We start from the raw sequence: 103,501 nt of genomic DNA, 5'->3' as shown, positions 1-103,501 counted from the left end.
GGGTCTGCTCTGACCCTTGGACCTGCCTGCAAGCAGAGGGTATTGTTCCATCAAGAGGGGATTACTTCAGTGGCCATACCATTGTTTCCTAGTTGTTCAGTAACTAAGACCTGGTATTTCAAAAGTGGCTTTCATTTCGATGTTGCCTGTAGTTTTCATATTCCCAAAATCTTTTGTCAGGCAATCATATTTCCAAGGTTTTCCTGTTCCATCTTTCCCAACAAGAAAGGGCACTTGACACTGAGCAAAGTCTCTGTTAGTCTGATGCTAAGAGGAAGTCTGGAAAAGATTCCACAAGGCCAGTCAGGAAGGCTTCCCCTTAGCTTGCTAATAGTTCTGCTTTTGAGTTGTGGTTTGTGGGTTTTTTTTTTTTAGCATGAACTTCAATATGGCAGGTGGGGAAGGAGGCTGTGGCCCTGTTTTCTGCTTTTTCCCCCCAGATGTGTTAGCTGCTCAGCCTGGTTCAGTGGGGTATAGCCTGCTTTGAAGGTATCACTAGTTACTTCTGCTGTCAGATGCCTTAAAAAATGCATGCACGTCAGGTTATGTAACCATGTACAATATAATACACAATCATACGGCTGTAATTTTTAAATATATGCTATTGTTCAACAAATATGAAGTCTCTTCTTTGAATTAGCTCTATATATAATGTTTTGGAATTATATATATAATGAAAATTATTCTTCTGTGGCTTGAATAGGTGTGGTTTATAAAGATTGCACTTCTGTTTTCAAGCAGAAATACAGACATTAAAACTTTGGAAAAAGCACCATGCCAGGTGTGATGGGTTTTTGAGGGTATTGCAAAGGTGATTTATTGAAGAGGCAATGTTTTCTTAAACTGAGCTGTTATTAGCTTCCTACAGCTAGCAACAATTAGTGAAATTCTTTAATTTCTAATGTGTGTGGTAAAGTTGTGTAATCACAAACCAGTTAAGCACTTTTAATAATTTTTGGCTTTTGACAAAATGATGTTTTTTAAAGTCAGATGCTTGTTCTTTGAGTCTTACTGCAGAGTGAACCGGGAGGAATTCTATAAAACATCTATCATATAGTTATGATCAAGGAAAAAGCAAGAAACTTTCTTTTCATTTCAGGTTGTGCAGGAATTCCTGGTAGGACATTAGTCAGGCTGCTGGATACTTTCATTCTTACTTTTCTTAATGCAGAACTATGAAAATCTTCCTTCAAGCATTTGTAAATGGTAGAATACATGTGGAAATCATTGCTTTGTTAAGACAGAGTACAGGGTTGAGCAAAGTGAGGTTCTTCAAAAGATAGGTGTCTGAACTGCATCGACAACTGGGCTAAGTCAGTGCAGTCTGTGTATTCTGCTGATTCCAGCACTTTGCCATCCGTAGTGTCTAACATTTGAGTGGTGTTTGGCAAGTGGTTTGTGGACCCAACTGGCAATAGTCCTTTTTACTCTTTTTTTTTGTTTATTTGTTAGCGTTGTTGGGCTATTTTTTTTTCTATTTGGTTATAAGGTCATGATTCTGGGATACAGAAATAACCCACAGTGTCAAAAGGCAGCAGTAAGGTTTTCCTGATTATTTGCTTGTCTAACAGTTCTTGCATAGAGAGAGTAGCAGTTGCAAGTGAGAGCCTAAAATGTTCTGTGCAAATACTGCAGAGAAATTTAGAACAGTTGAATTCCTCATAGAATAAATTATGAGGTCTGTGGCTGATGAAATAACTAGTATCCCATTGCATAACCAGATCCCCTGTGCATTTTTTCCTTCATATCTTCCACCACCTCCTTATCCCTGCTATCCAGCCTTCACACTGTGTATCCAACTAAAGCTTAATATATTTTAGAGAGGAAAAATAATTGAGCTTAAACTGAGAGTGGTCACAGACTGGTAAATTTAATTAATGGGAACTGTGGATTAAAACACAATGATATCTATGCTCATGCCTGAGTTATTAAAACACAGTAGCCTAATATACTCCTCAGTTATAGAAGTGTATAATATTTAATACCCTTTGCTCCTACTTTCAATATAACTGTTCTTTTCTTGCTTTTACTTTCAGTATAAGAGTGCATTGTTCATCTTGCATCTTATGCTGGACAGTAAAGGGATCAGTTTATCTTAGTAGAAGCTATTTCTAAATTACAAAGGCCTTGATTAAGGTGAGAGGGAGGAGCAAAATGTGAGTGACCCTAACTTTTGAAAGCTAAATTGCTCACTTTTTACAGCTACATATACTGCTGGACACTAGTATATAGAATATCACAAAGTGGTTAAAAGAAATGTTTCATTATTTTTTTTAAATGACAAGGGAGTGGTAATGCTCGTTTTTAAGGCAGAGATGAATTCTGGAGATACTTTTAAAAATAAATTTGCTTTTGCAGCCAGGCCAGATTACAGAGGAATAACTAATAACCAGGCAGTGGTTCATTTCGCTGATACTCCTGTGGAGTGTGGATACAATACTCAGAGATGCAAGAAACAGTTAGAAGTGCACTTTTATTAGACCTTTCATAACGTCTGTAGAGGCCAAGGTTTTGAAGCTACAGTTTTTTGTTTTACCATAAGCACTTTGATAGCTAACATGTCTATCTTTGGTCTAAGTTTATAAATATGTAGTTTCCTCTTGAATCTTGTTTAAGTTCTTGGGTAAATAGTTGCCCACCTCTGTTATGGGACCAGCGTCTCACTATACAAGTGGACAGAAAGTAGTTTCTTAGTGACTTGACAAGTGTTTGTGTCTCTTGGTTGGAAATATTTATCTGTGTTATGGTGACAACTTCTTCAAGGTGCCTGTTTTAGATAGAGGGGCTATCTGACTGTGACTTGCAGCTTTCATAGAATCCCAGAATAGTTTGGATTGGAAGAGACTATTTAAAGGTCGCTCAGTACAAACCCCTCTGCAATGAGCAGGGACATCTTCAATAGATCAGGCTGCTCAGAGCCTCATGCAATCTGACCTTGAATGTTTCCAGGGATGGGGCATCTACCTCTTCTCTGGACAGCCTGTTCCAGCATTTCACCACCCTCACCATAAAATTTCTTCATTGTATCTAATATAAAGCTGTTCTCTTTTAGTGAAAAACCATTATGCCTTGTCCTATTGCAACAGACCTTGCTAAAAAGCCTGTCCCCATCTTTCTTATAAACCCCCTTTAGGTACTGAAAGGCCTCAGTGCGGTCTCCCAAGACCCTCCTCTTCTCCAGGCTGAACAACCCTATTTCCCTGAACCTTACCTCTTCGCGGGGAGCTGCTCATCCCTCTGACCATCTTGGTGGCTTCCTCTGGACCTGCTCCAACAGGCCAATGTCATTCCTGTGCTGAGGACCCCAGAGCTGGATGTAGTACTTTGGGTGGGGTCTCACCAGAGCAGAGTGAAGGGAAAATCCCTTTCCTTGACCTGCTGCCCACACTCCTCTGGACGCAGCCCAGGACAGATGTGGCTCTGAGTGCACATGGCTGGGTCATGTCCAGCTGCTCCTCCACCAGCACCCACGAGTCCTTCTCGGCAGGGCTGTTCTTGATCTGTTTGTCCCCCAGCCTGTGTTGATTCCGGGAGTTACTGTGGCCCCGGTGTAGAACCCTGCACTTGGCTTTGCTGAGCTTCATGAGGTTCACACCTGGACAAGCTTCTTCAGTTTGTCTAGGTTGCTCTGAATAGTGTCCCATCCCTCAGGCTTGTCACCTGCACCACTCAGCATGGTGTCGTTGGCAAACTTGCTGAGGCTTCATTCTATCCTACTGTTGGTGTCATTGATGAAGATACTAAACAGTACTGGTCCCAGTACAGACCCCTGAGGGACCACTGTTTGTGACAGTAATTGTGACCACATTTTTATGACTGGTGTCCTATTTGTTAATAATGCCTGAAAGTATTATTAGCAATATCATATCTTTATATCATTTGTTGTTCTGTAAATCCTGTTCTGCATTTTGGCAGTTCTATCTTGAAGTACAAAGTAGGAATCTTCCATGTTATTTGAAATTTAATTTTGTTTCTGTCCTAGAAATGCAGCGTTTGTTAAAATGAAATCATCCCCAGAATCTGGTGTAGGCTTTGTACTGATGCAAAAGGAAGAGCTGAAAGAACGAATGATACGGACTGCAAAGTCCTTGTGCTTGGAATTCCTGGTTTTTTTTTCTTTATATTTAAAACAGTCCACCAGTATTGTAGCCCACAGATTAGTACACTACCAAAGAAGTCTAGTTGTTTAATAGTCTGGTGCTTATTTATTTTTTTAAAGAAGGTAAATAAGTATCAAAAGTCATTATTCTTCAAATCAGGTAAACTGGAATTTCCACTTAATTTGACTGTGAAAATTGCAAGTTCCCCGACCTGAAAAACAGCTTTTTTTACATGTGTGGAGCAGAATTATCTTGCTAAGTGTGCTCCCAGTGCCAAAACACATCTTTTAGGTTAAGCAAACATTGGTTACTGACATCACTGATCTGATAAACTGCAGAGCAAGCCTTTTCACCCCTATTTAGCTGATAAACTTTATGAAAAGGTGGACTATTTGACGAGGAGCAATTTTCTGTAAATATGTTGAATGTCATCCTCTTTGCTTTCGTAGTCTGTGCAGCTCCATTGTTTAATTAGGCTGAGTGACCCAATATTGAACAACAGCAGATGTGAAAGATATGAAGACCATGTTGAGAGATTTTCTGCTGTGAAGGGTGCACATCTCTTTAATAGTTTAAAAGCCTATGAAGAGGCAGCTAAAATCTTGGTTAAATGTCTGAAGTATTCTTCTGCACCTTTCCAGACAGAAATTCTTGGAACAGCTGTAAAATTCTGAGTAATTGCTCAGAAATGTGTAATGAAATAGGTTATCAGTTAAAATTTCTCAGTGTGTTTGCTGGCTGGTTTTGCTAAAGTGAAATAGGAAAGTTTCCTCTGCCAGACCTTCAGCAGTCCAGGAATGACTCATGTAGCATAGACATCCCTTAAAACATGAAATCTTGACACGTTGGGGAGCTCAGTTAAAAGCTCTGTGTAAATGATGAAGATGTAGGGGTGTAGACGATGTAACTTAGCATAACTTTTCAAATTAGTTCCCTGCAGAATTAGGATGCAGATGCAGGGGGAAGCTTTAGTTGCTATGTTGGTAGTTCTGGTTCTGTTGGCTTGACTGGACATACTGTCCCCAAAGGACTGAAAGCAAAATATGCTGCCTGGAAGACCTGAATTTTCTTTAGGAAAAGGGCTGTTCAGTAATTTGCTTGAGGTAGTAGCAAGCGTTTGTCTTGGTTGAATTGCCAGCCTGTCTGTGCATTAGTCAGCCAGCATAATTTAAATTTAAAAAAAAAAATCTAGACTGTAAGACAAGGAAAGTTCTGTTAGCTTACAAAGCTGTCTTCTGTTCTTAGTATGTAAATACAGTGTTTTAAATTAGAAAATGAGAGGTGGTATTTTTTACTACTGGTTTTCACAGCTAGTTACTAGGAAAGGAGGGAGGCAAGGGCAGTCTAGAGGTTGTCTTAAATTTAAAAGGGTATTTGGATATAATCAGATTTTTATTAAAAATAATCATAAATCTGACTTGTGCAAGTATTGGGAGAGGAGAGGATTAAACGTCAGTCAGTAAGATTGCATTGGCCTGTCTAGGGTCTGTGCTTAGTTGTAGCATTTTACTTTTGCAGTTAGAACCCTGAGTTCTGTTATTCAAAGATTACTAATCTCTTGAAAACTTCAGTGACTAGAATTTGGACCGCTTTTTGTACACGCTTGCATGAATGTATAAAAATACATAAATGGCCACTGAGCATTCTAGTTTCAGGCATTAGTTTATCCGTTACTGTATAGCAAGAAAGTTTTGCCAATATTAATAGATTATAAGATAGACCTTTACAGTTGATGGCTAGAGTGATGTAAGACTACATACTCTGCATTTTAGTTAATATCTACATTTGTTTTCTTTTGGTTTTATGTATGTTTGCTTGTCAAACATCGGAACATTGGCTTTTTTTTGTCTGGAAGCAAACCTAGGCACTTCAGGGGACCAACGGATGGGAATCCCTTTGCTGTTGCTGCCCCTCCCAGTCTCAAAGTGTATGTTCTACTGCTTACAGGCTAAGTGTAAAGACTTGGGCTCCTGCCTGCTGCAGGGTGCTTTGGAATATCAAGGAGAGCGAAACTTTTTATAGGTTAAATCTATAACATTCCAAAGGCTTTGAGGGAAAGCTGTCAGTGCTACAGCTTTCTGTCTTAGAAGGAATCTCAATGCTTAGCCTGGTAGGTTTCCTTCAGATTTCACATAAAATGGAGATGCAGGTAACAAGAAACTGCAGCCATAGGGGAAGCCTATCTTGGAGTGAAATAGGTAGCACCTGGGATCTTGGAGAGCCGGTGTGTTTACACTGATAAGCACAGTGACCATTAAAGGTGCATCTACACTGGGTTTACTTAGCTAAGTAGGTGTGATGAGAGTCACTCCTGCTTCAGGTGCTCCGATGATTATGCTGCAGATGTCTTTGCTTGTTTCACAGTAGCTGATGGGCCTTACATAAGCTACTAGAAGGATAAGGACTTCAGGACTCCTCTGTGGAGTCCTGAAAACAGGACTGTTTTGAAGAAAATATTACACATTTATCATCTCCTCTTGCTTGTAGAACAGTTGGGTCATAATGCTCTACAACTTTATTATGAGGCATGTACATCTTGGAATCTTATAAATAATTTATCCTCTTGCAAGTAACATAGCTATCCTTGGTAACATCAAAAAGAGGGATATGTGATTAATCTACTCCCAGAAAAATCTAAATATAATCTTAGCAGTAAATGTATGACAGTAAAAATATAACTGTGTTGCAGTTAAGAATGTTTGCTACTGTAAAATCTACTTGTAATATTACCATTTTTTTCTACTTAAAGTCAAACTAAGCTTTGTGTTCACTGATAAAAACGTTCTTTGAAATTAGTGGTAGCAGTTACATTGGTAGTGAAAATGTGTTTCCCTGAGAATAATGCAAAAATGTGTATAAATAAAAATAGGCACTAAAATAATCTATACGTTTTATATTCTGTTTTCCAGTAAAATGAAACAAGGTCTCCTTCCCAGCTTAGAAGATCTACTTTTCTATACTATTGCAGAAGGACAAGAAAAAATACCAGTTCATAAATTCATAACTGTAAGTTTACTGTTCCAGAGTGCTGTATGAAAGCTAACTACTGCAAGGTTATTTTAACATTCTAAGTGCAAGAGCAAAGCAAAGAATTTCTGTCGACCATGTTTAGATGTGGGAAGGAATATAACTTGTTTTTCCCCCAGTGCTGTTTCTGTAGTTGAGTAAGAGAATGAGTATATTAATGTTGTTATTCACTTCTTTGATGTGCAAAAGAGTATGCTTGAAAGCATCTGTGCCTATGGCACAGCTCAGTAGTATTTGTGCTTGTGTAAAATGTAGTTGGACCACTGGATTTCAAGTAATATTAATGCTTTGACATATAATGCAGCCAAAATTGCCAAAGGAAATTGCTAAAGAATCAGTAAAGTGTCAAAATGTCTCTGTTGATAATGCGGTGGCAGATCTCTTATAGTGATAAATGCTGAGCAGTAGATAACTTGATTGTAATAGCATATCTTTTCACTTAGTAATTACTGTTTTATCATAATAGGCACTCAAATCTACAGGATTACGTACATCTGATCCTCGATTGAAAGAGTGCATGGATATGCTAAGACTGACTCTTCAGACAACTTCAGATGGTGTTATGCTGGACAAAGACCTTTTTAAAAAGTAAACTTTCTGTCAGTTATGTAACTATAATTCTGAATGAATGCTGTCTGTGTGTTACTGAGTGCTGTCTTAAGGAGAGACATAAGGTATATAAATCGATTAGAAAGGGAGTCAAATGTACACTCCTCATGCTGTTTTGGTAAAAGTTTGTTCTCAGATTTCATGTAGCAGACAGGCTCCATGATCTCCACAAGAGCTTAATATGTCAATGTTGTTTGCATGTGTTTTCACCCCATACTGCAACTATTGGTCAGATGCCAAACAAATGATTTGATGCAGCATGAAGTATTTAGTAGGATTATGTAAAACTGCTCTCTCACTAAATCGTCAGTTTTTAATCTGAAGTTCAGGATGCTGCTTCTGTGTGGCGAGATGTTCTGAGCGTGTGTGTAATTCTAAAAGTGAGTATGTGGGAAACAGTGAAGTTAAATTTCAAGATACGTGGAAATGAGAGGAGTTAGGATGGCAGACATTCCTTTGGTCTGTTTTGGAAAAGACCTGTGTGCTGTATTTTAGTGATGCTTTTATTGGTTTTTTTTTAGCAAAGTCTGTAAGCTGAATAGTATAAGCACTGTTCAGGTTGTCTTCTGTTCATTTCAAGCACACTCCTTTGCTCCTCTGCTTACAGCTTTTGTGCGCCAAAATATTGGAAATTTGGAAGTTCTTAAATTTTGAAATGTAATTTTTAGGCTATTTTTCCATCTGCATTTTAATTCCATTTACAGGGTAAATCATAATATTTAAAACTTATTTGCACATATTATTTTGTATGTGTGTATATATTATACATATATAATATGTTTATTTTATATACATATAGGTATATAAAATATATACTATACTGTGTATTTGCATAGTTTATATAAGTGTAAATGTATAAACATAAAAGGTATGTATATAGATATTAAAATATATATAAACATTTTTGGAAATAGATTGAGAAAAAGCGAATGTCTGTGTGTGAGAGAAAATAACAGACCAGTCAACTCCTTAAGCAGATGTGAGATACTTTGTAAAGATCCAGCATGGACTGACTTTACTCCTGTGTTAAGTTCAAGACCAGGTTTTCACTGTTTCTATTGTCAGCCCAGTAAAAACTTGAAATTGTTAGATTCAGAAACCTTCCTGGGTGTATGGATGGTTTGGAAAGGAAATGCATTTGTTATTATGTGTTACATTTGTACTAAAAGGCTTATTTGTCACAGTACACTCTGAATTACGTTTTAGGCAAGGGCTGTACATTTGAAAAAGGACAAGTGATTGCTAATTAGCAGGATTATCTTATGTTCTATGTCACATCTCTGGGATTCGATCCTCTGTGTGAGGAGAGTAGTCGTTACTATAACAATTTGTGGAAAGCTTACATGGTTGCTTCTTGTGTAGGAAGAATTTTGAACATAAAGATAATACAGACATGGAGAGGTGAATCTTATTCCACATAGCAAGTTTTTCTTTGCAGCAGCAGAAGGTTCCTTTGCAACCTTTTTCGTAAATTAAAAACCCCCAAACTTCACTTACCTGTTCCTTGTAGCGACACTGCATTTGTTGTGAAGAGACTTGCACAGAATCCCTGTATTTTCTTCTACAAGTGTTTAAGGTGTGAAATATAACTAATGTATCTACTCAACTGTACTTACCTCAGGACTTTGAAGCTTCAGTTCCCTAAACATAGAAGTCAGTGGTGTAATTCTCATCTTGAATTTGAATCCAAAGCTGCCAGATCACATAAAGTATCAAGGTTAAGTGATCTGGAGTAGTGGTAACATAAGCTTGACTAAATCAATGAAATCCAGTAGAAATTAGCTGTAAAATACACCAGCTCATATGTCTATATTGTCTGTTTCTGTATGCCTTTTTAGTGGTTCTACACATTAGGCTCCAATTTAACTAAAACTGCTTTATTTTGAAGTTTTTTGGCTTTACAGCACTCTCCACATCAGAATCTCCATGTTACAGGCAGAACAACTTGGAGTTTTAATCTTTCATCTGCGGAATTTCTTGAGTTGAAGATTTCTGGGGTGCACATTCTGGAGAGAGTGCTGACAGATTCATGAATTAGTTGCTTATGTTGCTAAAATGGCCGTGATGTGGTCTTTGCAGAGTGAGACCAAGCTGCTACTGAAAGCAGTGTGACATGCTGGTTAGCTTGCTATGTGAATTTTCTTCTTTCTGGTATTACTTACTACAGTAGTACTATCTATTGTTAGATGAAACTTGGGCAACTTAATAAATATGGAAGATTGTACTTGCTAATCTTCCTTACAAAGTGTGCACATTTTGACATGCCCTGTGTTTTTAGAAGTTTCTATGGCATTGTAGCTAGTTTGTAGAAAAAAGTCTGATAATATTTGTAAGAAATCCTCCTACCCCTCTTAGCTTTTCCTTAAACTCATAGCATGTTCCTAACAGAAAAATATACGACTTGCAGAAAGCCCTTTTTCTCAAATAACAATATTTTGGTCAGTGGGGTAGAGTGGGGAGGAGGGGTAGGAAAGGCATAAGGCAATCAGAATTGAGTTAATTTGATTATAGTGTACACGTGAATGAAATGATAGCTACTGAGTAGCAGTTCAACTCTTAAGAGTAGCAGTTCAACTTTTAGAAAAAACCCTGGTTTTTTTTTCAGAATAGCTTGCTTGGCTTTGTAGGATTAGCCTTTGTCACAAGGTGCTGTCTATCCTGCTTTATTGACCCAGAACTGTGGTATTGCTACCATGTCTTTGATGTGTGGGTAAGAAGCAGCAGTCTCAGTGTGTTACGTACTGAGCATCAACCTGTCAATCTGTTTCTGGATCTCAGACAGGGTTTGCTGTTTGCTGCTGAGTGGCTGTGCTGCTCTCAATATAGGTAGCAAATCCTGATGAAAACTTTAGTTTTAGAGGAGCTTAACCCCAGGTGTTAATAAATGTTTTCATCCTGTTTGAGCAATTAGATTTGAGCAATCTTTTGACAGAAGGTAGAGGATTTCCACCATGTTAGAATATTAATATCTGGTTTGTCAACATGCTACTTTTTTTTCTAAAATGTTTAAATGTGTTGAACACTTCTACAGACCTAGTAATGGAATTTCACATGGCTTTCTGTAATGCATAAACTGTAGCTTTCAAAACAGGAAAAAAGTGTATCTGTACACATAGCTGAAAAGCTCTTTGGAATTGAAAATTCAGATTATGTTTTTAGCCATGTCTGTTTTGTGTAGGGAAGCAGTAATCAGCAATCTGAGTCAGAACTTGAAAAATGATGGATAAACCTAAGAAGGTGATAAAGGAAACAAAGCGATTCTAACTTCATGCTAGTGCACAAAGATGCAGGTTCCAAAGACCCTCAAACTGTTGCTTTCAAACTTGGATATACAAGTCATTGACAGTTAATATAGATCATAAGACTTGCAGCCTAATCTTCCTAACCAAAATGTGTCTGGAAACATTTATAGTTTGAAAAGACTTTTTTTAAAAGTGGGGCAAGAAATGCTTGGATTGGGATTTGGCAAGAGAATTGTTTTTGTTTTTTTAGGCTGAGATTGTGAAGTTCATTGAAATGGAAGAATGTAAAATAGGAAGTTTTTAGTGTACCTGTCCGGAACACTACTAAACTGTTTGAGAGATAAGAGCCAAGTTGTTCACAACATTTGACCATAGAAAGGTTTTTATTGATCAATATATTTATTTATTTAAATTCCTCCCTGTGATCTTTTCCTAGTGCTCCACTTCTTTGGAGCCTGAAGCCAGCCATCTCCAGAGGGTTGCCTGGAACATAAGTAGTTAAATACTTCGGTGGGGAGGAGATGTCAGCTGCACAATTTTAGAGGCTGTCATGGCTCATGTCCTGGCTGACTGAAAACTTTGCTGTCCTGTTAAAGGGAGACCTAAGAACTCTGTTAATTTGTCCATGCACCTATTGTTCTGAATACCCATCTAGATGACTTGAACCCTTGTATTTAATTTAGTCTGTGAATTCGTATGATTTGCTTGGGTTAATGATAAATACCCAGACAATGACCTTGGCAGAGTCTGGGAAAAATTGGTAATGATAGGTAATGTCCTTCGCCAGCTTAGCCATTTCTGTGGTGAGTTTCAGTCCCTGCATTAAAATGGTTGTACTGCTGAAGTGAGCATCATAGACTTGGTGTGAATTTTAAGTGTATAAATGCCCTTCCTGTTTCAGAAACACAGTGTGATCTTAAGAGGACTGTATTTCAGTGCATACTGCCTTCTTGTTTTCCAGACTTTGTATTGACTTGTTCTAATAGGTTTGGGTGAATTTTGGATATTTTTTTTTCTTACAAGCGTGCTTAATGCTGTCCAGGTGGTATAGGCAATGTTAGAAATGTATCTGCAGTTTGAACCTGGTGGATGTTATGTTGTTACTCATTCTGCACACAGCTGCCATCAGTGTTATTAATTACTTTTGAAAAGGGGTTTTGCACCTGGAGTAGGTAACTGTAATTGGAAGCTGCTGGGAACAAAAGCAAACAGGATTTTTTGCAAGATACAGAAAAAAATATGACAGATTGCAACAAAACAACTCAACTGCAATTTTAACATAGGTTAAGAAAGAGCAGCGTATTACAGACAGTAGTTTGTAAGGTGACTGTGTACATCGGAAACGTCACAATTTCTCGTTCACTTTCGGAGACCAGTGCCTATCAGCATTTGAAATGGGTATCAATTGAATTTAAGATAAGTCGTCTAAGTACTAAGGACTTTAAAGGCGACTTTAAAGACTTAGAAAAAGAGAGGGGGTTTCAAAGGGAGGAAAATTCTGTCTCTTCACCGATCTTCATGCACCTTCGTTTTGAACTGATGATGACTTTTAATAGTAGGATTATTGAAATACCTAATCTAAGTGAAAACATTTCCCTAAAAATTATTTTTTTTCTGAGTAACTCTTAATTGGAAGGTATGTTCTTCTTTGTAGCATGTGCCTAGATGTTCTTAACTTTTCATTTGCCTGCATTAATAGTATGTGTCTGCTTTTGTCAACACTGCCAGAAGGCATGGCATGAAGGTGTTAACTGTTTGTTTGGTGTTAAACCTCCCTTTGTCTTCCTTGCACTGGGATAGGGCTGTTAATACCCTTCATCAGGTCATATTTCAACTGACTTGATAATGGCTCCCAGTTGCCACCCTGCTCGTGTTCTCCCCCCTCACCCACAGACACACCACTTTCAGCATGTCTCAGTTTGTGTTCATCCTTCCTTCTGTTTGTCCTAGATACGTCCTTTCCTTTTTACCTCATCGGTTTTTTGACTGACCCAGATGGGCTGACGTTCCGAGGGTGTGGCCGATAGTGTAACTGTGTTCTGGGCTGAAAGGCAACAGAGATTCCTTAAGTGCTGTCGGTTTGAAACTAGACACTTGCGGTACTGCGCACTATGAACTTTTGCTCAGTTCAGGAGATGTTACCAAGTTTTTCCACAGGGCTTTTTTCTTATTAGAGGGGAATCACATTCCAGTTTGGTCTGTTGGCAGCGTTCTCCCCTCAGTTCGTGGTGAAAGAGTCAAGTGAGAGAAAGCAACCCTGAACCTCCTAAGTCTGATCTAACTCTGAAATTAGTACTGTTTTGGACAAGGACTGGGCTAGATAAACTACAGATGGCTTGATCCTGAGAACTGGGTGCTTTAGATCCCTTTTGCAAGCTGAGGTGCTACTTGAAGGCAGATTGATAATACCTTGCAGTATAGCTTCACAGTTGAAACTTCAAAAAGAGAGCTTTAAGTAGAAAAAAATAAAAATGAATGCAATAAAACTATTATAACTAATTTAGAAAAATAGAGTGGCAAATTGGAAAAGTAATAAAGCCTTGTTCTTGTAGGCATGTAGCTTCAAGGGACTGAAGGTCCTAATTAAATAACATGTAATTGCTACTTAAGTAGGCTTTTTGACAGTACGTTATCAAAGTACTAATAAACTTTTTCAACTTTTTGCAGGTGTGTACAAAGTAATATTGTGTTGCTTACTCAAGCTTTCAGAAGGAAGTTTGTCATTCCAGATTTTATGTCGTTTACTTCCCATATTGATGAGCTGTATGAAAGTGCTAAAAAACAATCTGGAGGAAAGGTAACCTGTTTATAAATTCAACCTCAAACTTCTGTAGGTTTTTAGTATTAACCAAATGCGTCATTTGTTAAGTAGATAGATTTTTCTTAACATTTTTAGAAAAATTAAACTGATAGCGTAATGAAAGAGTTTTGGAAGTTCAGTTATGCCTGCAACTTGTAAACTGTGTTAGAAATACCGTCCATAGCCTCTAAGAATCTTGTAGCGTTTTGATGTTGGAATATGAAAATAGCATTATTCTTTCTTATAAAACTGCTGTATAATTTGTCAGACTACACTTAGTCTATAGAAAAATTATGCAGCTCTACACATCTGGCAATTGTCAATACCACACCTTTGTTAGTAAATAAGATTTATTCTGGTGCTTATTTTCAATAAATTAGTTTTAAAATCCTAGACTTCGTTACAAGCTAAAAATTTTATATGATTTGAAAATGCTGAACATGCTGTAATACAGAACACAGATACCTCTCTGAATGTGCTGAAAATTTTACTTTGAAAAAATGTTTTATTTGATAGTGATCCAGTGAATATAATAATTTCTAATGAAGCTTAAATATACCAGGTCATTATTAGTAGTGTAACTCAGTTCTACCTTGTGTATTCTTTCCATTGACATTTATTTTAAGTAACGTAGAGTTAAGTATTTTGGATATTGTAATGTGTCTCTCTTTATTTCACGCTGTAATAGGTTGCTGACTATATTCCACAACTGGCCAAGTTCAGCCCGGACTTGTGGGGGGTGTCACTTTGCACCGTTGATGGACAAAGGTATATTGTAACTTCTAGATTTTGTTCTTGGAATAGTTGAAGGACAGATAAAGGCAATGCTTCTGTAGTATTAATCTTTGGAAGCTGAAAAGCTTTGTCTCATAGTACTTGTGCATCGAGCTGTATAACTTTCTGTGTAGGTCACAATGTACAAAGTGTTAGTTCCTTCTCCGCATTTTAATGTTTTCACTGTAGCATTGTTATATAATATGTGTGTCACTGAAAAAATGCAGATACATGTTCTTTAAAAAGAAAATGAAGATGTGGAAACTGGACAGAGCTGAAGATGATTTTGCTTTTCAGGTTTATCAGGCTTTTCCCTGCAAGGGTTTATGTAGGTCTTAGATATAGTCAGAGTGATTTTATTTTTCTCAGTAACTCAGAGTAGCAGACGGTTAGGAGCCTCGATGTAAAGGGATACCTTGCACCATCTAGCTGAGAAGTAACACAAACTCTGTCTACCTTTGTGAGTACACAATGAAAGATGTCCATCATCTCTGCTGACCTGCAGTTTGGTGTGGTCCTACTGCAGGTCCTGGAAACTGCAGTTTTTGGGTGTTGGGTTTGTGAATGGGGCATTCCTGAGAGCATCAGACTTGCTTCTGGTGACTATGGCTTGGAAGTTATTTTGCTATGATCTCTTGAGATCCATATGTTTGCTTCTAATTAGCCATATGCTCTGTAATCTCAGGGGAGGAGCTGTACAAGTGAGCTGAAGTATATTTTTCATCTCCCTGTTTAAGTGTCTGAGCTACAATCTATTAATAGTAAAAAACCTTATACTTTAAATTGGCATTTTGCTTTGTTTTGGATATTATGCGCTAATGAAAGTTTTTATAATGTTAATTTTTGTGATGTTTAATGTTTAGTAATGTTAGCTTTTATATTGCCAAAATGGTATTGTGATTTTCACTGAAGCCTGCTTGTGTTTTCTGCAAAGAAAAGAAGCAAATACACTCCTGATTTTGTCACCAGACAAGTGACTGCTTCAAGCCTTTTGCTCTAGATGTGGCATATGCTGCTTGCATGAGTCACTCTTTGGTGCAGTCTGACATAGATGCTGAAAGTAAACTTTCCAAAAGATAGCATGTAGTAAGTGTTATAAAACATCTCTGCCATTATCACAGGGAATGTAAATGCAGCTATTTGATTATTGTTCTCAAATTGCAAAACCAAACTGTATCTCATATTTGTTTATATAGACATGAATAAGTGTAGTGGCTCTGTTTGGGTCAGCTGTACCCTGTTGAGTATGTGGTTTGCAACTGAGTAGGATAAGTGTAAGATTAGAGGTCTGAGGTGATTTCTTGCTCTGGTACAAACCCGTATCTGAACCCATTTTCATTTTGTTATCTCTGCAGTAGTCAGCAACTGACTTTGTTATGCTTGGCTTATGGAGTCAGTTGCTAAAACCTGTAAATCTCATTGTTAAGTTCTTTAAAATGAGACTTAGTATTAATATGCTTTTGCTTTTTGGTGCGTTTTTGTTATTAGTCCTTGTATGTGGAAGGATAGATGAAGCATTTAACATTCTACTGCCACAGCTGACAATCAGGAAATTCCAAGCCTCTTCATCTGTGTTTTTCCCAGGCATTCTGTGGGTGATACCAAAGTTCCATTTTGTCTTCAGTCCTGCGTAAAGCCTTTGAAATATGCGATTGCTGTCAATGATCTTGGCACAGAGTATGTGCACAGATATGTTGGTAAAGAGCCTAGTGGATTACGGTTCAACAAATTGTTCCTGAATGAAGATGGTAAGAGATACATTTTACTTAATAATGCAAATACTCAGTTTTAGAAAAATATGAGGCAAGCCTACACAGTTTTTTCAGTCTTGTCATTTTACCCTATCCTCTTAAGTCATATTACTAGGCAGCTTTCTGGAATATTTTGCATCAGCAAGGTAAACTTAGTTTTTGTTAGTCACTTTTGCCTAATTTAGAATGCTAGTAAAAGATGTTGTATTGCTTCTATTCTATTTGCTAGTTATTGAGCTGTAGGAAAACCCAAAGAATTTTAACGATGAAAGTATTTTAAATTTATTTTTATTTAGTTGAGTTGGTAGCAAATGTTCCTTAATCATGGCTTCTGTAAAAATGGTGGTGAAAGAATCAAAGATGTTAAATTGATTTTAAAAAACATATCACTTCTCAGCCTTCTGAGAAGCAGGTGCTGGTGCCAAAGGCCAGCACTGACTAGTTTCCAGAAGGCGAAATCTTCCCACAGATTATTCTAAATGGAATTTGGCTACTGATTCAAAACGATGTTTTTATTTTTTTCCCTGTGGCAGGAGTATTTTAGCAAGAATTTCTCATACAGCACTTACCTAGATTATTTCTTTTTCATGTTATATTAATTCTCAAGCATGGAAATTTAATTTTAATAAACTTTATGGCAAAAATCTGAGAAAGGTGACTCAGGTAGCCCTAGAGGAAATACTGGATATTATCTCTGAAACACAAATGTTTCTTCTAGTGGATCTGTCTCAGTAAAAGAACAGACAATGTTTCCATTGCCATGGTATTGCAATTAATATTTAATTACCAGCATAAGGCTTGGATGACATTTTTCTCAAGGACTGTATTGAATTCTGACTTAAATATCTATATTATTAATATATTAATGACACCTGATTATATTTATTATGTTTATAAATATATTCAAACGATTATATAAAAATTATTTATTTATATCTTAAAATCATCTTACCATATTTAAAAATACAATATATCGTGACAATTTATTTTCTCTGTTTTATTATGTTAGTAAATGGTGATGAAATACCAGTATGAATATATTGCCAAGAGGGATTAAGCATTTTGTCAAGTTTTGCTGTCTTGTTTTTGCTTTCCTAGTTTTTCCAAATATACAGTGTTGTAACAGTGTGAAGAAGACTTGTCTTTCATATCTTACAAAAAGATTTACTATAAAAAAAGCTTTGATGGTGCTGAAAATGGCTCCTGAATTCCTTTGAACTAATATAGATGTTCTGTTTTTTCTCTTTTTAATAACATGACAAAGTATAGAAATTATTTTCTTCTTTTTATTGCTACTTTTAACATTGAACTATTGGAGAAGAATTGGTGGGCTGTGGTCTTTTACATTACTGTTATACTTTAAGAGTGTTTATAAGGCAAGAGTGTTTCTTATGCATATTATGTTATGCATAAGAGAATTTGGACTATGGAAATTTTGACCAAGGAACATGAAATTAATAGAGAAGACTAATTCACATGATAGAATATTTAATTTTTAAATACGTGCTTCTATGGCTGATAGACACAGGAAAGAAGTGCTGGGACTGACCTGGATGGCCTCTTATACAGTTGTTATGAGAAGAACTAAAACAAAAAGTAGGAGTCTAATAAATAGGAACATTTCAGTTATAGGGAGAGAAAGGGAGGTTGAGTTTCTCCAAGTGAAGGAAGAGGAGGGAAGAATGGATTATACTTTGCTTGTAGATTTAAACCACTGTATGAACTTTAGATGTGCAGAGTATTTGTCAGTTTGAGCATCCATAAATACTTTGAAGATCAGGTTTGAAAATGAAAAAAAAAAATAGATATTGAATCTATTTACTTTCTGAATATTCAGATGTAGTTGAATTCCATGTTCATAATCCAGATTCTGTGAAGTGATACACAGGTGTTTGAGAACTGTTTAGACATGCATCTGAAGCTATTTTTTCTATACTTACTTTATGGAAGATTCCTAAAACAGGATGTTCTTGTATTTCATTGTTTACTAGTATTGAGATTCAAGCTGGAAAGAATGAAGAATATTTTAACATAATTTAAAATTATAGCTAAAAATGCCAATTTACAACAAAAAGATGTTGCTGTGTTTAGAGTATTATCTGTGCTGTGCAATGGAAATTTGGAAACTTCTGCAGGCTTATGCATATTCAATTTTAAAACTTGTTTTATCAAAGGGAATATATTGCCCAGTCCAAGTCAGATTTCTGAAGGAATAAAACAATCTCCATGCTAATTTTAAAAATACTATTCCAGTTGATTGAAGTAGATCAGGAATTTTACTATGTAAAATATGTCTGAAACAGGCATTATCAGGAATAATTTTCCTGGCTATGGTCATTAGGCAGCTACAGGCTTTTTAATATCTATTGAGCTCATGATGCTACAAGTGTGACAATACCTGTATATATGAACAGGTAGTATCTCTTATCCATACATACAACCTCTTCTTGGTGAGAATTCAAACATACACGTGGTATGGAATCTGGTTGTGTTGTTTTCTTCGTACTGTGTGGCAGATTGAAACTATAGAGGTGCACAGAAGAATCAAGAGCAAAATATTTATAAAAATATTTTTAGAATGGGCTCTGTATGATAAAGTCATGAGTTTATGGACTGGAGTGATACCTAATGCTGGTGAGAGGAAGCTGTAAAGAAGAGAAGCATAGCTAGAGTGAGAAATGAGGGTGACAGTGTGTTCTGATTAAGCATGAGAGCCGTGTTGTCTTGAATTGTGTGTCCAGAGTTGGGATCCCCAGCTCAAGGAGAACAGTGACAAACTGGGGAGGGCTCCAGCGAAGGGCTGCCAGGATGCTGTGCAGTCCAGAGCACGTGCAACTCCCAAGGAGCAGTCAGAAGGGGGAGTCTAGGGGCTCCCCTGGAAGCCTCTTCAAATTCTTGAAGAGGAATTGCCAACATGAAGAGTTCTGTAATTCTTCTTGGTAGTGCCACCTGGTACAACAAGAGCCAGTGGCCCCATGCAGTGGCTTGGGAGCTGCAGATTGGATATTAGGGTAAATTTGTCCTTTTAGGATGAACAGGATTGCGGGAGAGAGGATTTGCCACATCTGGAGGTTTTCAAGACTCAGTTAATAGAACTTTGGCAATAGCCTTGCATTGAGTGGGAAGGTGGAGGAGATGACCCCCAGATGTCCCTTCTGACGTGCAGGCTGTGATGCTGTGAGTGGTCATTTGACTTGTGTTCAGGTCTGTGGTCCCTAAGGAGCTATGGAAATTGTATGTTTTCTTATCCAGGATCTGGTCTTAATTGAAAGTCAGATACATTTGACCCTCGTTGCTTGCATTAGTAGATTACAACAGGATATTTTATATATGTGGATCTTAAGTATAATCAAATGAAATCAGAACAATTTGTCAGTCTCGTTCAGAGAGAGAAGGAATGGCAGTAACAACTTTAAAATAGTATCTAGACAACAAGTTTGTATTTTAGGGGAGCTCCGCTGTTTTGGAAGATACTGGCCTTTTTTCCCACTAATAGAATAGTTGGATTTATTTAAAAGTTCCTTTTAATATTGACTTCCTGAAAAATACTAATAAAATTGATGATCAGTTTTTGAAGATTAACTGATAGTCATAGATGGCTGTCATTGACCATACCCAGTGTAATTTTCATGGGAAGATGTGTGTTGGCTGCGAATATCAGACTCATATCCAAAACCCCAATCATCTCAAGTTTCCTTTAGAGTCCATATTTGTATATCATGCATAAAAGTATTAAAGAGTTTTTGTGTTGTTTTTTTAATTAGTATTTTTTCAAATTTGGAGATAAAGGAATAGCAAATAAAGAATTCAAACATGTCATGATATTAATGCATTGAGAATTGTTCAAAGTTTGCTCAGAAGTCAACATCCTAGTTAAAAGGCACAGCAAAAATGTTAGTTAAAAAAAGAAAAGGGTTATTTGTTGAAGGTGGATTATTTGGGAAAAGTAAGATGGCTGATAAGGAGAGGTTTTTCAGAAAAAGAAAATAGAAGAGAAGGTGATTCATTCAGCAGTCAAGAATGATTTGGGAATGCAAAGATACTGTTAATATGGAGATCAGTGGGAAAAAGGAAAATGTAAGTGTAGCAGGTATGTGCAAGTCAGCTATGAAGTAAGTTAAATTCTAGGGAGGATGAGTAAATACATATTTGCATTTCAGAAGCTGCCGGTAGAAACCTCTGGCTCTTGAAAAGAATCAGTGTTTTGTATTCATGGTCAGCAATAAGGAAATTTAAGAACTGGATTTTAATTATTTTTTAAAGGTCCTGTTTAAACACTTTTAAAATCACTGAGACTTGGTAACTTGGGGGAAAAATTGGAAAGTCCTGGGGTTGCTCTGCTTTTAAGTGTTGCGTTGATCCAATACTGGAACACTGAAGAGCATTTGTAAGTTTCAAGAAAAGAAATTATGCCAAACCAAATAATTTACTGGATTAAGTTGCATAAGACTGAGTGTGTTCTAAGCTGTAAAATACTCAGAATTATAAAATATTGTGTATAGTGTTGGATTACAGTATTTTTTTAAAGGTTTAGGATTATATAATAGCTATTCTGTAATAGTAACTTGAAGTCATACATCTAGAATAATTTTTCCCTTAGGCACTTGACTGGTTTTGTTTGACAAACTTGTCTTGGAATATATTTGTAATTGAAAACTTTATTTCACAGACAGGCCTCATAACCCTATGGTGAATGCTGGAGCAATTGTGATCACATCTTTAATCAAGGTAAAAAGTTAATTTTTAGTTTCTCTCCGAGTATTTTAGTAGAATGTAGAAAATAATGTCTTGTACAGATTATAAACTGTATTTGATTTTTGACTGCAATATCTGATGGCACTTTACTCATTGGCAGGTAGACAATCTCTGATATTTTGGAAATAGTAACCCTTGCAAACAAATGCAGTGTTAGACTAGCAGTTTCTAACAAGTATCAGTGCATCTCAAAAACTCTGTTTCCTTGATGGTATTAATTTGTTTCCTTCTTTAGCTGCACAACACTTGATATTCTCTCGAGAGCGTTGTCTTCTATTTGTTAATTGCTGAGGAAGTACATTGCTCAGGAACAAACTTTATAGCACTTAGAAGTACATTTCTGAGTGTCTAGTGCTCTTATAGAGCATAAAGTTACAAGAGTATTTCTTGCTGTGTAGAAGAAATGGAAGATACTATAATTTGTACAGGAGCAATTGTGCTGTATCTAAATGTCAGTCTTATGTTGAATTTGTGTGCTGTTAACATCCTGCACCACTAAATTATGTTAGGCTTCTATGGTACACAGTTGTTGTTGGGATGTAAGTGTGCTTTCATAAATAAGAATGTTTGAAAATAGTCGCTTATTTTGCCAAGCACACCAGGACTGAATAATGACTTTACATCTTTAGTCCATGATCTTGAGACTTTTGGAAAGCTGTATTGTATTTTTTCCGTAGAATAGCTGTGTATAAATGTCTTGAAGTTGTTAATGGTATAAACTCCATATAATGTTAATGCTTGCCAGATACTTGACTTGTATTTTCTGCTGGTGTCGGTCGCCACAGGTACAAAAAATTAATTTTTTTTTTCTAAGGGTACCTGCATAGAGTTCTGGGGAACATGTCAGTCCCCTGGAATTTTTGAGTAGTAAGCTTGATACTGTTACTTCAGAGGTCTAAAAGCCTTTTTTACAACCTGTTTCTTGGTTGTGTTTCAAAGTCCAATAGCTACAGTGTGTTTCCTACCCTCTATTTCCAAAACGTTGATTTTAAAATTACTTAGATCTTGATTTTCTGTTATTTTATATTTAAAGAAGGTGTAAGAACTCCTGCTTAAAGACATTTATCTTTGATAGCTGTAGGTGAAAGAAAATGGCCTTAAGTATGACAGGTAAATTTATTCACATTTAATATTTTTTAAAGGTTGACTGAGCATTGAAATTCACTTGGATAATAGTGAATTTTAAAAACTGACTTAACACACTTGTCTGAAATGTCAAAATGTTAGTCCAAATACAACATGCCCTGCTGATCATAAGGCAAAACAAAAGCATGTGCCTCTTGCAGAAGGCACGTAGTTCTTGATAAATGGTGTACTTCTGAATAGATAACATGGATTTGTTTATTGCATGCAACTGTGGTATTTGTTGCAAGGATGTGGGATTGGTTTTGCTGGGTGGCTTTCTTTAAATTTTTGTTTGGGTTTTTTCTGTAATGTTCTTATAAAGAGTATTGCATTGCACTAACATTTCTGCATGTGGTAACTGCACGTCTAGTGGACGCGTATCTTATCACACCATTATTTGTTTTCAGTGTGATTAAAATGTAGATTATTTTCTGTACTGCTTTCACTAAGATACCATTTATCATTTGAATAACTAACCAAGCTAAACATATTCTGAAGAAAATTATGTAGAGGGACACAGGTACAAAACTACCTAGTAGTTGTATTTTTTGTGAAGTAACTTCTTTACAATCTGCAACTTAACATTATTCCTACTAACCTGTGAATTACGTAATTCACGTTTGTATTTGATCTAATATCAAACTTACCTTTTTTCTGAAAAAGGTGGCTTCATTAACTCATGTTTTGCCCTCAATTCCTCTGCATTTGTTCTTTTTATTTAAGGTGTTACTTACATGTCTTAAAGGCAGTGTGTGACTCTTAAAGTACAAGAAAACTTAAATTCACCTTGTATTGCAGATTTATCTAATGTGACAGCATGTTAATAACTATGGAGAGATTGTTGCTGTATTTCATAGTTAAGAATGCTTTTATCTCCTTTGAGATTCATTATCTCTTTCTGAGAAATGGATCTAAGAAGTCTTTCAAAGTTCCCATACGTGGTACTGAGTTTAGCAGCTATTAGTAGACACGATCTTGCACACAGCTGTCCTTAGAGCCTGGCACAGATAATGGTTACTTGTGGATGAGCAATGATGCTTGGAGTAATCTTTCTGTCAGAATATGTTAACATGTAATATGTTAACATTTTAGGGGTAAAAATGGCTCTTAGCATCACTTACCCGGTTCTGGCTTCTGTAAGAATTTGGTGTTCCCACCTTGGAACAGAGCAGGGACCTAAACTGTAACATTACATTGTCTTTGCAATCCATAATAATAAATAATGAGGGGTATGTGCATGTTAAATTGTACGTTTGTTTGAGTTACTTAGGCATGGCTGTATCATGCTCCTGCCATCTTAAGTGATTCTCCGACTGCCCTGGGTTTGGAGCTACAGTGTATTTACATTTTGGTGTCTCAACCCCTGGCTCTGTTCTGATTGTACTTGCATTACACTCCATAGACTATTTTATCAGTTTAAAGGATGTATCTACAATAAAAATGCATTAGCAAAAGGACATCCTGCAGGTCACTTTTAAAGAAATAAAATTTAAAAAAAACCCCTAAGGATCTTTTCCCTTGTTGATAATTGTACAGCCATTTGCCTGTAATACTAGTTGTATAAATGACATGGTTACAACAATTTTCAAATAATTTTTATCAAAAGAAAATTGTGTGGCAATTACAGGAGTTTGTGGAAAGGTGGTATGAGATAAAACAGTAATTTTTTCCATATCTTCAAGGAAATATAGGTGCTTGAAAGAAGGTGATTCAACTCCTGTACAGATTTAGTACAGATTCAGTGCAGCTTTCTGTACATCACATTGGCTGGGAAAAGTCTTTATTGCCTGTAGTAGGGATAGATATTACTGCTTTGATCTGTTTTCTTAAACTTCAAACTCAATTCTCAAAGCTTGTCAACTCCAGGAATAACAGTGGTTTTGTCAGGGACTTCCCACTTCCACTTTACTGACTTGTCGTATTAGAAGTGCAGGTGAGATAAAGAGGAAGGATTCACAGGGAAATATGTGGAAGAAGGCAGATGGCTGTGGATGGAATCACCAGAGGATAAAGGATTAATCTTAAGTCATTTTTATTGTGTGCTTTAACATTCCATCTGTAGATAAAAGTTTTCCTAATCTAACAGCAAAGGTTCAGGCAAATACAGCATCTTTAAATCCTCTACGTACTGGCAGCCACACGCAGACTGTAAGACAGTGTGGACTTGAAAGCTCACTGAAGGGAGGTGTTCTGTGGTCTTGAATTATGTGGGAAGCATTTAGACATGTTGGGAATAACAAAATTCATAGTTCTTGCAAAAAATTCAGTGTACGAGAAAATGAAAATGCTGATCTCGCTGACCCTGAAAAGACCTTAGTTCAATGGAAGCTTTTTTTTTTTGATAAAACATGGAGGGGTTTGTGATATATTTAAGAGCTTTCTAAATATACTGATAAATCAGAAAGTAAATGAGGCAAAGAGTGGTAGAAAAAACCTGTCTGGCTGTGCCAAGGGTCTGTTTGCTGTCAGGATTCAGTTATTAGGAAACCTATGCAGTTACAGTTTAATACTTGAGAGGTGGGAAAATGCATGGCTTATTTGGCAGTATAGTTATAATAAACTGTACTGATTTAGCTTAACTGCTCTATGCTGTCACTCCAGTTATCCTTCCTGATAGACTGTTGTGTAAATATACATACAAACCACTTTGCATCATGTGTTGGTGTTGTGATCTTCTCTACCAGATACTTGTCTTTACTTTGGTGACATTGCCTCTCTTCCTAGGTTATTAATTTTCTTTTGGTAACTAATTTGGGGATAGAACTTACATCCATGTTTTTCTCCACTTGCTTTTTACTGTAACTCAAGTATATTGGATGTTATCTGATGTAGAATATGTATGAGATTCTGTGAAATGACGTCTGTTCAGTGGTCACAAACGCACAGAAGTGAAGGACACACAAAATCTGACATGTATTTGAAATTTTCATAGTATTTGTCTTAGGTCAAGTACTGTCTGTCACAGTGTACTCTCAAGTATTTCAGAGCTGAAAATGGTACACTAAACTGGCAAGACACCAGTTCTCACAGAACAGGACCATCTTAACAAATAAATATAAAAAGTGTGTAAGTACAGAAAGCTAAAATAAAGACATAAAGAAAAGACATAAAGAAAAATGCACAAGTGTAAAGAAAAGAGTTTTCTTGCACTCTGATGTAGTATTACGATTTTTTGTTTCTGGATATTTTCATCACAGGATAGCGTTAGATTATAAATTTGGCTTTAAATATTCCAGAAATTAATTTTTAAATAATCTTCTATTATTAGAAGATTATAAACTTCTCATGATCCAGGTGTTTTTGTTAGCTTTGCGTAGATTCAAAATCGAGAAATTGCTTTAGCAAGAGACATGTGGTAAGAGCTTATATGGTCTAATCATAGAAACAGTGTTGATCAATGAAAAGTGGCTAATATTAACTACTTTTCCAATAAGTATTGCCTGATTTTGTTGTTGCAAGCTCTGGTAAGTATCCATGGGTCTCTTTCCTATGTAGGCATGTAGCCTTTGCAACTGTTTCTATTTTTTAATAGAAATACAAGTAATATAGTACAAGTACCTTGTTTAAAATAAAAAAGGGAAGATCACTAAAACCTGACACAGTCAAAAAATTCAAATTTATGATTGACAGCCATAGGTTCATTGGGGTTTTAAGTGTTTACAAAATTGTGTTGAGCTGTCTTCTGCAAGTTTGAATTTTCTGCCTATCAAACTGCTTCAGTCCTAACATTGTAAATTTAATTTTGTATTCATTTAGAAGTGTTTTTTCATATGTTTATACACACAAGCATGTATAAGTGTGTATAGGAACATATGTTCCAGTAAATGTACAAAGTGTTTGTGGAGTTAGTGCATGGAATGTTTTCTTTGATGTTCTAGACAGGTTGAATTGCATCTGAACTTTAAAAATGCTTTTTAAGAAGTATTGTCATGGTTGCCCTCAAATTCATAGGTTTATACAGTCAAGCTAAAAATAAGGGCTTGTGGAAGAACAGAAGTTTCCTTGTCTCTTATATTTGTTTAAATTATTACGGAAAAGCTGCTTAGTACTCTAAATGTTAGGATTTTATATTTGCAATTGAATTTTAATCATAGAATGTGTGTTGCCACTGTGTCTCTTCAGCTTTTTAGGAGGAGCAGGATACCTCTGTCAGCTGCTGAAAGAGGGGAACTAATCTGCTGGGGTTTTTAGTCATCATGTGTATGGAAGCAGAGTTTCTCATTTCAGTAACATGTTGTAGTAAATCCCTACTGAGGTCTTGATCGTGTGATTGCTTAAGCAAGTAGTTCAGGTGAATGAGCAGTCTGATTTCAGTAACAATGCTTTTGTGTGTGATATGAAATACCTCTACAAGTGCGCGGAACATCAAGGACTAAAAACTCATCATCTGGCTTAGTATGCAGAAGATTTTCTTCCCAAAATATGAGTTTAGTTGTGAACTTTGAAAAGGAACCTTTTTTATTAAAAGTCAATGTGGAAAAAGTTTGCATTGAGTCTTTCGCCCACCAATTTAATGTGCTGCTGGTAAAGCCATGTTTTTATTGAAGGGAATATTTTTTTCAACCAGGCAGAACAAAAAAGTGAAGTATTATGTATTTATATTTTTGCAGAAAGCATGATCTCTTTCTCCCTCCTTTCTTTTTTTTTTTTTTAAAAGAACCTGTTTCAATTTATTAAACATGTCTAACCATACAATTATCAATGCAGCATCCCATAACTAATGCTGACCCACTTTCCCAGAAAAAGATGTTCATTGTGCATTTGAAAGGTTGAAAAGGTTTTTGTGGTTTAAATGTTGTTACATATTTTACAGCATTAGGATCTATGGAATATTTTGACAACTGCAACAGTTCAATGAAGTTGGTAATTTCTTCTTTTAATTATTTTTCATTGAACAGATTTGGAGTTAAATTTTTAAGATTTGTGTTCTGGTATATTATACAGGAACATTTTGATGAAATGTATCATGCATTTTTTTATCTAATTGAAAATTAGCTAGAGATTATTGCCTTTAGGAGTAAGGTTATTAGCCTTTAAACATAAGGGTAGCCACTGGCGCATAATTTTGAGAGAACAGTGTGGTGTTCCTTTCACCAGTGATCATACGTGTGTGTCTGCACATCCTCCTGTAGATGAGCTGATGCATGGGCTTCCAAGATTATCTGCAATACCCTAATCCACACACAGAGTGGGAAATGAGACTGGCTTTATGCATTTCATTAAGTAAAATACTGGTTGATATAAAGCTTCCGTTTTTTCCACTTTCTTCCCCATCCCCACACTAAACACAGTGCAAGTAGCGTCTTGAATTGTTTGAGATTTGTTAGAGGCTTGTTATTCTAAATAGAGTGTCTTTAATATTAAAATAATGTATTAAAACAGATACATTGTTTCCACTTGTGTATGCGATGCCATTGTTTTTTAAACTTCCTCCAAAAATTCTCCTTGGCTGCTTAAAAAAAACTAAAAACTCCCCCCAGTAGACCATATGCTATTTTTTACCTCCCACTCCTCTTTCAATCTCTTTTGATAGGAATTTGTGAAAGGCCACCCATCAGAGACCTCTGAAAAATTAATGTTTTTAACTGGCAGCTACTAAATTTGAGAATGTTCTTCAATGTGGGAGGAAAAAAAAAAATTCTCAAAGTAACACCCCTCATCCTTCCTGAAAAACCCAAACCAAGCACACCCTAAGAATTAAGTTTCACTATCATCCTTATTAAGTTGGATTTAGATTTTCCTGTACATTGTTATCACAATGATGTGCCCTATGATGTGAAATTCTATTTTTCTAGCTGTTTAACAATTTTTAATAGGTAGGACATTAATCAGATATTAACTAAATCAGATATTTTAAAACTAATTGCAGTTATTTTCATAGTAAGGGGTAACACTTCATTTTTAGTCTTCGGTCTAAATTCTTAGTATGGGCACTGGCCATGGAAATATTTTAACTTCAGTAGCCTCAATCTCCCTATGCTCAGCTCTGTTGGTAATATGAGAATACTTTTGGCTTACTAATCTATAAAAAGTTAGTGTTTTTACTGTAATTATCCTGTTTGTAGTTACTTCTGTATTTTTTTTGCTTTAGCTACAGCATTTACTTATGCTAAGCATGTAAAGTTGAATAGAGAGCACTTAAAATAAAGCATACCTTCATTTATTACCTTCCAGTTTAAATTAATTTCCAACATACAGGTGTTGGTTAAGATTCATAGGATTGTTTAAATTATAATTAAAGATTTACTTACCTAACACTTTAATTTTTTCATTAATATATGAAGTGATTGTAGTACCTTATTCTTAATTAGCCTCATACCTTAGTTATGTGCATTAAAATCCTAATACTGTTAAGTGAACTAACTTCTTTCCTGTGTTAACAATTTTTTGTAAATTATTTTTTCTTTTCTTGCAGCAAGGAGCAAATAATGCAGAAAAATTTGACTACGTAAGTTGATGTTATAACATTGCTTTTTAAACTAAATTCAATGGAAAATTTTCAAGATGGCAAAAGAATTGAAAGTTAAATTTTAATAATATCCTATGTTTTGTCTTTGTAGATATACTTGGTTGTTCAAACATTTAGTGATTTGTATTGCATTTGTAAAATGGTGTTGCAAGATTTAGGGTACGGCTGGGTTGAAAGCTGATAACCTTTTCATGTGTAAAAATACTGCTTTTCCTTCTCTTTGTCTCTAACAGGTGATGCAGTTCATGAATAAAATGGCTGGTAATGAGTATGTTGGATTCAGTAATGCTACGTAAGTATTTTTTATTCACTTACTGAGGTTAGGTGGAAAGTGTTTCAGCTGATAACTGGCATACGAGCTTATGACAAAGTTTAGTTATTTACATTTCAACCAGCATTTCATCCCTTATATTGGAGGGTGTTTTTGACTTAAAATTTACAGCTAAAGTTGTGCATGTCTCTGACATCAGTGTGGCTAAATTTCACCTAAAAGTGTTGGTTACCTCTTTGAAATGTCAGTATTCTGTCTTAGTGCTCTGCTGGTGCTATGGCAATGAGAGCTGTAAGTGCAACTCTTCCCTTCCTGGCATTCATATTAAAAATTAAACTCTGCATGTTGGTGGCTGCATAGCAAATGTTTAGAAAGCACTGTTCATAACAACTGGGACTCCCTATGCTTTTTTATTTTGCATATTTAAATTCTTTTCTAGAAGAAACAGTTCCCCTCATAAACTCAGTGTATAGCATTCCAAAAATCTGGAGAGCTTTTTCAGGCAGCATGAGGGAAATCATGAAGATTCCCTTTAGCAGAGTTGCTTCCAGGTTGCCAGCTGGAATGCACATGCAGAGGTGTTTTTCCTGAGCTTTGTTACAATCAAAGGTGTGGTGGTATAGAAGGAACCAGGCAGGTATTCCTCCTTTAGTTTTCATCCTTACCTTAATCATCACAATGAGGAGTGGAGCCATCAGTCTGGTCACTGTCTGATCTGCTGTGTGTGTGTGATCCTCAGATTCCTCTGCTTTGGTCAGGAATGACCCTTTCGCTGTGGGATGTTCCATTCCACTCCGGCCTATTTAGAAATGCTTCCGAGATTAGGATCTTGCCCTCCTTTGCCTTATCTCCAAGTCAGCTTATGTTGTGTGGGTAACCAGTACTGTGTGTATTTGGATGTCAATGCTGATTCAATCCAGCTGGGTGAACTGGGATGAACTTCTATGGCCAATTCTGTCCCATTAGTAGAATATTTGTGTTCAGAAGTGGTATATCCTTTACATGCAGTTTTACTGAATTACATTATACATCTTGAGTTCAGCGATTTTTGGGGGTTTTTTGGAAAGTTTGACATGTTGCCTTGTCTTTTTTTTATTTTTTTTTTTTCTTTTAGGTTCCAGTCTGAAAGAGAGAGTGGAGATAGAAACTTTGCAATTGGCTATTACTTGAAAGAAAAAAAGGTTAATCTCTTTTTTTCTTGAGTGTATTTTGAAGATGGTGTGCTGGGTTTAATCCATAGTCTGTGAAGACTTTTAATTTATTTTATGTACAGTATGGCATAAATTAATACTGTATATGTCTTATCAATGTTATTCAAATGCTGTCATTAAAAAAGTGTGATACTTAAGCCATTCTCATAAAACACCTCTAAATATTTTTCTGTATTGTAGCCATGGTAATTTGTTTTATTTGTTGTAAAGCATATAATCTGTGCTGTACAGGTGACTTCATAAAACTCCTGGATGCATTTTTCAGTTTGCTTATTTAAAGATGATGGAAAGATGTACTGAAAAAAGTACATTTAAAGATGTACTGAAAAATATTTTAGTACCTAGTTTATTGATATCGCTGCACCAAGTTATTTTTAAATCTGATGTCATCAAATATTTCTACTTATTATATTTAAATATTTATATTAAAATATGCTTAATGCTTAGTATGCTGACAAAAATATAGCTTAATTTACGTCTTTCTAAAAGTGATACTTAAAAAAAAATAATAATTTTACCTAAAGAGTCTTTATTTTTCTTCCTCAGTGCTTTCCTGAAGGCACGGATATGGTTGCTATACTAGACTTCTATTTTCAGGTAACTGACTTTAAAATTGAGACTAACTATAGACTTAGAATTGCTATTGTAAGCAGTAGAAGCTGATTTGTGCCTAGACATGGAGGCTTTAATGACTTGCAGTTAAATTTGTCAGCTTCTGTTAAATTCTGGAAATGACAGATGTGTGTTTGATGTATCCAGATTTGCTTTTGTTTAGGTGATCTACTCAGATGTCTTTATTGCTAATACAAACTAGCAATAGTCTTTAAACCACTAGTAGAAGTTTAAAATGTCTTGTATTACTTCAGTGAGTTTGACAAAACATTTCTTCTTCTTTGGGTTGCTGCTTCTTACTGTGCTGTGGAGTACTTTACTGTGTAACTGGAGAATGCATGCTGAGCTGTAGGCTTGAGGGGAGTGGTACAAGGGAAGTAATGGCAATATCTCCTTCTTTTAGTTTAATTCAGTGAGTTTAATTTTGAGTAAAAGAATCTATATATATATTTATTCTCCCCCTCCCCCATTTTTTTTCTTTTTGACTTTCAGCAAGTTGTTTGCAACTGTCACAAAATGAGAACTTGGCAAATGTGAGGTATTTCCTCAGTAAGGGTTTCCTAATGTTTAAATGCTCACAACTCAGCCCTGCTGTGTAGGGTTCTCAAGAGGTAGTTCAAGTTGTGTTACTGATTCACTTCATCTGGGAGAGTTTAAAAAAAAAAAAACCCACAGAGTTCAGTTCTCAAAATCTGTTTTTGACTTGGAGACTTGCTGTTACTTACGCAAATCATAAGCCATTATTTTCAAAATGCAAATTTTATTCAAGTTTTTTGTGTTTGGATGCACCTGCTCTCTTATCTTTAGATCAGATGCGTGTTTGTGAAGTAAGATATGTGTGATTAGCTGTAGCTGACCTCTTGTTGAGTTAGAAACTAGGTACAAGCTAATAGTCTGCTCTAAACTTCCCTTGTGACTGAACAGAACGTGTAATTTATCTGAATTTACTGTGTAAACGTGCTTTTTAAATGCCTTGTATCCCACTGCCTGATAATGTGTTCTAAGTGAAAGCTATTCATAACTTAAGAAATGTTAAAGCTAACTTTTCTGATGTATTTTAATTTGGCCTAATTTTTGTGCATTCTGATCTCTGATTTAATGACCATGTGTCATTCTTTCTTTTTTCCCTTGAAAAATCCCCTTTTCGCTCCATGCTCAGGAAAAGGATAGCTCATACACGAGCAGCATTTCTGTTTTCTTGTTAGGGTACAATGCTTAACTTTCCAACACTCAGATTCTACTTGAAAGTCTAGTTGTTTCTTTTCTTTGGGTTTTCTGTAATGTTCCTTCCTCCCTTTTGTAACTGGGAACTTTCTGAGCAGGAATAAAGGTATTTGCCTATTATCTCTGTAAAGTGAGGATGGATTGTTCTCGGATTAGAGAACCGAGGTACAAAATGCAGGTGCTTAAACTGAGAACCTAGAAACAATTTTTTTTTTCAAAGTAGGTGATACTATGTAATACTTCATATGTTTAAAACACGGTTGCCATTTTAGATGCGTCTCTGACAATCTCTTGATTTGCAACTCCAGTTGATTGGACTAGGATGTATTGAGTTTGGCACCCGGAAAATAAGAATTCCAGGTAGTAACTACTCATGCAAACGTGGCTTAGGTAACTTCATGAAGTATCATGTAATGACTGTTTGGCAAAAGCAAGAATACGAGCACTAGTTTGTTTACTTTTTAGAGCAGCATTTCAGCTTCAGGTTGAAACCAACTTATCTTTTGGTTTCTGCAGAAATGAGGCAGCATCAGGTGATGGCATCATATCACATTTCCTGATGTGTCACCAAAGTATGTATAGTCTGTACTGAAGCAGGGATCCTGGGAAAAACTATGGTGTGGTTGTATAATTACTATATAAAAAATTAAATATGAGAAAGGTGAAATAAGGCTGCATCAGCAGGAAGTGCTGGCATTAATACTTGCATGTGCTAGAATTTGCAGCTTTAAATTGTACTTCTAATAACGTGTGGGATCTTCTAAGGCTTTAAAATGAAAAGAACCCACCACACAAAACTAGCTCAAATTGAAAAAAGCAGTCATTCTGTGGCTTTGCCATTTAAGCAGATGCAAAATACTGAGATTGTTTTACAGACCTCTTCCTCTCAAAGGAACATAAGGGGGGGTGGGGGGAGGAATTGAGCAGAGACACTAACCCATAAAATACTGTCCCCAGCTTTTAAGAGGGCTTACAAACACTGTCACTGGGATCTTTATAGTAGAAAGATTCAGACTGTGTTAATTGATGCTACTAGTGTCATCTGTAACAAATGTATGTTACAGGTGATTTTGAGATGTTATTTTAATATTTCTGTATTTTGTTGATCCTGCTGTAGTTGGCCTTACTGTGCTAGAAGTACCAATGCTTATAATCTCTATTTCTTTTCCATAAGCTTTGCTCAATAGAAGTAACATGTGAGTCAGCAAGTGTGATGGCAGCAACTCTGGCTAATGGTGGCTTTTGCCCAATCACTGGTGAGAGAGTCCTGAGTCCTGAAGCAGTCCGGAATACCCTGAGTTTGATGCATTCCTGTGGCATGTATGACTTTTCAGGGCAGTTTGCCTTCCATGTAAGTACTTTCCAAGTGTTAATTACAGCTGACCAAGAAGACTAATCTGTGCTATTATTTTCTGTGTTCCAGGGGTTGCTTCCTTGTTTTTGAGGCAGAGGAGAGGGCGTTACATGAATTGTTTAGAAATTGAACACACTGTAAGGGAAAATCTCACCTAAGATTCATGGCACTACTAGTGTCACATACCTTATAGCACTCTGCCTTCACATTTGGGAATCCTTTTCCTATCAAAACATGAATACTGTTCCTTAGGAAAGGCTGTTCATGAGAGAAACAGGTCATGATGAAGATGGAACTAAAAACATGGCTGCAGAAATCCTGCTGTATGGGAGTCAAGGATAGCAGAAAGCCTTTGCAGACAGTTGTTTTTCCTTCACTAACTCAGGCTCAGAAATTGTCTTTATGTGTTGTAAAAATGGCTGTCATACACAGCACATGTACTGTGCTCCTGTTTTCTAGCAGTGTGTTCCATACATGTAAATATTTCGAGATGGACTGTATCTTATTGATACTTTCAGTACTCTGGTCTGAGCATTTTTAGTTTTTCCTTAGTGCATACACGTAAAAGTGGTTATGGTGGCGTTGTGTGACTTAAGAGTTGCTGCTTGGAGAGCTATGAGGATGTGTGACATGTTAGTTCCTTCTGGAAAAAAGTAATGCCTTTGTTCATATTGTAAATAAGTAGGTTATTGTATGATTTCATAGACACTCTGCAATTTTCTTGTGGTTTTGTTTTTTGCCTTTTCCAGTCAAGATTTTTACAGCTTCATTCTACCACCTTGTTGTAAGCTGTTCATGAGACATACACTTGTGTACTACTGCTTAGTCACAGTTGCTTGTTTTATAATAGATTTAAATTATCTTTTTTCACAGTATTACTGACTCACTGTATTCTGAGAGCAAATAGTTTTATGATTCTGAACCTCGGATTGTCACAAACTGCATCAGGTTATTGTTTATCTAAAAAGAGATAAGTAATAATGCTTTCCTGGCTTCAAGTGCCTTCCAGATACATGTTTTATAAATGCTACACAATAATCTTCAGGAAAATGCTGATGCACTGTGTTACAATAGTCAGGAACATCTGCAGAGGCCAGTAATTCTCTGATTATTCTATAGGTTGGTCTTCCTGCAAAATCTGGAGTTGCTGGTGGCATTCTTCTGGTTGTTCCTAACGTCATGGGCTTGATGTGCTGGTCACCTCCTTTGGACAAGATGGGCAACAGTGTTAAAGGAATTCACTTTTGTCATGTAAGCAGCATTGCCCTTGGGGTTTTTTGGTTGTTTGGGTTTTGGTTGGTTTTTTTTTTTTTTTTTTTTTGCTTTTGCAGCTGATGTTTACGGAGTTTCAGTTCGCATAGCTGAGATTCTAAGTGAATTAAATGGTGATTTGTGATTGTTCCCTACATAACAAGTTTCATTGATTCAAGGGTGAAAGTCTAAGAATAGATATTTGCTTTTTAGTAATAAATAGCACTTGAATTCAGTGAGTGTTAAAATATGATGCCAGAAACGCTGTAGAAATCTGTTGTGGAAAAGCTTTGAAAAGGAACACTTCATGAAGTAACAAAAGTGCTGGATGCCAGTATATTGCATTAAAAACTGTAGAGCTCTATTTATAGACTTCTTTCCCTCTCTTGTCATAAAGTGCAGTTTTCAAAACACTGGAAATGCAACTCTTATTTACTCTTATTTCATTGCAATAAAAGAAAAAGATTGTAATGAAATATTGCCGTTCTGATGTATTTTTAAACTGATTTTTGTAAACCATGTGACATAAAAGATGTCTTCATACATGATACCCAGCTGTTGGGCAAGCTCTTCCTAGCTTTATGTTGTGCCAGTGAAAGGGCTGTGGATAGTCTGATGATAGCAGCATTAGAAGCAGGAGAGATTTTGGGGAGGACTGTGTAATGATTAATAAACACGTTTTGTGGGAGAGGAGAATGTAAAAAATTTCTTCCTTTTTTCTCCCTAAAACTACCTTGTAATGAATGATTGCTTAATTATAAATGGGAGGTTGAGCAGCAGTTAAAACTTTTCATGCTTCTATTTATCTAACATTCGTACAGCTTCAAATTAAGATGTTACTAATTCTAGTTTAAGTACTTTAAATTTCATATGAAATTGTGCTGGTAACTTAACTCTAAAATCCTGGAACAGCAGGCTAGGTGAAGATTTACTGCATCAATTCTGCATTCCAATGAGACCCAAAAACTGATACATGATCATGGCATACAAGTAACATGAATGTAACATTCACTTTTAAAAATAGAACAGCGTTGCCAAGTTTTGTAATTACAGCCTTTCATGCTGTAACTCAAACTGACTTAGGATCCATTATGTCACACATTTCCTTGTTTCATTCTTTAGACTGCAGTTTGATGTACTGGACTAGCCCAGGCTATTCTTTCTGCTCCTGAAATGTTCCATACAGCTGGAGTAGGAATTTATTAAAATAGGTATTTTGCAAATTGCTCCTTGTTTCGTTCTTCGTTAGAAGGAGTTTAAAGGTATTATTAGAGCTTTATCATATAGTCGTGCAATGTTTAAAGGGCCTTACAGACATGGGTATTGATTTATTAAATCAACCTCTCTTCTTACTGGTTTAAGTTACTAGGATATGATGCAAAATGTAAGGGGTAGTATTATTAACGTATATGCATTTGGCTATCATATGCAGATAATAATGCATGTTCTTAAATATTTGCAGGATCTGGTTTCTTTGTGCAATTTCCATAACTACGATAATTTGAGACACTTTGCAAAAAAGCTTGATCCTCGCAGAGAAGGTGGTGATCAGCGGGTAAGTTACTGTCTGTGTTCAGTGAGTATTGCTTGTAGACTTCAGAAGAAATATGGAAAAGTTCTTCTCTAAATGCCAAACTGCTCAATGACATGTATTGCATCAAAGCTTTCAGATAACGCAGTTAGTGCACATTATTAGTGGACACTTGCCTGGGTGGACCACACTATCACAGGGTTTTTTGTAGTAGAATTTCATATTAGAAATGAACTCCATTTCATACAGTTCATCTCCCCTGCTAGATTAAGTAGATGGTATCTGATCTAAGTTGCAAAGAGCTTTACTGTACTGGTTGCCTTTAATAAAGACTTGACCAGCTGGTGGGCTTAGCCTTTCTGTTGGGTGCTGCAATGCAGGAGATGTGTTTAGCTTTATTTTCATGGGGGTATCTCTGACCCCACATGACCTGCTGTGAGAGTTGCACAGGCAGTGAATTCAGGCATGAATAGTGCTGCAGACAAGAGCCTGTTACTTAGGGACCAGCGTAAGCAGTCTTTGGGAATGAACTGAATCCACTCCAGCTACACAAAAGATACAAGTGTGAGGTGTTGAGATAAGGAAAACCTCTTTTTGTTTTCAATACCATTAATGTTTTGACTAAGACATGAAGATTTCAATAGGTGAAGTAGAATGATTTTGAAAGTGCTTCTATTTGCATGTATACATCTAAAAAATACCCAGTTTTGAATTTGATTTTTTTATAAGTGGAAAAGAGAAACTAAGAGTTTATGTGAGGAGCTGAGAAACTTGAGTCTGTTAGCAATGACTGCAAGTATGGATTTTTTTTTTTTCCCTTCAAGTACACTAATAAATAATGTATGTTGCTTGAACAACTAGCATTCCTTTGGACCAATGGACTATGAGAATCTCCAGCAAGAACTTGCTTTAAAAGAAACAGTATGGAAAAAAGTGTCACCTGAATCAAACGAGGACATCTCCAGAACCGTAGTGTATAGAATGGAAGGTCGGGGAGAGCAGAACTAAACGAATGGGTTCTGGTTTCATTAAATTCTTCATTTTAAAAACCCTCAAGCATCTCTAGATTTAACTTTGGTTTGAATATTGTTTACCTGGTGTTTCATTTATATATACATTTTGTGTAAATTCTGTATGCTATACCAAAAAGATTGTCAAAGTTCAAGGGTATGTGGGGAAAAATCATGTGCAAACAACAAACCCAAAGCTGTAAACTGACTTTTGTAGTTACTTAGAACACGTTTAGTTAAAAAAAAAAAAGTAAAGGTAAATCTTAGTGTTTTCGAAGATATACCACAAAAGTGGTATATATCTGTTTATTTTTGTTTATATCTGAGAATTTTAAGTATACAAACTTTTGAGGCTGAGGAAGAACTTGTGTCCACTGAGCAGGGTCAGCATGCAAAGATAGAATATTAATTAAAATATAAAATAGTGTTCAACAAAATACACCAAATTCCTGAATTTCTAAATAATTGTATATTAAGTGGAGATGGGTTCTGAGTCATATTAGTACCACATCAGGGTTTTTTTAATGTCAGCTTTCAAATTTGAGCAGAAACAGACCCTTTGCATATGCCATGCTAGTGAAGATTATTTTTTCTTTTAATCAGACCATTAATAATTATTAATGCTAATGTTGTAATAAAGAGAGCAAAAATGCCTGGGCAGGAGTGGGAGAAGTAGGGAGGAGAAGGAAAAAAACCTGTCTTGTTTGCAAGTTAACTAATGCAGCAAAGAGATTTCTGACACAATTATTTTGAGTGCCTCTCTTGCTGCTTGTGCTGCCAGCTGGTAGTTATGACTCAGAAGTCTGCCTTACTAATAGTGCTGTGCTCCACCCTGGAAAGGAATGTAAGCAATCTGGGGTTTGGAGTGGTAACCACCTTAGCAGTGGGCAGGAAATATGTTCAGAGGGAAGCAGATAGGTAGATCTTACTAGAACTGTTTACAGTTAACTTACTTTTCAACCATTAATGCGTGCGCATGTTTGTATATGAAGATGAGAGGTTTCACTTACACACGAGCAAATTCTTGAGAACTTATCATTAACTGCTGCTTTTTGAAATGATTTTGAGTTTGCAGCTCTGTCAGCTCGCTGAGAAAGAGGACTTGCATTTTTCTATAGGCAGCTGCATCTCTTAAACTGCATAATTTGATAATTTGAGTATCTTGAGTAGGATGTAGCTCCAAATGATATATTTAAGCTTCAGGTAGGCTCAAGAGGCAGTTCTGGACAGAGGTCAAAGACTTGCTAAATTCTTAACACTTGTAGGAATTAGATTCTTAATAATGCTAAAAATCTTAGAAAATCATTCTCTATAAAAGTTTTCTCCTTTATAAATTTGCAAATTATATGATATATCCCATCCCTAGTACACATCACACAGAGTCCCGGTTTATCAAACTGGGGAAACTTGTCCAAGCAATGATAAATGGTATTAGCTGGTAGAGGATTTTAAGAGACAGTGACAATTCCGTAGGAACACCTTCACCTCTTCTCCCTGCTCCCTTCCCCAGTCCCTCTCCCTTTTTTTGTTTATCTAAAACTCCAAAATGTTGATAGGTGAGTTTTGCCTAATGGCAGAGTTAGTTTTTTCCTGTCCCTTTTTTGACCCATCCGGGTGTTTATGAGTTTAGTAAGATGCATAAAACAGAGCTTATGTTCTCTGAGAAAGCAAGCTGCTCTTAATTACTCTGTTTAGGTATTCTTGGTTTTCCATAAACATCTGAAAAAGCTCTGACTAAACCCTGAATTATCTTCATTTAGCAGAATATTGTAAAAGGATGGGCTTCCTGTCTTTGAAGCCTAGGATGAAAATATTTAAGCAAAACAGCACAGAACATAAATTTTCAGTGAATTTGATGCCCTACTGGGATGAAGAGGTAAATCTGTGGTGCAGATGTCAGTAATAAATGTCAGTCATGAATTGCTGAATAATAACTGTTTTATATTCTTATCTCTGATGATAAGGTTAGGTTTGTTAGTGCTTATCCTCAAAATAAAGGCAAAGTCTTGAATTATAAAAACGTCTTGCCTGTTTGAGGATTTTACAGTAAACTAGTAGCTACAGAGACATAAAAAGTATTCAGATCCCACAGAACTACTTTACCTGAAATGCCCTCAGTTGCAAGAGGGAACATAATGTGTCTGTGCTGCTAATGAAAAGTATTTACAGTGGTGACATGTTGCTGGATGCATTATGGATTTAACTAAAAATGGAAAAGGCAAGATGCAGGATTTGCTTGATCTGATTCTACCCACCTTGATTTTTAGTACTGTTTGAAGCCACTTCTAAAGATGTGGTTGAAGATAGAAGATTTTTCCACGTGCAAAACTTGTGGTAGAGTCAAGTCCTGCATGGGAAATACAAAAATAAGGAAACTACTAGGTCTTTAATATGCATAATAAGAATATTTAGAGTACAGCTTACACAGTCTTTAAATAAATATATATATATATATATATTGCAGTTCTGTAATATATGCTTTTGAAGCCTGCCTCAGAATTGAAGGCAGCTTCTAGCTAGGAGGGGTCAGGAAGAGACTCCTCTGACCCAGCTGTTCTTTAACTTGCCCACCCTTGTAGTTTCTTGCCCTGGCCTGCCATGTGTGCAGAAGGCTCCTCTTCATGGCAGGGCACCTGGGCAGCCGAGGCCAGGGCTGGGTGTGCCGAGAGGCGTCACCCATGATGGGCAGGTGGGAGAGGCCGGGGCCACAGAGTTTTAGTCATTCCATGTGTGAAGTCTGCAACGGTTTTAGTGTTCACCTGTGCTACAGTAATAGCAATTCTTGATATTCAAGCATTTTAGCTGTTTGTTTGTTTTTCTTTGTCAGCATCATTAACATTTCATTAGAAATGTAAATGCTTTTTAAAGTTTTATTTTAGCATTTGTGTTGTACCTTTTGGCTCAGTTGTTAAGTTACCTGTCTCGTTTTCCATTTTTCATTTGCATTGTATGTTATTTATGTATCTTGATTTCCAGCATGCTTATTTTTGTATTGTTTAATAAATTTATTTTAAGCTGATTTTTATTGTATTTTTTTTCTCTCAATGGAGAACAGATTTGTTCAAACACGTTTTTTTAGATTGAAATTGAGATAGTGAGCACTCTGTTCTAAAAAAGATTCTGAAAAAGTAGGTGGAATAAGCAGATTTAGTTAAACCAGTCACTGAAAACTTCCTGAATATTTTGTAAACATTTTGTGCAATAATCTAGTTATTTTTCTCTTTGAACTGATGTCTTAGAAAGTGGAAAGCAAAAATCAAAGAAGCAAAACTTTGTCACCGTGGCTTTTTTGATAAAGAAGTCCTGGTGCAGTAGAATATTAACATCACTGTGTATTTGTATGGTTCTGAAGATACTGATTCAGTCACATAGAAAATGTATGGTTAGTGGTGCCAGTGCCAGCATAGTAACTGCTGATCCTGAGCATTATGAAGGGAAAAATACAGCTTGTAATAAATCCTGTATAGCAAGGATGGGTCCAAATCCCACATTGTTTTGGTAGTGATGATGGGGCCTTCCTCTACTGAGGATGGTCAGAATTGTTAATTTAGCTTTTCTGTAGACTGGTTTATAAGCTGAAGTTATTTGTTCTATGGTTGTAAAATTAGCTGTATGTTTATTATACGTAAAACCATTGCATATCAAAAGAGTTTGTTCTCTAAAAGTCATAAAGATGATGGAAGGAAAAAGAGTAGTAGGTATAAAGAAAGAGCCACAGGTGATTTACTGTAAAATTATTTTGCCTCTTATATTGTGGTTTTCAGCATGTATTTGTGTCAGAAGACCAGTGGATGGGTAGATGAATAAAAAGGCAATGGATTCAGAGGAGGGTGGGTGGGAGGTGGGGGATGGATTATGTTGGTTTTTTATTGCTCTTGTATCTCTTGGTCTTGATACATACATGTCATTGATGCACAGTAATTTGTGAACAAAGGAATTAATTATGAGCGTAATTTATGTACGATGTTTTAGTATCCTAAACATTGTTTGTAGGCTTTTACTGACTTTTTTTTTTAATTCTAAAATGTATTTCTGTAGTTTATTTGAAGGGAGCTCAGAATCAGTTATTGCAGTGAAAGAAGAAAAAACTTGTTTCAGCTGATGTCATATTAGAATGACTTTATGCACCGAATAATTTGCCTTCAGTGCAGAGTCTTGTTGAGGATTTGAGTCCACAAATGTCTGTAGTAGTTGGAGGGTTGGCAAGAGGCTTCAAATTGGGTAGAAATCTTAACTAAAGCTTTGTTTTTTCATCATGCTGGCATCTTGTCTGTTCCACATTTGTCCAGTCTGGAAAGGCATGACTAACTAATATATGTAAAGACACGGATGAGTCATGCACAGCCCCATTTTCTTTCAGGAATTTGTGTCCCAGTATGTTGAATAATTTAAATAGTCTAAATTATTAAACTACCTACCTTGAATCAAGTGTGGTTTCTGATTTGCCATTTGCTCCTTCTGGAGAATGTTGTGTGCAAAACAGAAATGCCCTCTTTTCTTTGATTTTCATGTGAGTAGGAGTTAATTTTATTACTGGCATCTAATCCTGCTTTTGCAGACTTCTGGTATCACTTGGACACTGAGCATTTAAAAGGTTTTGCAAGACTCGAGTGGCACCGCTCTGCACATGGTTCAGCTACTCCTAAAAATGCCACGTGCGTTTCTTCTGCGCGTAGCAGGGGTACGTGATGGTCACATCTGAGGCTGCAGCTTAGCTGAATAAAGCCTAGAATGGAGTTGAGTGGCAGAAATGTGGTAGGGGGAAGTTTGTTGGGTATTTTGTTTGTTGTTTTTTACCAGTTTAAGCAGGACTTAATTGAGGCAATAAAGCTGTCACTGGTGCTTGACTGACGACAAGGCAGGGGGATGTTTGGAGAATAATAGACACTTTGACACCTCAGCACTAAGGCTGAGGAGGAAACGGGGTTGTAGGAAGGACGAGGGGAAAAGGAAGTAATTCTAGAATGTTTTTCTATCCTCAAAAATGTTCCAGCCAAGCATACTTTGATGTATTTTATGTGCTAGGCAGGCACGTGGAGCAGCATATCTGCTGGAAGGTGCTGCTTCCTGTTTTAGCTGCTGCTCTGCTCTGATTCTGACTCAGCTGGCACATAGCTGTGCCTTTACGTGGTTTTACAAAATTCATGTGCACACTGTGAATTGGAAATTTATTTTCATATTGTATCTTTTCTTAAATCAGGTCAGATTTACTTAGCTAGGTGCAGTTACTGTAACCTATCTGTATGAGGTGCAGGAGGCACTAGTGACTGTAAGCAACCTGAGAAGGAAACCATGAGGTCACAGAAGCTGGGAGGGATCTCTGGAGATCTTACAGTCCAGCCTCCTGCTCAAAGAACCATCTAGTGTCAGTTGGATCATGTTGCTCAGGGGCTTTGCCAGTCAAGTGTTGAAAACCTCCAGCGATGAGGTTTTGTCATCTGGCTGGGTGACTTATCCCAGTGCTTTAATGCTTTGATTGAAGAATTTTTTCCTAACCTACAATTGGAATTTTCCCTTTGTAGCTTGTGATGGTGACTTCTGTCATTTCACTGAGCATGATGATTTTACCACCATGTTGTAATCTGTTGGCTTTTAGGGAGTCCTAGAAGTGGCATAGGTAAAAATGGCTTTTGGTCAGCAGTAACTAGTATTTTCACTTCCTGCTGTATTTTTCCTGCTGGATTCTAAGTATTTTTTCATTATGTCATTGGAAATGAAGTGATTTAGGGACTTGAAAAGGCCATATTCCCTTTATTTTTCTGCTGAAGCCCAGCAGGCTAAATGCAAATGTGGAAGTGTGTAATTTGCTGAGGGATGGCATGTTACTGTTAGGACCCCTTGTGATCAGAGCGCTTGTCAAAACAATGAACTGAGAACACAAGTGGAGTGATAGGAAGAGATAATGTTACTCATTTCCTGTTGATGTCATTCACTAGCCCAGCTTTTTCCTTGAGGCAGGCAACTTTATTGTTTGTTCAGGAATTACTCATGCAATAATCAGGGGTTTTTTGGACTCATAGACCTGCCTTTGGTTATATGTGTGGCTTTTACTTTCTGAATGGAAAGTACATTTCACACTTCTTTTAAAGGACCTCTCTCTTAAATTTCTCCAACTTGTAATTATTGCAAGTCAAATAATTAAAATGTAATGTTGATCTGAGAATAAACTGTTTCGGTTAAACATGTTTTAAAAAATCCCCACTCATGCCATTGCAGAGCAGGATTAAGAATTATGATTGAGGACATAGAGAAGCGGGCTTATCCAGCTGAGTACATTTTGTCGCATATACCAAGGCTGATGGGGAGTAATATGACTGTTTGCAGTGTTTAAAGATAAAAGCAGGGAGGCAGAAGATTTGATTAAGCTAATAAATATTTCCAAAATGAGGAAAACAGGTAAGGAATACATAGCCTAAAAATTAGAAGAAGATTTATAGCAACTTGATCCTAGTATTTAGAAGGAGCCTTCACGGCAAGAGTAGACTGCAAGCATCTGGTAAGATTTCCCCATTCTGCTTTCAACCGGTAGGGTGGAGTCAGTCTGTTTGTAGTGCAGGTGCCTTATGTCCTTTGAGAGCAAAATCCTTTCTTTTGGGAATAATTCCAGTTCCAAGTCTTGTATTTAAGAGTAAACTGTCAGCCACAATTTGTGAAGTGCCTACAGGCTGGAAAGTGGGAGCATTGCCCCACTCTACTCTGTTGTGTGGGTGGGTATCAGTGTGTCAATAGGTCCTTGAAAAGGCAGACATCCTTTTGTCCTGTCTGCTTAACACAGCTCGTGTCACTAAAGCACCCATCAGCATTCCACTTGATTCATGTGACTGTGGTTGATCCCAGTCCTTTGGTCCCAAATCTTGCACTGTTAGTGATGTCTATATCCATTACTTCAAAGGCTCTTGTTTTTTTTCCTGCACCCAGGATCAATGGCTTAGCATTCATTCCTCTTTTTAAGGTTTCTGTATATTTTCCCTATGCTCTTTGTTGCAGAACTGTTAGCAGGGGGTTAGTCTTTGAAAAGGAGCTACCAAAGTAGGTATCGCGACATTTCTGAGATAGTTTACTGCAATAATTATTTTACCATTTTTGAACTACCAGCCGCCATTATTTACTGACAGAATGTTTCATTGCTGATGAGAAATGCTGAAAAAGTTTGATAGTGGAGTAAGTGAAACTTCTTGAGCGCGTCATTTTCTTACATAACTTGGATGCTTTGGACATGGCAGCAACATTGAAGTATTGCCATCCAAGCTGCTGATGGCAAATGCATGCCACCTAGAAACGAAAATTTGCTTTGTCTTTGTCTTGTGACTTGAAGGGTCTAAGTCTTTATGTTTTAAATCTTTCACTTGATCTAGTAAACTTTTTGTTGAAATGCTTAATTGACCTACCATTCCTTTGTGATACTGTTCATGGCCAACAATGCAGCAGTAACACCTTTGGTCATCATGACAGGAGCCAGGTTGGATTTTTCTGTGACTGACTCCCTCTTGTTAATTCATGGTTCTGTGGAACTGCCTGATTCACTGTTACTCGCTACTGCTATTCTAACTTGGCTTTCCTTATTAGGTGTTCAAAAACCTTTCTTGCTGGCACAGTTTGAGTTTATGGATATCCATGAAAGGTCTTTTAAAAAAAAACCCCAAAACCAAGAAAGTGGAATCAGCCAACTTTAGCTCTTAAGTCTAGTGAAGGATGATTAAATGCTCAGTTGATATTTTGGGGGTCTTTTCAGTGATGTGCTTAATTCTGTTGTTTCTAAAAGCAAAAAGTGTGATAATTCATTGGTACCAGAAGAAATTGGAAACAGCAGGTGGAAGCAAGCATGGCCATGCTCACTGTAATCTAGTGAAGGCAGCTTTGGTACTCAGTTTTCTCTCTTCTTCCCAGTATTTGTACCTTCTGAAATCAACATAATCATTCCCAAAATTTAGGGATGGGAATGGGTATACCCTATGAAGCAGAGTATAAGACATCTGTCAGAAATTGTTAGTGAGTAGCTCTTGAGATCAGCTCCTCTTCTGCCAGGCTCTTCTGTTTGTCCAGGCACACATGTGCACAGGCAGGGAAGCTCTCCAGTCACGACATTATCATCTGAGCACTGCTGAAGCTTCAGCATTGGGTACTGTAAGGCCTTCTGTGTTGAAATATTTAGGATGATCTGTTGTTCCGGGATATCTGTGTCAGCAATATTGGCTGGGTCCATCCTGGTACCTGTTCTTGATGCTTCATACCAGGCAGTTTTTCCTGGAAGTTTCTTCCAACTACAGATTCTTGGGATCTAATACTGATGGAGTCAGTTGGTCTGAATCTTGAGCTCTGATTTCTGTGGGAATTTTTTCTGTGTACCCCTTGAACCCAGTTCATCATTAGTTGGTTTTATCTGCTAGAAAGGAGAAATACAAACCTAGTTTGCTTCCCACAACATTTCCTGCTGTCCTGCTCATGATGATGGCACTGGAAAGGAGAAACTGCCCCATCTACACACCCTGGGCGTTCTTACGATACTATGTAATATTTGCTAGTTAAATTGGTTTGGAATTTTGGAATTCCCTGATTCCTGGGGGAGAGGCTTGTATGCAAGGATCCAATTACACTTTGCTTTGTGTGACCCACTCTCCACCTTTGGATATCATGTTCTGGAGTCAGGATTAGTGAATGGTTGTTTCTTCTGCCTCCATCAGGGGAGGCAGAGGCAGGAGTGGGGCAGTTCAGGAATATGGCTGGCCAGAATAGCCTTGGCTCACCCTGTGGGGTTTGCACATCTCGGGAGTGGAATAGATGGGCATGAGCTTTCTGAAAGAATCTCAGTTACTGGAGGTAAGTAGATGTTTCACTTACTCTAGTAAACATTTTTTTTAATTACTTAACTCTTAATTCATCGTAATTAAATAGTCTTACCTGTAATTTAAACAGCATCAGTTTACTAATACTTCAGAATTAATCAATATTCAGAACTGTAAATAACAAGGCATTGCAAATTCCCAGGGTGTGTTGCCATGAAACAAGGTCTCTGCTTCCGTCGCTTGCCGTCATCAAGGGCTGTTCTGTATTTCAGGCGCTTGAGTAAAACCAAACATAGCATGAAGCAGACTACAGTTGCGGAATCACAAACTATATTGGAAAGATAGATGATTTCAAATTTCATTTACAAGATTCTAAATCTCATTTAGCATTTAAAAATTAGAATAATTAAATGTAATAATCTCTGAGCATGCATTGGCTGAATTAATTGCAGAACTGAGCTCAGTCCTACCTATGGCTCTTGCTTTGTTCTGTATGAGTCAAAGGATATTTTTGGACACTTGAAGAGCTTGCACCTCCTATCTGATAGTGTTCAGGGTGAGTTCACAGGTAGAGAGATGATGTGTTGAGGAATACCAGTGTTACAAACTCCTTCCAGAAATTTGTGTCCACTTGATGGCCATCTTATGAGCAAGAGGTTGGTGTTGGAAGAGATGAATTCTGTCTTTCATGGCTCCAAATGTGATTGGAGGAAAAGTACCTCCTGCTCACAGTTACTGCTTCCTGTGTCCTTAAGCTCTTTCCATTTTATGCAAACTAGTACAGTAACAGAGAAGAAAAAAAGAGACAAGCACTTATGGTATTGTGCTCATTGTTAGAAAGTATCATTTTCAGATGGTTTTGAATACCTCCATTAAAGTATTTTGACAAAAAAAAGGACTTCAGGCAGAGATGGACAAGGAAATGCAGGTTACTGTAACATGTGGTATCAATACTCTTAATTATTTGCAATTTTGGGTGGCATAATCCAGTACTTATCTTGAAAAGGTTTGAATCAGAGAGAGATATGAATGGTAGAAATCCATTTGATGCCAGTGGGTGGAAGAGGGGAGCATACCACCTCTGCTCAGCCTTCCCTCCAGGAAAGCTGCACTTCTCCTTTAGCAGCCTTAGCCCGTCTGTTTGCCAGTAAAGCAGGCTGACAGCTCTTCTTAGGCTGGAGAAAGGGTCCTGGTGTCACGAGAAATCTTTGGTGTATATATTTGGTTTATTTATTTCTTACATTCAGCTGCATGCACGGCTTCTGTGACAAGTTCCAAGACTGAGCTACTGGTGCAAGCTTGTTTGAATGTTCCTGTATCTGAACTGAACCTAGTCAAAACTCCTCGCTCTGTTTTTGGATTTTAAATAGACACTTCAGGACCATTGAAAAAAATTTTTTTTGTTAGTGTCTACCAGCTAGTTCAAAAATGTAGGAAGTCAGAAGGAGAAAATGACTAGCTTTATTCTAAAAGATTGGATTTGGATTTGAAGCAGTGTGAGTAGTTGAATTGCAAGAAGACATTTAAATGCCTACTGGGATTTTGGCCAGCTTTAAGTAAAAATAATTACTAACCGGTGTGCTGGCTTGCCTGAGGGTTTTGCAGCTCTGGCAGTGCAGTTGGTTTAGAGCTGCTTTGTGTTTGGATACATGAAAATACAGCCTCTTGTGTGGCTGCAGTCTAGACATCACTCATGGGAGAAGCAGCTTTTGGTATATGCATGGGTTGTGTTTGAGCAGGGCTGCTGGAAACTGGAGGGAGGAATAAATAGACGTTTTGTTAGTCTGTTAGTTTGCTATCAACAGCACAACCTTTATGGATAATAGCTGTGCAAAAGGCATTTCAAGTTAATTCCACCAGGGAGACTCCAGAAATAAACTCCGTGGTAGCAGCTTTGAGTCCAAAAATAAACGCTGCACCCACAGCTCGTAAGACTGAAGGAGCTGGGTATCGTCCTCTGTCCCCAGCTGTGAAGAGGGAGGACCTTGCACCATCTAGAGGAAAAGAAAGGATAGTCCAAGGGTTAGAAAAGGGACTGGGAAAAAACCCTGACAAAATCTTGTTTCCTGTATTAGTTTTAAAACATGTCAGAGTCAATATTGGCAGATTCTAAAGTTATTTTTGCACTTTTGTCACATTACATGAGGAAACAAGGATCAGTAGTGCAGAAAATAGCCTAAGAGGTGGTGGAAGTCATCAAGAAGAAATTAAAGTTTTATGTAACAACTAGCCTTGTCTGTATTTTCAAATATATCAATATTTTAATGTGTGTAGGTATATGCATTAATTTATTCACACATCTGCTAATTATTTATAGTGTAATGGGAACAAAGACTCTTTCAAGGAATTCTACCTTTAGAATTTCTTAAGACCCTTGTATTTGTTTGAAGTCAGGGTGGGAGGCTCTGTCAGTGTTGGGTTTCTGTAGAGGTACATGGGGTGATTTGATCACTTGCTGAAAGCCTTACTTTTGTGTGCTTCAGGAAGTTATTTAGAGAAATTACCTCTTCTTGTGTAACCGAGTTTTCTGTGGAATAAGGTAATGCTGAGGCTTAATCCAGAGGTTGCTTTGAGTGCCTTCAAGGACTGTCCATCCCTAAAAACATTCATGAACAGAACCTCACTGGCGAGCTCTGAGGCTACTTCAGAGCCAGCCCTTGCCTGGGTGGTCACTTCAACTAGTCTGGGATTCATTTAGTGAATAAAATATGGCACTTAAGTCTGGGAGCTGTGTCCTGGCAGGTGGCTGGCAATGGAGTGGGGCAGACAGGTCAGGTCCTGGCTGTGAAATGGAGGTGATGCTTGGCTGGGCTTGGAGGGCTTAGAGCTTGGTTGGGTATTTTGTCTGTAGTTCAGTCTTAGTTTTTACTTTGAAAAGTAAGTGGTTTACTTACCCTTAGGTAATAAGTTCTACTTTATTTCATGGGAAACAAAGCAGAAGCTCAATTGCAAGAACAGGCTTTTGACTGAGATTTCTTTCCCTACGAAGTACAACTTCATATTGAACAATGGTATTTTAAAGGAAAACTATGGCTGTCTCTTTTAGACCTGAAGAGTCTGAATTTTTTCCCCAACAATAGCCTTGTATGTGGACACTGGAGAGTAGGTTCCAGGTTACTGAAAATTAAATGTAAATACAAACCTGGCCTGTTTGTAAAATAAGTGATCCTTCTGAACATACAGATACCTGCATTCCACTCTCAGATCCAGCCCCGGTTTATTTTTGTCCTTTTAGGGACTACTACCTGCATCCTAGTTTCAAAGTTGAAACTCCAAAATTCATTTTGGGCAGGTTTGAGGGGTTTGTTTTCTGTTCGTTTTTACTTTATTTTGAAACCCTACATGCCGGGAAAAAGCTGTCTAAAGGCCGTGCTTCAGCGTAGGTGAGCTACAAGTTCAATGTGTAAAAACCGGATGACTAAATTGTTTACTTTGTGCTCTAGATTTACTTTTCGTGGTATCTGTAGGTCAGCGCTGCTGTTTCAGAGTTTATATTGGCATCTTGGGTTTCAAGAATTGTTTTCCTTTGATAAAACAAGCATCTAAAAATTCCGAAGAGCAGGAGGAGGGATTGCTTTTTGCTGCAAGCCCCGATGACCTGCATCAGGGGACCAGCTTTAGGAAAAGCAGCTGAACAGTGCTACTGTGAAAGTGGATTCCTGTTGATTTTGGAGCTTTTATTGCTTTGTGCAGTCGCTTGTGGCTCGCATAAACTCTGCTCCTGCCTTCCTTGTCAGGCCCTGGCCGTTTGCAGAGGCCATGGGAATAGGCAGAGTGTGGTGCAGTCAGATTGTCCCCTCTGTGGATTGCTAATCCCCGTTCACTGGACGAGTGCTCACCTTGGGCAGTTTAGCAGTCTATTTCTGCGTTTCCGAGTTAATGCCGCGCTGAGCCGGATTAGCTGTGTGCTGTGAACAATGGATGGAGAGCCGGCGTGTGCGGGGCTCCTGGCCTCATGTGTCCCCTGCCAGGCAGGGTGGGTGGCCGCCAGTGGGCTGCGGGAAAGCACGGAGCCTCCTGGCTGGAACAGTGTGCTGCCGGGATGCGCTGTTTGGAAATGCCACCTGGCAGATTTTCCGTGTGAATAGGGAGCTGTGGAGCTGTGCTGTGTCACCCTCGGTGTGGGCGCAGGTGCCCCAGGGAGGCAGCCAGGGTGTCAGACGTGCAGATTAGCTGTGCTCAGCGCCGCTGGGGGTCAGTGGCACGGAGAAGTGTGCCTTGGGGACACTTCCAGACGAGCTGGGCTGATTTCCCTGGTGTGCTCTGTGCTGATGAAGAGCTGCAGGACTGCATTCTGATTGCTGTGCAGCCCTCCTGGGGGCTGGGAGCCTCTCAGGAGCCTGGGGAGCACATAACCCAGAGCCCTGCTTGTCTGGGACCCATTCTGAGATCCCAGTGCATCAGCCCCTGGGGTTGGTGTGATAGTCACCTGTCATTAGGGAAGTCAGGAGCTGAATTTAAATCCCAGTTTATCTCTACAGCTCTGTGCTGTGCAGGGGAACTTTTAAAACTTGGTTATTCAAGCCAGTTGGCCAGACGGGCAGGGTTCCCCAGAAGGAAACATTACATCCCATTTTAAGCACAAAAAGTGGGATTTGAGAGAAGAGCGTGGTTCATGTGTTCTCTCAGCTAGCTCTACTCTCTCTTTTTAACTCCTTTTGTTCTATTTGAAAGTCTCCTCTGAGCATACTTGGTCTGGTGCACAGTAAAGGTCAGATACAGCAATGTTCCTGAGAAACAATATCCATTCAAACCTTTTTTCCTCAATATTTTGAACATCTCTTCAGAAGTCTAACCTGGGGCGTCATCCCTAAATATCGGGGAAAGAGCATTGCAAAGTTTAGGGGAGTTGTTTATTTATCCTTGTTTGTATTGCCTTGAGCAGCACTATTATGAACTATAGGGCTTGACTGTATTGCTCAGCCATCTGGAGAAACATAAAGTTGGAAGTAATACTTTTTTCAGAATGTTAATTCTGTAATGTTTTCAAAGAAATTGGAGAGGAATTGCAGAGCATTTTCAGGAAACAGGGCACAGTAGGAAATTAAAGTCCAGATTCACTGACCTTTTTAGCTAAGGGCTTTTCATGGAATTAATCCAGCTTTGAGCTAAATTAATTTTTTCTGAAGGATTTGCTTTCTGTACATGTACAGCTGTTTGGCTTTTCTCTCCTGAGCCAAGTGCAGTGCGGGGCAGAGGCTCTCCCTGCCGTGCTGGAGGCATTGCAGTGATAGCAGAGCAGGACAGAGCCCTGTGGTGACAGGGACACGTGGGCAGGGACAGAGCACAGCGCTGGTGTGCTTAGCTGCTTGGGTTTGGCTCCTACTCAAGGCGTGCTTGTTCTGCGTTTGTGATGAAGGCAGTGGGCAGAAGGTGTCAGGCCACTCTCCCTTCACCACGAGACCGTAGCAGTTCATTTCTGTCTCTGGGCCTGCATTTCCCATCTTAATGCCAATAGCAATGTCAGTGTGCTCTCTGTGAAGGGTTTGGAGAGGTCTTCTGAGGATGGCGTTAGAGCCGGGCAGTGACAGATGTGCTTTTCTTCAGTTTAAAAAAAATCCTCTAAACTGGTCTCTGTTAAGATCTCAGTCTTGTGTGGGCATTTGCTATTAGCCATCATGAGATTATTTAAGTAAGTCTGGATTTGGGTGTGCAGCTCAAGTAAGGAAAGACTGTTTTGTTACCAATACTCCACCAAGGCAATTCCCACATTCCAGCCAAGCCTTTCAGATCAGTTAGATGTGTTGACATTTCACTTGAAATAAGTAACTTCAGCATATTAATACTGAAGTTAAATTTTTCTTTTTTTCATTAAGTTTTTCCAGTTGGTACACAGAGAAATTGAAAACCACCCCAAAAGCTCTCATGTCATGCCCAAGTCGTTTGTGCTTGGAGAGAAGGGGGGCACAGCCTGCACTTGCTGTGTGCTGGGCCACGTGCTCCCTGCTGCAGTTCCTGTGCATCCGTTCACGTCAGCACTGCTGCTTGAAGGAGGCTTCTTTAAAACTTGCAGCATAACCAGGCTCAGGAGATATTTAAAATAACTGTGATAGGAAAGCTTTGGACGAGGAGTCGCTTTGACACTCAGTTTCCCGTTGTAACTGTCAGTGCTGTAGCTCGCTGTAGCAGTTTGTCCATTTGGGGTTTTCGGATGGTGTTTTTTCCCTTTCGTTTTTTGCCTTTTTGGCCCCCGTGTTTATCTGAAATATCTGCTGCAGCGCTGTGACTTCCTGCCGCTCTGAAGTCCGGCTGTTTCCTTCCTTTGACGTGACCTCAGTGCAGTTCTTGAGCAACAACAGTCTTGATTTTTCTTTCTTGAGCTGCTCACATCCTCACCCACAGACTCAGAGAACCATTAGTTGGAGAGGTACCTCTGGAGGTGTTGGTCATTTGGCCACCGCCGATGTGAAGCAGGACTTGAATCCTTCATAGCTTTGTCCCGCTGAGTCCAAGACCTCTAACACCTACTAACCTGACAGTGAAACTGTGTTTCTCATTTTTACCGTTGAGTGACATGAGTATTTCTGAGGAACCTTTCCTTGCTGGTTTCACTGCCTGGATAACGAGGATTATACCCAGTGCTCAGGAAGGAGTGCTGTACAAAGAGGGTCTAATTGGGGCTGAGTGAGCAGTGCTCTGTATTGTTGGCATGGTGAGAAGAGAGCTGGCAAGTTGCTCTGCTTCAGTGCACGCAGGTTTTCTCTCCTGATGGACAAAAGGTGGAACAGTTCTGGTCTGGGTTTGATCCTGCCATGCAGCTGTATGGCAGTGTGTGACCCCTCCAGCTCATGTAAAGCAAAGGGACCCCATCCCTTCTCCTTTTATTAAATTCTCATAGTTAGGGAAGTACATGCAGTAGGAAAAGGTAATTCATGGCTGTTGGGTTGAAGGGGAACTTTGTTTCTAAACATTAGGGAAGCTTGTGTTCACCAGTACAGTTATCGAGACACCAACACTGAATGTTCATGAACCACTTGGTGAGAAACTCACTGACAGTGTCTCTAAACACTTAAATTAGTTGCCTTGTGCCCTACTTAGTTTGAATGGATAGAGCTCATCTGTCATCTTCACTATTTTTTTCTCCCCTACAGTTAAAAATCCCCAAATCGTATGTTTGCTGCTGCCACTTTGGAGTTTCTTTTGCCTTTTGATGTTTTTTGCAATGAACCTGTTATTTCAAGCTAGTACACTGTGAGTTTTGGGTAGAGAATTTGTACTTGACTTCGTGGCAGCCTAAGTGAGATTCTGCACAGATACAAAGCTTATGGCAGCAAGTGCTGCTCACATAGTGGATTTTTCTCACTGTAAATGATAACCTCTTACATGATGATTTAGTATTATGCTGCTTCCTTGAAAACTAAGGAAGACCCATAAGATGCTTGTGGAGATGGTATATTCTTACTTTGAGTTCAAAATGAATTTTGTATTTGCAGATTCACTTTTTATGTGAACTCAGTAAAACTTCTGTTGTTTATGGCTGCCTTCTTAGCAATTTAATTTCATACTTTATAAAATCTGTTAATTTTTTGGCCTGGACTATGCTGCTGTTACAGCAGAGTGCAGTTATGGGGTTCAGGGTGTGGTTTGTTGGTAGCAAATCCAGTCTAATTCTTCTATAAAATCATTAAAGTCTCTCTAGAAGCTGGAGGAAGTTGTTCCAAGTGGATTTTTTCAGCTATGATGGCCACACTTGGCTTGTTCTAGCTTGAGTTCATCTTTGACCAGCTTTGGGTAATTACTCTGCTAATAGTTGTTCTGCTTAATTTGTTGGGTTTCTCCTGCTTTTTGTATCCCATTACTTTTTTGTATTGGACAGGGAGCAAATTTCCTTCTGAGCTAAACAAGCAGAGATCTTTTTGTCTGGACTTGTATTTCTTTTTGTTTTGATCTGTCAAGCAGTTCAGTTTGATAGTAACGTGACGTTTGATTTTACTTGATTTATCTTAAGGAAGGAGCAGCTTTGACCTCTCCCAGATTGCTGAGAGACATGATCTAAGGTGATTGTGTTACAAAGCCTCAGGAATCTCTGAATTACATTTTGTCACGTCGTTATAGAAAACAAAAATCGCTTTTTAGCAAAATGTTCAGCTGAATCCAGGATTCTGGGTTCTGACTGCACTTGGAAAGTTGTTTCTTGAAGAGAGGAATGTGTGCTATTTTTATTTTATTACTTTAATATATATTTGCATTTCCCAGAAACATCAAGAATCCCAGCCAAAATGGTCAGTTGCCTCTGAAATGGTTTTTATGAAAGACAGAGTGTATCCTTTGCTCATCCCAGATCCTGAAAAGGGAGAGTATTCAGCACCTGTAGGACCTGAAACATGGGAGTGCCGCCAGCCCGGTCTGCCTGGGGCCCCAGCAGCTTCTCCTCCCCGAGAAGAGCTCCTGAATCACCTCGATGAAATATAGAGATTATCAAACTAAATTCCCCTTTCACACCTGCATTTAGTCTGCAGCCCGGTGCCTGTAACAGATGCTGTCTCTGTTAGAGGGTTTGGTATTTTGGCGTGGCTGTGGTGTTTCCTATGGAAAGCCCAGGGAGTGTGGTTGGGTGGTTGCTGCCCTGAGCTGGCCTTGCTGATGCAAGTCCGTGTGTCTGTGACACTGCAGCAGCAGACCCCAGCCCTGCAGGCTGCTCCCAGGAGCTCATTCCCGTGCTCCTGCAGCCCTGCTGCTGAGCCAGGGCTGGAGAGGGGCTGAGTCCAGCATGGGGAGCTGCCTCTGGGGCAGGAGGGCTCAGCTGGGGTGGCTGGCTCTGCCTCTGGAGCAGGGCCCTGCTGACCTGCTGAGGAGTCTCGGTCACTGGTTTGGCTTTTGGCAGAAACTCCAAACAAAAAAATCTTTGTGGGAGGAATAGAATCACTCAAGGCCTGTCCTCTGTAACACTGGCGAGGAGGGTCTGGGGCGTGATGTCAGGTTTGCCACAGTTCAAGGTGCTGCGGGGTCAGAGCTGAGAGAGCCTGACCAGGGGCCCAGCCTTTGGAGCCAGTCAGGTTTAGGGACAGCCCAGGGGGGCAGAGCCCCTGAGAAAGGAGGGAGTCCTACAGATCTTAATCCTTACAGCCCTCATAATGCAAACTTAAAAGGAGCTGCAGGAGTTTGTGGGTGCTGGAGTGAGGGTGGCTCTGTGTTCCCTTTGTATTTCCATCCTGGCCTTTGTGCCTCCTCTTCCTTATGCTTTGGTCTCTCCTTGCGTCAGTGCATATTTGAGGTGTAAAAAACAACAAGCAATTCCGTGGCTTTGGTTTAGAAGAGGCGCAGATGTTGGCTCGTCTGTGGCCCTGTGAAAATACACCAGTGTTCTTGCAGAAATCTGTGGGAGACTTGCTTGTGGGTGGAGAGTTTTCATTCTGTTCGTTTCTCCTCCTTGTTGCAGAATGTCAGTGCAGCATCAGCTCCCTCCTTTATCTCTGTTGCTTGGCTGGTGGCAGCGACAGAGCTTTGTAGACTCAGAAAGCAAAGCAGCATTTAGAAAGTTTACTGGAAATTACTGTGAAATGGTGCCTAGAAGTGGCTATGTCAGCTTATGAAAGAAGCTGATGTGGGATGCTTAAAACCATCTAGCTTGTCATTTTTGGCTCTTGTTAAAACCTGCAGAGTTGTTATGGCCAGGATGTATTAAAAATATGCATGGGACAAGGTTGGTGTAGCCTGACAGTATCATTTCTTACTAGAGTAATTAATACAGCTGAGAAAAAGCACTATGTACCTGAGACTTTACCTGTATCATGCTTTAAGCCCATATTTATCTAAAAAAATGCAACTTTGTCTGCCTGGAACCCTTGCTTATTATGTAACAGAATCGCTTAAAACAGTTTATTTGAGGAAAGTCTGTATGTTGGATGTATGCAAGGATAATCTGTAATATGTAGAAAAAAGGCATCATTTCTTCTCTTCTGCTGACACAGATTTCTCCTGGCATTAGGAATCTTTGCAGTTAATAATAATAATAAAAAAAATCTTACTTTTCCAGAATGAGTTTGCTTTACAAAGGAGTTAATGGTTTTATAAGTTGTGCAGCGTGATGCTGTCCGTGCAATTCAATACTTTTGTTACTGGGAAACTGAAGAGAGAAATACAGTTTGCCCATAGAGCAAGGCTCATATTTTTTACCACAATAGAGCAGAAATTAATTTGTTTTAGTTCTTTTACTGTCCTTAATGACTTCAGCCTTGGAAAGACAGACCATGCAGTACTGGTAGCAAAGCAAGCTGTACTGCAAAACGTGGTCAGGCAAGAACAATTAACAAGTTCATAAACACTGGACCAACTGGCCATGCTGGGTTTTCTTTTTGAGGAAAGAAGATCAGTAAACTGGAACTTAATCTTTCTTTGTAGGTGAAATCTGTGATAAATCTGCTGTTTGCTGCCTACACAGGGGACGTTTCTGCACTCCGGAGGTAAAAATCATTGGGGTTTGGGAACAGGATGCTGCTTGTTTGGTTCCTGCTGTTGTTGATTTAGGAACATGCACATGCACTGTGTCTGTGTGGGGGACATGGAGCTGCATGAGCTAGAGATTGAGTATGTTCACCCAAAACCCAACCATCAAAAAGAGTACCCTCACACTATCTTGAATCCCACTGTGTTCCTTTTCTTTGGATCACAGTAAAATAATTTCTTTAACCAATTTTTTTATAGTACTGGCAGAAAATCCTACCTGTACTCTCACCTGCTTTAATACTCAATTCTGAAAGTGCCACAAAAATTCAAGTTGGAAAATGTACATGGTTATTGGACAGGTTAGGACATCAGCTTTGCTTTTTAAATCTGGAAGAGAATCTGGCAAAATTTAAAGTAATAATGGTAGGAGACTAAATAAACATTAATTTGGCTAGAATATATCTAAATATAGTTAGTGGGTGGAAAAGTGTGTATAGTTCAATTTTGCTCTCCCATGGCACCATAGTGTGAAGCAAGAACTCTCCAAATCCCTTAATGCTGCTCAGGATTTTCAGACTTGGGAGACTTACTGGGATTTTCTCATCTGGTATAAATTTCCGTTGCCTTATGTGGCTTAGCTTGTCCGTGTACCATTTTAAATGAGGTGTGTTGACTGTTATGTTTCCTGCAAAGATGCTTTATTTTTCTTCATGACGACTAAAGAGCAGAAAAAAAGAGGCACTAACGTGGTTTTTAGAGCCAAAGCCCCTTTCATTATCAGCAAAGATCCGATGTGCTCGTGATGCTGCTTACATCCTCTTGTGGCAGAGCGATACTGTTCCATGCTAGTTTAGTAACGTGCTTTAATTATGGAAGACTTGCCTCTGCAACCTCTTTTATTTTATTTTGTTTTTTAAGGTTTGCTCTGTCAGGAATGGATATGGAGCAAAGAGACTACGACTCACGGACAGCCCTGCATGTGGCGGCTGCAGAAGGTACTGTCTCCTCACACAGCATTTGCTGTCTGTCTGTCTGCCTGTGGGAGGGGGCCAGCTTGCTTTAGAACATCTTTGCTGTCTCTGTGTGTCTGCTTTTGTCTGTACATACATGGATATATAGAAGTACATGCACTCACAAAACTGCTTTTCTCGTAGGACATGTGGATGTTGTTAAGTTTCTGCTGGAAGCATGCAAAGTGAATCCTTTCCCCAAAGACAGGTGAGTGTTTTTATTGCTGCTTTGGAGGAAAGATGCTCCAGTAGTCCCCATGAGGAGGAGGTGCCTGTCAAATAAGAGTGGAATGTATTGAGCCAGTCCACTGAAGCGGGGGGAATGGGATCCTACTGATTCTCTGTAGGTTCTGCAGACTGCGCAGGAATAAAAAATGAACCGCTAAGCCCTTTTTCAAATAATTTCATTATTTGAAAGGTTATGCTCAGCTTAATGAAGTAGTTCCACAGTTACTGAACTGAGTGTGGTCTGTGTGCTGAACTATTAGTGCAGTATGTAAAGAGCTAGATTTGAGGTGCTTTTTGGCTCTGTGCTTAACGTGATGATCTTAAAAATACTGTGCTGCTTTTTGTAGGTGGAATAACACTCCTATGGATGAAGCTTTACATTTTGGACACCATGATGTTTTCAAAATTCTTCAAGAATATCAGGTCCAATACACGCCATCAGAGGATAACAACGATGGGAAAGAGAACCGAACGGTTCATAAAAATCTGGATGGCTTACTATAATCATCTTCAGCTAGATCCTAAGAATCAAATCACTTACCTATTTAATTGTGGTATGCATAAGTAATGAAGAGCGTGTGTGTTTCTATCTGATAGTGGTATATATTTTACAGAAGTCTCTGTTACTTCAGTGTTACGTTGCAGGAGTTTCTATACGCACAGGACAAATCCAATCTCTTCAAAAGAAACAAAACCAACTAAGAATCTCCCTCCATAATGTGAGCAATATTACCTCATGCTGCATATAATTGATGTATAAAAATATTTAGCTGTTGTTGGTTTTACTGTGCACTATTAATTTATTTTTGTGTTCTATGTGAACTCTAGTCTGTGGTCAGGAACTTTTCTGCTGAATTTTTGTTTCTTTAGCCTTCTGTTTCCAGTATGGCCAGGATGAGCCAGAGTACTGTCAGGTATGAGCGTCAGTGAGGTTTTTTGAAAGCTGAGGATGCTGATGTACATTTAGGCTGGGTGTGTTAAGTAAGGATCTGCACTTATCTTTGGGAAAAAATAGAGAAAAGAATTCCACACAACCTTGTTTACATACTATAAATATCACAGAGTATATAGGTGACACTTGTCAATGGTCTTAGAGATAGTCTTGTCAGGGAATGTGTTTTAAGGTTTGTTTGACCAAATGACGTAGGGGAGTGTGACTTGTAGCACCGGTGTGTAGTGGGATTTTTGTTTTGGGAGTGTTTCTCTCCGTTCCCTTTGTCTTGCCTCCCTCTTCTCTCTCTCCATGTTCAGCTGCTAAAGTACTTCCCTGTGGCTGGGGAACTTGGGTGCTTCCACTCCGTGCAGGTGTTCCTTGCAGGTATATTTGCACTACAGCAGAACCCCTGGGGGGCTGACAGGTGCTGCTCCTGGTGGCTGTGCCAGGAGCCAGCAAGGGCAATGGAAGTGCTGGAAAGGCAAAGAACTAAACCAAATACTACACGCCAATCTGAGCGCATTTAGGCTTGTAGTGAGGAACACAGATGGAGTGAAACAGCTTTAAGGAGCATAGAGCCAATCAAAACGGGAGCAGAGCAGGAGATAAGCCAGGTTTTTGGGTATGTTCTCTTCTTGCACTGCCATCAACCAGGGAGCAGGATATTGCATCACTGGGATTCCCCTGGTTTAGGACAGGAGTTCAGCACCAGGAGCACAAGTAAGTAAATGCCTTTTGTGGTGAACAGTGGAATTCAATTGTCTTGCCACTGAAGCCAGCGTGGCACGTGCCCCGTCATGGAAAACATAGATGCAGGTATTTGTAGTTCACAGAAGTCTAAAATTGCCACAGCTCCCTGTCCCACGTGCAATTGCTTCTGCCAGTACTGTGGCATAAAACCTCAGAAGTGAGCAGTCACTTAAGATATTCACAAAACACTACAGTTGTTGGACATAGGCAAGAATTTCAGCACAAGAGTTGTAGGCAGGAATCATTTAGCACATGGAAAAGGAGATTGTGCTTGAGAATTGTGTATATGGTGGTTTTTATCCTAGCATGTAGTGTACAAGTCATTAATAGGTCTCAGAGTTCAAATTTTCTGTGTTTTGGCACCAAAATCCTCTTGAAATAATGCCCAAATTCTTCCTAGAATGGCCCAAGCACTTTATAAAGATGATCTGAACCACATTACCCTCCTTTAGCAATGAGTACACTAAGGCTTGGAGAGAAGTAACTTCTCCAGAGCGACCCAGCAGGTCAGTATAGTTGAGAATAAATCCTTTCAAGTTCCTGTACAGTCTCTCGTTGAAATGCCATACTGCCTCCCTGCAGGGAGGACAAGCCACATGGAAAAGTGCTTGGTACTCATCACAAGCAGTGACTGTCTTCATGATGGTGAAATCTTTGAAGAGTCTGAAAGTCCAAAGCCCTCAAATAGCATCTCAAAGCTGGCTGGCATGGTTATCAAACACTTTTTCTCAAGAATCCTACTGTTCTTAAGCTAGTTGGGTTTGTTTTTTGGTTTGGGTTTTTTTGTTGTTCTTCTGAAGATCAGCTGTTTTTCTGAAGGCTTTTAACCCGTTCTCTTCACATCCTGTGTCACAGCCACCCCTGTTGTAACCAAGAACTAAATGAAATGGCCTCTGGCTCCTTGTTGAGCCACACCAGTCACTGGGTAGCACAAGGCCTCTTCTCTGCTGCACTCTGATCTAAAGTCCAGCATCTTTTCTCTGGCAACAGATTTATTGGCTTCAGTGTAAAGGAATATTTTCAGATGGATCCTAGTTCAGAATTACGAATGTCAGTGCTAATCTTCCCTATTTTCCCCCTATTACAACACATCCTATAGCTTCTCAGAAAAATACCTGATTTTGCTTTATTTAACTGACATTGCATTGTTCAAACTGGTGTTTTTAAACATAGGTATATTATATAGTACACATGATATAAACAAACCAAAACCAAAAGAAGGATTTTAACTGAGCTAACATTGAAGATCATAGCTGTTCCTCAACTTAATGCTTTCGTACCGAGTGCTTTTAGCCGGTCTTAGCTTCAGTGCATTTTTGCTGGTTAGTTCTAGTATTTTCTCATTGTGAGAAGATGGATTATTTTGTAATGTTCAATTCAGCAATGCAGCTATGTAGACATGGCATTATTTATAAATATATGCAGTACATTGGTTTGGCTGTTTATCATTCATGACACTGACATGTAGATTTTACAGTAAATAGCTTTTGGTTATCTTTATCAACGCTGACTTCCTTATGCTCCAAAGAAGATTCCCCCACTCCTTTGTTTTTATGTCATATATGTTTCTTCTGTATCACAACCTAAAATTGTTCAGCTAACTTAATGCTTTGTACTCAGAAATATTGTCGTAGTCTTAGCATTAATTAGCCTATCTTTGTGAACAAACTTTATTGTACCGGATTTTTTTGCTTCAGAGCTGGACTATCCGTGACTATATTTACTGGCAGTGTACTTCTGGTCATTGTAACTGACTGGGCTGATCTTGACTTTTAGATTCTGTATTGTGGGGACTAGACAGTGATGAATGTATTTCTAGCAGTTTCCCATGAATGAATCTAAACTTGAGCTGTACTGGTTCTGAAAATGAAAGTTATTTATTTTAAGAAATAAAATCCAGATAGTGTTGCTTTTTACAGCATAATAAATGGAAATACCAAGATGATAGTGGTGCTGGTGGGTTTTATTGGTTATCTGTGTGACTGCCATTGAAGTAAGTCTTCAGTCATGGGGAAGGCTGTCCAGGAAAACCTACTCTGGTCATTTCCACTGTGCAAAACATACAGGAAATCAGAATGCATTTATCTAATGTAGCCTTTTTCTGATTTTTGTTGGTGTTTATTTTGAAACCTACACTTCCAGAGCTGTGTCCTTTCACTGGCTGCTTTTTGTTAATGCTGGAATTCCTAAGTGGATTGGCCAGGAACTCCCAACAGCTCTAGCTTTCTCTTGCCTTACTCCTGCTATCCTTCATCACACCAACAGTTTCTTTCCTTTATTCTCTGTCTGGCTGTGCAGTTCATATAAAAGCCTGACAAGTGTGAGATGAGGGATTTTGTCACTTAGTTGCCCCAGAGAAAAACGATGCAGCACTGATCCAGCTTGGTAGCCCGCAAAGATGAGCCATAGATCAGTTATCCTACTGAGGACTCAAATTAGAAATTCAAATTCAGTTTATTGAAGTTTGTGTGGGGACAGAAACAAATTAATGAAGTGACAGAAGCAGTAATAAAACAAAGTTAACAGTCACCTTCTAAGAACTCTAGTGCAGGCAGACCTGCAACAATGCAGAGAATTAAAAGCTGCAATACTGCCTTGGGCTTCAGAGCTGTATCTCCTTAGTTGCACAAACGAGTTCAAAATGAGATACAGAGTAGTAAAATACTGACAGACACGTCCACTTTAAAATAGAAATGACGACAACACAAGAGAGAGAACAAAAGTGGCAACTAGCAGTTCCAGTTATTTAAAACATATATAAGAATATTCTATGGAGGAAAAATCACTGCCTCCAGAACTACCGGCTCTGGAAGGACCAACCTGTGAATAAGGCCACTGCTTTAACTCTCACAAAACTGAAGTATAAAAGTAATAACATGTAGAACATGAATACAAAGCATAGCTCAAAAAACAAGTAACTTGGTTTTTGTATTAGCAACAGATGCACATTCAGCTAGTTACAGCAAGATAAAGGCATTAAGTCACCACTTGCTATTTCCTGTAGCACTGTTAATCTCAATAACCCAGGGCACCAAAAATAAGTCAGTTTGGCTTTTATTTAAATTCCTGTGTTGGCAATGCTTTCATTTAAAATACATGTGTTACCTGCTCTAGGTCCTTTGATTTTTCTTTGAAGCTTTTGCAGGGGGCACATCAGATGTCTTGGGCACAACACACCAAACTGAACCAGTCCTCTACTTCCCAAACAGCAGCTGATGGGTCTGGAGAGGCTTTGGGAGGTCACCTTGTCCAAGCCCCTGCTCAGGCAGGGAGGGCCCCCACAGTGGGTGCCCTGTTCCTGTCCCTGGACAGGTGGGGTGCAGCACGAGTGCTCTGCAGCCCCTCTGCTCAGCTCCATGCTAATTAGCAGCCTGCACTAATAGGTACCCTTAAAGGGAGAGACCAGCTGCCTAGAACAGCCTCGCCTCTTGAGTTGTTAATTACCTTCCAACCTGCTGAGAAACAAACCTGTTCCTCCGCTAGTGGAAGCACAGCTTCATCCTTTAAGTACTGCACACTGCATATCCTGCAGCCACTGCTCTGGATAAACTGTAACTTCTTCACCCTCCTGTGCCTTACCCCTAATTACAAACCCACTTCATTAGCAAAGCCTGTAGAAGCTTTTAGCTATTCAAATTAACAGTTAAATAAATGCCCCGGTTCATAATGCACGAGAAAACTGAGTTCCATTCCACCTGTTACAACCTAAATGGGGTCTGTATTATGGCAAAAGTTAGGAGTGACCAGATCCCAGCCTCGGCAGACTAAGCACAGTTAACAAAAACATACTTCAATTCCTTTTGCACTCTTTAAGAGTAGGTTCTCATTTTGTCTTATGACTCCAGTCTGCAGAGGCTTTAGTCTTGATTATACACCTTGGGTTGCAAGCTTAGCATATGCCAATGCAGCTTGAAGGTGGTGTCCTAAGAAATGCTTTTTATGAGAGAGATTGTGTGAAACATCCTACACAAGATTAAGCCTTAGGAAAACTGCAGAAATGAAATGCAGGTAACATTTTGCGCTTTTGCTCTCTCAAAGTGCCATGCCCAGAAAAACTAAAAGCACAACAAACTTCAGCAGCACAGGGATTTGGTGGGGCATGTAGCTGTAGAGTGTTTTGCAGACAAAAATTGAAGGTGTAAGCTTTCTGAACAGAACCTCTGCAAAAGAACCAGCTTTTCTTTGAAGCCTCCTGTGTACAGTCAACTGTTTTAAATGTTTAACTAATTCCTTTAAACAATGAATGCACGTTTCTCCTATCACTGTCATTGAGGAGCTCACATTCCCATCCTGCTCTTCCTCCACTCTGGCACGGAATCTTGCTAATTAAACAAAGATATGCACGTAAGGAGGCTACTCAGGCTGCTGCTGTTGATACTCCCATTAGCTAAAATTGCTACTGCACCTTCAGGTTGAGAAACCAAGGAAGTGAAGTGTGTCCCCAAGGCATTGACTACAGCACAGGATGTGTGAAGCGAATCGGCCGTGCTAATGACGCAGGGAAAACTCAGCCAAAGCTCAGAGCTGAATGTGTGTACACATCTGCAAGGAGAAAAGGAAACCTCCATGACACAGGCCGAGCCCTAGTTCCCAAGTCTTTGCTCTCCACAGAGCGTGACCACGTTCTGCCCCAATCACACCTGATTCCCATCTTAGGATTCAACTACTCAGGGTGGGCAGTGGGAGGGATGACTTTAACTTGTTTCTTTTTCTGAAGCACACCCTGCAAGGATGGCACTGCTCTGTTCACAGGAAGTACCTCACCAGCACTGGCAGGGCAGCACTTCCAAATTGCACTCCTGCTCCGGGCCCTCCCCACACAGACCCCACAGGAAGCACTACTGTGATCCTCCTTCCTTCCCATCTTCCCTCCACCTGCAAGGCACACACAAGAAGCTTTGCTCTCCTGTTCTTCACCCCCCTCCCTGCAGACAAGTGGAAAAAACAACTGCTGGCAATCCCAGTCTAACTCTGGATCCCCAGCTTTTCCTATCCATGTGAGGAGATGTGTTCTCAAGTGCTTGCTTAGGTGTCTGAGGTATGTCTGAAGGGGGGGAAAAAAGGGGAAAAGCAAGTTCTCACTCAACCCCCTGCTCCAGGCTGTTTCATGATACGTACCACAGTATCAATGTCTGCTGGGTCCACCATCCGAGACACCTCATCAAACTCCTCGGGAGACATGGGGAGCAGGTTTTCTGGAGACTGGAGCCTGGAAGGGTGGCTGAGGGAGAAGAGCAGGGGTTCAGCATCACTGAAGGAATGAGGCACAACTGGGCTACCCTGTCTGGCTCCAAGGCCCAAAGGGCCACTAAGGAGGCCTCTTGTGAAGAAGAGCCTGGCTCTAAATGAAAACTCAGGCTATTCAGGGGTGCACATCCTAACCAAAGAAGTCCAACAAGTCTTTGAGAACGTGCTTTTCAGGAAATTACTTGCCAGTACAACTACCTGCAAGTTTATAGGGTTTATACCTAAAAATGGTGTTTTGAACACAGCACTGCATTAATGTGTTGTGATCAGATTCTCAAAGAGGAAAGACTTGACAGGGGCACCTACAGGTTAAATACTCTGAAGAAGCACGAACTACAGCTAAAAACTTACGATCGGTTCTTAAAAATCCAGCATTTTTGTGGGAACTTACACTTCAGATACAGAGATTAACTCAGTCTTGATGTAGCCGTTTCCCTTGGGACCATCCAAATCCATTGGCTCTGGTGCTTCAAGGAGAAAAAAAAGCTTGTGGAGTTTTTTTTCAGCAATTTTATGTCACATTTTCATCTTTATTATACCAAAAATATAGCCTATGACCCAGATAATGTGCAAGTCTCTCTGTCGTGCAGTTTACAGCACTATGGTTAATTTATTCCATTTTTAGTCAGTTTTCCCTTTCCTCCTATAAAAGATGGCAAAGAAACCCCTCCCCTAACCAGGCACGGTCGGGGCTGCTAGTGGGAACCTACATTTCTGAAACAGCTCATGGGCTCACATGACAGCTGAGTTGGAGGGCCAGTGACAATTAGGGGTTTCAGTTTTTTGATCTGATTAGATCTCATGTTGTGCCTCTTTGTTAACCTCTAAACATGGGACAGGCTGCCAAGACATTGAGGCCAACTGCTCCCCTTCTTTGCACGCCACAGAAATGGTACAGTGCCCCAGTAGTTCAGGAACAACCAGACAAGCTAAAAGACACAAGCCCCTCACAGCACTCACCCTCCTTAGGCCTGGAGTAGTATTTGCCAAAGGCGTTGTCTTTGGGTATGTTCGGGTACAGGAATCGCAGCGGGTTCTCAGGAATGTTTTCAGCTGCCATCACTTTGTAATTGCGGATGATATCAGGGAAAGTCACAGCAGAGAGCTCCTTCTTGGTGTAGGGTTCTACTGAGTGGAACTGGAGCTCTGCAGAGGAGAGAAGCAGCAACTCTTAAAGGTGGTTTCAAGGTTTTTTCTGAAAGAGTCCAGAAAAGCTGCAGCTACTTCCCCAAATTCAGAGTCCACATGAGCAAAAGGCTTGCCTGAATGACACCTACATTGCTGCAGTAAATATTTCACGCCTGTCAAAGGGAGCATAATTGTTCTGTGGGGTAGGGAGGCACGGGGGATTAAAGCACACAGTGATGGTTCTTGGCGTGCTTTGTATTCAGAATGACTGGTGTGGCTTGTCCATGGAAATTAGCTGCAGTATTTCATTAAGTGCAGTATTTCATTAACTAATTCAGGTTTTGCTGCCTTTTTAACCTTCTTCCAAATTATGTAATTCAGACTCTGCTGCCTATTAGGAAGTTTGATCCAAATACACCACTTGAGGCTTTTATGAATCATCAAGAGACACAGATAAGCCTTCCTGAATGCTCCAAATACTATCAACCTTTTACTTAACTTTTGGATGTCTCAGGTAGCAAAGGGAAGAAGTCAGACAAGTACATTCAGCAGTTTCTCTTCCACCTGCTGCCCTGATTTGGGCTCATCAAAGTGTCAACAGCTGCCCCATGCTGGCAGGGGGGGCTGTGTAATTAGTGTGGTAAGGGGAGAGCCCTGACTGGGTACAAGGGAGGTTATAACTTTCTGCAGCTGTGATGGCTCCAAGCTTCCTCAAGATGAGAAACGAGTCCAGCTCACTCTTTCAAAGAAGCAAGCTCTTCATTGATCCTTTTGAACAACGGGAGGAAGGAGAACTGCTTAGAAAATGAAGTATGTAATTTACCTAGGCAGAATGTGGGAAGGCAAGAACAAAAGCTCCATTTGGGTTTGGAAAGAGATGCAGGTGTGTGTGTACTAAAGGCTGGGAGAGAGCTGAAGGAGGCATGGAAGACAGTCCAGGCAGTTTTTCCTACCCAACTTCCAGCACAGAAGCAGAACCTGGGAAGTGCTAGCTGAAACCTTGACCAATTCATTGTGTGGTTTGAGTTACCCCAAGTATGGTGTGTCCCTGCTACTGCTTGTGCCCCCCTGCTGCAGGGGTGTTGTGCTGGTCCTCAGGGTGGAGGAGAAGGGCATAAAGACTTCTCGTTCTGATGCAAGTACATGAACAAAGGTTCTCTGCTGCTGACTTACCATTCTGAGATCCCTCTACCCAAGTAAAGGTGATTGCTCCCTCCCTGCTGCTTTCACTGAATCTCAGTAAAAATGTTCCTGGGCTCTGGTCCTTCAGTAGAGCACGTTCTCTCTCTTTGCTGATGAAACCCATGATGCAGCTGTAATGTTGAAAAGAAAGAGCTGAGTTACTCCTCAACATAAAACCTAAGCTGTGCTGGGCTAGCTAGGAAAACTAAAAAGCTTTCCTCACTTAAAAAAGATGAGTACTGCTGAAAGCTTCATGAAGGCTTTGTCCCGTGAACAGCTGGCAGCAGGACTGACTGACTGGCTGCAGTCAGGTGGTGATTCATGCCCCTTGGCTGCCATGAATCACCACAGCTTCCCTCAGCACTCTCACTTTCGCCTGGGGGCTTATACAAATATCTTTCTGAACTTGGAACAAAAGAGATTGTCCATTTTGCTGTCAAAGCTGGGCTGTGCAAGCAGAACTGAAGTTGCATGTGTGTAACAAGGTCAGATCCCAGCTAGCAGTTAGCTTTAGCTTCAAAAGAATGCTAAGGAACAGTTGTTTCTCCTTTTTGGCTGATGAAACAAACTTTGCTAGCTGCCAGATTACACTCTTAGAGGTGTGGGGTTTGCTTTGGTCCCTGTGCATGTTTTCTAGAGGAGCTGTTAAGCTTGTGTGACTGATTCACTATGCTCAACAGATGCTATTACATGGACAAGGAGGCTGGTGTGGTAATTATAAGAGATTGATTGATTTGGACAGGTACTGGGGAGGGAGCTGTTCAAGTCAGTACTAGGGTATAACCCTGGCCAAGCCCCACCTGTTTGGTTTTGGTTGCTTTGTTGGTTGATATTTTGCTTTTGATAGGGTTTTTTTTTTTGTTTTTTCAAAGGTCAGAACTTCTCTGCTTCTTATTCCTCAAAATACTCCATCAATAATGAACTTTTGAGTACTATGACTGTCCTTGTGTGCATTAAGTTAGGGAAAGAGGGTTTTGCACAAAAAAACACTAAATAATCATAATTTTGCTTAGAATTTCAGATGCTGTAAACTGCCCTGTTTTACGGGGTTTGGGGGTTTGATTGGTGAGTTTTGTGTTTTGGTTTAAATACCATGCTTTAGGTAACAAATGCATTCAGCAGTCAATATCCTGTGTATAAGGAAGTCTTTTGCCTTCCTATCTCTCAAGTATGAAGAAAGGCAAGTGTTCTTGAGGCTGTATTACCCTTTTGTATACAAGGGGAGTCTCTGCTATTCAAGCCTGTACCAAATCCACATGTAATCCCAATCCCAGAACTGACACTCTGCTTCAGTAATGGTGGCAAATATTCCCACTGCACTGCAGCCCCCTCATCAAAGAAATGGGGAGGTTTGGGGCAGTGAAACAAGGCTTTGAAGAACTCTCCTGGACCTGGGGGGGTAAAAATGTGAAGCCCACTGCTGAATGTAGCAAGACAAAGCAATCCTGCTGCTGTAGATCCTGCAGAACTGTGGGATACTCCACTGTCAGTGTGCTGTTTGACGAGGTTTCATAATGTGGCTGAAGCTAAAAGGCAGGATTGTGACTTTGGATAAGCCTAGTTTGGGCAGAATTACTTCTGAAATCGGAAATCCCAGAATGAAAAGTTTACTAAACCAGTATTAAAGGGCAAATGGAACTGTGTTCCCATCTGGCAGAGTCCCTCTACTTAGTAATAGTCTTAAAATAAGTGAAGACTGCTGGGTTCTGGGCCTGTGCAGGCACAGGCATTCCAAGTCTGGCTGCTGCCACCTCCAGGCAGCTCACACTAACTCTCTTTGGGCAGGCAGTTTGGTTTTTTTAAAATCATATCACTATGACTTGTACGTCCTTGTGCTTCAGTTTTTCTTGGCTGTGTTCTAGGATGTGGAAAGAACTGACTTACAGTGGGAGCAGAGGCAAAACAAAATATAATCTAACATTCAAAGCCCTGCTCTGTGACTTAAATGGGACAACTCAGTCACCTGACGTTCCTGCTTCTAGCAGTTGCCACACCAGAGGTTTCCTCAATACTACAATCCACTTGCTTCAGATTCTTCTGGTTTCAAGTTCCACTCTCTGCACAACCAACCACCCAGCAGCTGAGGGTGCAACTGCTGGCCTGAAAGTGAGGTCTGAGGCAATGACCACATCTTTAACTTCACTCAGGTCTTACCCATCATTCCAGAGACACAGGAGATGTTTCTTAATAAGCTCCAGGATTCCCTCTATCCACAGCCAAAAGGGGAAATTTTTATCATTTATGTTTTCCTGAAATTCAGAATATGGAAAGGCAGGGATGGGAGTAGGGAAAACAGGGATAATGAGACATGAGTTTCATTAAGCAGAGAGGAAAGCAAGGTTTCAACCCTGCCACTGTCTACTTGTTCTTGTGTTTTTCTTTTCTTTTCTCCCACCCTCCCTATATTCTCTTATGACTCTTTTTCTGTCTCTCCAGGACAGGAACTATTGGTAATGAAGCATGTACTGAATCTTAAGGCAAGAGGAGAATGAGAAAAATGCCTGTCTGAGCCTCCAGTACCCACAAATATGTGATCCATCACCTCTCACATGCAGTAACACTGGTCTAAGAGCAGAAAAAAGGACCTTGTTCCCTGCCTGGGTGCTATCCTTACTGAGTTGTTGGACATGCAAACCCATTCCATTGGGGTTTTTAACTGGGCTGGCTAGCAGAAGATTTAGAGACACTTTCTGTTGAGACTTGGATCTCAATTTCTCATGAGACATCCACATTGATGAATTTCAGTGCTTGTAGGTCACCAGAGCCTTGCTCTTCCCCTGGAGTCTGCTCCTGGTTGCTGTGATCGCCTACTTATCTGTATCAGTTTAGGGTCTAAAGCTAAAGAAAATATGAAGAGCCCTCCTGTCTTGCTGCAGCCAGGGCTGTGAAATTGCATGGTGTGGCTCTCTGTCATCATACTGACCCTCTCGGCCACCCCGTGTTAATCCTCACCCTAATCCATTTGCTCCTGGCCTGGGAAATGTCCTTCACTAAGATACAGAAGAATTGTTCATCTTGCTGATTGTTTTGTTTACGTTTTCTGTAATAGTCAAAATGGAGAACTATTCTATTAATAGCAGCTGCATTAATAATAATGAAGGTGCTGTGTTTGAAAGATACATTTTTTTTTCCTATGGAGTTTACATGGATCAAAAGCAGTCTCAAAATCATCTACTCCTTGCCATTGCAAGCTCTTTTGCCTCCTTCTGCTGCTACTTTAACCTTGCCACCAAAGCCTCCCATAACTATGTAAGGTCTAGAATAATGAGAGGATCCTACTGAGAAAGAAGGCACCCTGGGGGGAAAAACAAACAAAAAAAGCCCAAACAAAATCCACAGTAAAGTAAGATGAGACCCCCTCTTCCATCTCAGCTTTTAAAACTGAGCTCATACCTTGCAGAATCTTGTCCAAGGAATAAGGCCATCCTGAGATCCTCCGTTTGTTGGCCCTGAACACAATACATTTTACTTCAGTCATGTTCCATAAGTTACTTAGTAAGGCTAGAAGTACTTAGAAAACCAAGTTCTGAGTTATTATTTGGAATTCAACTGTTGAACTACGAAAGAAAAGGAAGGGCAGGCTGCTGTGCTTTCACAGCTAGTGCAGGGGAGGGTGCAAAGTTCCCTCTGGGAGGTTTTACGATAACCAGATCTGTGTGAGCAGCCCTTGCGTAATGGGAGCCAATCCATCCTGACACTTCCTGTGCTGCGCTGCACCAAACACTTGCCAGCTTCAAAATGCTTCCAGGAAGGAGGCTGAATCCTTGCATAGTTCTTGCCTGCACAAGAAGACTGCAGCCCACAAGCTCCTCTGCAGGGGCTCAGCAGACCCTGCAGTATCTCTCTAAGATTAAGCACTTTACTACCTTGATTCTGGTGACCTGCAGGCTTTTGCCCCAGAAACTCTTGACTCCCAGGTCTACCCCAAACACAGACTCATCTTACTCCTGTTGCAACTGTTTCCCCCAGCCTTGTTTTTATGTCCACAGTGTTTCATAACCATATCCAAACCACAAAGAAAAGTCCTGTGCTGTGACTACAGTAGCTGGAGCTTTGCAGACCCTGACTGTAGTCAGAGCCAAATTCTTTCCATTAATGATCATGCTATGGCTTCCAATAAATATGCTTTTCTCCGTCATTTTTCTGAAAATGAACTGGGTTAGGGAGCTTGTTACTGATACTGCTTGGTGTTAAGAGATCAAGATTCTGTCAATTTTCACATTGCAAAACCAGCTACAACCAGGTTGTAGCCTGGCACTCTGCTAGTTCTGTCTCCTCCTTGCATTGAGCAATCCTGAATCTACAGTGTTCAGCAACCAGGATTTTTTCAGCTGTGTGATATTTTTATCTACAGAGGTAAGATGTAAGGAGCAAGCCTACCATTACCAGAGCTCGACAAAATTCCTGTAGTTCTGACATGCACATTTGCCATAGATATATATCACTGGTCTCCTTGTGTTGGTTAATTAAACAAACAACAACAAAAAAATCATTCTCCTTGTAGAATTTTGAAAAGTAATCTATTAAAAATTAGCAGCTTTTTGTCAGATCTTATGTCTTGGGGGAATTAGAGAGTGGAATGCTGTACTTGCCACCTAGACACACTAAACTCAAATACCTTTTAAATATAACTTTTTCCTGAAACTTAAGGTCGGTGAAATATACTGAATCAACAGTATTTTTCATCTAGAGTCTACTGTGCAAAATCAGTAGCAGTGGCAAGTGCCCTGCCTATTCAGGCAAACTGCAAGGAGTTTGTTTCCAAACCCCATGGCTGATGAGGCTTTTACTAAGGACACTCATGTGGGAGATAATTCTATTTGATATCGTTTAGCAGTTCCATAGTGTTTGCATGTTGACATTACAACTGTGTTTATGCAGAGTGAATCCCCACTGCAGCTCAGGGCATGCACGAAGTTAAAATAAATGGAGGTGGATTTAAAAACAAAACCCAAAAGATGCCAAGAAACATCCACTTCAAAGACTGACTAAACACGAGTGTTACTTCAAAAGGCAGAATTAGGCCCAACTGGTGTTGCTCTAATGCATAGAACTCCCAAGTTAGAATGGCAGATTTTTTTAATGACATGATCTCATTTACAAACTCTGCCATACTGAAAAGCGGAAAATACTTAATTGCTACAAAGTTGTATTGTAGAAGGGGAAAAGGTGTGAGAGGAAATGAAAACTTAAAATAGGTTGCAGGAAAAGATGCAGAATTAGCTTCAACTGAAACAGGCCATCTGTGATGAAAGCAGACCATACCAAGAAGCTTCTCTCCCAGCATGCTCAGCTGATCTGCATTAAGTCCTCTCTTTGTTACAGAAGAAAACTGCCAACTCAGAACTTCAGAAAGCTTAGACCACTTTGCACAAGGCGGATTCAGAAAGAAGGACAAGTTCTAGAATGAAACAGAAAAATACAAGCTACATAATACAAGTAAACATTCATTTTGGAATGCCACTTGAACTTATAAAAGTGTATTGTTGCCAAAACAAACTCCAGATTTAAGAATGGATGTCAGCTTGAGAAGAAGCTCTGCAGAAGCAGGCAGCTATTCTTCCAGGCACTCTTTACTAGGAAAAGCAATCTCTGGGGCTCTGGGTATGTCTTCTCCCAGTGGGCAGAATTGCTGGATTACTCAATGCACCATAATTGAGTTCTTGATTGTTCATTTGTCATAGTGTATATCCTGAATACATCCTCCCCTAATCTGGGTTTCAAACATTGCTCTGTTTAGGTCAGGGAAGTTGCTGCCCCTCTCTACCCCTGAAACTCATTAAGAGTCATCTGCAGAGCTAAAATGCAGCAGCCACTTGCATACAATGCTTGAAAATTACATATAGTACCTGATAAAATATTTTTTTCCTGCAAATACCTTGGGATCAGTAGACAGCATGTTGAACCACAAGATAGAAGCCCATCCACTGGGAAGCTGGCTCACATTTGAGATCACAACAATGGGAAGGGATGTGGTCTGAAAGGGGCACAAAAGGAAACATATCAGGTTACCCTGCACTGCTGCCACAATCCTCCTTGAAATTATTCACAAACCCATTTCCATTCTAATTCCCTGCTTGCACAGTCTTGACTTTTTCAATAGAGGTTGGTATGTAGGGGAGAAAATATCAGTATGATGAAATACTAGAAAGAACTTGGGTAATTTTTATCTAATAAAGACTTTAATGTCAGTTATGACAGCACTAATAGTGACAGTAGAGTTCATAGCACACTGCTTCTGAAATAAATGTAAACTGATAACCAACCCTGTGGTTTAAGCCCTCTAGGTATCAGACACTTTTGCAAAGCGCATCTATTCTTATTTACCCAGAGATCTGACAGCATTCTCTCTCTGTCTCTATACACAGTTGTGAAGTGTCATTCCCATACTTTGAAATAACTGAAAGTGCTTGATATCCCAGTACTTAAAAAAAAGAAAAAAAGAAAACAAAAGAGAGGAAAAAAAAGTTAAGATTGTCAGCATGAGTGACACACAGGAATTGAGGTCCGTCTGTTTCATCTAAGACATACCTCTAGGTCTATTACCAAACCAGGCTGGCACAGCTGCGTCTCAAAACTCAGAGAGTGAAGCTCTTCTGTTACAATGAGAGGACCCTTCAAAAAAAATAAAGGAAAACTTTTCAGGGACCGAAAACTCCTAGGGTGAAGTAGTGGGGCTTTATTATGGGGAAAACCCTTTTTTGCCCACAGTCGTGCTCTAGACCTCAGTAAGAGCTTACAGATCAAAGTCAAGTGACAGTGCTGACTTCCTAGAACTGCCTCTCCAGGCATGTGTTTTTTGGTTTTTTTGTGGCTACTACCACCTATAAGCCACAGAAAAATCAGTGCTTGCCAGGAAGTCCTGTTAAAGGTAGATGCCAGTGTGGGAGAGTCCCTCACTGCCATTCTGGCTGTAGTTCTCCTTGCAGACTGTTCCTAAATGGATCCCTTTGTAGAAACACTGAACTCCTCTCCTATGATCTCTCATCCCATGTGTGTCTTCATGGGTCTGATCAGAGAGCACTGTCTTAAATGAATGCCTTGTTAGTATTATGCTAAAACTTGACAAAGAAAAGGTTAGTGCTGCTTACCTCATTTGTTCTGCTCCCTGCATTTTTCTGTTCTTTCAGTTGCTGCAAACGAACAAAAACCTCTGTCACTCGTTTATGTCAGCCACAAATGGAAGTGGTAGAGGAGGTTTGCATGCTCCACTTGCTCAACTGTATGCAAACTTGCTGCACTAGTGCCTGATTCTATTTGGCTCTAAGCTGTGGGAGCCAAAGGATTAAACTGTAGGTAACTACTACGCCTTTATAAACTGTTCATCTGTGAAAAAAGATATTGCACAGTTATGATGCAATGCCTTTATGTAAGAGGCCTTTTAAGAACAGAAGCAGTATGAAATCAGAATCAGATGGAATACTGGTTTATCAAAGAACCCCTCTGAATAGGATGGTAAACTCTAAGCAGTCTCAGTTGTGGTCAATGAAGAGAGAGTTCCATGTTCCCTGGTCCTGGACTTGCATTTTTCCTTTCCTGTGGTAGGAAGGAACCAATCTGTTCCCTCACAATGTGCAGATCAGAAGTGTGGTACAGTCTGCTGAAGGCACTGACTTCCTTGCAGCTGCCCACTCCTTGACAATTTTCATCTTCCAGACTCAGAGCTCTTTGAACTATTCCAAGCTTCCCTACCTGTGGGCCTTCCTCTGAAAGGCCCAAACCAGCCTTTCTAGGCTTTTTTAACTTCCTCCTACAAAGAACCCATTGCAGCAAAATCTGTATAGCAGAAAATAGCCTTGCTTGCATTCCTGTCCCTATTTCAGTGACAAGCAATCATATTTTGATTGAAACAGGCCAAATATTTCAAAAAGGAAAGCACAAAGAAAAATGAGATAATCACAGTTCCTCTTTACACAAAAGTAAATAATGACTTCAATAACAAAAGCCATTTGTTTCCTTCCTACCACACTCTACCAACAAAATTAAGTGGCTGTATCAGTAAAAGAAAGAAAAAACCAACCCCCTACCAAGTGCCTGAATTCTGCTGCTAGACTTCCATTGGTAGATTCTTCCATGTTCATTACTTTTGTGTTTGTTCCCAAAATATTAAATTTCCTGAACCTACACAAAGAGAGAGAGAAAATGTAATTAAATCTCAACTTTGTTGAAAGAACCTAATAAATATACAAAACTCTGATGCCACCTACCCTTTGACTGAGTTCTTCTCAGTTACATCTCTGTCAAGAAAAAAAAAAAGACAAAATAAGAATCTTTTAAAGATTCTGCCAGAGACAGAGAAAATGTGCATTTTTTAGTAGCTGACAGAGCTGACTGAGAACTGGTAAAATGCTTTTGTGAAATTCTTGTGCAAAAGATGAGGCAATTGGTTCAAGCAGTCAAAATAAATGCTGTGCTACACAGCCTGTGTTTTACTGAGGCTTAATATTGCTATGGGGGCTTTATAATCAAAGCAAGTACTTTCTTTTACTCTATCTATTTTTTTCTCTTGTGCTGAGGAAAAAAGAATATAGTTCTGCTACTCTAAATCTGCTTTAAAACTTGTTGAATAAATTGCTGCATCACTTGAATTGGTTTTCCCAGCACTTGGGATTCTACTGAGTTGCATTCTGTCTAGCGCACTTCTCAAAGCCTCACCTCCCACAACCACATAAGAACTTTTTTTTTACTTTTTCCCTATTCTGTGCAAGTTTCTGGACCCTAAAGCCATTTCAAGTGAACAAAATTACTTGGCTGAGAAGACAAAAACCCACTTGCTTTCTTGAAAGCACAGTCCCTGTCATTATTTTGGATAGCCTGTCATATTTCTTTCCATGCCCTTGAAGTATGGAACTGCTTACAAAATACAGAAGGTTGGTATTAAACTGTTTCAACTGCTGTGATTTTTCCTCTGATTGAGAACACGTCCTATGTTACAGGTAGGCAGATTATACCCCTAACTCAAAGGCTGCTTTAGGATAACCGTATTTCTTACTAGACACTACCCAAAAAGTAAGGTATTCTAGAGACATGACTGAATTATGTGACTGGAAAGGGTGGAGTTCAATTCGACACTGTCACCTTGTGCTAATCCAGGTGAAACAACCCAGCAGAGCTGTGGCTGTTCCCCAGGTGCTGCCCTGTGCCTGATTTAGCAGTAGTGAGCTCTCCTCAGAGGAGATGACGGTGAGAAGCTGAAGCCATCTGCACTTTGTGACATGTCTCTGGTGTCAGAGATTTAGAACAAGGGAATGGATAAGAAAAAGGGAAGGATGTACTTGCTGTCACAGAGAACCAGCCTGCTGCTGGCCTAGTCAACACTTACAATGTGACTGCTCTTTGGTTTCTGAACGTGGGGACTGTTTACCTTTACATAAGATGGATGAAATAAGTGCAACATACTTATCAAATAAAACTTTCACTTTCAAGTTGTAGTTCAGTTCCTGCAGTTTCACCAGCAATCTGGAAAGAGAAGTATTTTTTTTTTATGTCAGCAATTGAAAAAGATGGGTTCTCTTCTATTGTGTTGCTTACCACAGATATTTAAGGAGCATGCTTGGGGCCACGTGCAGGCTCCAAGCTTGCTCTGTACCAGACAGCATTTAGAGATGAAACTAAATGGGCAAATGAGTTACTCTTTGGCATGACAAAGTGCTCTGCATGTGTTTTCTTGCTGTTTGGTTGTGTTTGTTACACACTCAGTACACCCCACTTCTGGTAAAGGGTAAAAGCTGAATGTGAGTTAAACTCTGCCAGAAGAAAGCCCCTGCCCATGGCACTTCCCTCCTCCTGGCCTCAGCTCCTGGGCTACAGGACAGGCTGTGCAATCCCCCTGGCTGTGGAAAGCCAGTGACAGGAAAGCCTTACCACAAAACAGGAATAGGGAAAGGGGAAAACATACCTCAGCTTCACAGTAAACTGTACTCCTGTCTTCAGGACTAGTGGCCTCTGAGGATGTGTTGGCATGCAAGGCTGCCTCTCCACCACAAAGGAGCTATGGGAAGAACAGATTAAAGGCACTGTGGTTTATCTGTGCTGTCCTTAAATAAGAAACCACATAAAAAGTGAACTTTAAAAGAATGCTGATTTACCAGTAATACTACACACTTTATTCACTCAGTTTCTATCTACACAGAGGTGTGTGCATCAGTTCCTTTCAATTGTTTCAATGGGGCTAGAAATAGTGATTTTTAAAGTGCTGGCTTTTCTGCAATACATTGACAGCTTGAGGAGGGAGATTGCTTCATCAGACTTCCCTAAAATCAAACAGCAAGGAAACACTGTGCTGTAATTAGCACAGTGCAAGTGAAGAGTGTTGCTTTGTTTGCCATTCCCAGGACTTCCTGAATTCTTACAGTGACAGTGCTGTGTAAAAACAGGTGCCCAAGGGATGGATACACTAGCAGGGGATTTGATGAGGGCCAGCTAACCCAATGAAACAAAACTTCTGGGGCTAACTGGTTCTGATACACCCCAAATTTTTATATACTGTGTGTGTACAGAATAGGACTCTGATCTTACGTGAGGCAACTACAAGCTACAGTACCTTGCATCATAGAGGTGGTACAGAGGCAGGGCTGGCCTCCCTGTGCTGGAGGCAAAGATGATGTGTCCAGTGACAAAGGATTGGAGAATCTAGTGTGTATCTATCTTGGGCACAGCTTGATGCAGATTGTTTCTTGCCTCTCTTCACCTGAACTCTGCAGCGTTGAAGCTTGAAGCAAGAAGTGGACTAACAGACTGGGAGTTTGACTCTGTAATCAATGTGTACTGCAGCAAAGCATCTGCTAACTTCAATAATGACTGATCACAAACCCTTTCCACAGGCCTGAACCTGTGGAAATCCTAGATAGAGTAAATCTCAAAAACAGTAATTCAGTTTAATATTTGTGACAAACTTAGGAAAACCTTGGAAAATGAAAAGTTACTACGCAAGAAATACTGAGGGAACAGTAGGGAAGGTGCTCTTCATCTATTTATTCATGTAACACCAAAAGATCCTTCTGGTCTGTTACCTTTGGATGAGTTGTTTGAAAAGAGTGTGCGTTAGGTCCTGCAGAAATTGTTTATTTTTTGTGATGGGATCAGGGTCGTAGGTAAACTTCTGTTCCAGTTCCTCAAGCTTCTTAAGCTGCTGACGAACTTGCTGTAGACTTTCAGCAACAGTGGTGAACCTAAAATTGACACGATCTTGTTACTTTTAGCATGTTTTTGTATTTTTCTAATGCAGAGGCACCAGCCAGGTGACTGTCCCCGAGGATGTGGCAGAGCTTGGAGAACATTTCATGCTCACTAGAAATATAGTTAGGTAATAAAATTAATGTAGTTATAGTAAGACAGAATGAAAATGGATAATATAAATCATCAGTATATTTCCTAGATGTGGTGTTCCTTCATAACCTGGCTCAAACGCAGCCTTACAAAAGACTTACCAGTTCTGCAGCTGGTCGAGGCAGGCATTGGGTGGCCCACCAATGCATGCTGTCTGTTGCCTGTGCTTCCACTCCACCAGCTCATCATTAATAAGGGCAGTCTGTGTGTGCTCTGTGCTGTGCAGCAGCTGTACTATCTTATTCACCACCTCCTACACAGAACATGAGATTACCCTGTTTATTAAAAATACATCATACAGGAGAACTAAGTACTGTTTTAGCTAGTGCTCATCTGTCTTGCAAAACTCTGCAAAGACCCCAGTTCAACTGACATATTAAAAAAAACTTTTCTACTGCTATTTTATGTCAATTCAATGAAAATGAACATGTGCTTAAAATGAAGAGCTGCTGACTTCTGAAAGAAAACTTGAGCACTACCTTTCTCTTGAGGTCCAGGTTTAAGAACATCTGCTGGAGACTCAGCTGTTCTTTCTTGTACTCCTCCTGAGACATATTACTGGACTCGTGTTCTGTAAAATAAGTCCAAATTGTGAACGGGAGGCTGCAGGAGTGCTGAAGGACGGGTGGGGAATATGCTGGGGGGAAAGTGGACAAATACAAAAAGCAAGATTGTAGCTCAGTGCTTCCCTAAGTACCTTCTGAACGTGTCCCTGTTCTGAGGGACAGTCAGCTCTGCCCAGCTGTGGTGGAAACTAAAGCCTTTTCTAGAACAAAGAATTCGACATCAGAGACAGATCTGTATAATGAAACCAGTGTGGACTCCGTGTGTTTCCCTTGGTGCACAAGAGCCTACAAAACCTAAAGCTAGTCTGGCATTTGTGAAATACAAGACGGCAAAGGGAAGCCTAAACATCCCTAATTAAGTGTATGGCTGAATGGCCACAGAGCCTACAGGGCTTGCTACTTCTACTGGCAAAGGGCTGCAAAGGACAAAGGAATGCTGTGTTAACAGGGAGGCTCTCTTACTTGGAACTAAAGACAGATGCAGAAATTTAGGTTTCAGTGCGAAACAGAGTTAATAAAGGAGGGACATTACCAGTAAGTTTGGCCGTGTATCATTAGGCTCAGTGTCTTGACATAAAGAGCAGTTTACTCTGACAAACTACATGCAATAGGGGATGTCCTTGAAAAATTACTTACCTCTATTCTGCAGGGTTTTACATTTGAAGTCATACTCATCTTGCATATCCTCTAATGCCTTGATGTCCTGCTCCACATCCTGTAATGCATGAGTGAGGGTGGCCACAATTACTTAATATTTTCAAGTAATGCAAGACTACTACATCTGATGAGGAACTGCCTGGTACTAGCCCTTGACAGACATGAAGCCCAGTTTTGTTACACTGCTTTTTCCTGGAACTCCCTAACAGGAAATATTCCTAAATTTCATCACCTATTCATCGTTCCTACTTCTCAGCTAGCTGAAATCTATTAAAGTGTGGAAGTGCCTTTGTGGTCAAGCCATGTAAGTTCACAGAATTTAGAAGAACCTATGCTACAGTGGAAAAACTTAGCACACAGCATTTTAAACTTTCAAATTCTTAAGTACTGCTTGGAGAAAAGCTTTCTGTTGTGACTGTATTTATTAAGACAAACATTTGTATGCTAAAAAAAAAAAATCTTCTAGTCAACAACAAATTGGTCAGTTACAATTTAAGAGGTTTTTTTCCTCAGTTGCTAGTATTTCAGACAGGTAAAATGCTTTTGTTGCTAAAATTTAGGCACAAGGTACTTTCTGTCTTCAGACAATCCCTGGTTATAGACTTGAAAGCCCCTACTTTACTTTTATTTGTCACTTTATCAAGTCTAATGTACTACTGAAAGCTTTTCAACATCTGTGAATCAACAAACACTACTATGAAAAGTTATATTATACTTACTGTAACACTGCTTTTTATAGCCTTAACTTTGGCATCAAGCTCCTTCTGTTTGTCCAGCATCCCAATCACAGTGTTCTGTACATTCCCTACTTCCATCTGAGGGAAGAAGCAGTACAAGTCAAAACAGAGTGACCCATACTTTTTTCATTAATGTAAATTAGTGGCTTTTGTTGACAAACAACCTGAGGAAGCATGGCTCTGATAAACCATACTAAAATTTTGTAGTATAAGAAAATCAAGTTCAGGTAAATTTGAAAGAAACAAACAAAGTATTTATTTTGGTAAACTGCCAAAGGTTCCCCATCATGGATTTAAGTCAGTGGTGGAAGTGATGGCCAAGCTGGATTGGGCATCAAGCAACCCAGTCTAGTGGAAGGTAGATGATCTCTAAAGTCCCTCTCAATCCAAACCATTCTGTAATTCCCTTTCCCTTTTCAATGACCCCAATTTATTGCACACTGGAAAGGCAGCAGCAAGTGCTTTATGTCACGTGCCAGCACTGAACAGCTGTGCTGCAGCTACAGGGGCTCTGTCAGAGTCACACTCTGAGAGCAGCTGCTTTGGACACTGTTGCAAAGGGCCCCTTGTTGAAAGCCCGTGCCCAAGTGCTCTTCCCACACTGCACATTCAAAGCCCTGCTGTAAACTGAGGTATTTCAGCACCGGGAATTAACATGCTTGGTCAGTCATCACTTTATTTCTACATAAATGGATTACAGCTATCTATACATTTTTGCACACCTTTCCCAACTGCAGAATTTTTACTGCAAAACAGTTATTTCAAAGGAAAAAAAAAAAAAGGTGAGAAGCTGGAGAACAGGTGACGAAGGAGAAACTATGGCTTTACCTATAATTCAGAGGAAAGAAAAGGGCTTCATTAAAAAAACCACCCCAAAACCCCACCAAAATTAGAAAGAAATACTTGGAGACAACTGGGAAGGAGAATGATGCATCATTTTCCCAGAGTAAGTCCAGAGAAGCATGCTCAGCTGCTTAACAGAGAGTAAACTGGGGAGTAAAATGCAGAAGAACAAACCTAAAATCTTTCTGGATATGTAAGTTAAGCACTAATTATTAAAACAAAATCCAATTAGCATATCAGGCTACATCGTACTACAGAAGCATTAAAACAACCAGCATAGCTTTTACATCATTCAAGGAATAAAAATTATTTCCTGGCCGTTTATTCTCCAAATGCTTCATTCATGAGAAAAAAGCCATGCTGTCCAGCTGGTACATATCAGCGCTCACTCATCTGTTTTTTAAGGAACTTCTTATTGTGCAGAGAGGGAACAGCCTGTTTCCCCTGACAGTCTTCATCCACTTCCCTTATCCCAAATAATAGGAAAGGGGAGATACAACTGCAGCAGACATTTCAACACTGTTACCTCATTCGACGCCTGGGCACTGTTCAGTATTTTCCTCTCTTCTTTCAGACAGTTGTAGATGATCATTGCCATGTGTATCGGGTCTTCTTGGAAGTTATCCTAGCATTAGAGACACAGTCTATTGTTAAAGTTCATACACATCATTTCTTGTCCTTCAGTAACTTTCAGATTAGCAAAAAATAGGGAATTACCAGTGTGTGAGCCTCAGGGAACACACTGGTCATAGCCTGCTAAAGGATTACAAGCTGTGACAGCCACAACCAGCTCCAAGAACGAGTTTCTATTGTAGTTCATTGGCATACAAAGAGACAGAATTGGCACAAAACAACAGGAAAGGGTCAAACATTACTGGGAGATGTGGGATAATACCCTACAGTCCTAGAGAGAGCTCATCCCTTATGAGCCATCCTCCCACACCTTGGTATGGCTGCTGGTTTAACACACAGTCCAGGCTGGATGCAAATTCAACGTTATTGTTTTACCTGCATACAAACTGGAAATGTGCTACAGACTGAGTACTGCCCTGCTCAGGATGGTGCTACCCTGGGGGGTTTTCTTTTTCCTGTAGTTCTCAAACTGTAGCTGTTCTGATAATTAAACTGTAACTTTCTAACCATAGCAAATCAAAACAAAAATGGAGCAACACTTGAATTCTGGCTTTTAAATCAGGATTCTCACACATCCTCTACGAAAACCCCTCATGGCAGGGTAGTTGCTTGGAGGCATCCAACTGCACTGAAGCAAATCAAGCAAATGTATATATATAGAACCCAGGCGTACCTGAAGATTACGTTTGCTTTTCCTTATGTTGTGCTGCAGCAAAAAATTGTTTTCTATCAAGAATCTGCTGAACTGATCATCAAGCTGTGACAGCAGGTCATGGAATAACAGCGTAGCAAATGAGACATTGCTGGCGGCATGTTCCCTAGAATAATTTAAAGCATGCTTGGGTTAAATACACTTCCAACACAAGATCCAAGAAATACATACAGGTGTACTTGATTTTTAATCCCCAACTCCAGTTGTAGAATATGCAAGTAGTGAGAATTAGCTTCAAATGCAAGCCAATTTCATTCTCTTAACTTTGACTTTACTTTCCTCGATAAAGAAATGTTGTTTCTCTATTCTTTTTGCCACATTCTCTTCAAATTCATTTACTCATGCCATGCACGTCAGGAACCTAAAAGTGACCCTGATGCACGTGCATGTTGTACCACTCTCCAAAGAGAAGACACTCCACAGAAACTTTCGCAGAAGTTCAGTCTTTGAAGAGTGAGAGACTGAGCTACAAAGGCAGTAACTAATTGGTCTTAAAACAGCCACCACTGAGAGCAATATGAGCAAGGACACTTACTCCAGGTATCAGGCCCCTCTAGAAAGCCCTGAAGAGGGGCAGGAACACATGCTGTAGTATCCACATAGCTACCGAAGCATCCTACCAGCAAAGGTTCACCTAGTAGCTTGCTTCCCCAGCATTCTCCTGCTGCCTGTAACTGCATGTCTGAGGGCATTGCTTATCACATGACCCAAAGCCTAATAAACTTATGTGCTTACCAGTCCTGGTTTTCCAGCCACTGTGCCAGGTACTGCCTGATCTCCATAGGAAAGCTGTCATCATATAGCTGGTGAACTTGCTCCAAAAACTTGGAATCAAGTTGCTGCAGCTGATACCACTGAGTCATCCTGAGGAAGGGGTGAAAAAACAGCCAGTGTAAATGTTTAAGGAGTATTTGGACTGAACGAGTGAAAAACAACTAATTTAAAGTTTTCATGAACATTGACAAAATCGGAACATGTGCTGATTTTGGCTGGGATAAAGTTTATTTTGTTCACAGTAGCTAGCATGGGGCTGCGTTTTGGATTTGTGCAGGAAACAGTGTTGGTAATATAGGGATGTTTTTGTTACAGCTGAGCAGGGCTTACACAGCATCAAGGCCCTTTCTGCTCCTCATCCCACCCCACCAGTGAGGGGGCTGAGGGTGCACAGGGAGTTGGGAGGGGCACTGGGCAGCTGACCCCAACTGACCAAAGGGATATTCCAGACCATGTGGCATCAAGCTCAGCACACAGAGCTGGGGGAAGGAGAAGGAGGAAAGGGGGAAATTTTGCATGATGGGGTTTGTCTTCCCAAGTCACTGTTAGGCATCATGGAGCCTGGCTTTCCCAGGATGGCTGAACACCTGCCTTTTGCTTTGCTTGTGCACATGGCTTTTGCTTCACCTGTTAAACTGTCTTTATCTCAACCCACAATGCTCCTCACTTTTACCCTTCTGATTCTCTCCCCATCCCACCACATAGGGAGGAGGGGAAAGTGAGCGAGTGGCTGTGTGGTGCTTTCTTTTTTTTCTCCTTTTCCTCTGAACCCCTTTTCATGGCACTTAGGGTACTGCTAGTGTTACTGCTCTCTTGCTTAGCAGGGATATGGGAATGAGGACCTGTGTGTTTGATACCTGTACCCTGCATAATTGAGGTCCTGAACGTGGAGTATTGCCTTTTGTTTGTGCGGATGTATTCCCCATCACCCCCTGCCAGAGCGTGCATGAAAAATCAAAGAGCCCTCTAAGTGCCCATTTTCAGTTGCTTTGTGTCCACACTTGCCTGCTCTGAAAATGGACTAGATCTCAAGTCACTTTAAATGTCGAAGTACTGGAAAGATGTTTTGTCTATGTGTTTTAGTTCTCATGATCATCTTTTCAAGCTAAATTCAAGTAACCTTTCCAGCAGATACAGGATGCTTAAATGAACTAATATTGTACAGAATAGCTTCTCTCAGTCCTAACACTTTTGTGACAGAGTGGCTTTATGGTCTCTGGCAGCAGATCAGTTAGCCTTCCAGGCTGCAGGTTATCACCTTGTAGTGGAAATGGCACGTAAAGATACATCCAAGGAACAGTTCAGGCCGAGAATACAGGTGGTGAGATGCAAATCCACTCACACCACTCTTTTTTACTGACTGCCTATAAGACCTGTCCAAAAGACCAGGACAGCATCAGGGTGAAGGACTATTTTCTATGCTCCTTCCTGCCAAATCCTTTAGTGTTTGTATGCCAGTGCCCCTGGCATGTGCTATGTGTGAGAAACAAAGTAGTTAAAAATGTTGTTTAAAGTGAGGGTTTTGAGGCTTTTCATGCGTGTGCTTTTCAGATTACAGGTAATACAGCATTTGAATGTGCTCTAGCAATCCCAAAAAATGAGACTCCATGACCTCCCTGGGTAGCCTGTGCCAGTCCTCTGCTACCCTCAATGTAAAGAAGTTCTTTCTCATGTTGAACTTGTGTTTTAGTTTGTGGCCATTGCTCCCCATCCTGTTGCTGGGCACCACTGAGAAGAGTCTGGCACCATCCTCTTGGCACCTGCCTTTGAGATATTTATATGTAATGATGAGATCCCCTCTCAGCCTTCTCTTCTCCAGACTAAACAGGCCCAGCTCCCGCAGTCTCTCCTTGTAAGAGAGATCCCTCATCATCTTTGTGGCCTCCGCTGCACCCTCTCCAGTAGCTCCTCTTGTTTTTGTACTGAGGAGCCCAGACCTGGACACAGCACTCCAGATGTGCCTCACTAGGGCCGAGTAGAGGTGGCTGATCACCTCTGTCAACCTGCTGGCCACCTGATGCACCCCAGGACTCCTTCCTGGCCCCTCTCTACCTCATTTTCTGCCATTCCCGGGGGATCGCGGCCGATCCACGCGGCGGGGTTCGGGAGTAAAGGACCCGGCAGCCGTCCCTACCCTCGGCCGGCTCCCTGCCCGCGTTCCCCTCGCTGCCGGCCGGCTCAGCCCCGCGGCTGGGAGCACCGCACCTGTTCAGCAGAGGCTGCCCAGCGATGCTGGAGGCACAGGATCAGCGTCAGCGCCGTGCCGGGGACAAGGGTCCGCTTCGGGCGCTCCGGCGCTCCCGGGCAGGGCAGGTCTGGAGATGCTGATGGACGGAGAGTGAAAGCTGTGGACAAGGAGCCAAGAGTCGGACTTGGGAGCAGATGCAACAGATGACAGAAGAGCAGGGGTGTCCCTGCAAGGAATGAAGACCGCTAGAAGATATCTCCCGCTGCCCCAGGTGCAAAGACACTAAAGCACAAAGCTCGGTGTTCCGCGGGCAGGGACAGTCTGAGGAAGCGACAGTTTTAGTTACACCGGGCATTCACCCCGCCGGCCCCCGAGCTGCAGGCAGTGCCCGGCAGTACCCCGCCGTGCCGCTCCCGGCGCCATCCCCCCGGCCCCTCAGGCCCGCGCCCCTCACCTCGGGTCCGGCTCGGCAGTGCCGCGCTGCCGGCTGCGCTCGGGGAGCCGCGCGGCCAAGTGCGCATGCGCGGGGGCGGCGCGGGGGCGTTCCCGGAGCGGGAGCGTCACGTGACTTCTGGGAAAAGCAGCGGGCCAGCGAAAGCGAAAGCGGCGCGGTGCCGTGAGGGCGGGGGCTGCTGGCCCAGCTGCGGCTTTTGGCTCGGGCACTCCAGCCCCTTTGCTAGCCCGGGCGCCGCTAAAATGCAGGCGGCTGAGCGTTAGTTCCCTTCCCCTTTCTCGTAAGCCTTGCTCGCAGGGACGCTGTGGCTGTCTCTTGTACCAACGTGGTGTGTTGGGTTTTGTTTGGTGTTTGAAGCCAACAGAGACCGGCCTATTAAGTCCAGGCTTTGCTGCGGGTCTCCAGGGTACTTTGTGCACCCTCCCTCCTCAGATGGAAGAGGCAGGTCCTACTCCATAAAAGAAAGAAATCAGAGGTCCGTTTGGTGAACTTCGTGGCATGAAATACTAGGGAGTAGTGGATATATAAACATGGCTATAGAAAAAACTATGGAAGAAGGTAACTGACCGTTTTTATGTTTTTTAATTAGGACCATTACAGTGATGCACCAAGACAGCACAAAACAATCACATTTTTTTACTTTGCTGTTGCAAAACACAGCAAAAGCACAAACACAGTAGAAGTACTTAAAAGCAGACATTTTGTTTTCTCTGGTAGTATCTGGGCACCCCTTTTTTGTGTTCCCCCCCCCACCCCCCCCCACTATTTTACTAGAGAACCACTTTCGTACTCATAGTGGCATAAGAACAAAATTCTCACTTTTTTTAATGGAAGGAGGGTTGGGCTGTATATATTCATCCTACAGGAAATTATTCCAGTGTTCCTTTAAAACAGTGAAATGATTTCAAGTCATGTGCTTTTCAATGAAATGTTAAGCCTACCCTCTGCAAAAATCTGTTCTGAAGCAATAGCAGAAACTGTCCTGCCAAAACGTGATCCACAATGCTGTTCAGGAACACCAGTTTTATTGGGCTGAAGTTAATACTTGAGAGTTGAAGGGTTGCCTTGCATGGGGAGCAGGGAAGAAGGAGAGAGGAGACTGTTTCTCATACCATATCTGATCTTTTCTTGCTATACTTCTCATGAACTTTAGATGGTCAAAAATATAGGCCATCCCCTGTTTTGTTTGTATTAAGATTGTGAGAAGAGGTTAGAATGGAAAGACATGCAATAGCTGATGTGAGAGGAATGTTTGCTGCTTTAGAAGTCTGTTACTGCTTGTAGCTCAGTTTAAGGTCAACAAAAAGGCAGCAAGACTATTTTTGTTGTGCCTTGAAAAAAATCCACAGAGGTCTGGGTATGCAACTTGAAGCCAAAATCTGATTTTATTCATGCTGGTTATATAAATTACAGATATTACCATGCTATATACAGAATTGCTCTTGTTTTTTATTTTATACACGATGCTTTCTGAACGTATGTGCAACTCGCTTTAAGTCACTCAGGCTAATGAACAGAGATGTGTTGTTTCTTTGAAATCTACTTCTTTGTATCACAAAAATATCCCATTACTCTGCTTCTGCTCACTCGCTTTCAACTAAGGTAAGTAGCATGGGTGAAAGGAGAATTGGAAGTCCAATCCATGTCTTCCTGATTCAAGGAGGTTATGTTTTCATCTCAGATGTCTCATTTATACCTGCCTGAGAAAGCAGTAAGGTGCAAACATTCAAGGACTTGTATTTTAAGCATGCATTAACCAAGTATTCTGCGGGCAAGACTTAGGTCTTGATTGAGCCTGCATTTGTGAAATACAGTGGCCTTGTAGTTGTCTCTTTATTATTCATAAAACCATAACAACAAAACCAAACAACCCAAACTCAGCAGTAAACATGCCTGAAAGAAAAAGAGAGTATTAAAAAATTTACCATTTTTACAAAAACTAGTTGTCCTGCTTATTAAATGAGCCTGTGACAGGCACATAATATCCTGTCATGCAGCACAAATTGCCAGGTGGTCAGCAAATGCTGCAGCTCTTCAGTAACTGTTTTTTAAAACTGCCTCCCTGGTGGCGTTGACCAGTTAGTATCCAAACTGTGTCAGGTCAGGATTTTTTATGTGTAGATTTTCTGACAGTACTTTCTGCCCAAATAGATTTACTTCTGCAACTATTTTGTGAGAGGGGGAAGTTTTACTAACTCTCTCTTCCAGTGGTGAAATGGAGACAGCCTTTTTAACACCACAAGTTTTGTGTCTGCTTCCTTTGTGGAACTCCCTTCTCTCCCCAGCCTTGACTACCCGCCTTCCACAACTTCTGATGCGGCATCAGATAAAAATCTCTGCTGAAGGCAATTCATCTTTGGAGAAAAGCAAACCCCAGACACCTCTGGAACATTCAAAGTCAGGGGAATGAGAATCTTTGCTTTGAAACAGTATCTAAATCAGTGGTCCACAAGATTATGATTAAGCAGAAAGTATTTAACATAATAAATCCTAATTTTTCCAAACATATTAATGTCTTTAGGTATCTTTATACACTGTTTTCAGAAGCAAAACATTTTATTCTTATGCTCTCATATTTACAGCAATTCTATGGAAATTAGTTAAATTAGCATGTAAAACATATCTCTGCTGGCACCCCACTGAAGTCAAATAATTTCCAAGCCAGAAAGAATTTGGTATTTTTTCAGTGACAACAGCAAATCTGACTTGCATAAGGCTATTTGAATTCCTAGGGAGAAAATTCCTTGTTTGTGTGTTATTGATAACAGAAAGATGCCTAAGAATAACAAAATGATTTCCAGGAAAAGCTAGTTTTCAGAGGTGACAGGAAAAAAAAATTATGACTTCTTTAACCCATCCAGTGTTCACATGATTACTAATTTTTCCAGTATGTGAACTTCAGTCAGTGGAGTAAGGAGAACTCAGCTAGAAGAAAAGAAGGAAAAGATTAGTCTCATGGTACTCACAGCTGTTCCTTCAAAAGTAACTGCAGATGAAACCTTCTCTGGCTCAAGGTAACTATAGCCTCACTTTGACAATGTGAGAATCTTGTTTCTAGTTATATATAGAATAGAGGGATACTCTTTAGAAAACACTGTGTGGGAAACAGTTGCAATAGGAATAAGCATAGTATTTCTTTTTATATGAACTTTTGTTGTTGTGGCCTGTGGATATGTATTGCAGGGTTCTTCCTGGAGTCTTGTTGTTTTTGACGGGCAAGGGAAGCTGGATGGGAGGATAGAAGGGAATTCAGCAAGGCTGCAGAAAGTATGCTAAGACTGAGTTAGTGAGTTGCATGATATTTTGTCCTGCTGCAGATTTCACTCTTGTTTTCTGTATCTCACATGGTGCTTTTTTATTGGCATTTCATGGAGAAAAAGTATTGCTTTAATAGTGCAGATTGTGTACTTGCTGTACTTAGCCAGCTCTTCAGCGGGGTAGATTGTTGTGTGAATTTGGGGTGATAAATAAAAAGCCTCCATATTTTCCTCATTTCCGTTTAGGAAGGTAAATAGAATGGAAAAAGCAAGGAAGGAATTCTTTTAAAATCTTCTAGAACTCTTTTTCTCATGAAATTTTTAGCAGAGCTTGAAAACCTTCCTAGTAAGAGCCTATAGAAGTATCACCATCTAGCAGCACTGAACCACTTGTCTTGATACCTTTAAAACCCACATGACTGTATTTAACTTTTGCAGTTTGCCACCAGGCCCTAAACAATGGCCATGGTCACAGCTTATTTTGAAGCTCTGAATAGAGATGGTTTGAGATTTACTGTGCCTGCAAGAAGAAACCAAAAATGTTTGGAGCCTGATGTTAAACAAAAGTGAATCCAACTATTTACTCTGCCGAAACTTCAGGAAAGCAAATGCGTGCATAGTTCAGAAAGGCAGTTGAGGAGGTCAGAACCATTTCCACATGTTATACACCACAATAGAAATGAAAGGTGACATGTCTTGGATTGGGTGGAGTAGGTTTTAATGCAGAATTTTAATTCAAGCTGGTTATTTCATTTTCAGCTAAAGAACTAGTTTGTCACGAGTGCTATTGGAGAAAAAAGTGAAGAATAAAAAGATATTTTGCTCTTGAGCAGTTCTTCAGCTTGATGTATTAAAGAACTCATCTATTTATATGTAAAGTCTAACTGTACTTCCAATCATTGACAGTCAGGAAGGATTCTGGTTTCGTTTTGTTCTGTTTGTGGGTAAGGAAGAGTGTTTACAGAGAGGCATTTAAAGGGGAGTTGGCAGGCTTTTAAATACATAACCATTTTAAGATCATAAATCATTGAATATGCAGAAGGTTAAGGGCTAGTATTTAAAAAGATTTTCTTCTAAAGCTGCTAGAGCCAAACCACTGCTGTGTTTCCTAAGAAAAGCCTGCTGGACAAATCCCCACCCGGCTCATTACTCTAAAGACTCTGAGCCATGATGATTCTGAACACATTTTCTAGTCAATAAGGAAAGGAGGAATTTTTTTTTTAATACAATGTTCACAGAGTATTTTCCTAATCTTTCTATATACTAAGTTAATATTACTTTTCTTTGCTGAAAGTGTTTTAGTTGACTTTTAATTTTGCACTTTGAAACCCCATGTAAAAACTTGCAGCATTAAAAAGTTGTGCAAGTTTGCTGAATGGGAAATTACTGTGTTCCCTGGGCAGCTCCCCTGAGCAAGTCCAGGCCTTTGTGCTGTCTAGAGAGTTAGTATAAATTACATGTATTTGTCAGTGTAAAGCCTTCTTTTGTGCAAGAACTCTGGGATCTTTGTGTTCTGACATTCATGGTTCATTGGCCAGCATGTCAGGTAATTCCAGTGCTTTCAAGATGCTTGCAGTATCCTGCACCATTTAGAATAGGAAATATCTGCACCATTGTTTCAGAATGTAGTGCAGCAATTGAAGAAAGAGCTGTGATTCTTTCACAATTGTGCAAGCAGCATTTTGTTAACCAGCATCTGTGCTGGACACATCCTGTTTGCTTAATATTTACTTACGAATGGGAAAGTTTACAACTTACAGCAGTTTCAATGGCTGTGGGACTCAGGTGTTCTCTCAGAACAGCATAAACGCTTGGAGACATTGGAAGAAGATCTGATGGGGAATGTGGTTCTGTAGAATCATTTAAGCTAAAAAGAAAAAATAAGCAAACAAAAAATATACAAAAATAATCTTAGAAAGAACTTAAATCCCTCTAACTTTATGCATATCAGTGGAGTATGGTGAATGTTTTTTAAGTCTGTTAACCCTGTACTCAGGCTTGCTGGTGGCCCTGCAAACACATGCCAACAACCTTGTATACACTTAAAAATGTAGGAGATAGAATCATGTTTATCCTCTTTTTCCTTGGCCTTAATACCAGCTGCTGGAGAGAAGAAGGAGACAGTGAAAGATAAGTAGATCAGAGTACCATGAAATCTGCATTCACTTTTTACAAATGTTTTGCCACATGAATGGGAAAAGCACCATGCAGGCAAAGTTTTTTATGTCCCTTTCTTGTGTTTAGCAGTCCTTGGCCTTGTGTTTCTATGCCAAACTATTTTCAAATAGTTTGGGGAAGGGAAGCAGGGGAAACTCTGAAATGGGATGTAAATTAAGTAAAAAAAAAACCAGTTGAAGTGTGACACACCTGTGAGGATACTTACATTTTGGAGACTGGGATAAATACAGAAGGAACATAACCTTTGCCTCCTCCATCTGAGGGCTTTGAGACTAGAATAAATAGTAAATAAATTAAATATTGTTGAGTCATTTTATTATCTATTTGAAATTGATTATTTGCTTGAAGTGCTGCAGACAATAATAAATTGAAAAATCCCTGCATAAATAAATAGCCATAAAAGTGAGGAGAATTCCTGAGATTAGTCCTTGAGTTCAGGTCTTAGTCATAGAATTGTCTGTGCTCTCTTGATATGAATCACAATACAATACCACAACCGATGAAAGAGATTTTGTTAGGCCTTCAAAGCAAATACACAATTCTTTAAGTCTGGTACTCTGGGCCTCCACATTTCAGTTCTGCAAATGCTTGGAGCTCTGTCTGTACAGATACAGCTTCAGCAATGTCTTTTGCATGAAATTAAGCATCTATGTAAGATTTTAGAGGATTGGAGCATTAGGCAAAGTCCACTGAGTTAAAATGAAGAGGGAGAAAAAAACCTGTAGCCTCCAAATATTTTTGAGTTGTGTAGGAATTTGAGTTCAAATGGAACTGTAACCCTTGATACTGAAATTTTAGAAGAATGTGTTTTATCTATTAAAAAATTAAGGGTTTGAGGGCTTTCTTTAAGCGAGAATGAATTTGATCTAAAAATGTAACTTGGACAAAAAAGAACGTGGGCCTGAACATATTTGGAACCATCCTTTTTTGCATTTTCCAGTGCAGTTGCCAGGGGTTTTTAGGGACATTGTCTGCCACAATAACTTTGTAATTGTGCAGTGTATTGGGAAAAGGTGGTGCAGATAAATTACCTTTTTTAATGAGGTTCCATTGGATGAAATGAAACAAAGTAGGGCTTCCAAGCTGTTTGGGAAATACTGAGTTTTCTTGAAATTAAAGAAACAGCATGCTACAGTATAACACAACTATGAAGCCGATAAGCAGGATGACTTTTCAGTTTCCTCTCCTTTGAACACCCCAGCACTGAATTTTGTGATGCATCAGTCAGGAAAAAAAAAAAATCAATTTCTTAACTTTTTAGAAATATTTTCATCACCTCTACTGCAACCTCTAAGACTAGGGATGTATTTGCAAAATGAAGCTGTCTAAATGATAGACACATGTTAAAATAGTTCTCTTGAAGATGACTATTAAAGGAGGCATCTTAATCTGTTCTCTCCCTCCTCTCTCTACATTCCTAAAATTGCCTTTTGACTTTGCAGCTGCTGTGCAGAAAGGGTAAATAGAGAAGTGGAGCCCAACCTTCATTTGGCTGACAGCTGTAGTGTTTGCCAAAGGCCTTATCTTTGGGGATATCTGGATACAGGTACTTCAGAGGGTTTTCAGGAACGTTGTCTGCCATAATAACTTTGTAATCGCGCAGTATGTCGGCAAAAGGCAGGGCAGATAAGCGACCTTTGTTATAGGGTTCCACCGAGTGAAATGTTACATCTCCTGCAAAAACACAAAGGCACCATCACCTGTAGATCAGCATCTGCAGCTGGAACACACTTTAGCCTTTCTTTTGAGGTTTACACTTGCATAGGCTTTACCTGTTCTTACCTACGTTAGTATCTTTCAATATATAATTTTGGCATATTTGGAAACAAATCTAAGGTCTGCAGTAAGCAGATACACCTCATAGAGAGCTTTGTTAATATAAAGAACTCAGAGGTGGAATGTCAGAGTTTTGGTTTGTGTTTGAGAAATTGTGACACTTGTATCTTGTCCAAAACCATACTATGACATGATATATGTGAATTTTACTTTCAAACCAAACAAAACGTGACTCCAGTATTGCAGGTATATTGCCGAGTTTGGGTTGGTTTTTGTTTGGTTGGTTTTTTTTGGTTTTTTTTTCTTTTAAATTATACTTACCATTTTCTAGCTGATCCACCCAAGTAAAGGTAATTCCACCCAGATTGCTCTCACTAAACCTTAATAAAAATGTTCCTGGTGTCTTGTCTTTCAGCAGAATTCGCTCCTTTTCTTTGCTTACAAATCCCATTATGTACCTGAGGTATAACAGGAAATCATGGGTTTACTTTTGGAAAAAAATACAGACTTCCATCTGGGCAATGTGTAGAATCATAGAAGGGCCTGGGTTGGAAGGGACCTTAAAGTTCACCTGGTTCCAAACCCCCTGCTGTGGACAGGGACATCTTTCACCAGACTGGATTGCCCAGAGCTCTATTCAGCCTGGCCTTGATCTGGCCAGACTTTATACAGGTTTCCAAAATGTGGTTACAAAGCTTTATAAGGCCTAGAGACTGTGACCTAAGCTTTGTGTGATTTACATGTGGAGCATGGCATTGAGCTCAAAGTACTATGAAACTGGTGAAATTTATCCCAGTACTTAACTGCATAGACAGAACTGAAGAACAGATCTAAACCTGCATTTCTAAGGGATTCAGTGTTGTTCCCCTTTGGCAAAAATTTCCAAAAGCTGTAAATGGGAGAAGGGAGAAGTATTAAACTCATTGCAAATACTCCTCTGCATAGCTAAAACTGAGATTAGTGAAGGACAGAGAAAAAGCGGAGAGAGACCAATATACAGCAGTTCCCTTCTTGCTCACCCATCAATCCAAAGAGGAAGAATGTGTTTTTTAATCAAGTCCAGGATTGCTTCAAGCCAAACCCAAAAGGTAAAAGACTTCCCAGGCAAATGCTCCTAACGGTTAAAAACAACCACAAAACACAAACAAAACCAACACACACAAGAAGAGAATCATGAGAGTGATGTTACCCAACGTTCACATGACATAGTTTCTTCTCAGTTTCTTAAGAATAAGCTACTTTGCTCAAGTGAGAATGACAACTTGAGCTGTGGTTTTGAGTAACATTTCTCTTTCAACCTGACATAAAACCAACTGATTTTTAAGATATGCATTGGAAGCACCTCATTTTTCAAGGAAAAAAAAAAAATCACATCTGTTGTTTCTTCCTAGTTAGAAAATCACGTTTGAATGAAATGAAGATGAGAAAGTTGAACTTCCTTCCAAGCTTCTGTTCTTGTTTAAATAATGTAGTTAATGAGAATTAAACGAGCTTACCCTTCTTTATCAATACATTCTCTGTTCCTCATCAAAGTTATTGCATATATTGACTGTCTTGGAATAATTTAGGTCAAAACTGAGCATACAAAAAATAGTACCTATGCTTTACAGAAAATATATTACATGCTTTGATAAGACTTTCAACTGATCATTTACAGAAATATGTTAGGCACACTAAAATGGCAATTTCTGATATCTGTAGCAATATATCTAACTAGATCCCTAATCCCAAGCTTTACGCTTCTGGAAGTGTTATTTTCCTAGTTAAATTTTTACAAGGGATGTGATTGTGCTGAGCTGTAAGTCCCACATATGGCAAATGAGAATCTTATCAGTAGCATCAGGGAAACAGAGATAGGCATGGTTGTGGGTGTTATCAGACATAAGAGTCTAGTTTTACTTTTGGAACAGTACCTTGCAGAACTTTGCCCAGGATAGTTGATAATCATTGTAACTGACTTGTTGCCCTGAAAGAAAAAAAAAGCCCAAATGGTGCATGTATTATTCTGAAGTTATGAAATAGATATAGCTTGATATCTGTATAGGTGGGTGAGGGGAGAAGTACAGTACATACAGACTTGGGGAGGGAGGGATAGGGGCATGCTAAGGGACTGTAGATCTGCTTTTCTGTATTTTTATGAAGCAGGTGATAATTGTAGTTTTGGGAATACTTGCCTAAAGCAGCCCGTGACTTGGTGTCTGCAACTCTACATGCTCAGTTTCAGTTTTTAGCCTAAATGTTACTTCTCAGTTTTCCCCAAGGCCTCTCCCTTCTGGGGCACACTTGGGTCTCAGAGTAGTCAACAGTTCATCTCACTGAGGTTACAGGGCCTCTTTGCTGTGCTGACACCAGTGAAGCATCTCTGGTGAGGTCCCAGAAGTGAACAGACCCACAGGGACAGGTACTTAAAATGAAACAAACCCCAAACCAAACCTCGTAAGCAAGCAAAAATACTTCCTTTGATTTCAGATGTAAGAGATAATTGCTAAGGAAGAAAAGTAACATCACAGTTCAGTGTGACTTTGATGCCCTCTTCCTTCAGTTGAGCAGCCTGGAAGTTGAAAGTTGAATTACTTTGTGATAAGAATAAGCTAATGCCTGCTTTTCTTTAAAGAAAAAAAATGTCATTGTGACATTTTTGACATCAGCCCTGGAAGTGGAGGTCATGACGGGCTGGTTTTGGCTGGGGTAGAGTTCATTTTCTTCACAGTAGCCGGTGTGTTTTGGACTTGTGCTGGAAACAGTGTTGGTAATACAGGGATGTTTTAGTTCTTGCCTAGCAGGGCTTACACACTGTCAAGGTCTTTTCTGCCTCTCACCCCACCCCATGAGCAAAGGGGCTGTGAGTGCTGAGAAGTTGGGAGAGGACATAGCTGGGACAGCTGATCCTAACTGACCAAAAGAATATTCTGCACCATATCATGACATGCTCAAACTAGGGGGAAGGAGGAAGAAGGAGGGGATGTTTGGGATGATTGCATGTGTCTTCCCAAGTAACTCTTACGCATGATGGATCCAGCCCTGATTTCCAGGCTGAACACTTGCCTGCAGATGGGAAGTAGTGAATGAATTCCTAGTTTGCCTTGTGTGCATGTGTGGCTTTTGCTTTACCTGTTAAACTGTCTTTATCTTGACCATGAGTTTTCCTACTTTTACCCTTCCAATTCTCTCCCCATCTCACTCTGGGGGAGTGAGTGAGTGAGTGGCTGTGTGAGGCTTAGTTGCCAGCTGGTGCTAAACCACAACAGGTGCTTAAAGCCCTTACCTGTAGCCATCAAATATAAACCCCAAAGCAAATAAAGTCTGTGTATTTCTACACACTTACCCGTAAGTTTCTCTGCCAGCATGTTGAGCTGTTCGGAATTGAGTCCACGACCTACGTATGATGAAAATTGCCAGCTCAGTACTTCTAAGAGCTGGCTTAAAGTGGCAGCAGGGGGGTTGTTGAAGAAAGACAAATTCTGCAACAGAATGAATGCTTTGTTTAGATAGCAGCCATGAAATATGTATCAGGCTGTAACAGGAGGCTGCAAGTACTTGAGCAGAATCTGGAAGTGTTGAAAGTCAGCTCTGTGTGTGGGGAAGCATTGGGGCAAACATCTGTGGGCCCTCCCACCTGCAGGCACCCAGCAAGGTCCAGTGGGGTGCCTGAGAAGAGTTGTAGGGCGACACTCCTAGAGAGAGCCTAAGTCTCTGTGTGCATCTCGGTTGCTAAAATACCTTGCTATGCTTCTAGTAGTGTCCTGTGTAAAGACAATGAAAATATGCTTAAATCCTGCCTGAAAAATCTAGATATTATCACTATATTTTAATGTTTAGCGCATGGAAACCTTAAACCATTACATACTAATATGGTGATGTGCTGTTGAATCATTTGGCTTATCTTAGTTTTTTCATTTGTTTTTTTTGGATTGTACACACCATGGACATACTGAAGACTGTGCAAAAACTCTTTGGAGTATCACAGAGTGATAATGCAGTCCAGCCTGCTGGTCTGCTGGCCTGCCACCATGGTGGAGTGTCTGACCCTTTCCCTCCTCCGAGTATCCATGTGACTGCATTAATGCCCAGCTGAAAGCCTGAGAGCCATTGACAGCACTGTTCCACAATCTGCAAATACAGTAACAGTGACTGAATCTAAAATATGTGCTGAGACAGCTGGAGCCTTAGAAAGAATGATTCTGCCTTTGCTCAGGGTTAGAGCCACTAGAAGCTGCTACTTAACATTTATAATCTTCTCCACAGAAAGCACAAGTTCCTATAAAATCCGTGGTGGAAAGCAGCACTTAAGTACATTAGAGACTCACCTATATGCCTGCTTTCATGGTTTGGAGTTGTACTGGTAGAATTATCTTCTAACAGCTCTAGTTTTAGTCAGCCACACCCAAGAAAGATAAATTCAAACTACAGAAGTTAGAGAAGTTGTGGAGAAGGGCTGTCACCTTTCCTTAGTTTAAGAACTACTTTAGGCTACAAAAAGGAAAGCTAAGTGTGCATGTGGTTTTATATCTGGAAAGAAAGATAAGGAGGACAAGATTAAAGTGTGATGTTGATAACAGCGTATTGTGAAAAAAAGTAAGGCCAGTTCAAGAGCGAAACACATCTTTTTTATACTTAATGTATTTAGTAACCAAATAACACAAATGTGAAGATGCAGGAAGTTGGTATTTATATACTGAGGACCTACCTGAGGATCGTTGGTTGACAGATTGTACCAAATAATAGAGGCCCAGGCGTTGGGCAGTTGGCTGACATTGGAAATCATCACCACAGGCAAAGAGCTGGTCTGGTAGAGAGAATGAATGCAGTGTGTAAATGCTGCTGAGGAAAGTATTAGTGCTGTGCTGTGCTTTGGTGTTTTAGCCTCTCTTTCTTCCCAAAGCATAGACTTATTTTCCAGAAGTTCTGAAAATCTTGTGGTTACTGCTGAGGGCCTCACCGAGGATAGGCAGACCTGTGGTCTGGCCCAACACAGTTGTTCTTCTATGAACTGCCGGAAAATGCCTTTTACTCTTGCCCCAGAAAATCTGTCTCGAATACTCACTTCCAAATTTATGGTCAATCCGTACAGGCAGACCTGTGTTTCAAAGCTGATGGAGTGCAGTTCCTCGGTCACCATGTGAGGGCCCTGAGGGAGTAAGGAGGTTTTAAAGCTGTGAGTGCACAGTTGGTGTTTTAGTGATCCAGCTGCTGAGGTCACACTTGGAAAGAAAACTCATATCAAATACATAAGCAGAACAGGAAAAAAAGGAAGTGAAGGAAACAATTTGTTTGTTCAACTATAACATTACATTAGTCCAGAAGCTTGGTATTTTTTCTGATGAATCTAAAAAACCCTGAATATTGTTAAAAGAGTACTTCCAAACTTTTAACTTTTTCTAAAATGGTACTTTTAAACACAGATTTGCACACAAGAAGTTAACAGATAATTTTGTGTGTCTGATAAAGGCTGTCTCCAACTTTCCTTTTCCTAAAGTTTCCTTACTGATTGACAATTTGACTTTGAACAGACATGTTCAACTTCAAGGAGAAACAAACTAGAAACAAAGTCAATAGCCACAGCTTTAAAGACAACTAGGCCTTCATCCAGGTTTGCTGTGTGTACTGAGACGGTACTAGTTGAAGGAGTAGAGACCTACATCATTAATCCAAAGTAAATCTGGTATTAAAACCCCAAGCTTTTCTTGGATGGAAAAAAAAATAAAATCTGTTTGTCATCATTGATTGAAGTTTGTAGTACAAGCGTTTGTTGATTACAAACCAGCATAGCTCTGTAAAAATCCAAATCTCTGCCCCTTAGGAAACAGGTCTTTCGAAATACATTTCCATCCCCAGAACTCAAAGCATAAAAATATATTTCTCCTTTTCCTGTTTTCTTTGTTGTTGGTCTTTCCCTCCCCATCATGCGTTTGTTTTGTCGGACTTGTCTTTTAAAAAAAGAAATTAAAAGTTGCAAATCAAAATGCTTTCCTGTATTGAAATATTCTGCTTTCAGTCAATGTAAAATAAAACTATTTCTTGGCAGAGGACCTCGTGGCCTTATCTTTCCCATGGAGCACCTCCTCCAGGATATGTACAAGCCACTGCAATAAAAGACACTGAATAAATGAGGAATTGAGACCACAGGAGATCCTTAGGCATCTGAATAATAAATCTGCCTTGCAAAGGGAAAATCCAGCTTAGACCTGAAGGCTTTTACATGAAACACTCATCCATCAAATGAGCTCAGATGTTTTAATACAGGTTAAATCAATCCAGCTCAACCTGTATTACTGATACAAAGTTGAAAAGGGTTGGTGAAACCACCCTTCTTCCCCTCATTATGATTTTGCAGAAACAAATTTTTCTCATGGAAAAATCGTCTAGGCAAAAAGGTACATCTGCATGAAAGGACAAATCTAAAATAGAGAACTTCCACTTTTTTTAATGAGGCCAATTATGTTTAACTACACTTTTAGCAAACTGAATGTCTTATAACAAACCTAGTTTTGAAAGTATTATAGTTGCTGTTAACAAAGAAAATCCCAACTCTTGTTCTGCTAATAACCACTTTCACAGACTGACTTGACCAAGGAGAGGCTCTGTTTGAGGAAATCAGCAGTGAGCCAGGTCACAGTCCAGTTGTCCTAATTCTCCACAGACCTATGATAGCTTTAGATAGTTTTAAAGGCACAATGTGTGGAAGGGGAGGAAAATGCTGCCAGAAGTAGAGTGCCAGCATTTCTTAACCTACATTTTTGCATTTGCTTGTTGTGATGTCAGTGATTTTGTAAATAGCAAAGTAACTGGGAGGTGAGCCTGGAGTTTCAGTCTTGCTAATCGGGTTGTGAGTTGTTCTGTTCAGAAATGTGTGTGAAACAGGCACAAGTATCTCCTGCTCTAGGTTTTGGTAAAATTCTTCATGTTGATCACACCTTTTACTTTGTACTTAAAGACTACTTCAAATAACTGTTGTGCTTATAAAACTACAGCTATGTGGGCTGTGATATGAGTGATTTTATATATATATATACGTATATATATATATATATATATGTTTTTTTGGGTTTTTTTAGCTTGCTAATTCAACTTTACCCTCAGTTGTTGGTTTTAGCGCTTTCGTGCCATACACAGAGTCACCACGAGAGGGGAACCTACGACCAGGCTGGGATGAGTGTCAGTAAATGAAGCACATTTTTGGTCCTGGATGAGGCAGCAAATCCATTTGATGCAAAAATAATGACATCCTGACTTCAGCTGTGAACCTGGCCAGTAAAACATATATTTAAAGGACCTTTCCTATAGGAAATAATTATTTCATTATTATTTGGTTTGGGTTTTTTTTCCAAAATATAAATGACCAAAAAGGTAACCTTTGAGAGGAATGCACAAATTTGGATTATTACTCTCCACCTTCTATTGTAACTTTTTCAATATACAAACTTAAGGCATGCAATTACAATTTGAGTCATTCCCACCAGTTCTCATTATACTTATACTAACATAATAATTGGATCCTGTACCTAGTACGTATTTCAGAATCTAACAGCTCTTTGATTTAAATAAAATCAAATATGAAATACTTGTGAGAGTAGGCAAAAACAACATGTAAAATAAATGCACAAACCTCATTTCCTTTGCTTCCAGCGCTTGTTTTCATTTCTTTGGGTTGCTGTATAAAGCAAAGCAATATTTATGTGTCAGAGAGACTACAGACAGAAGTACATATAAAGAACATAATTTGTAACCAGGATGTTTTTAGTTATAATAAGATTTTATTTGCAATATACAAATGAAGTCTTCATAAGTCTCTTGACACTACACCTCAAAATTCTATTCAGTGAGGGTCTTTTGATATTTTAAAAGAATTTTTAAGAAACTAAATGAATGTAACAAAGCATTAATTAGGGTGCTTGCCAAGTGTATAACACAAAAAAGCGTTAAAGACCATTGATCTCAATCTCCTTTTGCAAAACTACACCAAGGCACTGCATCTGTGGTTAAGCCCCAAAAATACCACAGGCAAGGGAGTGTTAGTCAGAAAGCAGGACTCACAGGGCTCTCAGAGAAGTCACAGAAGCAGTACTCTAGTCTCTCACAAGGCTGTTATCACAGGCATTAATTTCCGATAGATTTCAAGCATTCAATTCTATTTCCCCTAGAAAATTGTGGTGTGGTTTAGGGTTTTTGTCTGTTTGTTCTGTGTGTTGGGTTTTTCTGTTTGGGTTTTTTTTTGTTGTTGGTTTGGTGTTTTGGGTTTTTTTTTAACCAAACTCAGTTTCTGAGAAGCTTTTTAATTCAGCATGATTAGTCTTTCCTTTTCTGGTGGTAATTGGGGTTTGCTTTGTCATTTCTGTGAAAATATATAGTCTTATTTTATGGAATGGATAAGGTATGGAATGGCATAAAGAGGTTCTAGGAGTAAACTTCCTGTATAAGCAGAAAGAAAATGAGTGTGGCATTGACAGTAATACAGTTCTCCCTCCACAGCTTCCAAAGAATCTTATATTTCTCTACCAGAAGTACACAACAATAAAAAAGCAGTCAAACCTACCAAATGTCGAAATTCTACTGACAGGCTTCCATTTGCAGACTCATCCATGTTCATGGCTTTCACGTGCGTTCCACACAGAACGAACCTCCGGTTACTGGGGAGGACATTTCACTTATGTACTCAAATACCATTGTATTGGAAAAATTTAATAAATGTGGTACTTTTATTGTCTTACCTTACAGTTGAAACATTCCTAGAAGAGAAGAGGGGTGGGGGAGAGGAAACAGATTGTGAATCAGTAAATATGTAAGCCATGACTTGTACTGAGAAGCATATCTCAGATGGTAGATTTTGCCTGGTCGAAGTTGGTTTGCATTGACAACACAACTACAGTTTTTAAACTGAAGAACTGAAATTCATACTGTCCATTTAGAGTTTTGCATCTGGCCATATGTAGGCAGTGTATTTTATCTTGCTCTTTATTATCAGACAGTACGCGGCTTTTTAGAGAAACAGCCCTGGCTTCTCTCTTGCTCCCTCCTCACTAGGTGTTTTCCTTCTTTCTTGTAGGCCAACATGCAGTAGGTCCATGCAGTCAAGGTGTTTTTTAGGGGCTTGCAGAAGCACAACAAGCAGAAAGAGGGAGGTAGCTGTACTGAGGGCTGGGGATGGAGCATGGTGAGAGCGGAGGTATTTCAAACCTAACTATCCCATAAATGCAACACAGTTTGATTTCAAGTTTTTGTGTGATGCTGCTGTATCACACAATGATGAATTTTTTCTAAGTCTTGAGACAAATCTTAAATGGATTTCTTGCCTCCAATTTGAAAACATCAATTAGACTTAACAGCTTTGTTTTAAAAAAAGACATCATCCACATAAAAAGGAAGTGTTACTCTGATCTTTTAACTGGTGGGGGGTTTTAATTTTTTTTTTCTTTTCCTTTTAAAAGCAGTTTTATAATCAGATAGGGTAGCCACTGAAAAAAACTGTGTTGTCTCTGTAGGGAGAAAGAGAATATCTTCACTTTTAAGTTTCTTACTTGTCAATAGTTGCTTTCACTCTGATCTGGTAGTTCAGCTCTGGCAATTTAATTAGCAACCTTCAAAACAGAAAATGAGAGAGTGAATATTAACAGAATAAATGTCTCACCAGAAAACACCAGACTAGTTGCTCCAGATTCAAGTATCAGAAATTATTATAATCTGAAAACAGATTAGGCACCTAGGATTATAACACAATTTACAGGGTTTGAATACTGAGAAAGAGGAGCTGGGCTGTACTGGTGGTGGGTGCCCTACCCTCCCTCTAAGTGTGTGGAAAAGTTAGCATGTGTTTCAGGGAATGTCTGGAGAGACACCAAAGTAGTAATAATTAGGAGATGGATTTGTATGATCTCTAACTGCACCACAGATTGTGTGTGGGCTTTCCTTCATGTACCTTTTCTCACCCCCAACCCTCCATGCACTTTGTGCTGCAAGGTGGAAATGAAATGAGAGTTCCTCTCCAATTTTTGTTCTTTCACAAAGTCAGGCAAGGAGCTACTGGGAGAGAAATAACTTGTCTCTGATTCACCAGAGACCCCCAAAATGCAGCAGTTTCTCTTTCCTCTGTGTATTCTCTGAGTATTCTGATTTTGGCTTGTATGATATGGATCATTATTTATTCAGTTTGTAAAGTCATTAGAACAAGAATTCAATGCATACAGAACCCTGAAGGTGCCACCTTTAGCCACAATGTGCCTTTCTTCCTCATGTTTTACTCTTTGCTGCCACTTGTTCTGCATGACAGATTCTGTGGACTTCATATCCCCATTCCAGAAAATCTCCCTGCAGTTGAAAGGATCCTTAACACAAGTTGGTCTGCTTTGCTTTCTAGATTCTCCTAGGATAAAATACTGTACAAAAATGAAGGACTTTATATCAGATTTTTTCCCTTACCTTAATTTAACAGTGAACTGTATTAAAGTTTTGAGAACCATTGGCCTCTGGGGATGTGTTGGCATGCAGGGCTGCCTTTCAACCACGAAGGAGCTGTGTGAGGAGTGAAACAAATGTATTTTTAGGAATGTGTATGAACAAACAGCTGGGTTTTTTTAGGGGGGAGGGGGGGGGAATGGGGCTAGTATCTCTTAAAGACTTATTTCTCTACAGATTCTGAA

The 103,501-nt window shown here is 39.7% G+C and overlaps 3 protein-coding genes across 3 annotated transcripts; 1 reads left to right on the top strand and 2 right to left on the bottom strand.

Annotated features, from left to right (window-relative positions):
• The first annotated feature begins 6,990 nt into the window (after positions 1–6,990).
• LOC121673168 (glutaminase kidney isoform, mitochondrial) lies at positions 6,991–61,149 on the top strand. Its single transcript, XM_042046256.1, has 17 exons — positions 6,991–7,106; positions 7,594–7,715; positions 13,646–13,775; positions 14,467–14,546; positions 16,137–16,300; positions 20,973–21,031; positions 28,599–28,631; positions 28,886–28,944; positions 30,038–30,104; positions 30,681–30,731; positions 33,145–33,321; positions 34,444–34,575; positions 36,038–36,130; positions 56,241–56,302; positions 57,204–57,280; positions 57,440–57,503; positions 57,871–61,149. The coding sequence occupies exons 1-17, from the start codon at positions 7,014–7,016 to the stop codon at positions 58,025–58,027; spliced, it is 1,620 nt and encodes a 539-aa protein (XP_041902190.1). The 5' UTR covers positions 6,991–7,013; the 3' UTR covers positions 58,028–61,149.
• Positions 61,150–61,930: 781 nt separating this feature from the next.
• On the bottom strand, positions 61,931–85,758 carry LOC121673167 (signal transducer and activator of transcription 1-alpha/beta-like). Its single transcript, XM_042046255.1, has 25 exons — positions 85,657–85,758; positions 85,220–85,359; positions 82,976–83,104; positions 82,202–82,346; positions 81,422–81,520; positions 80,035–80,130; positions 79,295–79,373; positions 78,572–78,663; positions 78,194–78,345; positions 77,777–77,935; positions 76,663–76,755; positions 76,164–76,223; positions 74,972–75,001; positions 74,792–74,885; positions 73,856–73,897; positions 73,296–73,379; positions 72,643–72,741; positions 72,030–72,165; positions 70,158–70,213; positions 68,919–69,013; positions 66,756–66,895; positions 65,415–65,600; positions 64,846–64,921; positions 64,326–64,428; positions 61,931–63,749 (listed from the first exon to the last, which is right to left on the bottom strand). The coding sequence occupies exons 3-25, from the start codon at positions 83,101–83,103 to the stop codon at positions 63,726–63,728; spliced, it is 2,268 nt and encodes a 755-aa protein (XP_041902189.1). The 5' UTR covers position 83,104; positions 85,220–85,359; positions 85,657–85,758; the 3' UTR covers positions 61,931–63,725.
• Positions 85,759–87,016: 1,258 nt separating this feature from the next.
• LOC121673169 (signal transducer and activator of transcription 4-like) lies at positions 87,017–103,432 on the bottom strand (the record flags this gene model as incomplete). Its single annotated transcript, XM_042046257.1, has 15 exons — positions 87,017–88,581; positions 90,672–90,780; positions 91,297–91,363; positions 92,574–92,765; positions 93,189–93,325; positions 93,887–93,981; positions 94,781–94,833; positions 96,193–96,328; positions 97,555–97,653; positions 97,912–97,995; positions 100,474–100,518; positions 101,401–101,494; positions 101,576–101,593; positions 102,383–102,442; positions 103,281–103,432. Coding segments are annotated over 15 exons (1,368 nt in total), but the record flags the coding sequence as incomplete, so codon positions are not given.
• Between the last annotated feature and the right edge of the window lie 69 nt (positions 103,433–103,501).

The sequence above is a fragment of the Corvus kubaryi genome, unplaced genomic scaffold (genome assembly GCF_017639235.1).
Source record: "Corvus kubaryi isolate FWS band 111438036 unplaced genomic scaffold, C.kubaryi_AGA036_p1.0 65266, whole genome shotgun sequence".
In the NCBI taxonomy this organism is placed as follows: Eukaryota; Metazoa; Chordata; class Aves; order Passeriformes; family Corvidae; genus Corvus; species Corvus kubaryi.
This window is presented reverse-complemented; position numbering and strand designations above follow the sequence as displayed.

What these genes read in the sequence shown, in the direction of transcription:
- LOC121673168 (XM_042046256.1), top strand. Translation starts at nt 7,014, where the DNA reads ATGAAACAAGGTCTCCTTCCCAGCTTAGAAGATCTACTTTTCTATACT. An exon ending in AAAAACAATCTGGAGGAAAG is followed by an intron (nt 13,776 to 14,466) that starts GTAACCTGTTTA and finishes ACGCTGTAATAG; the next exon opens with GTTGCTGACTATATTCCACA. An exon ending in ATTACTTGAAAGAAAAAAAG is followed by an intron (nt 30,105 to 30,680) that starts GTTAATCTCTTT and finishes TTTCTTCCTCAG; the next exon opens with TGCTTTCCTGAAGGCACGGA.
- LOC121673167 (XM_042046255.1), bottom strand. Translation starts at nt 83,103, where the DNA reads ATGACTCAGTGGTATCAGCTGCAGCAACTTGATTCCAAGTTTTTGGAG. An exon ending in GTGCCCAGGCGTCGAATGAG is followed by an intron (nt 80,131 to 81,421) that starts GTAACAGTGTTG and finishes TTCTTCCCTCAG; the next exon opens with ATGGAAGTAGGGAATGTACA. An exon ending in GTGAAAGTTTTATTTGATAA is followed by an intron (nt 75,002 to 76,163) that starts GTATGTTGCACT and finishes TTTTCTTGACAG; the next exon opens with AGATGTAACTGAGAAGAACT.